Here is a 144,179-nt window from a genome sequence, read left to right as displayed (position 1 = left end):
GTGTCTGAAACCACCTTTTTGTGACGTCACTGGCTCCGACGTGGAACCACAAAGGGAAACAGAAAGCCCTCGCCTCGTAGCACGTGTTTAGCTGCCACAAAGAGACAAAGAACGCTCTCGTATCGAAGCGTGGTTGCAGCTGCCACCTAGCTGTGTCTGAAACCACCTTTTTGTGACGTCACTGGCTCCGACGTGGAACCACAAAGGGAAACAGAAAGCCCTCGTTTCGTAGCACGTGTTTAGCTGCCACAAAGAGACAAAAAACGCTCTCGTATCGAAGCGCGGTTGCAGCTGCCACCTGTGTCTGAAACCACCTTTTTGTGACGTCGTTGGCTCCGACGTGGAACCACAAAGGGAAACAGAAAGCCCTCGCATCGTAGCACGTGTTTAGCTGCCACAAAGAGACAAAGAACGCTCTCGCATCGAAGCGCGGTTGCAGCTGCCACCTGTGTCTGAAACCACCTTTTTGTGACGTCGTTGGCTCCGACGTGGAACCACAAAGGGAAACAGAAAGCCCTCGCCTCGTAGCACGTGTTTAGCTGCCACAAAGAGACAAAGAACGCTCTCGTATCGAAGCGCGGTTGCAGCTGCCACCTGTGTCTGAAACCACCTTTTTGTGACGTGGTTGGCTCCGACGTGGAACCACAAAGGAAAGAAGAAAGCTCTCGCATGGTCAAAAGCGTGGCAGTTTGGTCAAGTTGGTACGTCATGACTTCTTTAGGCTTGTAGCGCAGCTCAGAAAGAGAAGAAAGAAAGATGGAAGGGGTAATGAAAGGGAACGAAGAACAAAGTGAGCGTGAACATGGTAGCGCGCGTTTAGCTTCCACAAAGAAAAAGAGACCGCCCTCGCATCGAAGCACGGTTGCAGCGGCCACCTGTGTCTGAAGCGACGACTTTATGAATTAGTTGGCTCTGACGTGGAACCACAATTGGACGAAAAAGGTTCTCGCATCGTAACGCACGTTTAACGGCCACAAAGGGAAAGAGACCGACCGCCCTGGCATGGAAGCGCGGTTGCAGCGACCACCTGTGTCTGAAACCACATGGCTTTGACGTAGTGCCTGTCCGATAAGGGGATAGAGGCTCATTTGCATTCTGACGCTGCCACGGGATAGCCGCGAGTGGTTCGTATCAAGGTGGTTATAGAAAACTGGTAGAGTGGGAACTATGTCCCGAAGGTGAAGACGCACAGGGGTGGCGGGGGGGAGTTGATAGAAACATACGTAGCCGATAAAAATGGTCAACAAGCGCTTTCCCACATCCCACGAATTAAACAACCTCCTTTGTTAATCATGGCTTATGTTACCAGATATATATTTATCTACGGCTATCTCTGTATTACTGCTTTTATTGTGAAATATGACTATCCTGGCATATTTTGGGGGGAAAACATCATGAATATTCAGCAGGTACTATTTTTGTTCGGAACAACCAGCTTTTATTTTATAACTAGCCTAGCATTACGATAATAGAACCAAAGCATTTAATTTGTAAGCGGTCATCACCCGACAAGGCTCTATTTCATGTGGAGCGGCAAGCATTGATTTCATCTTTCCTGGTAGGAAGCTATGGGAGCTTCCACTACAGCTGTGTTTCTTTGACGACCTCGCTTCGTACGCCGAGGAAAAGCGAATGTACGAGGAACGATGCCAACAGAAGGCGCCGGGATTGTGACCTTCGACGTCGCGCCGCCTAGCCGGCGGTGAGAGAACAAGAGTGCGCCGCCGAATTCAACCGTCGACGTCGGGCCGATGCGGCTGCCCGGGAAGAAGAGCGTGACCGCGACGGCAAACGCAAGAGGCGGCGATGACGACACCGATGTCGGTAACAACGACTTCGCCGGTGACTAACGCGTGGTTTCCGAGATACTTTCTGAAGTGTCACTATGGATCGAGCTGCCAGGTGTGCGAGTTTTGGCTAAAATAACGTTAAGAAACCTTGGTTTGTGTTGTATTTTACACGTATCGATTCTGGGTGGGTAAAGCGCGTAAAGTATTGTCCATTCATCCTTTAAGAAAGCCTTAAAGAAATCATGATTCCATCGGCTGCGAAAGAGTTTCGACGAACGGGTTCGTCGCTTATCTGAACCAGGCTACCCCCGCACAATGCTCTCTGCAGTTGCAGAAAAAGTACTTGACCTGAATAAGCAAGGAACTGACGCTAGCCGTGCAGGATTACAAGAAGATACAAAGAATGTGTCATCTATTCCTTAAATACATTGCGTTTCGCATAACCTGAAGAAAGTGGCGGAAAGCGTGGCAGTAAAGGTGGCTTTTACCGCACCCGACAAGCTAGCTAAATAATTTAGTTCCCTTCCACTCTGTCAAAGATAACCAGCGAAGCTGTATTGGGATGACTATAGTGAGAATTATAATAATAAAAATAACCATTTATTTCTATCACCGTTACATTGATGGAGGGGATGGTCATAAAAGCGATTGACGCTTGACTAAGTTGCCACCCCCGTACAGCAGGCGAGCAGTGGCATGCGGCGGCACTTCTGTCACAACCGCAAATACAAAGTCAAACAAAGCATTACTACAAAAACAAGTATGAAAAATACACAATCACCAGCGTGTGTGAAAAAAATATAAACAGATTGAAAAGAAACACATGTACAGCAACTGATAAGAAAAACGCTTATGAAACAGCGAAATAACAATAACAGCAACCAGAAATACGCTTATAAAACAGACACAGTGACGTTCACAGGTGCACGCCGAACGACAAGCTACTCAAGCTAGGTATCCACGACACATTTGAAGAGCTCAAGGAAACACAACTGGGTGCGCAGCTGCACAGGCTCCAGCTGTCAACCACCGGCAGGGCGCTCCTTTAAAGATTAGGCTATAAAAACATAGAAGCAACGAAGGATAGGATGGTTAGCATACCAGACTCTTTTCGCCAGACACTGAAAGCTAGCCCACTACCAAGGAATATGGACCCGAATCTACATGCGGCCAGAAGACAGGCGCGAGCAGAATACGTAGAAAAACACCTGGCCACTAAAAACAATGTGGTATACATGGATGCAGCCCTATACCCGTGGGACCGCAACACCAAAGAACATAGAGTTGCGGCAGTGACCGTGGATCACATGGGAGAGCTGATAAGCAGCGCAACCCTAAGGAGCAGCACGGCAACAGCGGGGGAAGAAGCAGCTGCGGCTCTAGCAGTGGCGGAGGGTTACCGTAGAAACAGATCCTTGATAATACTCAAAGACTCCAAAGAAGCATGCAGAAATTACACGGCAGGTAAAATCAACAAAGGGGCGCTGCGAATCCTCCTCGAGGCAGGGCTTCTGAACGAAAAGATACTGCATACTGCATACGATTGTCTGGGTGCCGGGTCACACCGGAATAGAGGGTAACCAGAGGGCCAACAGTCTAGCTCGCGAGCTCACATACCGAGTGGGACAGTCAATGGACCCAGATATCACTATGACGGTGGAACCAACGTACGCGGAAATACTAAACCATCACCGAGGCAAAATGATAATATATCCACCACCCCACCCATCTTTAACATAACACGAAGCAGTCGGCTGGCGAAGGCTGCAGACAGGAACATTCTCCAATCTACACATCCTAAATAATATGTTTTCCAATCAGTACAGGGACACATGCCCATGGTGTGGGGCCATCCTAACACTATATCACAGCACATGGGAGTGCAGAAATAACTAATCTTTCCACAAAGGAAAAAACCCAGTGCGGAACAGTGGGATGGCCTGCTCACCAGCGGCGTGCTCACAGTCCAAAAATGATTGGTGCAACACGCTCTCAAAATGGCCAGGCTCAGCGGTGCTCTGGAATGGGGGCGCCGACCACTCAAGACGACGGAGACTTCAGTAGAACATGAAGGCCTCTGTTAGCCTCTGAAAGCTGTAAATAGAGCATTAAGGTTTTCCGTACCTTCCTTCACAGATGCCTAAATATTGGACAATGAACGGGGCGCATTAAGGAGAAAGTAGTTGCGTAGGTTAGAGCAGCTAATGCATTCTAAGTCTATATTTTCATCAATTAATTTGTTAAGTAAGGATGGATGTTTAAATGCTACCATTTGGCGCCTATAGTTTGTTCTCACTTTTGGTAATACCCAGTGTGGATTATGATGGCGTGGATATGTGCAATGAAATAATTCAATCGGGGCTAAGTCAGATATATTACTTATGCATCTTATTTGTTCTACTTTTTAGGTGCGTAGTAGTCTATAAGCATAGGGGCTGAGAATGTTAATAATGTTGTTCTTGAAAAATAAGTTTTTGTTGAATGTCTATTTGTCAGGTTATGAACTAATCTGAGGGCCCGTTTCTCGAGAGTTCCTAGTTTTTTCAGACTGGTTTGTGTAGCAGTACCCTATACAAATCAGCAGTAGTTTAGATGTGAGCGAAATAATGCATGATATAGAGAGAGTTTTTCCTTTTGTGGGAGATAATTTTTGAAACGTTTTACAAATCCTATTGCTCTAGATGCCTCTAATGCTACATAATCTATGTGGTCTTCCTACAGTATGTTTTTGGGGAATGGTACGCCAAGGGATTTCACTGACCTTACTAACTGAATCTAGTCTCTGTTATAAAATAACTCACCGAAATCACCGCATTTTTATTTTTCGGAAGAGAAAGTACTGCCTTAGACTTTGCAGCATTAACAGACAAAAGATTTTTATCGGACCATACATGTATTCTTTCCAGGAGCACATATGCATTAGTCCTTAACTTACTACTGCTATCGTCAGATAAAAACAAACTAGTATCATCGGCATAGATTATGAAGCCAACATTAGTATCCACACTGATGACATCAATAATGTACAGGTTAAAAAGCAATGGCCCCAAGATACCCCTTGGGGTACCCCGGACGAAAGTGTTCGTAAAGTTGACTTATATTTTTTATCTCGACATACAGTTTTAATTAAGATTTAAGATTTAATTAAGAATATTGCTGTGCCTCTAATTCTATAACGTTCAAGCTTCTGCAACAAGATGCTATCATTTATGCAGTCAAACGCTTTGCTATTACCTCAGAAAATTCCCAAGACGACGTTCTTTTGTTGAAAGTTCCTTAGTATATATTCTTCCTGGTGTAAGAGAGCAAGTTCCGTCGAACGGTTTTTTTTTTTCTGAAGCCACACTGGCAGTCAGAAAGTATACTGTGTTTATTTAAAAAACTTTCAACATGCTTAAGAATTAGCTTCTCGAACACTTTTGAGAAGACGGGCAGAATACTGATTGGTCTATAGCTCCCAAAGTCATTTTTGCTACCTTTTTTTATATATGATAGCTACTCTAGCAATCTGCATTCTCAGGTGAAAAGAAGCGGTTTCTAAGCATAAGTTGTATATGTGCTCCAAAGGCGCAGCAATGATGTCGATGATGTGCTTAACTGGACGTATCTGCATATTTTCCGCAACACACGAGGCACCGTTCTTTAGGTCTCCGAACGTAGACAAAATTTCACTTGTAGACACAGGTTCCAGAAACAAAGATGAGGGACATCTATCAATAGATATGTGCGTTGTGTTTGCTAAGGAGTTTGGTGCGGCCGTAAAGAAGCTGGTAAAAATCTTCTGCGAGACAATTACCTGAGTATTCTATGTCATCGCTTGTAATTTTATGTGGAGTTGTAACCTGCGAGACGCCAAAGCCGAGTGACCAGATTTTACGCCAGATCTTATCAGGACGATTTAATGCAGCTGCAAAGTAGTTTTCGTACTGTCTCAGCTTTGCCTGTCGTATGTAAGAATTTAATTTATTTCTGCCTTTCTTAAAGCGCTCAAAAACAAGAGTATCTTTTGTATCAATAAATAGTTTATATAATTTGTGCTTTTCTTTAATACGCGTATAGAGTTCACGTGATATGCACGGTTTTCTTATTGTGTTAGTAACCTCTTTAATTTTGTAACTAATTGCTTGGTATAGACATGAGTGAAGGCATCGAGGAATAAGTCATAAGCGCTGTCAGCACTAGCTTCTTATACTGATTTAAATCGTTATTGCTACATTCATTGAATATTGATGCATTGAAAGACGTAGTTTCGCTGTTGTTATCGTCTTTATTTTGTATAATTCTTTACTTCAGGGACCATAGCACTGTGGTCGCTGTTGTAAACCGCGATCAGTTGTAGTGCTATGCAGCACACTTTCCCCCCCAAAGTTGGAATCTATACACGACCGGTGAAGCCTGGTCGGCACATTGACGTCTGTGTAGCTCTCAATTCCAAACCGTTCGAAAAGGATGGATACAATACACTTGCCGTCGGGGCGCGCTAGGTCGACGTTAAAGTCGACGATTGGTCGGTAAACTATGGCGTTGTATCATACTTTTCGACTCTCCAATGGGAGTGAAGGCGCGCCGCCATTGCACGTTTTATATATGGCCATGAAAGTCATGCGCGATAACATTGTCGATAAGATAACATTCAGAATGACCATCGCGACTGATAACATCACGCGGGACTTGTAACACACTCATACATAGACGGCTATATATTTTTTTCCCATTCTACACGGCTCTTGACCGTGGACACATTTTTCATCACAGCCTAGCCATGCACAGCTTCGCTGTAATATGTGCAGAGTGGCTAATAAAGGAGAGAGGGAATCTGTGTGTACTGAGAATAATCGCGATAAGCATGTACAGGGCGCTGAAAACGTGGTCTAGGAAATTCCTTTGGATTGTGGCGCGTCTTATAGGCCATATGGAAATGTATGACACAAAAATATTATCAGGGGACCTAGGTATTCATTTGAGGGACTGCTGCTGCGCACAAATATTGAAAAACATAATCATGTTTAAATTAACAGATAAGCCAATAAGGAATATTCAGTGGGCACGGCGAAAGCGCTGCGGGCAATGTGCTCAAAATGCTACCTCTTTTCCTGGTACAGATTAGTTATGTGTGCACCATACGATGTGACGATAGGTTTCTTGTTCTCCTGCCGTGCCCACGCACATGTCTAAGCTGTGCCGATAACTGCTATTGCTCATGTATGCGGCTTGTTTGTGGAGATATAGAAATGAATCCAGGCCCAACAGTTGATGAGATGTTTGAGACACTCATTGAGGGGCAGAACGACATTAGGTCTCGTTTAGAGGCAACAGAAAGGGGAATTGGAGAACTTTGGTGATCACTTGAATAACATAGAGGCAAACATAAAGGATCTGCAGATGAAAATAGATGAAATTGACAACATAATCAAGCTTTGAATGGTATGCAGGATGCACATACACGGCATCAGGCCAGACTCGAAGATTTAGAAGATAGAAGTCGTAGGTCAAATTTAATTGTTTTTGGCCTAAAGGAAGATCCTATTGAATCAGAGTCGGACTTGCGCAGAAAAGTTTTCGATGATCTCTTTTCTGCTAAATTGGTAGTGCAGTGTTCATCTGTAGCTCAAATCCATAGACGGGAAAAGTTCTTCTAATCGCCCTGCCATAATGTACTTTCAGAGCTATAGGGAAAAGCAAGCAGTCTGAAGCAATGTATCTAAACTAAAGGGAAAAAACATTAGAATCGAAAATGACTACTGCGCTGAAACGTTTTGCAAACGCAAGCATCTTCGGCAAACTGCAAAACATGAAAAAAAAAGGCTGGAAGTAAGGTTTCGTTGGTTTATGACAAGTTGAAGATCGATTGGCTGTACTATAAATATGATGCTGCTCTAAACTCTAGAACGTTGATAGAACGCAACATCACATCCTTATCAGAAAGTTAATGGCCAGATACGTCCGATGTGCGCTTAGTTTCATTCAATGCAAAAAGCATTGTGAACAAAAAGACAAATTGGAAGATTGTTTGCTCTCTTTGGATCCGCACATGTGTGTCATAACACAAACCTGGCTGCACGACCAAATCAGTGACGATGACATAGTCCCACCAGGTTGTCAGTTATATCGGCGGGACCGAGGATCTAGAGGAGATGGTGTTGCTGTGGTTGTTAAATCCTGTGTCGATGTTGACGTAGAAAGCCAGATTGCTGAGCATGAAAGCCTTTTTTTTTTTGAAAATCAAAGTGAAGGAAATGGCGTTTCATTTGTGTGCAGTTTATCGCGCTTCGGACGCTGATGAAAGCTTTTTGAGTAAATTTTATGATCGCTTGTTGTTGTTACGAAACAAGAATGTGATTGTAACGGGTGACTTTAATTGTCTTTATTAAATTGGAACAATTTGTCTTTTGGATTATCGCATACGAGCGATAGAATCCTTGATGTTATGGTTGCTCTTGGTCTTGACCAAATAGTTACTGAATGTACTCGCGCAACATCAATTCTTGACCTGCTGTTCGTTAGTGAAGGATTTAGAGAAGGAACTGTTACAATTGAACCCGGCATATCTGACCATAAGTTAATTTCTTTTTCCTGGAAGATTGAAAAATCAAAGATACATGCGCTTGATGTTGCTACAGTTAAGGAATTTAGTATAGCTGACGATGTGGGGATTATTGACTATATTGAGGAAACTGTTGGGATTGCATGTGATGATGTAGAAAGCTCTTAGCAATAGTTCGCTAATGTGCTGAGGCATTGCATTACAAATACGTTCCAAAAAGAAAAATACTAAAAAGGCGGGAACATCCATGGCTTACTCGTGAAATTATACACATTAAGCGTAGACTAAGAGATATCGTATAAGAAGCAGGGGACGTCAACGCCACTGTTTATAGAAATCAAACGTGGCCTATTATCAAAAGTTAGCTGCGCCAGGACTAAATATTTTTCGCACACTTTAACAGAGTTTCTAAAAGCTGATCCGCAGAAATTTTGGCTGCACTTTAGTAAACCCAAAGATTCACTTACATAAGTAAAAGTTAGGGACATTATTATCACTGACGCTGCCGAAATAGCTGAGAATTTTAATCAGTATTTCTACGAGGTGCTTTCAGAATTAAATGAATAAGAAATCAAAGCAGTGGCTGCACCAGAGGATGGCATTGGTGTAACTCGTGAGGGTGTCCTGGCGAGTTACAGGACACTAAAGAATCCGCTGGACCCGATGGCCTTAAGAATGTATTTTTGAGGCGTTACGCAGAACAAATATCAGGTTGCCTCACAGACATCTTTAAACTCTCATTAGCAAATGGAAAAATTCCTTCAGATTGTAAAATAGCCCGTGTGGTTCAGATTCATTGTCTGCGGCAGGCACGTACCCAGGGGAGGGGGGGGGGGCTTGCCCCCCCCCCCCTCCCTACCCGCCCGCGCCACCACTCCTCACACACATTCGTAAAGCGCCGACAAATCAATTTAGTGGCGGTCAACATTCTGGCGCCTCCTAAAGCGAAAGCAGTGTAAGACTAACTTCTGTAGTTTTTTTCGGCGTCCGTTAACAGAAAAAAATCATAATGTGGGCCGATCCTGGTGATTGTGCAAAAGGGGTCCAAGATCAATAGCACATACGCCTGTGCACTCGGGAACCCATAACGCGCGCTTCGGAATCTTCGGGATGGGCCCACGTATGGGTAATCCTTAAAGCCTGCTTCCCCTCCACCTCGGGTCGGCCCATCATTGGACTACTTCGGGATGGAGCCACATATGGGGAGCGCTTAACGTCTGCTTCACCTCCGCCGAGGGCCGGCCCGGCGTAACACAGTCTTCGGGAGCGGCCCACGTATGGGGGGTGCTTAACGCCTGCTTAACCTCCGCCGCGGGTGGGCCCGGTATTGAAATATATTCGGGATCGGCCCACGTATGGGTAGTTCTTAATGCCTGCTTCACCTCCGCCGGGGGCCGGCCCGGTGTAGCACAGTCTTCGGGAGCTGCCCACGTATGGGGGGTGCTTAACGCCTGCTTAACCTCCGCCGCGGGTGGGCCCGGTATTGAAATATATTCGGGATCGGCCCACGTATGGGTAGTTCTTAATGCCTGCTTCACCTCCGCCGGGGGCCGGCCCGGTGTAGCACAGTCTTCGGGAGCGGCCCACGTATGGGGGGTGCTTAACGCCTGCTTAACCTCCGCCGCGGGTGGGCCCGGTATTGAAATATATTCGGGATGGGCCCACGTATGGGTAGTTCTTAATGCCTGCTTCACCTCCGCCGGGGGCCGGCCCGGTGTAGCACAGTCTTCGGGAGCGGCCCACGTATGGGGGGTGCTTAACGCCTGCTTAACCTCCGCCGCGGGTGGGCCCGGTATTGAAATATATTCGGGATCGGCCCACGTATGGGTAGTTCTTAATGCCTGCTTCACCTCCGCCGGGGGCCGGCCCGGCGTAACACAGTCTTCGGGAGCTGCCCACGTATGGGGGGTGCTTAACGCCTGCTTAACCTCCGCCGCGGGTGGGCCCGGTATTGAAATATATTCGGGATCGGCCCACGTATGGGTAGTTCTTAATGCCTGGTTCACCTCCGCCGGGGGCCGGCCCGGTGTAGCACAGTCTTCGGGAGCGGCCCACGTATGGGGGGGTGCTTAACGCCTGCTTAACCTCCGCCGCGGGTGGGCCCGGTATTGAAATATATTCGGGATCGGCCCACGTATGGGTAGTTCTTAATGCCTGCTTCACCTCCGCCGGGGGCCGGCCCGGTGTAGCACAGTCTTCGGGAGCGGCCCACGTATGGGGGGTGCTTAACGCCTGCTTAACCTCCGCCGCGGGTGGGCCCGGTATTGAAATATATTCGGGATCGGCCCACGTATGGGTAGTTCTTAATGCCTGCTTCACCTCCGCCGGGGGCCGGCCCGGTGTAGCACAGTCTTCGGGAGCTGCCCACGTATGGGGGGTGCTTAACGCCTGCTTAACCTCCGCCGCGGGTGGGCCCGGTATTGAAATATATTCGGGATCGGCCCACGTATGGGTAGTTCTTAATGCCTGCTTCACCTCCGCCAGGGGCCGGCCCGGTGTAGCACAGTCTTCGGGAGCGGCCCACGTATGGGGGGTGCTTAACGCCTGCTTAACCTCCGCCGCGGGTGGGCCCGGTATTGAAATATATTTGGGATCGGCCCATGTATGGGTAGTTCTTAATGCCTGCTTCACCTCCGCCGAGGGCTGGCCCGGTGTTGCACTATACCTTCGGGAGCGGCCCACGTATGGGGAGGGGGGTGCTGAACGCCTGCTTCACCTCCACCGTGGGTGGGCATTGCAATATCTTCGGGATCGGCCTACGTATGGGTAGTTCTCGATTCCTGCTTCACCTCCGCCGTGGGTTGGCCTGATATTACACTATCTTCAAGGCGACCCGCAACGGAGGTGAAACACTTCGCTTTTCGTTTGAGAGCTTTGACTGCCGTCAGCTTTCGATGCCATTCCGTCTTCACAGAGTCGAATGGATGTCAAGTTTTTCACTCCTTTTGGATGGCGGTAGTTATCGACGTCTCCTGGAGTGAGGCCAGTTTTGTCATCGATTCGGTGCCCGCGCGATCAACTCAAGATTAATGCAGCTGTCACCATCTATTGCAGCAGGCAGGGCGTAGTTTATTGTTTTAATTATAGTATTTTAATTTATTTATAAAGCCCAACACAATTTTATGTCACCATCTATTCAACGATAACGCGCATCGCAGTTGCTTCGTTAGACCAACTTTCTTTGTTTAGACTAATCCAGGGGCTAGGAAAGAAACTCGTTTAATAGTGAGCTGGTGTGTATGCTCATGGAACGAGTTGCGGCCGGAGAAAGCGCCAGTTGCGTTTAACTTTTCCTTTTGCTTCATTATTTCCTTGAGTAATGGCTCTCCGCGACGCTGGCAGATCCTCGGAACCATATATCTGCGATATGGCTTAGATAAGGGGGAAAATAGTATATTGCGAAACTTCTCTGCTGTGCTTCTAACCTTCCGTGGCGGGCGCAGTACGTCTAGAACCGGAGCGTCCTGCGCTCTGCGCGGTTTTACGGGACTGGTGACCAGGCATCGTTACGCAACTTCCCAAATAACAACACGAGTCGGTTTTGGCATTTGGTAGAGCAGTAAAGGAGGGATCCAAAAGAACTGTGGCTGTTCCGCAAATACACTTTTCGCTATAATTCTTCCAGAGATCATTCACAGAACGCTACTAGAAATCTTTATTTTGCACTTTTTCTGGTTAACTTGTTCTTGGCAAGGTTCCTCCTGCGCATCTTCTATGCACGAGTCTATTTGATGTGGTTCTTTGTTTGCCAAGTAATGAAGAGGTGTACCTCACAGGCGTACCTGTGAGATACACGTTATTTCTATTCTTTTTGGCGGGTTTACGCGTCTTTATGGCGAATGGTGGGCATTATTTGCATTTGTACTAGTAAAAGTACCCTCTCCCTCATTTGCATAGAAAAGTTACCTTGGGTTACTCCCCCCCCCCCTCCCCCGAAAAACGAAATCCTGCGTACGTGCCTGGCCTGCGGCCTGAGGTGCCTTCTTACCACGGTAAGTAAAGCATCACAGAACCAAAGTTTCGCGATAGCCGGCGCACGGTGCAGAACAGTACGCGCGTAGAACCGGCCTACGTGCGACCATGGCACAACCGTTTAATATGTTCGCAGGCGTACGTTCTGTGGATCAGCCTTGTCGACTCTTGCAGCGCACAGATAAGATACGCCTGCGGTAGGGAGTATTCGTTCCTTAAGTCAGGAGCCGCTTCTTTCCCACCTTCCAGGATAACGCGTCGGCTGGCAGGCGCACGGTGCCGAGGGCAGCTAAATGGACATATTCTGCTTAACGCTCTATCAGTACGTGTATTGAGGTGCACCTGTGCAGGTGTGCATGAACCTCGAACGAGCTCTGCTTAAAAGACTTCGTGCTGTCGCGAGTACTGCGAGGAACGAGTAACAGTTAAGCAACATGTGTTTTAATAAACACAAAAGGAAGTTGTTACTGAACACGAACTATGCATTCACAACGTACGTATGCGTGCCGCAAATACACCATATGCGCTGTCAAGAGCAGGATCACTGACCCGCAAGGCGTTCATTGTACAGATTCTGAAACGCATCGGTTTCGGCCTGCGATGACACGTTAGCATGATTCCGCCAAAGAGGGCAAAATTCCCGCGGATACTCCTTCGTCCGTTGCCATTGCCGTGGCGCGGTACATTGCGTACGGCGTTGCATGCGCGTTCATTTCACGAACTTTGGTTCCTCCTGTCCTACCTGGCCACAGCAACGTCCGGGAGAGCACGGTACAGATAACGCTGCGCAATAAAACACGGAGACCAACGCAAACCTCCCCGCACGGCGCCTTTGCCACGGTACGAAACCTACGGAGCAACACGTGTGTGTGCACAGAACCATGACAAGGCCGCCATTGTGGCCCGAAATGCGTGGCCGCTACAGCAAAGAAATAAAAAAACTGCAAAAAAGGAGGACCTACTACGCCATTTCCTCCGCACTCGACTCCTAGCCTTTCTCCTAAAGCGCGCGGAGGCGGTAGGGCAGTGGGGTAGGGCCTCTCCTCAATTTCCTTCCTCCATGCATATTTATAACTCAAAGGAAAGCTCATTACTTTTCGAAGCGAGATCAGGAGGCCTTAGAACACGCACCTATAAAGCGAGATATAAGAAGGAAGAAGAAGCATGTGCTTGCTGCGGTAAAGCCAGGGAAACGAAGGAGCATATTTTCTTAGAATGGGAAGACATCTGCCCTGCGTTCGATTTAGGCCCCACTGGCCTCCTTGAAACCCTTGGGTTCAGCGAGAGCAGGGGAAAAGTACACGTCCGCAATACAGATTAGTAAGAAGCGATTGGAAGATTGGTGGAAGAAATGTAGGGAAACGACAAAAAACGGAGACGTACGAAAGCAAAGTTCGCAACAGGAGGTCAGAAAATGTGCAAAAAAGAGGTGAGGTGTGCAGACTAGAGTCACTGGAAAAAATTTCAGAGTACCGCAAAGGTCGGGATTTGACTGGCAACACTGAGCAGCCACCGCCATATACCAGGCCCCGCACACTCTCAAGTTCAACAAATGGCCACAGCGGGGGAAAAATCAATCGAGGCGTGGTCAACGAGTTGTGGTCATGGAGGTCAACAGGGACGTGTACGGGACCGGCTTCCGGCCTTTTATGCAGGATGGCATTCACTACAGTGGTGCCACTGGCAAAAGGATAGGGGGCAGGATGGGTCGCCAGGCAACAGCTTTTTTAGAGGGACCCAGAGCCCTGAAAGAAGCAGTGTAGGCGTGGACGATTCGAGGCAGGAGCCACAAACACGCAGACATCGGTACTGTAGGAGAGGGGACAGAAATAAGCGCAAGAGCCGAATTAAGTCAGACGTAGGGTTCATCAACATGCAAGGTGGCAGAAATAGGCTAAAATGGGAGGAAATCGAAGAACAACTAAGGCAGGAGAACTTAATGGTTTATGGGTTTGTAGAGACACATCTTAGGGACATGGAACAACCGCCCTGTAACCCTGATTATGCAGGGGAATACTGCAACAGAGTGCAGGGTAGCAGAAAGGGTGGGGGAATTGGAGCACTCATTCATAAAAATACAAATTGGCAAAGGGTCAAACAGGAATGCAAGGAGCATTTATGGCTAAAAGGAAAAGTAGCAGGAGCGAAAACACTTCTAGGCTTTGTATACCTTTGGACAGGATCAAATGCTAAAGAGGAAAAAAAAATTGGACTGTATAGCAGCGGACATCAATGAGCTAGGAAAAGGATGTGAAGCAATTGTATTAGGAGACATGAATGCGCATGTTGAAGATATGGATGGGTACACAGACTCCACAGATAACATGCTGCTGGATATGTGTGAGAGGCTTAACTTAGTTGTCTGTAACTCTACTGAAAAGTGTGACGGGATCATAACATGGGAGGTAGGGGGTCGACACTCGACAATAGATTATGCGTTAATGTCACATAGGATGTACGATGGATTAGGAGCCGTGATTATAGATGAACAGGGGTCCAGAAGTATAGGTAGCGACAACAAACGTATCAAGTTGAGTTTTAAGAGGGAAACTAAAGCACGAAAGACGCGCGAGGAAACGCCAGATGTGATTTTTTACTCAGGAGACCAAGTGGAAATAGCGGCCAAACAAATTGAAGAGGAAATATCAGAGGGTACTGAAACTGATTGGACTTACCCAAAGTTAATGAGACTATTTGAGCGTGAGCTAGGTAAGGCGCGAGTCAGGAAAACAAGGCAAGGGATACGAAAACTCAAGAGCTGGTGGGATGAAGAGGTTAAGAAGGCCATAAAGAAACGTCAGGAAGCCTCCAGGGAACACAGGTATTCCAAAAGTAAGGGAGAACCTGAAGCAGAAGTAGCGAGGAAATGGGTAAACTACATAAAATGCAAAAGGGAAGAATCCTACTTGATCAACGAGAAAATCAAGACAAAAGGGTCCCAATGGCTGTCAAAAATAAGCAATAAAAAAGATAAACAGGCAGCTAGAAAATTCTGGCAACATCTGAACTCCTTGGGTAATAGGACAAGCCTAGAGCAGAGGTATATAGTAACAGGTCAAGGTACTCGGTTAGAAGGAGAGGAGGCAATGGAGCATATAGGAACCATGATGAGGGAAAAATTTACAAAACAGAGAAATGGTACATGCAGTACGTCGCAGAGGGATAGCCCGGTGAACCCACTGCTTTCGCTTGGACAAAAAGAGTGGGAAAGGGCTGAGAAGAGGGTACCAAGTAGCATATGGACAGGCCCCGATGGTATTCCAATTATGTTAATAAAGAAATTGGGCCCGAAATCTAAGAAAGCATTAAGGGAGGTGGTGAGCAAAATGCTAGTGGATGGTAAAGTACCTGACGAATGGAGGCTAAGTAGGATGAGAATGATATATAAGGGAAAGGGGGACAAAGCTGACATAAATAACTACCGGCCTATAACAGTGACGTCAGTGGTTTACAGGGTGGTTATGCAGATTATAAAGGACAGACTGCAGGCATGGGTAGAGAACGAGGGGGTACTTGGAGAGCTACGAAATGGGTTCCGGAAGCATAGAAGGCTAGAAGACAATCTGTTCTCACTAACACAGTGCTTTTGAGCACCCAGCCATGTTCGAGTCGCCAGCGATAATCACCCTTTCACTCTCTCCTACATCTCCCTGCTTCCCTGCGTTCTTTTCCGCGTGATTCTGACTCGACAAAGGGCATTGTCCCCTGGGCTCCTGCTTTTTCCGCGTGGCCTCAAGGTAGGTGCCGCTCTTTCCAGCTTCCTGTGGCTGCAGCGTCGCCTCACTCGGGGCGCGTTGTGTCGCTTCACTATAACTACGCCGTTTCACCGGCGGCGAGCAGACGACGGCTTGCTCTGGCTCCCTGCCTCCCACTTCGCCTTTAGGGTCTACCCTACTTTCTGAGTTTTTGCCAACACTTTGTTGTCCTGACCCGACCTTCTCCGCTGCCCGCGTCTCCAGCGCGTCGAGCCGCCTTTCCAGTTCGGCGCTCCTTTCTTTTTCTTCCTCAAGCTCGGCCACGGTCCTTACTAACTGCGCGGCCTGGGCCGCCTCCACCTTGACGAAATTGTCAACTTTCGCCTGCAGTGCTGCCCGCTTCTGTTTCTCCCTCAGGTCTGCCTTAAGCTCGTCGAACTTAGCCACCCAATTCCCTTCCAGTTTTTGGACGGCTTCCCTGACGCCCTCGCACGACCTGCACGTGAAGCTAGACCTAGCCCAAGTAACCACGGATATCCGGGCGACGTCCGACGGACGTCCCTGGGAAATCCAAAGGTAATCGCTTTGGCATCCGTAGTACGTCCGACGCGGACATCCAGCATGGACATTCAGGGGACGTTCAGGATATATATATATATATATATATATATATATATATATATATATATATATATATATATATGTGTGTGTGTGTGTGTGTGTGTGTGTGTGTGTGTGTGTGTGTGTGTGTGTGTGTGTGTGTGTGTGTGTGTGTGTGTCTTCCCGGGGATATTCCAGCTATACACATACCTTGAAGCGACAATAGTGGCCGGGACACATTCAAGCACCCGACCATTACATATATTACATTGGTCTAATGCTTGAATGCATTCTTGTTTTAAATAAACGAGAAATAAACTTACACCAACTTCCAAATACAATGAAACCTTTATTGTCACCTTATACATATACATAAAAAGACCAATAAGCAGATATATGCATACTGTTCAAAGAACAAATAAATACACGAATAAAGAAGAAAACTTGCAATTCCAATAGCACAACACAAGGTAGAGAACAGAACAAAAATTCTTATTGCCCACCCTGCTTTGACATTTGAGTATGCAGCATGGAATAAAAAGAGCAAAAAGAATTAGCATTATTAAGCAGCGAAAGCAACAGAAATGACGTGAAGGAATTAATCTTGACTACATCACTTCACTAGCACTGTGCCACACGGGCACAAAAAATGACATTAACTGGCTAATGCCTTAAACTTTAATGTCATTCGCGGGGTGCCACACGGTCATGCTTAATGGTATTGCAGCTTAAAAATGTTATTCGCGACGTAGTGCGCTCTCGTAAGTCAACTTGCCGTCAAAAGCGTACTCTCGTTCACAATGTCTCGACATTCTGACGTGGCTAAACGAACTATTAGTGAAGAACAGTTAATATATTATTCACTTTCTTTAAACAATAGCTCTTTCTCGTGGCGTAGTGCGTTCTTACAATTATTAAAACTCACTTGGCCATCGAATGCGTACTCTCGTTTACAATGTCCCCGCCGTGGCCGTAGTGACCATATTCTCACGATATTAAACAAACTTGTAGATAAAAACAACTAATATATTCTTCACTTTTTTAAAAGGAGCTTTTTATTTTCGTAGAGATCAGCAGGCGATCTTGCCGCTACTCACGGCTACAGCTCTAATCATGAGCGCATTAGTCAGGAGAAGCTGTTTGCCAGGAGAATCAAAGGGCGCCGATGAAGAGTCCGCGGTAGCTAAAGCAAATGTAGACTCCGGGGTCCTGCTTACCAGAGAACCCGCATTGACTTGTGCGTAGACCTCTCCTAAGGGATCCTGTTCCGTTCTCACAGCGAAGTGAACCATCCGAAGCGTCACGTAGAGTATATATCCATCAGGGAAGCAAGGCACATTGTCCTTAGTGCGCGTAGTGTCACAACCACCGTCCTGAACTTCCGATGTCGCCTCGGTGAAGCGACCAGCATCACAAGGCGTACAAATGTTTGCAGGGACAGCCCGACCGCACATGTTAATGCATGCGTGCGGGGTATACGCGCCACTGCACAGTTCTAGACTTGCGAATTCTCGAGCTGTTGACTGCTGGCTGCCGGTGCGAGATCCGAAGTCCTCGAATATAGTCTTTGTTTCCAGCGACGCTCTTTTTCGCGCGTGCGGCTTCTCCCGCAGTCTAGGCATCCTGGCACCTGTGAAGAAAACACATTTCAATACCCAAACGAATTAAAAAAGAAATCGATGTAGCTGTCATACCTTGGTAGCTGAGTAGGAGACTTCGGTAGGCACGGTAGGTGACAAACGCTGCTCCACTGCCCTTAAAACCACGCACAGTAGGTCGTGCTTAAAACGATCGCAGAATGAAAAATGGCGTGGCGACGATGGCTAGAGCTTGGATTGGATTGGATGACTGAAGCGTTCTGCTTTGCCAAGGTTCTAACACTTCCACGTGCATCTACGCAAACATAAATAGGTTTTGAAGATAGTGTATTATTACACAGTGAAATATTTACTTATTCTGGGAATATTCGGTATCTGCTTTTCGAGTTTTTAGTTTCTGCTAACGCTGTCGGCGCCAGAAAAACATAGCCTTTGAGATTACCGTCAATGCATGGCGGCTCTGACGCATTATAGCTTTCGTAATCGCTTTCAACGCACGCGGCCACCAAAAGCGTAGCCTTTGAGATTTGTTTTTGTTACCTATAATGATATTATTGTATGCACAATTGAACACTGTAGACTACTTCCTGTTTTAAGAAACCAGCCAAAAACAGGCGCACACAGGAAACATACGAGACGACAGGAAAGAGGCTGGAAGGGGCCTGTCTTGTGTAAGTTTCCTGTGTCCGTCTTTTTTTTTTTTTGCTGGTTTTTTCTTAATACAATGCACCAACTAGCCCAACATCGTGTTTTACTTCTTGTTTCAATGATAAACCTGAACCTACATAGCGTCCCAATTACATGTTCGGAGGTCGGGACCATTTTTTAAAGCAAACTACAAACTGTTTGTATGACCCACCGATATAAAAAAAATCGTATTTTAATACTACGATGTTAAAGTGGGCAGAACTTATATCAAGTTCGAAATATATTTATTTTGCTTTGAAAAAAGAATGAATTGTGTCCGATAGAGAACAAAAATAAACAAATATAATATGAAAAAACTAAAATTTCCGGCAATATATTTATGCTAGTTTATATATAACTCACTAGTGTATATCCTGGACATGCTTATTTATGGACAGCCAGCGGACGTTCAAAATGGGATGTCCCATGGACATCCCGGTGGGATGTCCTTCGGACATCCAAACAGGATATGGACTTCTCCTGTACGTCCCACGGACGTCCGTGTTGGATATCCGGATGGGTGGACGTTGGGACTTATGGTGGACGTCCCACGGATATCCGTGGTTACTTGGGAGGTGGTGACAATTGACATATCGAAGTGGCCTAGCGCCTCGGCAGCGAAGTTCTGCGAACCGCAATGTGGCGTCGCCGTGTCCGACTTTGCTTAACGGACATCGAGGGATGTGCTGCTCGCTGCAAGTCATGTAAATGCAACTGCGTCGACCGCCCACTGTTCAGCGCTGAATGTGTGTTTGGTGTGCTGTTCTTGAAACGAGTGGTGCAGCCGTGCAGCGGGGGTGGCGGAGGAGCAGAGTGGCTTAGGGGCTCCGTTTGCGCGTTCACAGACATGTGCTCCCGTCTTGGTCTCATTAGCGGCTGTCGCGGGATTGTGGTGTGCTAGCTCCTTGCCTAGTATGAAGTTTACGACGCTAACACACAGCATGTTCACGTTTTTCCGCGCTATATGTCATTTGCATGACGGCCGAGTTGAAAACGAGACGTATCTCTGTGTTCTTTGCGTTTGTGTGTTGTAAATTACCTTCTATTGTGGAAGTTCTGGGAGTCTTATTACGCAAGGAGTGCGAACGTAAACATAAACACATATGTGCATCTGAAATTTTGAATTACCCATAATACCCTTTACGACTGATAACAGGGCTACACGGGCTGTGTGAATCAGCTACCGTATGTTGCGACGCGCTTTCGTGTGGTAGAATGATGCATGGTGCGCTCTTATTTCTGTACTGTTGTAAAAAACATTTGTTTATTCACTCAATACAAATGTACGGTTTATTCGCCGCAGTACATTTTAGTTACGAGGTGAAGCGTACTAAAAGTGGGAGGGGGCCGCTATCAGCCAGCATAGTATGTCCACTTAGGCGACCTGAGAGGTGGCGAGTGGGCGAGTGTATAATTAAAGAACTCTTATTGCGTCCAGTTACAGCGGAGATAATTAACTGTAGCACCCAAGTAGTGGACCACTACCAGAACAAAGGAATTTAGTATGCCAATCTCAATTCTTGTGCTTATGCCAGCCTTCTTTTTTTTACAGCAATAGCTGCTATGGGCTAACTTTCCTGGTTGTTCTGATGTCTACTGGTGTTGTCACTGGAATTCCCAAATTTCTTGCTAGATAATTGCAAATAAAATTCTCATTGTGCTCCGAGGATTTAAGCATACGATCAAAAGAATGGCAATCCACAATTCTACATTTCAGCCACTCTGCTGAAGGTACAGGCGTGGTGAATACTGATCCTGGAGAGCGTGATCTAGCCAACAGGTGCCATGATTGGCTAACACCTGCTTAATGTCTGCGTACTGTATATAGAGCTGGCATCCACACCTTCAAGTTCTTACACATCACCTTCCCACTTGTAAAGGCAGTCCTATGTTAAATTTTCTTTTTTATATGTGGTGACAATGATTGGGTGCATCTGCTTCATTAATCTTCTTCTAGTGCTTGGCTTCTCAGATTTACTGGATGGAGCTGTTGGTGTCTTGTTTTCCTCAAGCAAAGCGTGACACCTAGCAATGGGTAGCCCAAATATAGATTTGAGAAAACCAAAACGAATTCAGCAGTAAGAAGCTAAAGGGTTGTTTTGGTGTAGATCAGTGTCCAAGTCCGGATATGAAAGAGGAGGAAGAAAAGCCAAGTCTTTCCACTTCAACACTGGGAGGCACAACTCCCACAAATAAATACGACTCTTACTTGTTTTACTTTTTGAAGGAGATTACCGACTTGCATTGGCAAGTGTTCACTTCAACGAACACTACATGAAGTAAGCTTCCTGCGCATATTTCACCAGCTACTGCATCATTGTTTTACATTATGAGTGAAACTGCAATTTTCTTTATGCCACAACTTGCCTAATTTTGTGTTTTGCAGTAGGATGTTAGCAGTGCTATTAAGGCACTTAATTACTCATGAACAGTAGTAGAGAGAAAAAAGAAAGCAGTGGCTTTTTGTGCGTAGAATATGTATATACCTGGTGCTCTTCTGGTCATTCTTTCTCTATCCGCTAAACCATTCTAAACAAGAAAAGTTTATACACAGACCACAACTAAACCACAGGTATCATTGGTAAGCAAAGTATATTTATTCGGTGACATTTCCTGCAGCCCTGCTATTGGGCTTTCCTTCCTTTTCAGCTGTGCAGGTTCATTAAGAAGTGATGAGACAGTTTGACAATTTTAATCGTTGAAAGACTTAGCGAAACCTTTTTCGGGTTGTTTTTTCTTGGTTTCAAACTCTGCACATTGCATTTTAGGGCGTGTTTTCTGTGTTTGTTGCTTTTTCTTTATGGGTAGGGCATGTCAACATATTTTACACAATTTCAAGTATGTGGTGCCATAGACTGTTCTTAGATGGAGTCTTGCCCTTTCATTCTGTACAATATGATGTCGTTTTTTTGTGTCCAAGGCCGTTTTACAGCGTGATTGTAGCATTTCGCTAAGTTTTGCCTGTCACCCAAGCTTGAAGGATTGCTACCCACTGCTGGTGGCATGACACATGTCACATTTCTTTTTCAATAAAAGGAAGCCTGTCACTTATCCTGTGCACTGGTTGTCTTTTATCTCTTTGAATTGCAATTTGTTGCCTACATTTGCTCTTGTTGCATTTCAGATTAGGAACGGCTATCATAATCAACATTTAACGATATTGCACACAATATGGATATGCAATTGCAATATACGGCCACCATAAATATAATAGAAGTTAATAATTCAATAGTGCCTTTGCATGGTGGTGCAGCCATGAATTGTGGCTATAAGGTACCAGTGCTGCAGGTAGCACTGATTGTGCAGAATATAGTTCAACTCTACTACTTTCAAACATCATTGCCTTTATCTGCATTTGTATAGCTCCAGTTTCTGTGAACACACATCTGGTGGAAGAGTGGCACCTGCAGTTGGGTCCAATGAATAGCCAAATTTTTGCCCGTTTTCATGTTATTAGCATATTAGTAAAGGCAGTCATTTTTATAGTAGCCTGTCTGCCTAGTGTAGAAGCTGCTGCAGGGTGTCAGGATCTCGTACATATCTTCAGCTTTGCAGGGGACACAGCATCTGGCACATAGTTTGTCACAGGCAAGGGGCAGGTATTCGGGGCAAGTTCAGTTTACTCACTAGCAAAGGGAGAACCAAGCTTGTTGGATATGAAGTAAACCGCCTGTATACTCAGTGGCCTTCTTCAACTCGTGTGACATAAGTGGTTATAGCGACCCTTATTTTAAGCACTTCTTGTCCAGCAGTGGTCATTTGCTTTTGAAACACTCAGGATAGCTTTCTGCAAGCTGGACAGGAATAACACTGAAAAATCAGCAGATGTTAATTCTCGCACTTATCATGCGAAGCTTCGTACAGTATGATGAGGGCGTAAATAAATGAGGGTGTTCCTCAAGGCCTTGTCGCACATGTCACGAGTTTGGAGCAACATGATGTACATCACTTTTTTGGTCGCATGCTATAGGTTTAGTAGGTGTGGCCATGGTTGAAGTGCAGTGCAAGGTCAAGAAAACAGATATCTATGAGCAGCACCCTGGTAAAGGAGACTCTGGGAAAACTAGTGGGAAGCCTGTTGAACATCTGGTTGACCCACTTGCTGGCTCCATCAGGCAAAGTATGATAAAGAGAAGGAAGTCAACACATCAGAAGGTTTTTACATATAAACACTGTGCTAAGGTCATAACATGCCAACAAGTCTTAGTGCACAGGCTATGCACGACCAACTACACATGCCCTCTGTTCGGACATTACTCATTGTAACTAACAAGGATGGAGTGGACAAAAAAAGAACAGCAGCTCCATTAATTTGGTTTCACTGGTATCAACAGTGTTTTGTAAGTGTACATTGCCATACTCCCGAATGCCTTCTTGGGTGACATCAGCAAGAACCAGCTTGAGGCAAGGGGTAATAGACATCTTTACAAGCTAAAAATGCATGCATGCATGGAGAGCACATTGTGTCCAAAAAGTAGACACTTCACAGGGGCACTGGAGAAGAAACAGGTTATTAACAGTGGGCAAAGACAAGCTACTAAACACCCAACACTGTTGCCATGTAACGACCTGAAACAATCCCTCTTAAAGAGGAAATCATCTTTGTGTATCCATAAAGAGTGCAGATGAGCAAAGCCCCTTCAGTAATGCTGCCAGCTTCAAAAGCCCATTTTGCACATCCTGAATGCTTCCTTCTTAAATCTTTGCTGGGTGCAAGCATTCTACTGTCCAAAAGCTGTCATTGAGAGCACTGTTGGTTTGGTGGCAATAAAGTTCAGAATCAATTGCAATAAACCTCCCTTCCCAGTTGGCCTGGATGCTCACGGTGCTTCTAAAGCAGCACCATGGGGCAAGCAAGGTGAACAGATGCCTCCAAGCCCTTGTTCGTTTATCACACCATTCTGTTAGTAACAACCATGAGACGAAACCAACAAGCTCAAGTTCGGCACTTGCATGGTTACTGCGGAGGATCCATAAAAAGCACAAAAACAGAAAACTCAAGAGAAAGGATAAAGCACCATTTAACACTTAGTATTGCTACATACAGCCCACCCCCTTCAATTATTTTGTCTGGTCGTGCTACATCTTTTTACTATAGATAGGCATGAACTTAGGTGATGTTCCCAATCAGTGTCCAATATTTATATACACTATGTGCTGGTTCAGAGAGTCTCGAAACACTGCAATGGAAGCTTCAAGTAGAAAAGGTGCCTGAAAGAAAAAAAAAAGGCTGTGCTGCAACCATCTCGGCAACATTTTGTCCCCTTAATAAAATTTGTGCTTCCATATTAACTTGAGCCCTCCAGTTTAGAGTAAAGTACCAGTGCACTTATGAATAATGAATCAATTCTCGCAGAGTATGTGCAGTCCAGCCAAAAGCAGGGGCAAGAATCCGCATTGTGCTCCTGCATTGAAGGTGAATCACACATACCATAATGGCGAATGTGCTTTAGTAAGCTTCCCTGCAATATGAATTTGTAATGTACAAAGAATTGTCAATGAAGCTTACCATGAGCACAGATGCACTTGCAAATTATGTCACAATTGAAAATAATGAGCACAGTGTAAACCTATGTGCCCTTTCCACTCTTAGTATGCTTTACTGCACGATGCTTATTTACACCCCTGTATTGCGGTGTAGCAAGCTACAAAAGAAACGTTGCATAATCAGGCTTTTTACGATTATCTCTCTCGCCAAACACTAATATTTCGCGGTGAAGCCTAAGCAATGTACTGCGGTGAAGCACACTAAAAGTGAAAAGAGGCCACTGTAACTGGACATAATAACAGTTCTTTAATTATACACTCGCGCACCCGCCGCCTCTCAGGTCGCCTAAGTGGACATACTATGCTGGCTGATAGCGCCTTCCCCCCCCCCTTTAGTACGCTTCACCGCGTAACTAAATTGTAATGTGGCGGAGAAGCCGTACATTTGCATTGAGTGAATAAACAAATGGTTTTTACAACAGTACAGAAATAAGCGCGCACCATGCATCATTCTACCACACGAAAGAGCGTTGCAACATACGGTAGCTGATTCACACAGGCCATGTAGCCCACTTATCAGTCGTAAAGGGTATTACGGGTAATTCAAAATTTCAGACACACATATGTGTTTATGTTTACGTTCGCACTCCTTGCGTAATAAGACTCCCAGAACTTCCACAATAGAAAGTAATTTACAACACACAAACGCAAAGAACACAGAGATATGTCTCGTTTTCAACTCGGCCGTCATGCAAATGACATATAGTGCGGAAAAACTAGAACATGCTGTGTGTTAGCGTCGTAAACTTCATACTAGGCAAGGAGCTAGCACACCACAATCCCGCGACAGCCGCTAATGGGACCAAGACGGTAGCACATGTCTGTGAAGCCACTCTGCTCCTCCGCCACCCCCGCTGCACGGCTGCACCACTCGTTTCAAGAACAGCACACCAAACACACATTCAGCGCTGAACATTGGGCGGTTGACGCAGTTGCATTTACATGACTTGCAGCGAGCAGCACATCCCTCGATGTCCGTTAAGCAAAGCCGGACACGGCGACGCCACATTGCGGTTCGCAGAACTTCGCTGCCGAGGCGCTAGGCCACTTCGATATGTCAATTGTCACCACCGCCGGGTTCTCAAGAAAGCACGGGTCACACAACGCAGATTCTGTACTGCCAGAGCTCACCGAGGCCAAAGCTGCACTGCCGCACCACCCCTACTCACGGCTTTCCGCCAAGTAACACAGAACCTACAACCAACACACAAGCAACGCACGCACAACCACATGAGCAATATTGAACAACGCGCGCTCCAGAGAACGATCACGCCGAGGATGAACACGCCACGGCGTCGCTCGGCGCCAGCGTCGCGCCTTCTCAAAAATCCCTAAACGATGCTGTCCCTAGGCACCTAGGATCAGGTCACGTGCCTTTTTGTACGACAAAAACCTTGGCCTTATTAACTTGCACATTCGAAGAAAAATTTCCCGTCTCTGCCTTTTTCAAAAAATCTTTTACCAAAACAGCTCGCTTAAACAAGACTTAATTTCAGAGCCTTCGTACATGTCGTCGCGTCTTGATCATCGGTTTAAAGTGTTCATTCCTTTCTGTCGCACAAATGTTTTCTCTGACTCATTTCTGCCGGAAACCAGTGCCGAGTGGAACAGCCTTCCCCCCTCCATCGCCTGCATCGAGGAGGCATCATCTTTCAAGACTGCAATAACTGATTATCTTTTGAATTTATCACCTTAATACTAATAATTGTTTGAGCATGTATTTTTTATTATTATTGTACCCACCCCCCTCTGTAACGCCCTTTTGGGCCCTGAGGGTACTGTAAATAAATAAATAAAATAAATAAATAAATAGACGCACGCACGCCACAAGCGTAGAGACATGGACAACCCGTGTGGCGCCACCGTCGGCGTGACGTGCTAGGAGGGATCACGTGGACATAGCGGCCGCGTCGGCTGCTTCGGGCGCGCCGAAGCGAGCTGAAAACGAGCTTAAATTCCCTCGTACGCTGCGGTTTTCATTTAGTGGCGAAATTTTCCCGCTTCGAGTGTCTCCTTTACAACGCTTGAAAGCACTACAATAGGTATAGTGGCTGCCTTTGAAGGCGCGCGACATGGTAGGCTACTGCTCGGTGCCGCAGGGCCGGACGCACGTAACGGAGGCCGGTGTCAGCCTTATTCGCACGTAGCCGCAGCACAAGCTGGGTGAAGCTTGCCTCGCGAAACATAAAACCGGTAAACAGTCATCGGCTACAACTCGGGTATGCAGCAAGCCAAGACGCGAGGAAGATTTCTGCTACGGCGCCCGGTCCGCGACGTTCTGAAAACGCGCACTGAGACGCTCGCCCGAGTCCGCTGCCCGACTAATGTCATGACGGTTTGGTCTATGAACTTGTCGGTGCTATTGGCGGCGAGGAGTTACGGAGTCGCCCTCTATCGGAAGCGCCTCGCTGCCGTAGTATGAGGGATCACGTGGCGCGCTCCTCATAGGTTTTGCTGTCAGCGCTCACTGAAAACACCACGCGCGAGCTCTCCCGGGCATTTCTGTAAGTACTTTCGAAACGAGAGAAGTTTCTTACTGTCTAAATAATAATCTTGGGCAAGCTGAAAGCACACAATCGTTTACAGCCGCTATCTCTTTACCGAATACGTACAGTGAACGCCACTGCGCGCGGTCGCCGCGATGGAGTCTCCCGAACCGGCTTCTTGCGTGAAAGGTAGGTAAACGCTGAGAGCAAACTATGTGAAATATGTTCGTATAGTGTTTGTATAACTAAATGGAGCGTAATAGAATGAAGCCTCAATGCAGCGATCGCGCAGATTCGCAGCGACCGACTACGCGTCTGCATGCTGTTTCGCTTTCTCCGCGCGCGCGTTTTCGCACCATGCCATGAGCTTTAGGCCGCAGAATATGAGCATTTGACAGTATACAGGCAACCATTGTTGCGTGGTCGCTATCAGAGCTGTTCAAAAATAATTTCATTGTAGAGACTTCGACGCCTACGGGGACTGTGATGTGCCGTCGCGACGATGCAATCTTTTTTTTCTTCTAAATTCTTTTACCTTTGACCTTCGACCTTCGAGTTGCGTCGCATTGTATGTTTATCGGCGTTCTCAGCGTGCAATTTCCCGCTGCTCCTTTTTTGTAATCCAGTGCATTAATTCATAACACAAACATGACCATATGCCATGCTTTCTTTAAATGTGCTTCTTACCGCTGCCTTTCCACTCCACTGAACTTGGCGGTATCTATAGTATCGACAAGTTCATAGACCATACCGTCATGACATTAGTCGGGCAGCGGACTCAGGCGAGCGTCTCAGTGCGCGTTTTCAGAACATCGCAGACCGTGCGCCGTAGCAGAAATCTTCCTCGCGTCTGTGCTTGCTGTATACCCGAGTTGTAGCCGATGACTGCCGGTTTTATGTTTCGCGAGCCAAGCTTCACAGAGCTTCTTGTCCTGCGGCTACGTGTGAATAAGGCCGACACCGGCATCCGTTACGTGCGTCCGGCCCTGCGGCACCGAGCAGTAGCCTACCATGTTGCGCGCCTTCAAAGGGAGCCGCTACCTATTGTAGTGCTTTCAAGCGTTGTAAAGGAGACACTCGAAGCGGGAAAATTTCTCCACTAAATGAAAACCGCAGCGTATACGAGGGAATTTAAACTCGTTTTCAGCTCGCTTCGGCGCGCCCGAAGCAGCCGACGCGGCCGCTATGTCCACGTGATCCCTCCTAGCACGTCACGCCGACGGTGGCGCCAGCTTTTCCAGTGGTGGAGCTCGAGGCCAATAGATACTGGCAAGTTGAGTGGAGTGGAAAGGCAGCGGCAAGAAGCACATTTAAAGAAAGCATGGCATATGGTCATGTTTGTGTTATGAATTAATGCACTGGATTACAAAAAAGGAGCAGCGGGAAATTGCTCGCTGAGAACGCCGATAAACATACAGTGCGACGCAACTCGAGAAATAGTATTGAAAGGTCAAAGAATTTAGAAGAAAAAAAAGACTGAATCGTCGCGACGGCACATCACAGTCCCGTAGGCGTCAAGCTCTACAATGAAATTATTTTTGAACAGCTTTGATAGCGCCCACGCAACAATGGTTGCTTGTATACTGTCAAATGCTCATATTCTGCGGCCTTAAGCTCATGGCACGGTGCGAAAACGCGCGCGCGGAGAAAGCGAAACAGTGCGCGGACAAGCATGCAGATGCGCAGTCGGTCGCGGCGAATCTGCGCGATCGCTGCATTGAGGCTTCATTCTATTACGCTCAATTTAGTTATACAAACACTATAAGAACATATTTCACATAGTTTGCTCTCAGCGTTTACCTACCTTTCACGCAAGAAGCCGGCTCGGGAGACTCCATCGTGGCGAACGCGCGCAGTGGCGTTCACTGAACGTATTCGGCAAAGAGATCGCGGCTGTAAACGATTGTGTGCTTTCAGTTTGCCAAAGATTATTATTTAGACAGTAAGAAACTTCTCTCGTTTCGGAAGTACTTACAGAAATGTCCGGGAGAGCTCGCACGTGGTGTTTTCAGTGAGCGCTGACAGCAAAACCTATGAGGAGCGCGCCACGTGATCCTTCATACTACGCCAGCGAGGCGCTTCCGATAGAGAGCGACTCCGTAACTCCTCGCCGCCAATACTCTTGTGTCCTGTCTGCACGCCTCACCTCTTTTTTGCATAATGAATCCTTACCAACTAGCTCAGCTTTCTGTCGTTCTTAGCAGAAAATGTAGTTGTGGGAGTTCATAGTGGTTGTTTTCTTTTTAACTTAGGTAGGACATTAAGCAGTATAATAACACGAGCTTGGTAGCGCAACCCACCACCGCGTTCCAAAGCATACACTCATAACATCCATCCATTTATTCATTCATAGATGGTGGCGCCAAATTTCCCTCTAGCTGTTATAGTGAGAAACTCTATGCTCGCTTCACCGTCGGGACATGTCGGGATGCAATGCGCTCTGAGCATGGCTCCGAGTTTATCCCTGGATCGCGTGAACCTTGTGCGGCACCCGACGTGAAAACAGTTCATTTCCCACAGGTCAGTGTTCTGTGTAGTCAACCTCTTTAGTTGCCTATAATGTGCGCGCGATGTTGTGTCAACTCGAACATGTGCGAAAATCGTGCGGGAGCCGCGGAGCTAGCGAAATGGATCCAAAGCATGACCGCGTACCTTTAACACAGCGTTATTATAAACTCAGGTGCTGTTCTGAGGCTCCTATTTACCGGTTGCATGTGCCCTCCTGGAGCAGTATTTGTAAAAAACACGATCTGTCGTCGCGGCGCGCACACAAAAAAATGAAAAAGAAGAATAAAGCACACAGCAAGGAAAAAGCGCTCCGCGGCTTCTGCAACACCAGTTATAACCTTGCCTCGTTTGTGTATTAGCGCGCTGGTGTGAACTGGACTGCGCTCATCTGTATGCTAACTGAGTGACGCTGCTTGCATTTATGGGTATGACTGGTGCGTTGCACGGGCCGCAATTACGAGCCCAAAAGATCAAGTTTACGGCAGCAGACTCTACAAGACATCTGACTTCGATGAGGACGGACATCTTGTGCCGTGCCCACCCGAAAGAAAATTCTATAGCTTGTACATCGTGTCAGGCGCTCGCGACTGGCTCAAGTTGCGTCGGGTAGCTTCCGTTTTTGGTTTTACGAAACTTTCAAGAAGTTGGAGGGCATCATGTGCCGTTGGTGTGTCTACTCTATAGAACGTTTTAGCCAGCGCTGGATTAAGGGAAGGGGGGGGGGGGCTAAGGGGGCTGCAGCCCATGGCCTCACCTCGGACAGTAGGAGAAGGGGGGCCCATTTATTCAAACCTGCTTACTATATGGAACCATGGGCAAAGGAACTTCGAGCGACATGTATGAAGCGAGAAAACCAGAACGAGCAGACGGGGCCCACTGCCTAATGTAACAGCATACGTTTAGCCTGATCATTTGGGGAGAACTTGTCGAGCTGCAAAAACAGAAATCCCCCGCCACTCCGGCGGGGCCCTCTTTCTTAATACACGAGGTGCATTTGCTTGGAAGAGTTTTCGTGGTTTCCTGTCAGTCCGTCTGTCCAGTGCTGTCTGGAGAGGAGGGCCAAGGGGGAAACACTTAAAACATGTAATGTGGGATGAGGACCAAAATCTCCCTTGCTCCTTGTCACCACCACGCCACCCTCCACCTCTCAAATAGTTCCGCCGCTGTCCTTCCCATAGAAAGGATGTGCTGCAGTACCCAACAGTGCCTCCCATTCGACTTTTCTTTACCACGATGGTAATTTGGGCGGGGGAGGATGAGTCCGATAGCAGATGATGAGTCTGATGGCAGAGTCTAGGCAGGAGAGAAGACGTCACAAGTGCTTTTGTCTGTGTGCCGTGATGCATGGAATGTTGACTGTTTGAGCTAGGGTTGTGGAAGAGTGGAGGGGGAAGTTGGCAAGCTGAACACAAAGGCCTGTCTCCAGGGCCCCTTCCTGCCTAGTGGCTGTGCAACCTCGCGCGCACTCGACCGAAAAAGTAGACCAGACTGGCCGCCGAACTTTCCAGAAAGAAGTAGAAAAAGATGACTCAGAGGCGACGGAGAGCGCGTAACTTCGCCCGCGCTAGGAGTCGCCCTCTCCTCTTCGTTCTCGCACTCAGCGCTGACGGGGTGAAAGAAAAATCAAGAACCTCCCAGAACAGACGATTGCTCGTAGCCAATAGGAAGACAAAACAGGAATAGGAGAAGGAGGGTATTTGTACAAGGAACTCTTTGCGTATGTGAACGCCTGCTTTGGCGTTAGTAACAGACAGACGCGGCGTGCATCTATAAAGGGAAGTTGACCACGGGCTGCAATTCAGCCCCAAGCCTCCGGTTAAGCTTGCATAAGCCCGCCCGCTGAGGAGCTCCCGGGGGACGAACCACTCTCGGCCAGCCACGGACCATCCAGGCAGCGTGCGCCAGTCATCGGGACGGCCTCCGTTGGACACTTGCGGCCGCGTAGGACTGACGAAGTGCCCGGTGAACAATAAGCATCCATTCATGGGAAAATGCTCGGTCGGAAGTATGAAAGTGGTGCGTCTAAACGAAAGGCGAAGTTAGAAAGAGAAGGGCGTGAAAAGAAGCTACCAAAGATGACAAAGTACCTACTGAATGCAGCTTCTGCGGAGCAGCATGATCACTCTCCCCAGATTCCGTGTCAAACTCCCAATAGTACCGACTGTGCTTCTGTGGAGAACTAGCCAACTCCATCACCACGGTTTCCTGGCAAGAAGCAAGGTTTGACTCATCTTGGTTGTCTGGATCCTGTGAAAACGGTGCCAACTTTGGTCGTCCATATTTCTGAGCAACCGACGCTAACTGAGCCCTGTCCTGTTCCTGAGTCAGCAACGTCTATGCTACTCGGCCGGGCGCCTGCCACAGAGCTCCCGGTGTCCAATCCGCCACGCCCGATTACTACTACTGCTGATCAACAGGTGCCAAACCTTCCCGTTGAGCATCCCTCTACTGATGAGCACCAGGAAACAACACTCCAAGGACCAACTCACTTGTTTCCTGTTAGTTCGGCTTCAAATAATCATGTTCCCACCCACAAAGTGTGCCTCGAGAGGACGAATGAGAAGGCTTCTCGTTGCGGCAACGTTGAAGTACAGAAACCCCCGCAGCAAGAGGTACGTTGCGAGATTCTCCGAAGTGACCCTGCTGAGTGGCCAGACGTTATTACTGACAGTTTTCGGAGCATATGCCTTGAGAAAGGGCCATTGTATTTTCAAAATTGCGCAGAAAATTTTCCGTGTTCTGAAAGGCAATACAAAACTCAGAAATGCTATACGTCACCTCATCTTTTCATGTGAAAGGCTGTAAATGGGGAGGCGTACGAGTGACACTGGTTAATGCACTCGGAGTCCAAAGGTTCCGTTTACTGTGTCAGCTGCAAACTATTTTCAATTTCAAGCAACCCCAGTGCTTTCACCATGTACGGCTTTTCTGATTGGAAAAGAGCAGAAGAAAAGGTGTGCGCACATTAAAATAGCGTCAAGCACCGGAACTACGTGGCAGCATGGCTCGCCAGCTCTAACTCGAGCAGCACAATTGACAAGGAGCTGGTTAAGCATCTCTTCACTGAGACCGTTTACTGGACAGACGTGTTGAAGCGTGTAGTCGCTGTAGTTAAACTTCTAGCGGAGCACAACCCAGCGTTTAGGGGCAGTAAGGAGATTTTTGGTTCACCGAGAAATGGCAATTATATGGGAGTGCTTGAGCCATTTGCAAAGTTTGATCCCTGTCTAGAGGAGAACATCAAACGCTATGGGAACAAAGGAAAAGGTTACCCATCGTATCTGTCAAAAACCATTTGTGATGAATTTATCGAGCATGTGGCAGAGGCTGTCAATGAACGTCTCGTTGGCAAAGTTAAATGCGCAAAATACTTCTCTTTTAATGGTTGATTCGACTACAGACCTTACTCACGTTGGTCAGCTGTCAGTTGTTTTACCATACTATTTAAATGGGAAAGTGTACGAATGCTTTCTTGGATTTGCTCCAATTGAATCGCATACCAGCCTGTATCTTTTCGATGCCGTGATGTCCCTCTTGACGACCAGTGACATCTCAATTGATGATTGTCCAAGCGCATGATAATGCGAATGTTACGTGTAGCTGTAGCCCAATGCTATATACATTTATTCAGAGGATGCTAACAGAAGGCCACAATGGCAACGCTATATCAAGCGGGTCCACGTCGTCTTCCTCTTCTTCAGTGCAGCCACACTGTGGTGGCTGTTTCGTAGCAATATGTCAGGAAACTACAAAGGACTGCAAGCTCAAATTACACACCTGAACGAATTGGCAGTCTACGTCCCATGTGCTGGTCATTCACTGAACTTAGTTGTCGCGTGTAGTGTTGACAGTTACCTTGAGGCAGTCAAATTTTTCACTGTACTTCAGAGACTGTGTGTGTTCTTTGCTTCCTCACCTAAGCCATGGAGGTATCTTTTAAACAGTATGGGCACAACTGGCCAGCAGCTTGTTTTGAAAATTCTCTCTGAGACCAGGTGGTCAAGACACGCTGAATCATGTAAGGCCATTCTGAAAAATTTCAATGCAGTATTGTGTTGCCTTGAAGCTCTCTAGAAGGCATTGTTTATTCTTTGTGACCTTTCTTTGATGCCTTCGAAGAGGGAGCACGCACGCTAAGTACCAATCACTGTTATCAGGATGACGGCAAACGCATCGTTTTGAGTAAGCACCCGAACAGAAAAAGCGATAGTGGGCTACAAGGTAGAAAAAGTTTATCCTAGAGACCTACAATGTTGTACTTGACAGTCTAGGCTCTGCTTTGCGAGTGCGAAAGGCTGCCTACACTGAACTCTGCAAAAGGCTCGGATTCTTAAAATTGCTGACAGAAGTTGGAAGCGAGGCCTCTCTGGCACAGCAGGCTGAGAAGTTGGTGAAAACCTACAAAACTTATTTGGAGCCAGCATTTTCCGCTGAAATCGTTCAGTTTGCGAACTTTCTGCACAACTTTGCATGCCAGAACACGAGTCCCCTGGGAATAATGAAGTTGCTGCATGAAAGAAAGCTTACTGGTGTGTTTCCAAACCTTTCTGTTCGGAAACACACCAATACTTAAGCATACCCGTGGCAAACTGGGAGACCGAACGATCATTTTCCAAGTTGTTGCTGATAAAAAAATCGCCTTCGTTCAAGCCTCCTTGACGACAAGGTGAACTCGCTAGCTATCATGTCCGTTGAAAGTGACCTCCTCCGCGATCTATCCTTCAAACAGACTGTATCTGATTTCGCCAAAGCGAAGGCACGAAAGATGCCATTTTAAAAGAGGACTGTTTGCGCTATAGTACATGAATAGTTCCAATAAGTTTGTTGTGTCGGCTCCTAGCCTCCACGTTGCGAATGAAACGCTGAGCAGTGTAATTCAAGATATGGAAATCTTCGTTGTTCGTCCCTTGTTGGTTCTTCTTATGGTATTTAGCATGCGTATAAAGAACTGTATTTCTGTTGTTTTCGATAGTGCCACGTTTATTTGGTGTCGTCCTTGCTTGTCTTACTTTTAACCAAAATATTTTCAAGTAATGTTTTGTAATTACAGTTCGTAATTTTCATTTGTATTCTAGTGCATTTTTATGGGGTTTTTATTCCCTTAAGTATTGTATATATCTATTGCATACTTATAGAGTAACGTGTATAACGATTACTGCAGTCTGATGCTTTAATTTTAATGAAGAATGTTTTGGATACAGCCATGCGTCTCCTCACGGGATTAAACTTAGTGATGCAGACAAAGCCTAGCTTCAGAAGGATCGACATCTGAGCTGTGTTGTCTTTTCTACGTTCTTGTTCGTCTTGAGTGGGCTAAATTTTTCCTTAAAGCATAGCTTTTGCTGAAAACAGAGTGCAGATTAATCACCATGTGAACATACGTGTTGTGTTTACAACAGTGCACATTTCAAGCAAGTTTTGTTGTTTTGCTTATAATAATAATAATAATATTAATAATAATAACCCCATTCATTGCACTTCGTTCTTTTTAATTTCGTGGAATTGAAATGAAACGGCATATTTCCAGTAGCGTAGTAGGCGACAGGGGGGGGGGGTTCAGTGTAGGGAAAGGGCGCCTGCATGCGCATTAGCCCAGGGCCCCCATTTTTCTTTATCCGGCCCTGCTTTTAGCTACCAATGTCATATGGATGCACTTCCCCTCAACAGAACCTGGGCATCGATAGACTGAGGCTTTCTTTTGCATTCGCGATAAAATGAACGTTTGCTGGCTTCAGAAAGTAGTGCTCGCCGTGTCGTTCTTGCACCGGTGACTCTGCAGGTTCACTGAGCCTCTGGGATTATGTAGTTGCAGACTGTCCGGAAACCATCTGCAGCTCCCATTCTTACTAGCCCTGACAGAAGAGCATGTCACAAGTGATCAAGCTGTTGGTGACTGTCTGAGGTTTTCTTCAAAAGCACCGCGACCAGGTGTCATTCTCCTGGCTGCCGTTGTCTGCTCGTAGCAACTCGTAGATGGCCGCTACCTAGCGAATGCATCCGAGATGCTGCTACACACAACCGTAAAGCTTGGATGGTAGAATTGCCACCTGAGCACATCGAATGTGTTCACAAAGCACAGATTATGTCGCACTCTCCCTGTTCGTGGCCCTTAACCGCTGTATTTAAGCTAGCTCATTGCCTGTGAAATTTGAATGGGATTTCTTCGCGGTCATAAGCTAAGTAGTGGTCGTGTCACGTTGCTGTTCATGCAAAAAGCGCCTGCTGATACCCTTAAAGCTTGTGAGACCGTCTACTAAAGGTCTGACAAGTGTCTAGGACTGAACACATGTACACTGTCTACTAATCCTGCACGTCAAAAACCAAACTCGTGAATGGCAACAAAAGGGATCAACATATGTGAACATTGATTGGTGTAGCTCAGATTGTATACCACCCCAGCTAACAGTGTGATATAGCCACATGCAATATGATATGCTTCCTTTCACATGAGTTTCACTCACCTGGAAAGCGAAATCCACCTGTTTACTACACATATAGCAATGAGCACGACATATTTTGTCAAGCACACAAAGAAAAGCAAGCTTGTATGTCTGATCACCCTGCTTCTCTCTTAAAAAACACAAAAACTAAAGCTGCAGCAATTAGATGGCTCATGAAAAGCTAGCATAATGGCACACAAAGCACTGATGTAACAGTTGTGATAACTGAGTGCACAATATTTGCCACCTTGAAAGTGCAAAGTAAGCAGGATCACACTGCATCCTTTACAACATGGTGTGAAACGCTGCGCCCATCTTTTTAAGACGGCCATCACCTGCTAGTGAATCCGAAACCATTGTCAGTCATCGATGATGTTTTGCTATGCAACACACCTGAACTGGGGCTCTTTTTTTTTCATGAGAACAAGAAGCATTTTGTTTAGTTTACAAGCAGTTTAAACAGAACGTTGTCAGCATCTGCTAAATGGCGCACATGAGCTTGAAGTGCTTCTTTTCATGGGAAGACACTCTTTCTTTGTTGAGTGCCTTCGCATAGAAGTGCAAACTGGTGACCAAAAAAAATTTTGTAACCTGGTTGGTGAGGTTGGGAACATGCTGTGCACAGCCCAGCATGGCGTCAGTTTTTGCAGGCAGGAGACAAGCTTTTCCAAGCTGCCACTGTGCAGCTCGTAACTGAATCACATTGAAAAAATAGTTTCAAGGGCGTCTACATATGAGTAGAGCTTCTCAGAAGGATATATGGGGCCCTGCAGAACTTGGTGAACATCGCCAACTCTTCGTTGGCTTTGTCGGCGGAAGCAAGGAGCTTGTCAAAGCATTTCTTGCACGCAGTCTTCAGGACTGTTTTGTGTGCAACATACCCTGTCGTGTAGAAGAGCAGCCACGAATCGCTCATCTTTTCAGGGTACTCATGGTCGAAGAACACTGTGGACTTCTTTGTCATGTGAGCAGCTTCTTCTACCTTCCCACTATGGCATGCATCCTCACTACTGAGAAGAAAGCTCAGATTGTCCCCTTCGCAGTTGCCACTGCTGGAAGCTTGGACCAAATCGTAAAAACAGAGGCAGTTCACGATGAGCAAGAATTGGGCAGAAGTGGAATGGTCGTTGCAACCAGAAAATTGTCTAATGATACCAAACAATTTTTCGAGGTAGCCTTGGCTCAGCCAGCATGTCAGCAGCTACTTAAAGCCAAACTTTTCACGAAGGTACTTTATTAGATCAATCGTGGCCTGAAAGGTGACCCTTAGCCCCTTGGCAGTACTTGATGAAAGAAATCAAGCTGGTGAAGTTCCTGCATGAGCCTCCCATCAGTTTAGATAGTCTAATACATCCTTGATGCGACTTTCACGTGCAGTCAGGTTTCAACCCTTCAGATGGAATCCGTGCTGTCATTGCTGTTACTAGCTTCCTCATCAGCAGAACAAAGGCTTGAGTTTGTGCGGGGTCACCCCAGTGCTCCTTTATTTCCTTCTCGTAGAAAAACAGGCCTCTAAGCACCTGTGGACTGAAAAGGTGCAATGCCAAGTTTACCTTCATCTTTTCAAAGTTATTAGGGCTCACATGAGCAAGAGTGATCTTTGGCATCACTTTAAGGGTAAGTGGACACTGTGTGCTGCTCTGATGTGCTCAGTATAAACAGAACCTTCAGGTCTTTTGTACCTTTCTTTAAGAAGGCCATTTTGAACACATTTTATCAGGTGCAGAAAATTCGAAATGAAGAAGCGGCGTCTTCCAGTATCAACTGGATGTGATGCAGATGGCTTTATGGACGTTGAGGAGCCAGAAATCCCAAAAAGGCGCCACATTTAACGGTTTCATGAAGCTCTATCTGCCGTGATATAATCCACCTTCAGCCCAGCCTTTTCTGCGAGCAACACTGCTTTTATTAATATCTTGCACAAAAGCACAGCCTTCACACTTCCACTGGAAATGAAAACTCCAAGTATCTGGTGCCAGGAACCAGTGAAAGGCTGAAACATGATCACGAGACCATGATCGCAGGGAGGATGTTTGTTGTTTTCCAGTGTGAATTTTCCTAAGTCCACCAGGCCTTCCACTTTCCCTCCTGCGCCAACATTCAAGAACTCTGACAGCTTCATTTCGTCCATAATCAGGCCGCCGTGGCATTTGAATTCCTCCGTGGATTTTGTTTTTCTTTCAATCCCTGCAATAATAGCACGGTTGAAGCCAAACCCATTGTATTTCTGCCTGTGCATCTTCAAACAGCTTTTGCTTGGGAGGATGAGTATGCCTTCCCGCTGGACATGCTCGTACAGCTTCGGGCTTTACATTCACATTATTATGCGATCAAGCGACCAGTCCGGATTGCACTACATACCTTTCATTGATTTGCGGCGAGCGGCTTGAAAGCATTGCATAACAGCAAGTCTTTGCTTTGGTGGAAGGGCTCGTAACCGGTCTGTGAGGATGCCCTCTTCAAGTTCTGCACTTTGTCTCTTCAGTTTCTCAATAGTTTGAGTGTAAAGTGACAGCTTGGATTTCAGCTGGCAAGTGGCTTGTGCGTGCGCTCTTCTATGCTTTAGAATTGCTGCACCAGAAAAGAGAAACAGCGCTACTTCCACAGGTCAGGACGTATGGTGTTAATGAAGCAGCAGAGCCGGCGCAACTCGCACCGGGTGACATGGATGAATGGGTCGATGGATGTTATGAGCGTCCCCTCTGGAACGGGGTGGTCGGTTGTGCCACCAAGCTCTTGCTATTATACTGCCTAATGTCCTACCTAGGTTAAAGAAGAAGAAAAAGAAAAAAACCGCAATGAAAATCCCATAACCACATTTCCTTACCCCCTATTGTGAATGTTGCTTTTTATGTCTCCGTATTTTTTTCCCACCAATTTTCCAATTGCCTCTTACTAACCTCTATTGCAGACTTGTTTACTTTTCCCCTGCTCTTGCTGAACCCAAGGGCTTCAAGGAGGCCAGTGGTGCCTAAATCGACTGCTGGGCAGGTGTCTTCACATTCAAATAAAGCATGCTCCATCGTTTCCTTAACTTTACTGCAGCAAGCACATGCTTCTTCTGCCTTCTTATATCTCACTCTATAGGTGTGTGTTCCAAGGCATCCTGATCTCGCTTCGAAAAGTAATGAGCTTTCCTTTGAGTTATCATAAATTGTTTCTTTCCTGATTTCGTTTTTTCCTCTTAAGTAGTTACTCATAGCAGGTTTATTTTCCATTGCCGCTACCCATGAGATTATTTCAGCCTCTCCGACTTTCGGCTTGATGTTCTTTGTTGCTGTGTTGCTCACCCTACAGGCCACATACTTGCTGGTAAGCTCTTAGTTCTTTTCCTCCGCTGTGAATCATTGTTTTTTCTGTACAGATACCTCAACCCTCTCTCAGCCCATTTACTTTCTTCCATATTTCTGTCGTTCTTCATAATCAATTTTACTGCAAGCTGCCCTCACTTCAAAACTAGTCCAGCCCATATCACCCTGCACAGGAAACAACCGCATCTCCAAAAGTAAGTCCTGGAACCTTTACACCTTTGCACATACCCCGAAGCACCTCGTACCTATTGTATCCCCATAGCGCTATGTGCTTCATTATGGCTGTATTTCTCTTCCCCTTTAAGCCCGGGATACATATATTTATTTATTTATTTATTTATTTATTTATTTATTTATTTATTTATTCATTCATTCATTCAATATACCCCCTAAGGCCCTCATTATGAGGGTATTACATGGGGGCGGGGGTGGGCGATCACATGCACTGGTAATAGTTTGTACATAGTAAAAACAAGAGAATGTAACAGAAGTAATAATACAGTGAAACGTAGGTAATATACAAGATTATTAGGTCACAATTATTGCAGAGAAAACATTAGTACATATTAGGAGAACATAACTCAACTGATATGACAAACACCAACAAATATCGAAAACACTGTAAAAGTCCCCCAAAATAATAATAAGATTAGTCGATAAGTCGTGAGCGAATTAAATGTTGAAACTTAGTCAAGTCTGGTTCCGTGGCAATGACTGATGGTAAGGCGTTCCATTCAGTTATTGTGCGTGGTAAGAACGAATATGCATAATGGGATGACTGGCAGTTAATGCATTTGACTTTGTATGGATGGTCACGGTAGGAAAAATAACTGGTGGTGACTGAAAGAAATCATCGTGAAGTGATGGCTGGCGATAAAGCTTATAGAAAAGTGCTAGGCGAGAAATTTTACAGGGAAGCGCTAAATTCTCCAACTCTGCTTTATTTTTTAACGAGGTGATGCAGGTGTAACGTGAATAATCTGAAAATATAAATCGCGCAGCACAGTTCTGCAAGGCTTTGATGTTACTGATGATATAAGTTTGTTTGGGAGTTTAGGACGGATTAATGTTGTGTATGCTAGTTTTTTAACATGCACTGGGGCTCCTTTTAAGTTATGTTTAATAAGCCCGGGAGTACGGTTTGAAGAGGCAAGGGCAAGATTAATATGATTATTCCATGATAAGTGAGACTGAAGATTGATGCCAAGGTACTTGTAAGTAGTTGCAAGTTCCACGGCGTTGTTATCAAGGGAATAGGTGGTTGGAATTCGTGGCCTATTGGTGAAAGACGCGAGTTTAGTTTTGGAAATATTTAATGGCATTAACCAATTAGAACACCATGCACTTATTGTGTCCAGGCCAGTTTGTAGTAAGTGGCTATCAGTGTTAATTGTTACACATCAATAAACTACACAATCGTCTGCAAATAGTCTGATTTTGGATGACATGCAACTGGGTAAATTATTAATATATATTAGAGTAAAGGTCCAAATACGCTGCCTTGTGGAACGCCAGACGTAACATCGGCATAACATGAGTTGGAATTGTTAACTGATGTAAACTGTATTCTAGATGAGAGAAAATCGGTGATCCGTGCAATTATATTAGGGTGAATGTTAAGCTGTGAAAGTTTAAGTAACAACCTAAGTTGTGGAACACGGTCAAATGCCTTAGAAAAATCTAAAAATATTGCGTCAACTTTATTCTTTTGCGTATAAATATTGCGTAATTATTCTTTTGCTCACGCAAAAGTTAATGCATCCAGTTATAACATCATGGTCAGCGATGCCTGCTTCATGAGTTATGTCAGAAAATATATCAGGATTATTAGTTAAGACTAAGTCTAGTATATTGGCAGAAGTTTGTGTGGATCGTGTTGGTTGACTAATAAGTTGGGTTAATGAAAAGTCAGGACAAGTGCTGAGAAAGGCATGTGCGGCCGCATCTGTGGCCGATACAGAGAGCATCGACCAATCAATATTTGGAAAATTGAAATCGCCAAATATGATAATTGCCGACCTCGGAAAAAGCACGCACACCTCGCTCAGCACTCGATGATACTCATCGGAAAACGCGCCAGACATGTCGGGTGGACAGTAAAGAAACGCCAATGATAACACCAAATGCAGCACCCTTCAACGAAATCCAAATACATTCAAGAAAAGAATCGATAATGATGGGTGCGGAAATGAATTCTTCCTTTATCGCGATGAGCACACCGCCCCCTCTACGCTGTTGCCTATCACATCGAAAAAACTTGAAAGTGGATTCACTCGTAAAGATGATGTTATCGTGTATGGTGTTGTTAAGCCAGGTCTCGGTAAGCAACACTTAAGAAGCCTGGAATGAATCAATGAGCGATGAGAGTGCAGTACCATTAGCGGCAACACTTCTAGCGTTGGTGTATAAAAAGAGAATACTGTTATCAGTGCTACAGTGTAATTTTACGGGTGAGCTAGTAGGTGAACCTGAGCTTAATGAAACAAAGGAGGAGGAACATCATTCATCCCTGCGCTGGGAAACAAGAACAGCCTGGCCTTCATTGGTGTTCCACTCGTAAACATCATTGTTCAAATGCAGTTTGTTGAAAACAAGGCGCACTCGATCTCTGTCTTTCTTCATAGTTCGCGAGAACTGGAGAAGTTTCCGGCGCTTTTCGCGAACTGCTTCCGAGTAATCTCACGAGATGCTCAAGTTACTATTTTTCAACTTATGGCGGCGGCTCAGAACCAGTTCAACTTCCTTCTCATTGAAAAATTTTGTTATGATAGGCCACTTCTTCTCAGACGAAAAGCGTCCCACACGATGTGCTCTCGAGATTGACATCACGGTAAGCCCAAGTTTTTCGGTACAGAAATTACTTAGAAGTCGTTCTGACTCTTCCCAAGTTTCAGACTTCGCGGAACCTGTTAAGCCATAAAAGAGAACGTTAGACTGCCTAGAGCAATTTTCCAGGTCGTCAATTTTTTCCTGTATGCCTACGAGACCGTTGTCACTGCTCGCAATGGACTGAGCACTGCGGCCGCTGCAAATTTCCGCTCTAGATCAAGGACATGCGTTGTCAGTTCTCCTAAATCATTCTTTAAGTCTATGTGCATTTGAAGCACCTTGTTAACAGATTCTTGAAGTACTGAATTACTAGCTTCAACACGCAAGATAGAGCCAGCCACAAGGTCTAGCTTTTCCTCCTGAGCCTTGGTCATGGGTCCAGGGTTTAGCTCGACATCACCACCCAGAACAAGCAGGCACAACAGATACGATGCACATGCGCGAACACTTTTCAAAATATGAGGTGGCCACGACACCGCAAAAAGACAGACATCATTGTCACGATAGGAATAAGCGTTATAGTAGCTAACCTGTATAAACATCTGCGGTGAGCGTAGGATCGCAGTAGCGGCGCCGTGACCCAGGGCGGCGTCGGAATGTGCGCACTTTTGTACTGCCTGCTCAGCTGACTCAGTCCCACGCTGCCAGACGGAAAAAACTGCGGCGTCCAGAAGTGGCGGAGCATCTAGGAGAGGTGAAGTGGCCAAAAACGGTATTGATAGGCTGCAGTTCGTTGACGAAAATGCGCCGAGCCAGGGGGAGCTTGTATCGTTGTGCCATTCACGCATGGGTGTCATCGGGACCGGCCGCATCAAAGAAACGGACCGTGGACATGGATCGGACTTTCATGGTGAACATCACCGGGCACAAATAGATGCGGCGAGACGACAGCGATGGTTCACTGGAATCGCTTGCATTCAGCAAAAAACAGAAGGACCCTGCTGCGCACTTTTCTGTGTTGCCAGACTCTAGGAATGTGTTTTTGGATAAGAAAAAATATTACATAGGATTTTTATTGTATTATTTGTTGTTAATGACTAAACAACTTGGAAAAAAGTTTCGTCGAGGCGCTTACAAATGATTTCCGCACGTTTCATTGAGCTGCAAGCATTTTTGCGGGCAGGCTTTGCAGAAGGTTTCATGGTTTTCAAACTTTGACTATAGTTTACTTTGTGTAAAAGCACATTGTGGTTATTCATGTTTACTTTAGTTTCAGTTCCTGTTTTAAAGCTTCCTCCAACAACAAGTGTTTACTACTGCAGCCGGAGAGGATAGAATTATCTATATTTGGTGTGAAATGAGCCTCTCGGCAGGTTTCGTTCTTGTTGCCCTAGACATTCCATGTGCCACCTGGGCCCACACAGATGCTAACAGTCAGAAGACCAGGCCTGGTTGGCTTCTAACTACAATCTGTCATTGCTCTTTTCCCTGAAGGCACTTGAGCAGAACGGACTTATGGTTGTAGTAGAGCAGCGGTGGTTTCTGACCGAAGAAGCACAAAACCATGCTTTGTGAACACGCATGCCAACAGCGAAAAAGAAAGAAAAAAAAAACAGCTTCGGGTGCTGTGAACGAGAAACCGTTTCGTCCCCTATACCCGAACCCGTATGGGCGCCACCACATACACAAAAAAGACACCAAGAAAAGCAGTACAATGCACACACTATTTTGCACCATGGAACCTTCGATCGGGTTGGTAAGAAAACTGCACCACACTTATAATTAGCTTTTTTGTGAGCACCTCACTTAAGTTTGTAGATGAAAATTAAGTTTACACAAATTTGTACTAAACATTCAATTTCCGGTTATAATGATCAACAGTGTCCCTTTCATGCGCAGAGAGCCTGAAAGTGCGCAGCCAAACTAGCCCAAACTAAGGTCCCTGAATAGCCCAAATACCCGCATTCCATTGCTTCAGTGTGGCCTCGCGATGGACGCTCCGCTGGAAAACAAAAAATGCACAAAAACCAACCAGCTGCCGGAACTGGAAAGGAGATCGAACGTCACGACACTTGGTGAGTGTGCGAGGTGCTCCCACCACTTCCGACGGCGATTTTTGCCGGGTGCCGTTTTTCCGATCGGACTGGTTAGTCAGTGGAAGTCAAATTTTTGGACGCTGGGAGGCGAGCGTTCGCCACAGGTCGTAATTCGTTGCCTGGGCGCTGGTTTTCCACTCTCTGTATCCCGGGCTTTACTGTTATTGTTTTTTCCTGTGTTTCCATATACCTATTGCCTTCGTTTATCCATATACCAAGCTATTCATATTGTTTAACCTGAGATATTTTCTGGCCCTGTATTGCCACTGCCAGTTCACTGTTTTCATAGAATACCATAGCACCTGATTTTCTAACACTGAATTTCAAACGCAAATTCTCACCTTCCTGTCCACAGATATTAGCCAGACCTTGCAAATCACTTTGCTTGTTAGCTATCAACACAATGTCATCCATATGAAATAAACCTGGAAGCTGCTGCTCTACTACTGTACCCGCCTGTTTGTGTGAGAGGTTAAACCGGATATTACTTCCGTCCAGCGCCCTCTCCATCCTCACCATGTGTATCATAAACAGCAGTGGGGATAAAGGGCGCCCCTGCCTCAATCCCTTGTTGATATCAACTTTCTCCTCGCTCCTCATCCCTTCCCATTCAACGCAAACGGTATTTTCTAGGTAAATCTCTCTCAAAAGCTCTAGACAATTGTTACCTAAGCCTTCCCCTTCCAGAATATCCCATGAAATGTTGCGGTCTACGTCGTCATGTGCTCCTGTAATGTCTAAAAGGGCCACATATAACGGTCTGCTTTCTACTCTTGATATTTCAATACACTGAGTCAGAACAAATAAATTATCATCCAGATGCCTACTTATTCTGAAGCCATTCTGGTTATCCCATAATGCCATTTTTCTCTGCCCAAGCTTGCATCTTTAATTTGAATTCTGCATTGCTAGCCTGTGTATTACCGATGTAATGGCCAATGGTCTATTTTATCTTTGCTTGCACCGGTATAGGAACCATAGACTTTTTCTCCCTGTATATTTCCTATTTACTGGCTACTTCATCCTGCGGCAACTGCAGCTTCTTTGCCTGCCTGTGCTCTCCGGATGCTTTCTGTCATTCGGTCATCGCTTCTCGTATCTCCCTGTTCCACCAGCTTTTTTGGTTTTTTTTTGTTTCCTTTCCAACTAACATGCTGTTTCTCTGTAAACAGCCTGTAAACATGTAAACGCCAGTGCACGCCCCCCTAACAACTCCCCTTTTGGCGGCTTCAATGCATGCTGTAGGCGCTGCATGCTGCTCGCCACCCTTCCCCATTCTAGCCAGTGTAGCTACAGCCTCAGTTGAAGTTGCATGCGAGGCAACATCAGCACTTGTGGGATGAACGTCTGCAGGGTCTTTGTTTGGCCGCTACTTTTGCTGTGATCTCCATGTTAAGAACATGCAAATTACTCTAGAGAAAGATTTGCTAATGAACAATTTTAAAATTGAACTTGTACACTCGGTAAAATCGCTAGGTGTATTTTGTATCATACTATGGCGTGGCAGAGCCATATAGATTTTCTTACTAGTAAGCTTTCACGAATCACTGGAATATTTTATTCCTTGAACTATCTTCCTCACTCTATTAAGTGCTTGTTATATAATTCACTTTTTCTCAGCCATTTAAATTATTGTTCTGTCTGCGCTCCACTTTTGACACAAATATCAACAGGCTGTACACACTGCAAAAGAAAGCTTTTCGCGCTATTTGTAATAAACCACATGATTTCCCTTCAACTTATTTATTTCATAAACTTAACACCAAAAGTACAGGCCCTTTTAAAGTATCGTTTAGTGTTTGCGTATAAAAATGAACAGAAAAAGAACATAAACTACATTACTTTTATGGCTTACTTAAAACTACACGAAACTCCATACAGCACAAGAAAGCCAGAGTACTGGCACGTACCAAAATCGCGCACAAACTATGGATCACAAATGCTGTGCTCCAGGCTACCTCGGTTATTAAACGATCTTATTGTTAATAAAATTGATGTTGCAATTTGTTCTTCTCCTGATATTCTTGATTTTTTTTCTTTCATTTGTGAGTTGTACATTGCCTATATGCTTTTGAAGTGCAGTGAGATTTTGTGTTTTTGCTTGCTTGCTCACATCTTGCTTTTGTTGTATTTTCTTCCTCGCCTGATTTTCTATGTGTATGCATGATATGTTTTAGTGCTTGAATATGTAAGTACTTGGGAAAACTGTATTTCTGCTCTGCTGCTCCCTTCCTTTTTTTTTTTTGTAGAAAGGGTATTTGGGGCTGGTCAAGCTGCTATGAGCAGCTTTTTTGCCCACTTTACCCCCGCAAAGCTGTGTTTAGTTTTTGTGGAAATAAAGCATACATACATACATACATACATACATACATACATACATACATACATACATACATACATACATACATACATACATACATACATACATCATACATGTCCGTCATTCGAAGCATTTTAAGACACTGTCAGTAACAAGGTATTAGGTGGCATATTCCAAGGCATCTATGAGTGAGCCCAGTGAGCGTGCGCTGTTTCACATCTTTGCGGATGCAAACTGCCAGTTCTCGCGAGGCGCGGAAAGCGCAGAGCACGGCACTGATAGGGAGTCAGTGCGGCAAATGCAATGCGTCATTGACGTTGTCGAACTAGCCAAGCCGCCGCGTGGGTACACCGCAACTTTCAAATGGCGGCCTTGGCAAAATCGATATGGGCAGCTATATTGCGCAGCAGTCAGAAACGCCCATCGCGCCACCACTCTCTTCAAAGGTGTCGCGGGAAAGCTCGCTGCCTCTCAACAGAGCGCACGTGGTCTGGGGTGGTGAAGTTCGATATATCAATTTTACGCCTGACCCTGTTTGAAATAAAAAATTAAAAATGCATGCAATTTTCCAAGTCATGTATAAAGTGTTTGATATACGCAGTAATTCGATATATCATGGTTTCACTGTACTTGTCCAGTTCTATTTCATTTTCAGAAAAAAAAAACTGGTTACCCTTGACGATGACACAGGCGGTCGAAAGGTTTCATTTTTGCTTGACTATGCGCTGCCTGCGCTTTCGCATTTCAGTAGTCTTGCAATTGCGTAGTGCTGCACTGGTTTTACTGGCTCGCGAAATTCGCACAAACTGCAAGTAGCAGAGAATTCCACTTCCATGTGATGTCGTGGGATGTCCAAATGGTACATGCCACTTGACCTGTAGCAGCTGCAGCGGCGAATTAACCACTCTCTCATGGCTTGGTTTCTCCGTGGCCGGGCGGTTGCATTTTGTACACAACACCATATCACCATCTGTCAGGCATCATTTTTACCAATGGCCACAAAGCGCGGTGATGGCATATGCAACGTCACCACTCCCCGGTTGGGCAGCTGGAGATTTGAATTGAGATAGAGGTATTCGGACCCTGCAGATGCAAATTTCTCGTAAACATAGTATTTTCTTGGCATGAAACAAGCGTTGTGAAATTTCTGGAATGGCATTTAAACAGGCCATGTCGAATTAGTATTTGCCTTTAGCATGTGAGCCCCCCCCCCCCCCCTAAAATGCTTTTATGGCTTCTATGAAGTCATCTATCTCAACCACATTGTCAGCATGAATGGCATACGCCGAGATCCCCAAAACTATGCACTTTTGTGGCTTACAATGCGCTTTTGTGGCTTACAATGAAGCAACAGTTCTTAGGCTTTCCATCGTATTTCTCTGCCTCTGACAGCTTCTCAGAAAAATATCACTGATTGGTTTTGGGGACTTGAACAGCAAGCCACTTTTCTGAAACCACCATTTTGATGAGTCCACTGCAACCATCCTGGTCACAAACAGCAGTCGAGACAACCTTGGCACTGCTAGAAAGAAAGCAGTGAGGGCTGTCTTTTGTGATCTGTCAGATGATGCCATCCTAGGTGGCATATGCATATATGTGGCATATGTTGTTGGTGGAGTGTTTGGCGGTGATATGAGCTGTGGAAAAATTTTGCCCCCTACTCAATGGCCACCACTTTACCATAGTGATGCACTGATCTGTTCACATTTGTCAAACCGCTTGACCAGAAAGGTAGGGCAGTTTGCCCTTTCAGCTGTGGGGATATTACTTCACCATCATGCATTGAAGTGACACAATACATCTAAACATTTTTGTCTGGCCTTTCTCGGTCTGTGATTGTTGTCCAAGGCTTGAAGGGTGCTCAAGCCTATGATTAACATTCTTTGTGCCAGCAGGTCTAGCTATCAAATTCTCATTACGCATCATAATCAGTTTATTTATGTCAATAATGAGTTTTAAAAAGTTGGCGCTGGTGATGCCACGTCACCAGCGCACCTCGACAGAGCAGATATGGCACCGCGATCCTGCAGAGTGACATGGCTTGTCATCACATAAGAAGCCAACAAATACTGACACCAAGGACAACATAGGGGAAATATACATGTGCTTAATAAATGAAATGAAGCAACGATAAATTAATGGAAATTAAAGTGGATGAAAAAACAACTTGCCGCAGGTTGGAACCGAACCCACAACATTCGCATTTCACGTGTGATGCTCTACCAATTGAGCTACTGCGGCGCTGTTTTCCCATCCACTTTCTTGGGTATTTATGTGTCCTAGTAGAACCCTGGGAGTGTTAAGCCAGCGCCACCACTCATAGACCTTGGCGGCGAATGTGGCATATCCTTTTTTGCCTCAGGCTTCACGAGAACGTGATCTTTTTTGGGTGAAGGCAACTGGTTAATAAACCCACACATGCTACCTGAAGGCATCAATGTTGCCGGATTCGAGACCCTTTTTATGTAATAAATGAGAAGACCGAGGTTGTGGGTTCGGTTCCCACCTGCGGCAAGTTGTTTTTTCATCCACTTTAATTTCCATTAATTTATCGTTTCTTCATTTCATTTATGAAGTACATGTATATTTCCGCTATGTAGTCCTTGGTGTCAGTGTTGGTTGGCCTCTTATGATATGACTTATAAAAATCGGGCTCCTCGGTCAACCCCCTCTCTTCTCGTTTATGGCTTGTCATCAGTGAGACAGTCACTTGACGTGCGTTTGCCACCACCTTGCTCTCGGAAGCTGGTGCGCGGTGTATGTATCTCTCTCTCACTCCCACTGGGCTTTGCTGCTGCACGTGCTTGCCAGCCTTGATGGCTGCTGCTGCTTCTTTGGTCTCTCATTTCGCAGGACGATGGTGGCATGCGGTGTTGGCACCGCATACTGCTTGCTGGCTTGGGCAGCATGTACCACTATGATGCATTACCCGCAACGTAAAACTCGGGACTGCTCAGTGGTGTTCAATTGAACGCCAGTGAGCGTACACTGTTTTTGCATTCACAACTGGTAGGAAATGCTTGGGTATCCTTGGATTCTTTCTTTTTAAGAACTGAACAGGAGTAGGCAAGGAGCATATTTCTGTCATATAATGCAACGCAATGAACTTTTTATTGCCAGTGGTTGAGTTCTAGTCGCTATGTCATCGGACTAGTATTTGAATGTCGCAGTGTCGAAACATGAAATTCTCGATTACTAAGCTCTATTCTCAATACTATTGATGCCTTAAGTGTTCTTGAGCATTAATCTATCACTTTAGCTTGACTTAATATTTGCCTTTAGTGTCCCTTTAAGTAGTCATTCACGCAACATTCTGGTTGGCTGATAATGACACGCATATAAATTGCTTGTTTTTGTTGAATGTTTTTCATGAGCCAATCTGTGTTGCAATGTTATCACTCAGAGCAAGATACATCATTCTGTATCTGAAGTTTTTTAAAGGTTATTGCTGGTTTTTTATACATTGTCTGTTGCCATTGAACTTTCTGGAATCAAATTGTATGTGCAACATGAATTGTATAGTACTTTCTGGAAGGCACGTAGGCACCATCGATTATGCTGGAGCCTTCGACGAGTCATGTATACGAGTCGACACAGTTGACCCGCAGATCACATTTTGACGATCGACGAGTGTGCTTGCTGCTACCATTGGGGTTAGTGTCAGTTGCCTTTGTTGGCCACAGGTCTACCCAATGAACAGTTCGTTTTGTAACTTGTGTTGTGCCACTGTAGTGCACCCGCTACAAGAAGTGCTCTTTGAGTACCACCTGTTAGCTCATTCCTTGTGCACACGCAGGGTATGCTGCCGCGCCCTGCGTTAAGACCCTGGGAGCCACCGAAGGTGCCTCCAGCAGTAGTGCTGTATCCACGACCCCCCATAGCGCTGCCAGGTGCTGCCATGTCATTGCCACCCAGAGGGTTTCAGCAGGCTGGCAGGCAACAAAAGTGAGTGCCAATGCTCCTTGAATATGCCAACTCCTCAAGTCTTACATTATGGTGTACGGTATGCAGATAAAAGCCACAATTTTAAGTAAGGCCTTAAACCCTTTGGTGTTGTCCTTCATCACCACATGCACATTGAGACCACTATTGCTCTCTTTTATATTCCCTGGATTCCCTGATATTTATCATGACCCAAATTGACTGTTGTTGTATGGTGACAGCATTTTTAAGCATGTAAGTGCTTATATGGACAACCTCCACAAGTTTGCAGAGTTCATTTGTAACACCTGTGGTGTTGCAACAATTGAGGTGTTACTAATTTTTAATGAAACTGTTAAACGGGCGGAGACATGAAAATTTTCGTTCATGCGTTTTTCAATTCAAGCGTTGCGTATTGCTTCAGGGAGCACGATACACACAGCGGGATTCATATATATCCGATAAATAATTTAATAATAGCATTATTATACCGAGCGATTTTGGTTTCTGGGCTCCGGGTGATGCTATCACATCATAGGAGAGGAAACGCAACACGGCTTGGTCACGTGGGTCACAAAAATGGTGACATAAAAGTATGCTGCATTGTCTGCTCGCGCATACGCCTGCTCTGCCAGCAGAGGTAAACAAATGGTGATTCGAACTCCATGTCGCGTTTAAAATACTTATTGCGAAGAGTGACAACAACGGTAAGAAAATATTGCGGCTTATGAGAGTTGGCAATTCATTCCGAAGCGCCATAAGCTTTAGCTTTGAAGTGAACTGGAAAAGGCCTAGCGATGATATCGGCGGTGCCGAACGATCAGAGGCGGTGAGGCTGCCGTCGTTGCCATAGTGACCACTCCTCGGTCGCTGATTGGCCGCTTCGCCGTATGGCTGCCGCACAAATGAGTCCCGGGCCCATCCTCTTTACGGCAAAGAAATCTCGCCATTCGCGAGCAAAACCATTGTCGCACGGGGGCCTGCGAACGGCGTATGGTGAGTTTCCGTGCCGGTAACATGGACGGGCCTTCACAATGAGAAAGGCCAAGCGAACGAGAGACTGTTCCGAGCTGCCGAACTATGCGACTGGCAGATGCTACGTCATCTGCTCTCCGCGACAGCGCTCTGCATGTCTCGGTTAGCCAGGGGTCAGGGTTAGCTTGATTACAGTGTTCTAGAAGCCTGTAGCGTAGAGAGAGGATTTTTAGAATGACAGGAAGCTGAGCTAGTTGGTTAGGATTCATAATGCAAATTAAGGGGCAATTGCGTTCAGACACGGACACAAGAGGAGAGAAGCGGACAACACGAACGCAGCATATCCTGGTCCCCTTCGGAGTCGGCCGGCTAGTACACACAACGTAAAGGCCCATCCACACTACCGGCACGGCAACTCGCCGCACGCAGTTTGCCGTTCGCAGGCCGCTGTGTGGCGTTTGTGTTGTCGACTTCTCTTCTCCTGTGTCCGTGTCTGCACGCCTTACTCCTTTGCATTAAGAAAGGATTTCTATATGCCTGTAGCTCGGTCATAGTGGAGGCCATGCTCGGTCGCTCGGCTCAGCAGGCTCCGTAATCGGCATTTCATCGCTACTCATCACACGTCACGTTCTTGTGCTGGTGTGCTATGATGTCAACATTTTCGTTCCTCCACTGTGACGTCATAACTGATGCGCCAGCAATGGGTCTTGACTACGAGAAGGAGCTTTTAATAACTTTTTGGAGCTGAATTAAATTATTTTAAAATGTTTGCAGCGTCCAATACCTCGTTGTGGGTGTCCTTGCATACGGAAGCAGCCTACAACATACTTTTTATAGCCTCAAAATTTGGTGTCCCAACCCCTTTAAGTATCTATCATGCGGTATACCCAACAGGTCTGTAAGCTTTGGAGATAGCTGAGAACTCACTGTATGTGTGTGTGTGTGTGTGTGTGCGCGCGCACTTACTTCACTACCTTGTTGTTCAATATGTTGGTAAAATTGTTAAGTACTAATTGCAGAGGTATGCATTAGACTAAAAAAAGAAAACTAAGAATGTCCCAACTCCTGATTGTATACTTACTGAATAAAATGTAGCTGTCAGCGTTCAACTTTAGGAGAGATAGAAAAAGTGTAGGTGTTATAGAAAAAGTAAAAAAAATGCATTTCTAAGCAGGAAACAAAAATAAAAATAACATGGCTCTCAAAGGAATAAGTTAACTCGACTGTGAGAGCCAGCAAGCTGCAGGGCATAATAATGTTGGTCATATTGCCGAAGCTGGTAATTTGCCAAGTGCTAAATATCGCTGTTTTAAAAAGCTGTTCATTGGGTGTGACAGCCAATATACGCTGGGCAAGTTTAGAAATGTCACTAGATGGTGCTAGGGTGTGTCCACTGTGGAGACCACTCAGCACGTCCTAATGGAATGCGAAGGGATTTACTCAGTAAGACTCACCCGTAGGTATTATACACCTTCCAGAAGTGCCTGGATTTAGAGTGGAAGGAAGCATTAACCCGTCAGCGGTTGTGATATGCAAGAGACGTTTCAAGTATTGGTAGGAAAAATGCAGGGAAGAGATTGATACGGCCGGATCCGTTACAGGCTTAGGTAGTGAATAAAGGTAGGTAGAGAAGTTTAGAGGAAGTGAAAAAAAAATGGCCAACCCTTCCCTTACTGGAAAATCGGGGTAAGCAAAGCTTGTCTTGCATGCACCCGACCTTCGTCACGGTTAAGTAACCCACAGGTAACGGTGCCGGATTGCTTCGGCATCCCGCTCCCTCAGCTCAGGATCTTCTTGTTGCTGTCCGATCGCCTTGGCTTGGGCCGCTCTAAAGGCACATTTATAGTGCGATGTTATCAGTGCATGGGCGCTGATAGGCGCTCGGTGCGTCGGAGCACGTTGGCTGCATCCAGTTACGTAGGCCAAACTATAGACCATAGTCTATATCGATCAAACTACAGACGCTGTTGTTCTCGCCAATGTGACGGAGCGTGTGCACGTGTTTACGTCGGACTATATTTAGGTTCTAACGGCTGGATTGGCACTTCGATGGTGAGCCCTTTCATGGGCGAGTTCTCACCGCCACTTGTTGAAGGCTGCCGGTTCCTCAGGAGAACGCACAATGCGTGACCCTCCCATCTGTTTTCCGAGAATGAACTGATAGAAAACGAAGCCGGTGAGGCAGCGCACATGAAATCCTTTCCTGCACTTTCCTTCCCGGGCAGAAGCGAAACTGCTCTGATCGGTTGCCTGCAAGGCATAAGCTCGTGCCTATGCAGCTGGAATCCTTATTAGTGACTCGCACTGCTGTGCCGGTGCTGCTGGCAACTCGTCAAACTGCCCTTTCCAGCAGCTGCTGTGGGAGCAACTGGGTTTTTTGTGACTACATCGCCACCGAAACTTGTGAGCTAATGCAAGCTTCGCTTGAAAAGATTAAGGAGATGTACGCAGAAATGCTGGAATGGAAAGCGTTTACAGTCGCCGATAGATTTTGTGGACCTCACGGGGACCAGAAAATTGTCCAAAAAGTGAAACAGTCCAAAAAACTTGTTCTCCTCCAGAAATAACATTTATTAGGCTTAGATCAGCCTAAAGAAATCTCTAATAATGCGTTTCCTCATACTACACATAGAAGCAAACACATTTCCTTGGATTTGCGCAAGAGCGACGTCATCTCTGCGTGCAGTCTGACAAGAGTGTGGCCACGTTGGTGATCTCCAGTGCCCAAGATCGCCGCGGAGATCAAAGAAACAAGCCATGTTTTTTCGCACCACTTCGCTCTCACGAAAGTGGTACACGTGGTGGTGCTGATAACACAAATGCGAAGTTGCACAAACACCCACAAAGATGCGACGCCTTCGAGACACCACATGGAAATAGCACAAGAAACCTTAAAAAGAAATGGATCCCACATTTACCGCCATATGCAAGAACGCAACCTAAGTTGCAGCCCATGCTTGACTTGATCTGAGTGATGCCTGGCATGAACGTGCCCAAGACGCCCATTGCGTTCTGACCAGCATGTTCACGACAGGCGTCATTCAACTTAAGTTGTGTTTTTGCACACAGGGAAGTGATTATGACAAATATTGCTAGCTGAAAAAAAAAAAACAGAAGTGCCGTCCTTTGAAGTGTTTTGTCAACCAAAGAAGAGTGAGCATGGCCTCTGAGACGAGATGATGTCGCGCATTCTCTATTGAAAGCGTGCACCTGCCAATCTTGGATGCTATAGAGCGGGCCACTGGAAGCCAAATCAGTAGAAAATCCAAAATGGTGGCCCCCAAGATTAGCGTGGCTTGGAATGAGCAATTTAGCCTGGGAAATCGAACGCGGGGGCTTAAATTCGTCTGAAAAATCGGTCGCAAAAATGCATTAGCTCTATAGGAACCCTGACGGTGCAAGATGGTGAGTAGTATGTACAGATGACGACGATGAGCCCAAATAGCACTCACAATATATACACAGTTAAACCTCTATATAATGAACTTCAATATAATGAAGTTCCGATAAACGAGGTATTTAACTTTTCATAACCTCTTGTCCAAGAACACCATGTATTTAGAAACTCAATATGATGAAATGTGTTTGTATGCGATTTCAATATACCGTATTTACTCGCATAATGATCGCACCCCTGAATTTTGTTGTAAAAATTCACATTTTTTAATTTCCTGTGTAGTGATCGCACCCCGAACTTGCTGCAGCGATATGTCATGTGTGAAGTCTAGCTAATAATGATTATCTTACCATATGTCGAATGCTACGCGACCGACTCTTCAAGACAAACCAAGCAGTCTGCATGCACCAAACATTCTTAAGCAGATACCCCATGTCATTCCTTTCATCACTTTCCACACTTCCATAACAAAAAAAAAAGGCTACTACCAAACTTGCCTTTAGTATGTGCAGGCTTTATAATGGTTGCGGTCAACAACAACAACACCAAAAAAGGCGCCTTTCGATTCTTCTCGTCTGCACTCGTGGGCATGCAACAAATTGCGAGCGGCAACGATAGCAGCCACGTTTACACCGGTACGTTAGAAGTGTACCCTATTCATAGACCAACGCTTGTAGCACAGCTAAGATATACGCCCACCCTTAGCGGAAACGTGCCTTACTAGGATAGTAGTGAAGACAAATGCCACAGTTTCCGCAGCATGCCCGCCATGTGTTCCTATGTCACTGGCAGCTAAGCGCGCCCATCTGTTTCTGTCCCCTCAAAGTGGACATGGCTATGTTATTGCCACAAACTTGCCGATATTAACAATATTATTCATTACTGATACGAAAGAAACTGTTCCAATGCATGTAATGTACTCACGAGAAGAAAAAAATCACATTCGGAGCGTTCAGCTTGCTCCGCCGGCCACCATCTTTGCTTTGGTGTGCCGCACTACATACAGCGGCAGCCACCTATTTGTTGACCTGTTGTCATCCCACAGCAAATGCAGGATGAAAAAAAATATATTTTTGCGGGAAATTTAACCGGCGTAATGATCGCACTCCTGAATTTGCATCAATTTATTTTGACAAAAAAGTGCGATCATTATGCTAGTAAATACGGTAACAAAATTTCGCTGCTGCCGCAAAGGAATGGCGAGGCAATTAATGGAAACTTCCACAGATGCAGGTGGTCAAATGATTGAATCACAAGGGAAGCTTGCAAATGCACCTCTCAAATAGCGCGCTGCACCACAAGAATGACCGCCGAAGTGGAGCCTCGTCACGTTCTGTATAAAGTACAAGTGCGATAAGATCCTGTCGCGTCCTGTGCACTGTGTGCTTTAGGTGCGAGTGAAAGTGTGCAAGGATGAGAGAAGAAAGATGGCTTCACGAGTGTCGCCTTCCTGTGCTAAAAAGGGACCGAAAAATAGTGAAGCGAGCATGTGGTGATGCAATCTAACACATGCGAGGGGAGGGGAGCTTAGTGGTGGGTAAGTTGGCATGCATCTTTATCTCTGCCGCACGTCTCGGCCGTGGCTGTGCATGGCTGTAAGCACAGCTGAGCGCATAGGGAGCCGAGTACCCTGAACTGCTGAATATGCAAAGAGTGGGTGTGCCGAGACTGTGTGGCACCATGTAAGCTGTCTTACCACACATTTCGTATTTGAGGTTGCATGATCTCGAGTATTGGTGACCCGTTGGAGTGAGAGGCAGACGAAGAATTGGCTCCCCACTGCCGGCACTTTTCCTGATAGTGCGGGTGACGCTCTTGGCCGTAGGAGCGGAGTGCATGCGAAAGCGTGGCCGGCTTCACTTAGCTTAAGAACCTGCATATAATATGAACCCCCATATAGTACAAGGTGAAATTTTTCGACACAAAATGAAAAAAAAAAGAACGTTTTATCCGCGTATTATACGAGTTAGAAAGACTTGAGGAAAACATTTATTTAAATTCCACTTCGCACTTCAATCGCTGTCTTCCTCAGCTGCGCTCTCTTTGGATAGTTTCTTGTCGGACATATCTTCCCAGAGGTACTCATCCTCTGTGCCATTGAGTGTGTTTGAGATGCCGCACTTCTTGAATGCACGACGCACAAGGTCCTCTGGTATGCTGGCCCATGCGTCCACAATCCACTTGCATAGCTTGACTGGCGACGCCCTCTTCAGCCGCCCGGTCGGCGTCACTGCAGGCTCATCTGAGCAGATCCAATCTGCGTAACACCGTTTGGCCGCGCCCTTGAACGGCTTGTTCATGCAAACATCTAAAGGCTGCAGCTGAGACATCATCTCACCTGGGATAACATTGAGTTCAGTGCCAGATTCGCGCAACAGCCTCTTCACTGAGTCGGCCATATGGCAACGAAATGCATCCAGCACGAGGATGGACGGGAACGACAACAGTGCGCCGGGCCGCCTACACCAGACGGACTTTATCCTGTTGAGCACAAGATTCTCATTCACCTAGCCTTTCTCGTGGCATCTCATGACCATGTTTTTTGACAGCTCCTCACCTTTAAGCACTGTCTTGCGCTTGAAGACAACAATGGGCGGAAACTTGCATCCGTCTGCCGTGCACGACATGACGGTAACTCGCATTTTCTCTTTGCCAGTGGACCAGGCATAAACTTGTTTAGAGTCCTTTTCGTGCATGCTGAGGGGCGATGGCATGTCCAGATAAACCGGCATTTGGTCAGCATTGCCGATTTGCCCTAGCTGGAAGTTCCTGGACTTGCGCAGCGAAATAATGTGGCGCTGGAAAACCAAAAGCAGCTCTTTGAACGATTCTGGCAGCTTCTGCGAAATCGAAGTTTGGAAGCAGAAGGAAAAACCAGCACAACACATGTAGCAATAAATCCAGTGCAAACCCGCTTTGAAGGCGGAGCTCGGTAGCCCTTTTTCTCTTGCAAGCTCCTTCGCTTTTGCCTGCATCAGCTCCACATTCACAGCTAGATGCGTGGCTCGCTTTTGGCGTACGAACTCCGTCAGGGCGAGTTCGATTTCCGGGAATGTCCCACTCTTCGGGCCATGAAAGCTTCTTCGCGTTCTGTTGTATGCGAAAAGGGCTTCCTTCTGTCTTCGCCATCCACGAATGCTTCCCTTGTTGATGCCAAGCTGCTTCCCGGCCACACTGTTGCCGATGTCCTGTGTGGCTGAAATAACCTTTCTCTTGAAAGCAACCGAGTACTGTTGTCGTGGTCCGGACATCTTGGTCCTTCAATGCAGAATAAAAAAGATGAACTTCGCAAAATGCGGTTTGCACGTGTGCTGCCAAGGTGCGCACTCAACAGTAAAACGATGCTGTAGTCACGCAGCAATAACGAAACCAAGCTGTAGTCATGCAGCAATAAGGAAGCCAAGCCGTAGCCATGCAGCAATAACGAAGTCAAGCCATAGCCACACATCAATAACGAAATCAAAACTTCTAGCCCAAATTTCTGACTGAAATTTCCGTTCGGATCCGCATATAGTATGAGGCGAAAATTTGGGATGCTAATAACAGGGAAAAAACCTGGTATTATACATGGGTTTTTATGGTAATTCGTAGTGAAGATATCCACGTACATGGCATGAAACGTATCATTCATTGCCAACTCCGAAATTTACCGGAATTAATAGATTTTTCAATCAAATTTGCTTTTTTCGATCGCCTGATAATTCGGAAAATCTGCGGCCTCTTTTCATGTAAGAAAAATTGATCGGTGACTGTACTTATTCGCATAAAAGGTTTAATTTCAATACAATGAAATTTTGATATAATGAAGTAAATTGCCAATTTTACTGGCTTTGTCATATTGAGGTTTAACTGTATATGTGTTAGGTTAGAGTGACTTAAGGGAACAGGGTAGGCAAATTGTCCGAAAAAAATCAATTTTTGTTTCTGTGTAATTTAAATTCTTTATTCTTTCCTTAACATGGCGCAGTGTTTCATTTGCGCCTACGCGAAATATTTACCTCAAGATCATTTTTCGAAACCTAGGCAGCATCCAGCCACGCCCCCTTTGACACATGCTCGGGATCTTTGCCGCTCCTAAACTGAAAAAAAATGTTTTTTTTCACCGCCTATTTTTGTCACGTTTAGCGGAATGGCTGTCACTCATCTGGCAAGAGAGAAAACCTAGCTAGCGTATTTCACTTAGCCAAACGAATCCTAAGACGCAGCTAGATTACTCGCAACACGGGGCGTTTTGCTCGTGCTTTGGCGTGTTTTCGCGGACTATCGAATTTATTTATACTTTAGTGCTGGTTATTTAGCGGTAATGCAATGACGAAGCCAAAGAAGTGCTTTAAAAAACGTCTCTTCCACGGAAACCGGCATAAGTCGAACTTCAATGACGCCAATCCTCCGTAACACAAACCAGGAGTGGGCGCCGCGGCCACCACGTGAGCATCTGCATCGAAGCTTTCGCGCTCGCCGGAACGCTCGAAGCGGAATGCCGGTGTTTCAGCAGATCTCAAAGCCTGAGCTTCTCCAGAAATGTCCCCACAGAAAAACTCGGAACGCGAATGAGGCGTTCAACAAGGTTGTATGGGAGCGCGCTCTGAAGAATGTCTCTTGGCCGCAAGACGCTGAAAATAGTGACAATGGATGCTGTGCTAACTTTTAATGACCGCAGCATTGCTCGAGCTGACATGTTGAGGTCATTCGGAGTTTCTCCAGGATGGTTCACAGTCCAGTGGTTGCGCGATGTTGACCGGCGGCGACTGTACTTTGCAGAGAGGACTACAGGACTGGTAACTAAGGAGGCCCGGAAAACTAGGCAGCTAGCACAAAAAAGAAGTGTTGACGATGGAGGGGACCACCAGGCTGGTGGCTATTGAAAAAATGCGCCAGAATTTGTTTCTATAGTCCTATATTGCAATAAAGCTCTTTCTTCCACTTCAAAGCTAATTATCTCAAAACACCAAATTTTGCTGCATTTGACCCTTTTTTTCAGAAACTACAAGCGCTAGGGCGGCCACATTTTCCAGATATTGAGCAAACATTACAGAAAGTCTACTGAACCAGGATTTTAAATATTCTTGTAGGGGACTTTTGTTTACAGGCTATTTAGTACTGCAGATTTTGGCTCTAAAATTTGGTGGGTCCAGTAAAAAAATGAAAACAAAAAATCTACTCTCTAAAAAGAAATAATCCTGGTTCAGTAACACTACCTAACATTGCTGATCACAATGCCACCAAGATTATTGTTCTAACCCCAGCAGATCATGAGAAAAAGGGTCACGAACATAGCCTAAAATGCATGGCTAGAATAGGACCTGCCCTGTCCCCTTAAAAAATCTCTAATAAGGCCCTGCCTCATAGTGTGCTTGGAGGCAATCATATTTTCTTGGACTTGCAGTAGAGTGATGTGTCCGTATACAGTCTGACAAGAGCATCACTGTGTTGGCAATCTCTGTTGCCATAAATTGCCACAGAGATCGAAGAAACGAGCCATGTTTACTCACACCACTTGGCTCTCGCGAAATCACATGAGGTGGTGCCAATCACACAAATGTGAAACTGCAAGAACACACATAAAGAAGCGACAACATCTCCGAGACACATCTGCGCTGTAGGCACATCATGTGCAAATAGCAACCAAAACTTTAAAAGAGAAATTAAAATGCGTCCTGCATTAAGTGATTATGACTATAGTGCTGACTGAAAAAAGATCAAAACAAGAAATAGTTCCATCCCCAGGAGCATTTTGGCAGCCAAGGAAGAGCAAGCATGGCCTTCAATAAAGAAGGATGTTTCTAAAGCGCGCACCTCCCAATTTTGGAGGCTATAGAGTGGGCCACCGGAAGCCAAGCATGGCGAAGCCAGCTTAAAATACAATGTGGCGGCCCTCACAATTGGGTATAGTCGGATACAATTTGTCTGCAGTGAAGCCCCACCCATGCCCTCATAACTGCCAGGTGTACTTGCCGCTGGTGGGGAACGATCCCATGTCTTCGCATTACGCGTGCGATGCTCTACCAATTCGGCTACCATGGCACCGTCTTTCCATCCACTTTCTGGGGTATTAAAGACGCGTAATGCGAAGACGGGGGATCATTCCCCACCTGTGGCAAGTTGTTTTTTCATCCACTTTCAATTCGAATAATTTATTTCTTTATTTCAATTAGTAAGTACAAGTAATTTTCCCTGGGTTGTACTTAGTGTCCTTGTTTGTTGGCTTTTTAAGCTATGGTGCTGTTTGTCACTAATGCATGTAAATGAACTTTTTGATCCATCCAGGTCCCTTTCACATGGAAAGGTATTTGAAAGGGTACATCAGTAGCACTCAAGTGCGACTGATGTACTTTACAGTACAGTACTGTACGACTGTACAGTGACAAGAACTATTTCTTGTCACTGAATTGTCCTAAACATGCTTTGACTCAGAACATCATTACAAAGTGTTTAGCAGGCTCTTCTGTTACCACAGCTCTGGCCTAGTAGTTTAAGCATCCGCCTCGCATGCGGGAGGTGGGGGGTTCTATCCCCAGTGCCATCGGGTATCCAACGGTGATGCAATAGGTACAAGCTTTCCCCTGGCCTTGTGCTTGGCTTCTCTGGGGTCAAATGCTTGGAAAATGGGTCTTTAGCCCCTTCTTATGTAAATAAAACTAATGTGAGAAATGGGGCTCTCTGGCTAAAAGCACCCTTGCGCCGTAATATTCAGCTCGAAATTAAAGAGAAGCCCGTTCAGCGTGCAAGAAGATTTTTCTAAAAGAATTGCTACTGCTCGGAAAAACTTGTGAAAGTCGACAGCTGAGGAGAGAAAAACCGGAGTCAAGGCGACATGGGCTTTTGACAAGATAAAAGTTAACAATGTGCTCTACGTTTGGGAGGATATTAACAGTCGCCTATACGCATACCTGGCTCCTGCGGCGGCGCTTTGTCCAGCTTCGGGTACCGACTGACTCGACCAAAATAAATCTGCATGCATTAAGATCATTAACCTGAACGCAAGGAGCGTACTTAACAAACAAAATAGCCAAGAAAGCATTGTAATAGAGCACAATCCAGATGCAATGGTAATAACAGAAACATGGCTGCATCCGGATGTGACTGACGTCGAAGTAACGCCCCTCGGATGCTCCATAATAAGAAAGGATCAGTGCACTAGAGGGGGTGGGCTAGCTATAGTTGTGAAAAGCAACATTCCTTTTGCGGTACTTAATGATCCAAGCAATCTCGAAACAGTCTAGAATAAAACTACCTTGAATGACCATAATTTGCTAATCGGTGGTGTGTACTGGCCTCCCAACTCGCCTGTAGAAGTACTAAAAAATGTGGAAACCTTTATGAACTTGCATGTGCATCCAGATGACAACATATGCCTTGCGGGTGATTTTAATTTGGCCGGAATTGATTGGGCGTCGAATTCTTCAGGAGGAACTGAAGTGTGGAGTTGTGATCAGTTATTAAGTATTGCATTTAACTATAACCTGACTCAAATTGTGTCTGGCTTCACAAGAGTGGGCGCGGAAACTTCAATGCCTTTAGATCTTGTTTTCGTTTCAAATCGCTTATGTTCTTTTATTATGAGCTGTGACATCGATGATGGCATTTCGGACCATAAAATGGTAGTGACGTCTTTAAATTTGTCTGTGTGCAAACTCCTCTGTGCATCAAAAATACCGGTCTTGAACTTTACATTAGCCGATGATGTATCTATTTTAGATTACCCCGAAGTCTCATTAGATAAGTTCCTAGGCCTTGTTCACTCTGGCGCAAGCGTGGATGACCTATGAAATTTCTTTTCAAACATGGTCAAGCACTGTGTGGAAAGATTTGTCCCAAAACATTTAAAAACAACTCAATGAAAAAATCCCTGGATAACCAGGGAGACAATTCATGCAAAAAGAAAGCTAAAACGTAAGCGAAAAGCGTCTTCAAAGAATTGCCGGCCAATCGACAAAAGCTGCATTTCTAGTATTAGTCAAGAGTTAAAAGGGCTAATAAAAAAAATCTAAAAATAGGTTCTATAATGTCACATTACAATCGTTTCTGAAAAACACCCCTGGAAAATTTTGGCGATATAATAGACAGCTTTAGTATAGCGTACGCTATTCCATTGCGAACGCTAAAAAATAGCGGGTCGTCACTGTGCATGCGCTGAACGCTATACGAAATAGCGGGTATAGCAGGCGTACGCAACGCAAACGAGTTAGCGTTAGCATTTTTTCGTGGTTTGCGGAGTTTGGGGGAAACATGGTCGCAGTCCCGGCTGCCTGCTTCGAATTTAATTTGGTGTTGCTTTTGTGAAATGCACTTCGTTTGTAGCAAATGACTGTGTTAACGGCTTTCACTTAGTCTCAGGCCGCTTCGACGACAGAGTATTATGGATAACTTCGTGGTGTTTTCGAGATTGCTTCTCGTTTCGAAGAAGTCAAAGCCTAACAAAAGAAACGTTCGAAATGTCAGCGCCACCTATCGCTAAAGGCACGAAATAGCCGCAACGACGACATATGGCCTCAGAGATCCGCAGATATCATCGGCCAACTAAAATTGTAGAAAACGTGCGCTGTTTAGCGTACGCTGTATTATAGCGTATAGCATACGCTATAGTGGCGTACGCTAAACTAAAACTGTCTATTAACCCCCCAGCTGTGTCTCGTTTGCTTGAAACTGGAGATACTGCTCTAAAGAAGGCACAGGACTTAACCTCTTTGTTCTTGTCAGTCTTCACATGCGATAACAGCTTCCTGTCCGATTTTACAGATGAATCTGGAAGGCTGCCTTTTCAAGATATAAACATTGACGAACAGGGTGTATTTAACCTCTTACTCAGTATGAATACTAAAAAAAATACGGAGCCTGACGGAATTCCTAATGAATTTTTACAAAGGTATGCTGAGTGAATTTCTAAATTTCTAACTGCAATTTTTCAGGCATCTGTTAACCAATGTTCTTTCTCAGTGCATGGAAGCATGCTAAAGTTATCCCAATTCATAAAAGTGGCAGCAAATTGGACATGAAAAATTATAGGCCGATCTCCTTCACTAGCGTTTGTTCGAAACTACTTGAACATATAATATCTAAGCAACTATTGGTCTAGTTTGACTACTACCACATCCTAAACAAATACCAACACGGGTTCCGTCAGGGACCCTCTACAGTGACTCAACTAATAGAGACTGTTCATGATCTCTCATATAAAATAACTAAGGCCAAACAGACATAATATTCTTAGATCTGGCGAAGGCTTTCGATAAGGTGTCACACCCAAAGTTGCTATTAAAAATTAAAATTATGTTGAACAACCCTTGCTTATTCGAATAGTTTTTGTCTTACCTAAGCCATAGGACAAATTTGTCTCATGTGAAGGATACTGGTCTTTCTTTTCGCCTGTAGAGTCTGGGGTGCCCCAGGGAAGTGTATTGGGCCCCCTGGTATTTTTTATTTATCAATAACATGCTGCAAGACATTACAGTTCCCATCAGACTCTTCGCAGATGATTGCATATTATATAACCATATTTAATCACCTGCCGATCAGACCGATTTAAATTCAAATTTGCAAAAGGTAAAAAATTGGTGTGACAGCTGGCAAATGATTTTGAAATCTGGAAGAAAAAAAAACGGTTTACATGTCTATCACTAGAGAACCAAGTATTATTGATTACGCTTATTCCATTGAAGGTGCCTCGTTAGAAAGAGTATCAACATTTAAATACTTTGGTTTAAAGCTTACCTCGTATTTGCATTGGAATGAACACATTGATTATGTATCTTTCTGGACCACAAGGCCCAGAAAGCCTTGTGGTTGCTTAGAAGAATTGTGTATAATGCTACCCTTGAAGCAAAATGCCTGGCATATAAAACTTTGATTCGACCAGTTATGGAGTATGCGAAAATTGTGTGGGACTCCTACACTTCATCTAATCAGTCTAAGCTGGATGAAATTCAGTGGGGTGTTGCGCGATTTATTTTTAACAAATATTGTCGTTCCCACTCTCTTACCCACTTATGTGAACTTGCTGAACTTCCCTCTCTAGAGTCTAGAACTAAGTATGACCGTTTGAAGTTTTTTTTTTCTTATTTTCATGGCCATGTTAAAATTGATAAAGATGACTATTTTCACTTCTCTCCTAGTAACTATTTTCGTCATTGCCACAGCATGTACATCCCTCCTCCTACTACTTGCAATGATTGTTTTAAATACAGCTTCTTTCCGAGAGCAATAAAACACTGGAATCTATTATCAGACTCATTAGTGAGGACGTAATCTATGCACAGCTTTCTTAAAAATGTCAAAAGCACATGTGTACGCATACCATAACTTGGCCAAATGTTAATACTGTAATCACCTAGGTATTGTACTACGTGCCGTATTTGCCATCGTATTACTATCAGTGCATTCCCCAAAATGTACTTTTATTTTCTTTATCCCGTAAATATATTGTTCCTTGTATTGTCACCTACCACTCCTGTAATAGCCCAAAGTTAGGCAGACAGTATCAATAAATGACAAAAAAAAACCATCGTTTGGTTTCGTTGTTAACTAGCCAATGGCCAGATGTGAACAATTTGTCACTCATTTTTGTACCTGTTTTCTCCTTTACAAAGCCGCACTGTTTTCAAGTGTTTCATAAAGCACAACCAAGGCTTTGGCCATACGAGTGCTGTTTGTGAAATGTATAGGGCTTTTTTCCATGTATGCAGTAGTTGAAGACTACGGTTAAAAGGACTGACAACCAATTTTCATGACACTCATCAGAATTTCTCGATCTGCAGTGAGGATATAGTTCACTGGAGGCATGCTGAAAACGGGGATAGGTGAGCGCAATAGTGATTATACGCCGGTGTTAGTGGGAGGCAGATGACAAGTGTGGTCGTGCTGTAAAAAAGTATGATTTTGTTTATCAAGTCCATGTTCCTGCGATTCATGTTTTCCGAATTGTTGCATGATTTCTGCAATAATAGCTGTGTGCTTGCATGGTTTCCTGTCTAACTGCTTTGATATTTAATCTGTTGAAATGAAACCAATTGGATCGAAAACGAAATGACACTTTTACATGTGGTATGGAGTTCAACGTGTTGCCATAGCCATGCGAGCATTTTTTATTTCTCAAGCATAGAATAATGCGCGAGTGTCTAATAATATACCAACTGCAATTTTAAGCAATAGTTATGATGTACTTAATAACAGTCAACTTGCGTACAGTAATCTCATAGAATACATTCAAAGTACCAAGATTTATTTCACTGCCAGGTCTTGCCACTTACTGGTTTTTTAGACTTTCTTTGTCAATTTCAAATTATACTTCCTACTTAAATTGCTAATAGCGGGCTAGATTCTATCACTATAAATCATGGTCATTTCATTTCCATCTACTTCTCGCAACACATTCTGGCCAGTTTTCAGTCCTTTTAAGACCTGTACTTTGGAAAGCAAAACATTCCAAATGAATTTGAAGTATCTTACAAGATGTATCATGTATGGTATTTTTTCATTAATACACATAAATGAACTTTTTGATCCATGCATAGCATCCAATGCTTATGCGGACTTCCTTCAGTAGCTTTGGTTCTCACGCAGCTGATTCTAAATATTTTCCTCTGGGTATAATTTTCAGTAGCTAAATAAATTGGCTCAGTGGCCCTGGACAAGTGGCAACCGTTGCTGCTAGAGATGATCAAAAGTGAAAAATGGGTGAGTTGGTATGAAGCATGGCTAAATTCAGAGCGCGAATCTACTAGGACGCATGGTAAGGCATAAGAAAAGACAGGACATGGCGTTACTTGCAGCTCAGTCTCATTCAAAAAGTTAATGACTATAAACTCAACAAGCTCTACTTCAGCAGACATCATCAAACATCATAAAAAGAGCAAAACAACAGCAACATCAAAACACTGACTATTAATCGGTGTTATCACGCCAAAAATACTATTGCACTTCATGAAGACAACTGATAAAGTAGGATGGGCCGGGTTTTAAAGTCGTTACGCTTTTGAATAAAACTTGCAGTTGCGAGTAGCGCCATGTCCTGTCTTGTGCCTTAGCCTGTGTCCTAGTAGTTCACGCGCTGAATCTATCCATGCTAGGGACGCCCATTTACAGAGTCCCTGAGAACACCCATTGGTTCAGCTGTTTGTCCAGATACACAAGTGCTAAGGGACCCATTTCTCAAGTTCTTTTCAGTAGCATGTAATGAATGTTGGCTTTGCCAGTGTGTGACATGACACTGCTCCGGATGTTCTGTCTCACTACAAAGTGGCTAAATTCTTTTGCAGAGGTTACGGTTGTACCATTATTTCTGGTTGCGGTTGTATCATAATTGTGCCGTCATAATTGGTTGTAGTTATAATTTTATGATCGAGCAGAACAGCAAAAAGCAGTGCTTGTGCGGCACCGGTTTCTGGCCAGTGTGGGAAAGACTAAAGTCAGCACTTCAGGCAGTGTGGTCAATAGGTAGAAGTGGGTCAGCGTTGACAGACTTATTTTCCCTGCTCAAGTGTAGAGCAAATATCACTGCAGTCATCATAGGACCAGTCTCTAATGTGTTCCATCTCCATTACAGTGGATTAAAGTATAGTGAGAAATCAGATAATTTTCACGCTTGTGTTTCACCCTCTTTGAACAGTGGACAGTGGGCAGCAAGTCGATTACATTCAGTCAGGATATTGCCTTTCATAGCAAGGCAAGAAGTGCTATAACTTTATGTGCTGTCTCGACATGAACTTGCATTTTGTATGGATCAGTGCATCCACAGTAGTCTCTTCGCAGTCTGCCCCTTGGGCGATACTTAACCATAGTTCTCAGGCATGTTCTGTATCTCCTCATGAACCCTCCTGTAGTGTTGTGTTTTATTACATTCAATCCACAGTGGCGCCACTAACACCACTAACACTAACGCTGCTTACCCATCTAACAGAGGGCGTCACTGAAGTGGTTCCACGCATTCGTGTACATATATCACGTCAATAAACAGCGCCAGCTTTTCGTTCATTGCTGGCCCAGCCGAATCATTCCTCTCTTCTCAACATGGTGTCAGGAGCGGGATCTGTTTTAAATTGACGATGATGTCTCGGGACGACAATACCAAGGACAGCGAGCCACTTGCGGCTGCCGGCAAGGGATTCATAGTAGTCGCTGCACCCCACTTGCAACCGCCCCCTCAATTTGACTTCGAGAACCCGGCGGCTTGGCAAAGATGGCATCAACAGTTCGAGAACGACAGTTTCACTGCAGGTCTTCATGCAGCAGGTGACGAAGTTCACATCAGAACACTGCTGTGCTGCGTGGAAACCAGGTCATGGGACATTCTATGCTTATTGCAAGTACAGGACGAAGACTACGCAAGATACAGTGTCATTGTCGGTAAGCTCAACGGGCATTTCGTACACCCTGCGAACGAGATGTATAAGAGCGCAAGGTTCCATTGACGTGTTCAACAGGCATGGGAGACTGCTGGTGCGTTCTTCACGACCCTTGGAAACATGGTGAAGCGCTGCAACTATGCTTCACGTGTCATGGAAGAGCGATTGGTCCGCGACCGTTTTATTGTTGGTCTTCGTAACACAAAGTTATTGGATAAGCTGTGCCGCTATCCAAAACTTACATTAGATGAAGCGCTCATGTGTTTTCGTCAGGCGGAAGACGCAGAAAAGGAAAGAGCAAATCTTTCGGTACTCTCGCGGGCAGTGATAATGCATCCCAGGCTGATAAACATGGACACGACGAAAGTCCTGCAGAATCACCCACAGCAGCGAGAGACGCACAATGCAGCGCATGTTCCTTCTTCGCCTTACGGATTTTGCGAACGGTCTTTTCGTCTGCACCTAGAATGCCCCACACGCTGCGCAACCTGCAACAAAGGCAGCAAGAAGGGACACTTCTTCATAATGAATAATGAAGTGTCCTGCATAATGAATCCTTACCAACTAGCTCAGCTTTCTGTTGTTCTACACTTCGCAGCAGTGTGCTGTGCTGGCAAGAAACTTTTCCTTGTGGAATTAAGTACAGTCGGTTCGAGCAGCGGAGCCCGGGCCGAGTTTGTCGACGTAAAAGTTGATGGAATGCCTCTGTGCTTTAAAGTCGACAACGGCGCAGAGGTCATAGTGGTCCCCAGTACATTTTCTGGGATTCCACTATGTCTCGAGCCACCAGAAGGGGAGCTTGCGGGACCGGCGGGGCAACCATTGGACGTGCTAGGAACGTTTGTCGCCACTCTGCAGTGGAAGCACAAGTTCGTGAAGCAGTGGCTGTACGTAATTCGGTCACATATCGGGCCACTTCTGGGGTTTCCTGCCATCCAAGAGCTGGGTGTGGTCAAATTCATGGATCCCGTGGTCGAGACCAAAAACAACCAGGCGACATCAGACTAGCTGTTTTGTGGTTTAGGGGAGCTACAGGAAGCGTACACTATACACTTAAAACCAGATGCTTACCCCTATTCACTGCTAGTCCCAAGAAGGGTGCCCATTCCGTTACACGGTGCCATCAAGGCAGAGCTCGACAGGCTCGAAGCGGAGGGCGTGATTAGGCACATGACAAAGCCTACACCGTGGTGCGCCGTGTGGTCATTGTAGCGAAGACATCAGGTTCATACCGCATCTGTGTCGACCTTACAAGCAGAACCAGGTAGTGTTGTGAGAGCGCAACATCTTGCCCACTGTAGGTCAAGTTTTGGGACTTCTGGGTAATGCACAAGTGTTCTCAAAGCTTGACACAACATCCAGCTTTGATCAAGACTGGCAGAAGAATCTCAACGATTAACAACATTCATCACGCTGTTTGGACGTTATTGTTACTGTCGGCTGCCATTCGGGATGACGTCCACCCCAGAATACTTCCAGCGCCAAATGAGCTGCATTCCTGAAGGCCAAGACCGCGTCGTAAATATGATCAACAACATCTTGGTTTTTAGCCAAGACCAGGCAGAGCATGACTGCCGGCTTCAAGCAGTGCTGAGTCGTCTTAGGAACGCTGGGCTGACGCTCAGTAAGTCGAAATGCAAATTCGGTGCTACAAGCGTCAAGTTCCTTGGGGTAGTTATTAGTGGCAGCGGTATTTTGCCGGACCTAGACAAGCTTGCCACTGTCAGGCGCATGGAAATTCCGGTCTATGTCAGTGGTGTCTGCAGACTGTTGGGCATGGCTAACCACGTGGGATGGTTCTTACCATGCTTGTCAGAGGCGACGGCACCCATTCGTGGATTGCTAAAAAAAAATCGAGTGGGCATGGGGACCAGCCCAGCAGGATGCGTTCTAGAAGTTGAAGGATATGATGTTGTTCAACACCTGCATGGTGAACTCTACCACCCACTGCACCCGACCATCATATCCGCAGATTCTAACTCGTTTGGCTTGGGTGCTGTTTTGCTACAAGACCAGCCAAGCGGGGAGCGTAGAGCTGTGGCCTACGCATTGCGCTGCCTGACACCAACGGAACAAAGGTACAGCCAGATGGGTAAGGAAGGCTTGGCAGTTGCGTGGGCAGTCAAGCGGTTTGACGAGTATGTCCGTGGCCTATACTTCACTGTTGAGGCTGACTACTTACCGCTCACGTCACTGCTGGGTTCCATGGATGTCGATGCTTTACCACCAAGAATCTAAAGGATTCGACTAAAGCTCATGAGGTACCAGTACAGGATTTTGTATGTTCCGGGGAAGCTGCTGACATCGGCTGATACTCTGAGCCCCTGTCACACCAGCATCCACCACTGAGGGAAACCAAGTGGAGTTGTATGTGAGTGACGTCAGCAGCATCAAGCAAGACACACCAGTCGGCCTTGAGGCAGTTGGTCAACACCAGTCGATGGATGGCGAGTGCATCGCCCTTGTGAAATACTGTAGGCAAGGTTGGCCCTGAAAGAGCAAGGTTCCATCGAACCTCTTGACGTATTGGAAGTACCAAGGGGAACTGTTACTCCCAAACTTGCAGTGGGCTCCAACAATGTTTGATCAAGTTAACATCTGACAGAGGGTCAGAGATGCAAATGTATTACTGTCAATGCTATGTATGTAGATCTGGTAATAGGTGTATGTTGTCCTTGTCTAATGCATGCTCTTTTGTCACATGAAGCCACTGGGTATTGAGTCTCTTCACTCAAGCCGAGCACTGCATATTGTTTGAATGGAAAAATAGACAGTCTGTTTACTACTCTGTATCTCAAAAATGTCTTGCCACAACATTAAGTTAGCACAAACAAAGGTGAAAAGTTGACCCAGCAACATCGCCTCATTGACTGCTATATAATGGCACTCTGCATAAATTACGTTTGTTAGAATATCTGATGAATGAAATATTGCCTGTTTAAACCATCCAAGTGCCCAATGCAGCTCAGCCAAGCACCTGCCTTTAGCACAAGAACTTTGCGAATGTCTTATCACATGCAGCTTGGTTTTTGAATGTGCGACAGTACTGTTACGTTTGCAGTACTCTTTTCATGGCATTTTCTAATCAAGGATGCTACGCCTTTGAAATTTGCTGCTTCAATGAACATGCTTTTTGTTATGTATGGTATGGTATGTAGTGTTTAAGCTCCGAAAGCTGCACGTGGGCTATGATACATGCAGTGCACAGCTTCTTAGCTGCATTGCCAGTTGCAGTAACATCATGTGTGAGCTTAATGTAAGGCAATCTTTGCGTAGTGTATGAATCAGACATGCGCCGAAGACATTTGAAACAAATTCTCCACCATTCAGTGTTCATGGTTATTGAAACCAATTGCTTGCTCTATACTACAAGAGTGCGTCAGGCATTTGACCTGTGCATTTAAGTTGATTACGCAAGTATTAGGATGATTCTGTTCAAGGCCATATAAACAGTTTACTTAGGGATAAAATAATTGCACAGTGTCCTAAAATTGTCGAACACAGCTCTCGACTTCTTGGTGACATTGGATAAGTGGAGAAAGCAACACATTGGCACTGAGGGACGGCTCAGTGGAGGGCTCTGGGGTAACTTACGCCATCTGGGGATCTTTAACGTGCAGTGATGTTGCACAGTATACAGCTGCCTTGCGTTTTGCCTCTGTGGAAACACAGTAGCCACGGCTGGGTTTGCACCCATCCTCGGACTCAGCATCCGAGTCAGCCCACAACAGCAGTGTTCATCGTTGCACAGGGCCCAGAAATAATGAAAACGAGCTGAAAATTATGTGCCTTTGGATAATGCTTGACAATAGCGGTATCTCAAAAGGATGCCTGCAAGGCCACTGGCCAGTTCTGATAGCATGCCAGCAAGCCTGCAGCAGTTCTTCAGTGGTCCTGACCAGCCACGAAAAATTACAATGAAACGTATATATATTCACTGTCCTTAACAGTAAGGATTTTATAGTGCGATGAATGCACGGGTACACCTGAATTTAGGTTGAGTCCTCGATCAATAGCACTTCTCGCTAAAAAAAAAAATATATTTCCGAACGGCTGATATAACACGCACAATCAATACGAAGAGACCTGGCTTTAGGGTGGAAAGTAAGGAACTGCAAGGACGTTGAAAATACTGTCTTGCATTGCTGCAAGTATTTATTGTCAAGAATGGTTTTTAGCTGGTCTTGTTGGTGCATATTAACTTTTGGGTGAACTATGCGAGGATAGGACAAGGAAGGGAAGAAAATTGAGTGCAACCTAAAAATGGTTATTGTAAGTTTCACTTCAGTTGGCAGTGAAGTTTCATGAGTAATAATGCGAACACGGCATTTAAATGAACTGTACCGTGGACTTCTGAAGAGTTAAATGCTCAGACTCCATACACTTTGTCCATGTCTGTTGCACACCTCATAGCTTCTGCCATTGAAAGGCTCTTCAAGAACAGCAGATGCTACAGAGCTACCACGTACGACGCCATTTTGAAAAGGTCACATGACGATGATTTTTTTTGCTTCTGTGATTGGCGGGTGGAGTAGCACAACCACGTGTGGTCCATGTGCCTTGGTTGCCAACTGCTGTTTTGTAAGTTGTGTCCTACTATAGCGTGACTCAGTATGAGCAATTTAGTTTGGAAAATTTCATTTTGGGGCCTGAATTAATCTGAAAAAGTGGTTGCAAAAATGCATTAGCTCTATGGGAACTGTGATGGTGCATTTATGAAGTCCAGAATATCCATAAAGTCGAATTTTTTGGAGTGCAAAGATCTGCGGGCGACTGTATTTAGTTCTTTTTGTTTGGCCACTTCCTTATTTTCTCGCAGCTTTTTTCTCTTTATCTCTTCCACTGCCACCTCATGCTTTCTTGCTCTTTGTTTATCTGCTTCTTTTTCTTCTTTTTCCTGTTTTCTTTATTATGACACATACGATAGCCTCTCCTCCAATGAAAGTCAGTATTTTTCATTAGAATCCTTTTGTATGACTTGCTATGACATGCACAAGAATGCTAACTTCCAAGCTTCAAAAACAGATGAGAATACTGTATTTTCTTGCTTATACATTGCCAATTTTGTGTAAAAAACACCCCTAGTTTGCGCATCTTTTGAAGAAAAATTGATATACCAGCTGCACCTGTATATAAGATGCATCTATTTTAACTCAGTCAGCAGGCTCTTTTCGTCTTCTGTAAAACGCGGTGCCGCCTTGTGTTGCGGTGCGTTCTCTTGGGAGGAGAGCATACGTGAGTGCAACATTTCAGCATCAAAGCCTGTTGACAGAACAGCAATTTCGTACCAAATGTGGCGCGTGGCCGTAGCACGAGCTCGGCAACTTGTTTTCCTATCAGACACTTTCCTAGCAGACGACACATGCTGCCAATTTGCAATGTCTATGACTGTGCCACACTCTCCCTCTCGTTGTTCTTGACAAGGATTCCATGTGAAGTAGAGAAATCGTTTGCACGTGTCATTTTATTTATTTAATAATCCATTTATTTATGTATTTACTTTGTTTTTTATTGGGTGTTGTCCCCATATGGGTCCGGACAGGGGACTCTACAGCGCTTGGTACTCCTCATTCGAGCACGTGTTGCAGTTCTTTTCTTGTTTATGACTGGCCTAACGCGTTCGAATAGCTTGGCCTTTTTTTTTTCGAAGGGTCACGAAGCCTGACCAGAACAAGGGCCGTCGCCTTCCTGCTGGAATGCCTATAGGTCAAAAGGGACGCGTGAGTTCCCTCAGAAACCGACCGTATGCCTCGTCTCGGCCTCTTGCATCCGGTTGCCGGCCCAGACGGCGCATGAACGCCTTGAGGCAATCAAGAAAAAAAGCCATTGAAAGATCACCATACGAACCAACCATTTCGTCCGCTTCTCTACGGCCAGTTCCACAAATGTGTGACTAGACCTTTAATTTAAAAAGAAGCTAAAACCAAAATAAATGTGACTATAAAATTAATTTGCACTCAAATACACTGTCGTGTAAAAGTGCAGCAAACACTTGAAGAAATGGTGAAACCTGCAACTCAAAAAAGCACGCCAAATTACCGAAACTTGAAGACCACTTAAAGGCGCTGGTAACGGGTGCTTTCCCTTGCTTCTACCTGCGACAGCAAACATTGGAACTGTTTGAGATAATACAACGCCGCAGAAAACCATTTTGCATGAGTCATCTGAAGGTGTCGGAGAAGGCAGAGCGGCGCGCGATAATCCCCCCAAAGCGGAGGGAATGAAAGCGAAGCGTGGCGGATGTGCGTGCCAGCCCAGCCGCAGCCGCTGGGTAAAACAATGGCCCAGATGCGATGGACCAGATAAAATGATGCCCAGTAGACGTTTAGTCTATGGACACTATAACCACGTCAGCTACATGTCAGGCCAGCAGATACGATGGAACGTGCATGTGCACCGCTGCTCTAGCGGCTCTCTCGACAGCAGGCACTGCGTCACTAGACAGCGCGTCGATGCAGTTTGGCATGCACTCTCACGGTCCCTATATTTTTGCTCACGGGTGTACGTCGACATCGAGCACAATACCTGGGATGCCATCCTGCCGTATGTAACATTCGCTTACAACACGGCGTTGCAAGGAACAACACATGTCACGCCGTTTAAGCTGGTTTACAACAGGAACCCGACGACGCTTGACGCCATGCTGCCACACGTCACTGACGAAGAGAATCTTGACGTCGCTACCTATCTCCAGTGCGCCGAAGAAACCCGACAGCTCGCCCTCCTACGGATCAAAAACTAGCAGTGTACCGACAGCCGACACTACAACCTCCGACGACGCTACGTCAAGTACCAGCCCGGCGACCATGTTTGGTTGGACCCCGATACGCAGACGAGGACTGAGTGAGAAACTATTGCGATGGTATTTCGGACCCTACAAGGTCATTCAACGAATTGGCGCACTGGACTATGAGGTCGTGCCAGACGGCATTTTGCATTCACAGCGCTGCCGCGCAGGATCTGAACTGGTCCATGTGGTGCGTCTTAAACCATTTTACGGACGCTGACGAAGTTCCTTATTTTGTTGTTCTCTTTGCTACGGGTGTTTTTCTTTATTACTTTCATTTGCAGCATCGGGTAGATGCTTTTTAAGAGAGGGGTATTGACACGTGTACTTGTTTGTCTTTATTGGGCGACACGTTTCACCGCCTAACAAATGTTATTGCACAGCGCAGGACGCGCCTGCATGTATAGGAAGTTTCTGGGATGTTATTGATGCTTCCGTCCGCTGTCTGTGACTGAACCTTGTGTAATCTGATTGCATTTGTGTGCGACGCGAATAATGTAGAACTTTGTGGAAGGCACGCGGGTCCCAGCGATTACTCTGGAACACTCGATGACTGATGTATAAAAGCCTTGACCTGCTGATCAGATTTTCGCCGATCGCTGACTGTGTTCGCCGCTGTCGCCGTTCTTGGAGTGTAGCCTGTTTTTGAGGGCACAAGTTCGCCCAATAAGATGCTAGTTTCATCTTGGGAAGTTTGGCTGCTTTCTTCACTACCACGTGACAATATCACTAAGCATTGATGTTCTACACTGAAAAGAAAAAGAGATTTATTGCTAAACATGTATTGTTTTGCCTATTTTTATGATATAAAGTTCTAATTGCTTTATATGCAATATCTCTTGTTACGTTTCGCCTACGACGCGCGGTATAGCCGGCGCGGATTCAACGGACGGCGGGGCTTCGTTCAAAGCGGCGGACATATTGGCCCGTTCGGAGCGGCCGCGACGCATCCCCGCCGAGCGCGTCCCGGCATGTTTTAGTGCCACGTGTCTTCGTGTGTGCGTGTGTGTGTGTGCCCACGCTTGTCAAAGCACGGCAGCCGGGGAGAGGAGCTCCCCCAGTGTGAAGCGAGGAGGTCTGACCGGCGCCGGCCCGGCTGATGCGTCACCTCCTTGTCCCAACGTGTCTCTCAGCGTGTCTGTGCCCCACCGTCACGTGACCTAGTCCCGTGACCTTCCCTCTTGCCCTCAACCCCGAGAGTATAAGAGCAGCTGCCCCCGGACGCCAGGAGAGAGGCTCCGAATTCTTCCATCGAGAAGCGTGCTTTCCCGTCTCTCCACTTCGGTCGACCTGACCGGCCGCTCTTTTGCTATGCTAGAATAAACAAGTTGTTCTGTTAGCAGTCGACTCATGTTTTGCCGGGACTTTCGGATGCTTCCAGTGTGCCCCAGGCCGCCAGGCCTACGCTACCCTTGGGGCTTGCGACCCATTCGCACCAACGGGCGCCAGCGGTCCGATTGCAATAACGGGTGTCAGCACTGAGGTTCCAACACTCTCCATAGAAAGGTTGTATGAAATTTTGTTTAAAGCCACAGCAAACTGCATTTTGTTATGTTGAATAGTTTCGCTGTTTATTGCGGGGACCCCTTTGGACCCCTATCTCATTTTCACACGCTACTTGGGCCATTCCCCCGCTTGACGCGGAGCCTGTTACTTGCGCATACAGCTCACGTTACGCCATGTGCCGCGCATAGAAACAGTGCCTAAGGAGCGGGCCCCTCTTGCTACCTCTTCGGCTTCTCTCTCCTTCAGCATCAAAGGTATGCGGGGCCTTCACCCGACACATTGACTTTTGGCGCTGTTTGCTGTCGGACGTGCCACTTGGTCGCGCGCCTCTCTGAGCAAGGCAGCCGTTCTGTGTGGCGAACCTGCTCGGAAGAGCCAATGTGGGGGCACACTAGCTGGGAGCTTTCACCCACAGTCTGCAACTGCCACCCTAGTGCTGTACTCCTGTATTGTACGCACATTTTGTACATACCAGAAATAAACCCCCATTCGTTTGTGCCACGGCTGGAGTCGTCTCTACACCTTGCTGGTGAGGCAGCGAACCCACCGTGGTGCCCCTTTGCGAGCGCTGTGGAGTGGGGACGAGCTACATGTCTCCTTAAATCTTAGCTAGCCGTGTGCGGAGACGTTAGCCGGAACACCCACAAAAGGCAGTACAATGGAGGCTAGTACAGCAAAAAGGCTGTTTTTGCCTCATTATTTTTTATTGCCATTGGGCAACGCTTCTTGCTGGGCAATACTGCTATGTGTCATTCGACAGTACAGAGAGTAATGCATTGTGGCTTACATCTGCCTAATGCGTGCAGAAATCAGATTGTGTTCGCATACATTGTCTAAAATGCAAAGTGTGTGCCACAGGAGTGGCATCGCCACCTTAACACACATTACAAATCATCTATTTTCATAAAGTGTTTTGCTTAGGAAGCTTGAAAATGCTGACATTGCTGTCACATTTAACGAATGTAATAGAAACAGTCCATTCAACTACAGATCTGTTTTAAAGTGTACTTAGAAAATGTTTGCACTCACATGACTTTGAAGTATGGTGTTGTAACCAATATGCCACAGCCACTTTGTGCAGTCGAACATGTAATACTTGCTTAGGTCCAGCCTACGTTGTCTGGAATTGGCAAAATGAATAGCTTCATGAAACAAATCCTTCCCTGCCCTATGTGCCAGCATGTCCAGGGCAAATCTTGCACTGACAGATCATGGTGTTGTATGCAGGCGCAGGTGGGATGACCAGGAGGAGGAAAGGCCCCAAGTGAAGCGGCGCCTCTCTGTAGCAGACCGGCAGAGCCAGGTAGGATCCAATACGCTGCACAACACATTCAAATTGCTGCTTGAAATCAATCGCAGCCTATATTTGCTTGGCCAAGTTAGCTGCCAGCAAGCAGTGGTTAATTGGAAGCTTTCTAGCTCGTGACAGTTACTGGGCTACGTTGTTGCCTTTTCCCTTGTGCTTTCAAAGCTGCCCTGCATCACATCACCAAATTGTTGCGTCCACATTTGGTGCTCAAGATGTACGTGACAGACACACAACAAAATTGCAGTTACAGTGTGACTACAGCATGATAGGTTCGCAGAGTGCTAAATGTGTCGCATGGTCTTGCCCCAGGAAAGCACGGAGATCTGCACCAGACTGCACTCAGAATAGTCAGCTTCCTTCCCGCACCTTGATTGTATACAATCATTTGTGCAGGTGTCAGCAAAGTTTAAAGGGCAAAAGACTATTCTGGACGTTCTGCCATTTTCCATGAAAACGCGGGATACGTACGTCGTGGCCCAGAGGGCAATGAAGATTGCATACCATATTTCGGATGGGACACCAAGTGGCCACATGAAGTGTATGTGTAACTACTCATTACAGCATCTCTATGTACATGCAGGATGAATGGGCGTCAGTGTCTGCAGCCCTGTGGGCCCACTACCAGGTGTACCAGCATACTGAGGAGCTGCTGAAACGAAAACTAGAACTGCGTGAGCGCCTGCACGGAAAGCTACGCACCCTTTTTCCATGTGAGTATTACCAGCTGGTTGGTGCACGTCTCTTCTCTGCAACAGAATGCCTGGAGAAAAGCTCACACCATTCAGCTTTTGAAAATGAAAACCATCCTCACTCGAACCTTTTTATAATGAAATAGTAAATGTAACGAAGTAAATGAAATCATCCTTGAAATACCCATAGAGATCCATGTATGCCCCTCACCAAGCCACACAGCAAATTTCGGTTACCGTATTTACTCGCATAATGATCGCACTCGCGTAATGATCGCACCCCTGAATTTTGTCGTCAAAATTTGATTTTTTTTATTTCCCGCATAATGATCGCACCCTGAACTTGCTGCAGCGATATGTCGTGCGCCAAGTCTAGCTAATAATGATCGCGCTTACCATCTGTTGAATACTACACAAACAACTCTTCAAGACAAACCAAGTGGTCTGCACGCACCAACCATTCTTTAGCAGATGCACCATTTCATTCCTTTCATCACTTTCCCCACTTCCATGACAAAAACAAAAAAAATAGCTGTAACCAAACTTGCCGTTATTATGTGTAGGCTTTATAATGGTTGTGGTCAACAACAACAAAAAGGTGCCTTTCGATTCTTCTCGTCTGCACTCGTGGGCACGCAACAAACCCCGAGCGGCAACGATAGCAGCCACATTTACACTGATGCGTTAAAAGTGTACCCTATTCATACGCAATCGCTTGTAACACAGCTAAGATATTCGCCCACCCTTAGCGGAAACGTGCCGTATCAGGATAGCAGTGAAGACAAATGCCGCAGTTTCTGCAACATGACCGGCATGTGTTTCTGTCACAGGCAGCTAAGCGCACCCATTTGTTTCTGTCCCCTCAAAGTGGACATGGCTACGTTATTGCCGCAAACTTGCCGATATTAGCGATACTAGAACCCTTTTCATAAGTCTCCAGGTTTCTGCCCTGTACGTGAGTACTGGTAAGACACAGCTGTTATACACTTTTCCTTTGAGGGATAATGGCAACCTGCTGTTCACGATCTGAGAATGCCTGCCAAAAGCACCCCAGCCCATTCTTGACTGACTTTACTACTTTTAAAACGAAACTACTGTTTAAGCAGGCACAGTTTAACAAGGTTTCACTGTACTGTTTTTCTGGGCCTTGTGGAAACAACAAATGGAACGGCCGCTGGGATAAGAGGCGCTTTGCTGATGTGCCTCCATTCTAAAGGCTTGAGTGTGGACGTGCTAACGAACAAGCTCATAGCAATTGCTTGCGATGGAGTGTCGGTGATGCTAGGGAAGCATTCGGACATGGCGAAGCTGTTGGAGTACATGTTTCCTAACCTAATCTCATGGTACTGCTCGGCACACCAACTGGAGTTAGCTGCTGAAGACACGGTTCATGACAATGAAGAGATGAAACACTTAAAGATTTTCATGGACAAGCTTTGTTGCTTGTACAGCAGTTCTCCAAAAAACCGCAAGGAGCTGGGAAATTGCGTGAAGGATTTAAACGCATCTTTCTTTTTCATAGGAATATTTCTCAATACCAGATGGGTGGCTTCAAGCTTGAGGTCTGCGAATGCTGTGATGATTTCGTTCCCTACATTGCACCACCACTTCAAGCGCTTCAACGCGAGATCCTGAAGAGAGAGTGCAATATAGGGGACTGGCAGAAAGACGTCTTTGGTAGAATTTGTCCAGAACTTGGCGCTGGTTTTTGATAGCTTGGCCAAACTCTCTGAGCCTAGTCTGAACTTTCAGAGGTGTAAGATTGTTAGCAAGGAAATCGCAGTTTTTGAAGTAAGAAAGCTTCGACCTGGAAAGATGTCATTACAAGTTAATGAGCTAGTGACAACAATGTTCTTTGAGTGCTTAGAACTCTATCCTGGTAGAAAATGCTACCAGGCAGTCAACAAAGGGCAGTTTTACCGGAGCTTGGCACACAAGTTAGAGGGACCCTGAAACAATTTTGACAACTCTGTACAAACATACTGAGTCATTAGGGTAAGTCCTTCTGATCATTAATTGACGCATCTAAGTGCCCCGTGTAAAGCATGTAATTCCTTATAAGGTTTCAAAAACGGACATCGCTGCCGATCTCAGCACACTGATCGGCTGAATTTTAAGCCGCCCCTAACCATTTGACGTAAATTGCCCTAATGACACCAGTAGGGCAAGCTATCTGATTGGCTGCCCTGGGCATGTCATCGATAATTTTTCCAACATTATGTTGAACAAATGTTGTTCGTAATAGTTGGAATGTTAGTTAATTTGTTTCTATGAAAAGAAAGTAGCAGAAAGAGAATGCACAAGAACAATTTCTCACTACACTACACTCAAGCACTTCCGGCACACAGCAAGTGTCGTCTGTTTGTGTTATAATGTGCTCTGTTTTGACAAGAGCTCCGCGTTCAGTGTCGGTCTCTGTCTATTCGCGAGCACCAGGATTCGCCTTTGTTGCATTGTGGACAGCAAATGTAGCGACTGGCAATGTGTCAAGCTGCAAAGTCATGTCCCTCCGCAAGGCAGCAGAGTGGCTGCAGCGCATCAGACTGTCGCTATCTGATCGTTGTCAGGATTTGCGCATTTGCAGCCGTCACTTTACACCAGAGGATTACTACAACAGTAGTGTTTCACAAGTCCTGTATTCGGGTAAACGCAAGCGGAAGGGGACAGGGCTTGGCCATTTGACTTTGGTCTCACGGGATGAGCAGAAGCAGAAATGCGAATATTCTGCACGGTGCAGCCACCTGGTGGCACAGAGCTTAACCAAATACAGTAGCGGTAAAGAAGTGTATTCTTCTTTGCTGCTCGTGTAAACTTTTTGCATGAGCGTAATCGTAAGCACATTGGTTTTGTAAATGTTTAAGGTGTCTTACACTTGGTTTGAGCAATATTAGCTCTTTGTCTGACTGGTTAAACTGTGTGCAGGCCCATCAGGCCACTCACATACGTCTGCACTAAAGTTCCTTCATCAGCTTGAGTTTATGCCTCCACCCATGCATCGAAACGCCCAGCTTGCCTGTGGTTATCGGAATACTAAATTTGTTAGGCGCTGCGACAAAATGCTCGCAACACACGTGGCTTCGATAGCTCTCGCTTGGGGCCAACTGCCAAGCAGCTGGCGGAGAGGTTGGAGAGGCTTCACGGGCTCGCTCCTAGAGAACTGGAAGTAGACGACACAACATGCCATCATGACACAGAGCCAGTGCAGGCGGAGCTTAGCCCCGATCGCTTGGCAAACGAGTTGAAGAGAAAATGTGTGGCTATGGAAGAGGAATGCTTGTAATTGTCCGTAGCTCTCTTAATATCAGGCACGTCACACGAATTGTGGTGCGAATGATTAACTTTAACTGTATCCTACGTGTCTACAAAATTTGTCCAAACCATTTCAGGGGCCCTTTATGCTGTGCGCACATGCGAGAGCCTTCTGCCTTGTTCAGCTTGCCATTGGAATTGTTCAACTTGCAACGGCTTAAACAAGGCCACCGTGGTGCCCATGTTGCGCTGCAAAATGCCAGAGCAAACAGAGCAAGGTGTGCTTTGTATCATTCTTCAGGTTCCTTAAGGAGCCCGTAAGCGTAAGGCTTGGGAGATAAATGTGGGCAGGAAGGACTGCTGTGCACTCACCCTTCAGCTACAATAACGATTTGTGCCTCTTTGCCGAGATCGGGATACCTGGGAAGAAACTGAGGCAGCAGCCAGACACAACTGTGTTCGTGTACCGACCTATACGGCAGTCAGTGCCCTCACTAAACATGAGCCTTGCTTGTTTTTTTTTGTGTTTTTTTACCAATATTGTGGGCAATAAAGTCCAAGTAAAGGTTCAGCCAAAGTGTACATCATGCTAAATCCTTGTGCCACGGACACACGTGCATGGGCATTTGTTTAATAAGCTGCACGCAACTAGAGAGGGGAAAAAAATGAACTGGTGGGAATGTGCAGCAGCTTAAGGGCAGGCACGGGTCTTGAAAACCAAAAATCTAAAAAAAAACGATTTTTGGGGACTACTTATTTCAGCATCTGTAATGCCTAATCTACACGGTGTTAAAATGATTTGCCCAAAAACGCACCCTGAGCGTCTGAAAAAAATTGTTGTCAGAACGGATGGCGAGAAACGACCCTAAAATCTTGCAGAAACACCAGATTTCACAGAGCTATTTCTCGTCTTTCCCTCCGCTGAGCACCACCATCTCGGTATTGTTCGAAAGCTCAAAAGTCCGCCGTTCAGTTCCCCACAACCTCGCCGACGATGGCCGCATAGAAAAAGCCCAAACATGAAACAATTGGGGGCCGGTCTGACAAAACTCGTGATGCATGGGGCCCTCCTATTGGCTCAGCGTGCCAACGCTCTGAGAGGCACCTTCTGATTGGCTGTTGCTATAACAGCTAGGCCTAGCAGACGAGCTCATCTGCTAGGCCTAGTTTCTTTGTTCATCGTATTGCGAACATAAGCGGCAAATCGACGCTCTCTAAAAAAAAAAAAACATGGAAACCGAACACACATCCACAAAAAGCGAAGCACAAGCCACCTGTAGTTCCTACGGCAGGAAAGGGGCGGCAATCATTGCAAGGTTCAGACAAGCTAATAAGATTGCACTGGAGATAAGTCACTGCGTTGCGCAATCTCATTGTGCATCGGCATTAGCATAGCAGCTAAGCTAACCATTTCCCTGTATCCTCGCGTGTAGGTTTACTTTAGAGAGAACAGACAATGTTGTCTGTTAGAAAGGCCCAAATTAGGAAGGCCCACTAAGCTTTAACAAAGACGCTCCCTCACCAGAACAGGAATTGGCCTCCCTGTTGCAGTATTCAGCCACAACCTCTCTGATCATATCTACAATTAACCAACGGCCCTCAGTCCCCAGCAGCTGCAGAGCACCTGACCAAGTTGGCAGTGAGACCTGTAACACAGCAGTGGGTGCTAAGAATCTCTGGGTCTGGACAGGCCGCCAATAAAAGCTGACTCTTGCAACGTTTAACACCCGAACCCTCTCGAGTGAGCCTAGCTTAGCAGGAGTCTTCGAGGAACTGTCAGACATTGTTTGGGATATCATCAGCCTTAGAGAGATTGGAAGAAGTGGTGAGGCTTATACATTGCTGAATAACGGACATGTCCTCTGCTATAGAGGTCTCCTAGATAAGAAACGATATGGGGTAGGATTCCTTATCCATAAAGACATAGCTGGCAACATTGACTAATTTTACAGCACTAATGAGAGGGTAGCTGTAGTCGCAATCAAAGTTAATAAGAGGTATAGATTAAAGGTAGCACAAGCCACCTCCAACATCCAGTCACGACGATGGGGAAGTAGATCAGTTATATGAAGATGTTGAATTGGCGACTAGAAAAGTGCAAACTCGGTGCACAGTAGTAATGGGTGACTTCAATACAAAAGTGGGGAAAAAGCAGGCGGGTGAACAGGCAATGGGCAACTACGGCATCAGTTCTAGAAACGCTAGAGGAGAGGTGCTGGTAGAATTCGCAGAAAGGAATAAGCTGAGAATTATGAACACCTTTTTCAGGAAGCGTAGTAACAGAAAGTGGACTTAGAAAAGCCCTAATGGTGAAACAAGGAATGAAATTAATTTCATACTTTCTGCCCATCCCAGCATAGTGCAGGATGTAGAAGTGATAGGTAGGGTAAAGTGCAGTGATCATAGGTTAGTGAGGGCTGGGATTCACCTCAATTTGAACAGATAAAGAGCTAAACTGGTCAAGAAGAAACAGGTCAACCTAGAAGCAGTAAGGGTGAAAGCACACATGTTCAGGCTGGTACTTGCAAACAAATATGCAGCCTCAGAACAGAGAGATGATGAAGACGTAGAGCTAATGAATGAAACTGTAACTAGGTTTGTTTCAGAGGCAGCAATTGAAGTGGGAGGCAAGGCACCAGGGCAACCAGTAGGCAAGCTCTCCCAAGTAACGAAGGACCTAATAAAGAAGCGACAAAGAATGAAAGTGTCGAACTCAAGAGATAAGATAGAATTCGCGGAACTGTCAAAGCTGATCAATAAGGTGAAAATAAGGGATAGGTATTCGAAACTATAATGTGAGAAAGACTGAAAAAGCCCTACAAAATGGATGCATCCTGAAATCAGTGAGAAAGAATTAAACTTGGCATAGGACAAACCAAGATGTATGCATTGAAAGATAAGGTAATATCATCAGCAATCTCAAAGATATAGTAAAAGAAGCGGAAGAATTCTATACTGACCTGTACATTACCCAGAGGAGTCGGGATACCTCAATTAGAAACAGTAATGAACAGGATAGAGAAACTCCTCCTATAACTAGCGATGAGGTCAGAAGGGCCTTACAAGACATGAAACGAGGAAGAGCGGCAGGAGATGGAATAACAGTCAAATTAATCAAAGATGGAGGAGACATAATGAAGCAAGGTTTGGGTACGGGCTAGTTGGTATTCCATTGTTTCAAACATCACTTACAGCGCGTACATAGACAGGGACCAAAAGAACAACTACGACAAGCGCCGACTTCCAACTGATTTTTAATTTGAGTAACATGCATATATACTGAGACACCAAGACAAAAGCACCCCCAGAAAGCATCAAACCGACATGATTATGCATTCAAAATTCAAGGGAACCATGACTGCCGCCTAAGAGAACCTAGTTTCAATTCGCAGATTGCTCAATTGAGGGCGGAAGGCTACCTGAGCAACCTTCTTGTCTCAGTCTCGGAGAACTTGCGTAGTTCATGTACATGTTTGAAGAAACAAAACAGCTGTTATTCTGTACGTTCTTGGGATCTCCCACAAACTTAAGAAAATAGGAGAAAGAGCAGGTATCGATGTTGTTTTCTCTGCTCCAAACAAACTAGCCCAGCTTTGTGTCAGAACTAATCCTGCTGCTAAGGAATGTAGGATTTGCAGTATTAATCATAGAAAAAAGTATACAGTTTGTTCGAAAGGTGTTGTGTATAAGATGCCCCTGAAATGCGGTCGGTCTTATATAGGGCAGACATGTAGATGTCTCAATGTTAGGTTACAAGAACACGGCAATCAAGGGCGGGAAGGGTTTCTAGGTGTTCATTGCGCACAGTGTGGCTGTATTTCGCTTTTTCAAGAAACCACTATCTTAGCTAGGCATCCTAATGAATGCACTAGACTTACCATTGAAGCAACAGCGATTGCTGAAGGTGACTGGGTCAGTAAGCTGTCAATTGCATTAAAAGATAAAGAATTGTTTTTTTTTTTTTTAAGGTCGCACATGCGTTCTCGTTCACGTTGAGGTGGCGGTCATGGTTTCTTTGAATTTTGAATGCATACTCATGTCGGTTTGGTGCTTTGTGGGGGGCGCTTTTGTCCTGGTGTCTCACTACGTAAGCGTGTTACTCAAAATAAAAATCAGTTGGAAGTGAGCGCTTGTCTTTGTCGTTCTTTTGGTCACTTGTCCCTGTATGCGCTGTAAGTGATGTTTGAAACAAAAGAGACATAATGCTTGGAAAACTGGCAGCTCTTCATACAAAGTGTCTATCGGTCTCAGAATACTGGAAGAATTCAAACTTTATACTAATCCACAAAAAGGGAGACGTTGAACAATTGAAAAATTGTAGGCCCATTAGCTTACTCCCAGTTTTATGTAAAATATTTACCAAAATAATCTCCAATAGAATAAGGGCAACACTGGACTTTAGCCAACCAAGGGAACAGGCTGGTTTCAGGGATGGATACCCTACAATGAATCTCATCCATGTCATTAATCAGGTAATTGAGAAATCCACTGAGTACTATCAGCCTCTCTATATGGCTTTTATTGATTACAAAAAGGCATTTGATTCATTAGAGATACCAGCAGTCACAGAGGCATTGCATAATAAAGGAGTACAGAACGCTTATGTAAATACCTTGGAAAATATCTGGAGATTCCACAGCTGCCTTAATTCTGCACAAGAAAAGCAGGAAGATACCTATAAAGAAAAGGGTCAGACAGGGAGACACAATCTCTCTATTGCTATTCACTGCGTGCTTAGAAGAAGTATCCAAGCTATTAAACTGGGAAGGTTTAGGAGTAAGGATCGACGGTGAATACCTCAGCAACCTTCGGTTTGCTGATGACATTGTTCTACTCAGCGACAATGAAGATGAGTTACAACTAATGATTGCGGACTTTAGCAGAGAGAGTGTAAGAGTGGGGTTGAAGATTAGTATGCAGAAGACAAAGGATCATTATCAATAGCTGGGCAAAGGAACAAGAGTTCGGCATCACCAGTCAGCCTCTAGAGTCTGTGAAGGAGTATGTTTACCTAGGTAAAAAATATCGCAGGGAACCCTGATCATGAGGTAGAAATTCATAGAAAAATAAAAATGGGTTAGATCGCAGACGGCAGACATCGTGAGCTCTTGACTGGAGGCTTACCATTATCATTGACAAGGAAGGTATTCAATCAGTGCATTTTACCGGTGCTGACATATGGGGCAGAGGCTTGGAGACTGACAAAGAAGCTTGAGAACAACTTAAGGACCGTGCAAAGAGCGATGGAATGAACATTGCTAGGCATAACTTTAAGAGACGGAAAGAGAGCGGTTTGGATCAGAGAGCAAACGGGTATAGGTGATATTCTAATTGACATTAAGAGGAAAAAATGGAGCTGGGCAGGTCATGTAATACGCCAGTTAGATAACCGTTGGATCATTAGGGTTACAGAATGGGTACCAAGAGAAGAGAAATGCAGTCGAGGACGGCAGAAGACAGATGGAGCAATGAAATTACGAACTTCGCGGGTGCTAGTTGGAATCGGTTGACACAGGACAGGGGTAATTGGAGATCGCAGGGAGAGGCCTTTGTCCTGCAGTGGATGTAAAACAGGCTGATGATGCTGATGCTGATGATAGCTCTTTCAAAGTCTCAAATTTTTGGATCAGCACTGTGTTCCTTCTATGCATTCAACTCTCTTCATTCTTTTTTACCCTGAATGCAGACGAGTCAGAGAGTACACAAAAACTATGACATAGCGTCTTAGGACACTTAAATATTTTGAGATTCTGTAGACATCAACAGCACAAATTCACATTCCTAAAGCTGCAACTTTAGAATTTCATAACTTTGACTAAAGAATAGATACAGACATGCAAGTGCTAATTTGCAGTGTTTGAATATCCAGGAACATACCTGCTTCATTTGAGCTATGTTGTTGCAGTACATTTCTTACAAATCACATCCCAAATTTTTAACACAAGAACAATTGTAACTACTTTTTCTTTATTGATCTCAGAAAAAAGTCTAATTGCATATTTATTAGCAGCTTACCAGATTGGATGTGTCCTGAAAGTTCCATGTGTCTAGAGTGAGTATCAAAAATGGTTGTTCTGGATGCCATGTCCCCTCATATTTAATGCTTTTTTTTTGTACTTTTCTCAAAAGAAATTTTGGGATTCGTGTAATATTCATGCCTCAATATCTCAACACCAAGAACAGATAGTAAAAAATTTTTTTCCAGGACAGAGCCTAATGTATACACTATGCAATATAGCCAGCAGATTTTTTTGTTTTCACTTTGGAAATGATTTTGCAACAATTTTTGCCACATGGTTGCCAAATTTGTGCACTTGTATTCAATGGGCTGTAAAATATCTATTAACGGCCAGATAAAAAATGTGCTTGCTATCTTTCATTTCTTAGTCTTTATGCTATCTAAACATGCCTTACAAATAATTTTTAATTGTGCTATTTATTTTCCATTATGGCCTTAAACAGTGGAAGTGAAATGTTAGTTGTTGTAAAAACTAATTAATTTACAACAAAACTAAGTACATATTTGAAATCAGCACAAAAATCTTAAGACAGGAAAGGTTCATTAATATTCATGAAAAAGAGGATGAACATTGTTTCAATAGCAGTGTCCCCCCCTAACAAAATCGTAGTTTTGTTGTGTATGGATCTGAGAGACATGCATGCATGAAATGCATGCGAACAAACAATCTGCATGCATAACAGTTTGCATGTGCAAAGTAGCACCAGACTTGTCTCCTCTGAACGGCTGGCTAATAAATGCTGCACGCATGAAATATAATGAAATAAAGCTATAGTGCTCAACAGTGCAGATCACCAGCGTTTTGCGCAACACCAATGTCGTCATCTCTGTTGACCATGTTTTCTACGCTGTCTTCATCACTTGAGCTTGTGGCAATGGGAAAGTGCGCAGCGTATACGACACCATTGCTGCTTCTGTTGTTGAATGATTCGTCGCTTGTTTCATGTGAGACATCGCATGCAATATCTGGAGCAACAAACGGCAACTGTGCTTGGCGCAGTGCGGTAGTTGATTTTGTAGCAGACGGTGGCTCGGTTCCATGCAGCACATGATGTCACACGTGGCATGTCATTATGGCAGGGCGTAGAGCCAGCGAGTTCTGACATTTTGGACAGAAATGTGCTTTTGCAGCACAGTTTTTAAACGTGTGTAGTCATAATAGACCCTCTGCTGCACTTTCTTGCGGAAAGCTGCAAATTGTTGGGGGATGGTATCATGCCCCCTTTAACATTTTCTTTAGGGCCACACCACACGTGATGACAAGCGTAAGCTCGCACCTCTGTGCCTTGCTTTTGCTGTGCCATGCGAGGAATGGTGATTTGCACCTAGAACAGGCTCGTAGATCGCAGACATTATTTTGTACTTTGTCATTGACAGTGCATTTTAATAGCTTCAAAATGCCTAAATACTTAAAACGTAATTATTTTATTTTCAGAATTGTTAAATGAGCATAAAAAGGTACTCTCTCGCATGACGTCAATGAACTTCAGTGAGGCCATAGCTGCGAGCCAAGTGCATGGCTTGGTGAGACAGCCCGAGCACTGACATGTCTGGAACTGATCCCGCTCAAGTTGTCCCACATCGTCGGCACACGCGTAGCTGCACAGACTCGAGCTTGTGTACTTCGGCATGTGTGCGTGTGGTCTGACCTTTATACTGCAGTACCGCTTGGAATGCAGATTTGCCTGACTCCTGCGACATAATTATAAGCGGTCTAAGCGACATCACAAACAATGTTAAATCCCACCTGGAATGAGAAGTCACTATAAACATGTGCTTTACTATTCACCCTAAATTAAATGTGGATTGTTGGTGCAGTGTGTGGCCTGTACATCGTGGGATCCTCACTGACTGGCTTTGGGTCCAACACAAGCGATGCGGACATGTGCCTCATGCTCACCAAGGACCAGGTGAGTGTACGACACGTTATGCTGGAAGCTTCACTGCAGTGTCTTCACTTGATGCTGCGACAAAAGCAGCAGAAACAATGTGTATTTCTGGCCTAGGCCCATTTACAAGCTCTTGCCCTGAAGAGGAGAAAGGGAAAGAGGCAGCTGATAAAGATAACATTGTGGTGATGCATCATAAAAGTGTTTGACAACAAAATATTTGCGAATAATTTGTGCTCTGTTGGCAGAGACTAGGTTGTTCCTGATACAAGCCTGCTGGAGGCAGCACTGGCTTTGCGCAGTGTGAGTGCACAAACATAGGGAAGAGAGGGTACGTAAATGTAATCCGAATAAAATATTATTTAGGTCAGTCCTAATGTATCAGCAGCTCCATTATCTGTGCACTCGGTTGCCTCCCATTGCACTCATTCTGTTACTGTCATCAGTGTTGCCACGCTATATCTAGTGACTTGCATAGCAGCAGATAAGATTTTTCAGTGGAATCATCCTTAGCTGATAATGTTGCTGGCATGGTAACAATATCATGGGCTTTTAACCCTTTGAGGGTCGAATTATTTTGAAAAAAACTTTCCCAGGTGGTCAAATTACTTTATTGTCGATCTTTAATGTACAAGATGTATAAAGTCGGGAATAAATAGTAAAAAAAAATTAGGAACAGTATTTTGGTGTCGGCATCACTCAGAACTCCAAAATGTTCAATAGTATTTCAGAGTGTGGTACTCCTTTAAACACGGGTCTCCGCACAGCGCCTTACCGCAGTCTGCACACCTAAAATCCATGTATGTTCTTCTCTTGGAGCTACGAGTTGTGTTGGTGCACACATGACATCTTCTCTGCGTGCGGCTGCCTTGGGCAGAGCTCTGAGGCACCCTCTCGCGTATGTGCGTTGCCGGTGATAAACAAGCTAAGAGCAGCGCCAATCCAGATAGAAGTCAATTTCCGCCGCCCCTGCGATAGCCTGACGACAAAGAGAAAAATCACGTTTTGCGCGGCTCTTGCGATCACGCGGAGGAACCAAAAGCGCGAAAGCGTGTTAGTGCTGAGAGCGATAATACCTCGCGAGCGGTGGTTATATACAAGCTAAGAGCAGTGCCGACAAAAAGAAAAATGATGTTTCGCGCGCCTCCGTTGCGATCACGCGGCGAAACTGAAACTGCAAAAGGGGTGTTGCCACAGTCTGCACGACGCGCTGAAGCTAGAAATCAGTTCCGTTTATCTCTCCAAGAAGGTAGCACACGTTTCAAACGCTTTTTATAAGTCCTAAGAGGTGGCAGCACCTCCCATTGAGCACGCATCATCATTATGGCTCAAAATTTCAAACAGAGGGTCGAAACCGTACCCGTGCGGCAAAAGACCTTGTGGGAGAGAAAACCGCTGCCATACATGTACGGCAAAAACCTTCAAAGGGTTAACACATCTATACTGAACTGCAGCCTAGGTATGAGCTCCTCCAACTAATACCCCTGTCAAGCGGGCAAGTTAAGTGCACTTACGGAGAGTGCACTTCAGTACTTTGAGTACTTTGAGTGACGTTTACGTCATTGACCCTTTCAGGGTCAATGACGTAAATATACAGCGCCGCGAACAAGTCCAAAACAGTTGATGCCATATATTTACGGCGCCATCTCTACGTTTAAAAAGCACACCAATTTCCTAATTTTTTCTTTCCTGGCACGTGCTGCCACTATGGGGGAATACAGGGAATTTTTTTCTCGGGCTTCCCTCTCTCAGTTTTCGTTGCATGGTTTGTTTAGAGCTAGTTTGCTCCAGCACGTCTATATACTACCGCTCACGCATTTGTTCTGCGGGCGGTTTCAGCTTCTTGCGCTTGCAAAACTAATGGCTATGTCATTACTAATCATTCAAAGGGCGGCCGCCTGTTTCTCACTCGTTTAGTGTTCGCAGGGGTGAGCATAGGAAGGATGCCGCCGTGCATGCGTTTCCTTTTCTCTTCTTTGTTTGGGGGGGGGCGACTCGCGATATATAATTGCCTCTGGTTGACAATAAGATGAAGATTAGCAGAAATTCGTCACACGTCATACAGTAACATATGCCGTAAAAACCCGCGTATTATACGAACCCGCATATAGTACAAGGTGAAACTTTTGGGACGCGAAATGGAAAAACAAAAAGTTTGATCAGCATATAATACAAGTTAGAAATACTTGAGGAAAACATTTATTTAAATTTTACTTCGCACTTCAATCACTGTCTTCCTCAGCTGCGCTCTCTTTGGATAGTTTCTTGTCGGACATATCTTCCCAGAGGTACTCATCCTCTGTGCCATCAAGCGTGTCCAAGATGCCACACTTCTTGAATGCACGACGCACAAGGTCCTCTGGTATGCTGGCTCATGTGTCCACAATCCACTTGCATAGCGTGGCTGGCAAAGCCCGCTTCAGCTGCCCAGTCAGCGTCTGCAGGTTCACCTGAGCACATCCAATCTGCGTAACACTGCTTGAGCGCGCCCTTGAACGGCTTGTTCATGCAAACATCTAAAGGCTGCAGCTGAGGCCTCATCCTACCCGGGATAATGACGAGCTCAGCCAGATTCGCGCAACAGCCTCTTCACTGAGTCGGCCATATGGCAACGAAATGCATCCAGCACGAGGATGGACGGGAACGACAACAGTGCGCCGGGCCGCCTACACCAGACGGACTTTATCCTGTTGAGCACAAGATTCTCATTCACCTAGCCTTTCTCGTGGCATCTCACGACCATGTTTTTTGACAGCTCCTCACCTTTAAGCACTGTCTTGCGCTTGAAGACAACAATGGGCGGAAACTTGCATCCGTCTGCCGTGCACGACATGACAGTAACTCGCATTTTCTCTTTGCCAGTGGACCAGGCATAAACTTGTTTAGAGTCCTTTTCGTGCATGCTGAGGGGTGATGGCATGTCCAGATAAACCGGCATTTGGTCAGCATTGCTGATTCGCCCTAGCTGGAAGTTCTTGGACTTCTTGGAAATAATGTGGTGCTGGAAAGCCATAAGCAGCTCTTCGAACAATTCGGACAGCTTTTATGAAATCGAAGTTCGGCGGCGTAAGGAAAAACCAGCACGACACATGTAGCAATAAATCCAGTGCTTGCTTGCTTTTAAGGCGGAGTTCGGTAGCCCTTTTTCTCTTACAAGCTCCTTCGCTTTTACCTGCATAGCTCCACGTTCACAGCTAGATGCGCGGCTTGCTGTTGGCATACAAACTCCGTCAGGCCGAGTTCGATTTCCAGGAATTTCCCACTCTTCAGGCCGCAAAAGCTTCTTCGCATTCCGCTGCACGAAAAAAGGACTTGCTTTTGTCAACGCCATCCCCGAATGCTCCCCTGTGACACTCCACTCGTAGCATTTAGATTTGGCAAAGTGCACTTAAACTGAGTGACACTCTGCGAACTTAACTTGCCTGCTTGACAGGGGTGTAAATTGCACTGTGCCTCCACACTCAGATAGTTGCCAAGGGACATGGAAAGTCAGTCTCCACCGTTGTGAAGCCGAAATGAGTGAATGCAATTATCTGGCACATCTACAATATTTCCTTTGAATTGAACATCGTATTTGCCACTTCTTAGGATGTTGTTGACTGTAGAAAAATACTTTACAGAAAATGGTCTTTGTAGTGGCTTCTTTTGTGGAACCATGAGTACAGCCGTACTCAGTTAGTGCAAGGGTCCCACGGACAGCTGAATGGCTGTGGCAAAATGCTTTTTTGTTCAAGATGTGCATAACAGTTGTGGGTTTGCCACTTCTGCAGAATCTGAGGACAACTTAGTGAACTGGGTGTCGACGACGATGAAAACGCACTCTCAGTGAAGGTTCAAGTTCTCTTATTAATCACATGAAGTTAAGTACATCGGGCATGGTATAAAGATGGGGCCCTGTAACTCTAGTAGGAGTTATGTTATATGCTATATGCGGTTATATAAACATAGAGCACTTGAGAAAAAAAAACAATGTGTGAAATAGTACAAATCCGATACATACTTGTTGAGCAACTGATGCAAGCATAAAAGAGTGAAGGTTAGTTTTGTAGCCGGTAAATGGCTGTTGTGCTGTCAGATCTGTTGGTAATTCATTCCAGAGCTGCGATGCGAAGGTGTCGGAAGATCTGTTGGTAATTTATTTCACAACTGTGATGCGAAGGGGTCATACGGGAACTATGTCCTTTAGTTACATTAAACTTGATAGTTCTTGCCATATGTATAGACCGTTTCATCGGGCGAGGAGGATAGGGCGCACGGAGAGCCTTTCCTCCTCTCTGGCTTGGGCGATCCGGCGCGGCGCTGCTTGAAAGTATTGCTGTCGCATGCTGCGGAACGATTTCGAGATGTTTTAGATCTTACTTTGTGAAATTTACGCCATGTCCGTTCATATGAGCTCGTCAGAGGAGCTTTCCCGTGCATCAGTAACTACAGTAGGCGGAAATATCTTTTGGGGGGCGCAAAAATCTGACGCGTTTTGTCAGCCATGGCGTACGCACATTATCAGTCGCGGAGTGTGTATGTGTTGTGAACTATTTTGCTTATATCGGTTTAAATTCGACAAAGAGAACCGGTGTCTCTGTATTAGCAGCATGAAATCATAAATCTGTTCAATATCTGATCGCTTGGTGTAGGGAGTAAAACATAAAGCTTATAAGAGCGCATGCTCGTGCACGGCCAACCTAAGGCAACCACGAAACATCTAAGCGGCAGGCGCTATCGAATATTTGTGATGCACCGGCATCGTTCTCGCGCATTTCAAGTCTAGTAGGCTTCAAATTACCATATGTCTACGCTAGCCTTCCTGCATGAGGCCGATGGCGCTGCTCACCACAGCGATCACTGCGGTTGGTGAACCAGCACGGTACATATGTAAGCTGTGCGCTCCGACATTGCCTTTTTGGCCTGTATACAGCCATAATATATGAGGGATCGCATAAAAAGAATGCGATGCCTATTTTTGAGGACAAAATTTCCGTAATGCGTGTGAGTGCGTCGTTGAGATCGGAATGAACACAACCGAAAAAGAAATTCAGTTATCATCCTCTTTCTCGAAAAAGTAAGAGAAAACGGGCTAACGCCGCAATATGGCCGTGCATAGTCACGCCGCACAACGTTTATAAATATATAACCGCTGATGCGGTGTTCTTGGACCATGCGGTATATAGAACAAAGATATATGTAATGCAGCACCTACCACTGCTTGAGACGCTCGCGCAGTTCGTAAACAGTTCCTTTGCTGGACAAGCGTAATTCGGACTGTAAGGTATGCTGCTATCACTTGCCAAAACTATTTTATTCAGGGGCGGAAACCTCATCCATCGAACCAAGTAGACACGCAATGTAACCTGCAGCGAACAGTTTGAACGCTTGTCAAAGTATAACATCACAGCTCCTATCGTAGCAGAACGGTACCCACGCTCACGCCGTTACGATCGTCACGTATGTTTCATGGCTCCTAAAGCGCAGCTTAGAATTAGAGGATAATACTGCAATAAGGTCACATTAGTGACTGGAACATTCAGAAATACACAATTCATCTCCGAGGCTGATTGTAGGCTCAAATATACGCGCACACATGGCGCTGCGTGTTCCGCCCACCTCAACGCCAGCAGAAACTCCGGCCATGACGCATTAAACCACTTCAGCACGTCTCACAGAACCATTTACCACGTAGAGAACGCACGTTATACTAAACAGACCGCACAACCGCGAAAACAAACGCCAGAGCCTGCCGCCGAGCGTATACCTGCCATACCGAAAGACCGCTTTCACCCAAGCCAGTATGGCGCTGCTCATAGGCGGCGCCACTGCGTTCACAATATGGCGGCGCCTACGAAAAAACGGTCTATAGTAACGTGACTATATATTTCAAAACGTGCAGTGACAAATGCACAATGTATTCACTCGTGCAAGGCCTGCACTTTTTTTTTCTTATTCACAGTGCCTCACACGAGGTGGGCTTATTAGCTACACACTTGTAGCCTCAAACCATCATGCTCAGACTGCTATGCATAATAGCCATTGGCAGCAGCCAACAATGAACACATCTATTCAGTGGTCCTCGTAGGCTCTGCTGCCCCCGTCATTTGAGAAACTTGCCTCAGTGGCACTCTCCTGAAACTAGTGGTCCACTGTGCCATCCATATAAGATTCCCGTCACTTTGGAGTTCTCGACACTAGTCTCAAACAAATCTGCATGACACACATTCAAAATCCATCTGCACACATCTTGCAGCGATACCCTCTTTGTTTGCCTGAATGCAGGATGCAGTCAAAGGTGCTACACAGCATGCCTCACTACTGTCAGTACCATTGAAGTGCTCTGGGACTGTGCTGCGGCTTGATCAGAGAGTGACCCTGTGGCATACGGGGATGATGACACCTTGTGTAGTACTCAGCAATGTCTATGGAGTCTTGCTTCTTGTAGTGAAACAGATCAGCTTCAACTATTTCCCATAGGTATTTTGGCAAGCTAGATGCCATGATAGGCTCTGCAGTTTGATAGTGACGATGCCACCGCCACTGTCAAGCTTGCCTTTCTGTGTCTCGGGAGGGAAGCCAGGTCATGTTGCCAGGAAAAACATTTACGAAAAGGGGCAAGCAGTGGATGGCGGACCCCTTTTGCAGCAGCAGCACCCAGTATGAACAATGTCGAGCCCCTCAGTCTTGGCCAGCTGTTACCATCGCTGAGGCATGCGGAGGAGCAAGCGCAACTTAGTAGGATTTTTCATCTCAAAAGGTGGGCTCCATCACCAACCGACCTCTTGTGACCACCAGCCCTTGTTGACAATTGTCATGCTGCTAAATGGCTATCGTACCTGCCATGGGTGGTTCCTCCAATGTAGAGGTTGTGATGGATGGGTGCTATGAGGGTCCCCTTTGGAATGGGGCAGTGGGTTGTGCCACCAAGCTCTTGCTATTATACTGCCTAATGTCCTACCTATGTTAAAAAAGAAAAAAACAAAGAAAAAGAAAGAAAAAACTATGAACTCCCACAACCAAATTTTCTGGCCCCCTTTTGCGAACTTTGCTTCTGTAGGTCTCCGTTTTTTAGCTGTTTCCCTACTTTTCTCCCACCAATCTTACAATCATCTCTTACTAATCGCTATTGCGGAGTTGTTTACTTTTTCCCTGCTCTTGCTGAACCCAAGGGCTTCAAGCTGTGGTGCCTAAATTGACCCAGATGTCTTCACATTCTAATAAAACATGCTCCATTGTTTTCCTAGCTTTACTGTTTCTTCTTCCTTCTTATATCTGGCTTTATAGGTGCATGTTCTAAGGCATACCGATCTCGCTTCCAAAAGTAATGAGCTTCCCTTTGAGTTATCATAAATTGTTTCATTCCTGATTTCGTTTTTTCCTCTTAAGTAGTTACTCATGGCAGGTTTCTTTTCCATTGCCGCCACCCATGAGATTATTCCAGCCTTTTTTACTTTCCGCTTGACCTTCTTTGTTGCTGCGTTGCCCACCTTACAGGCCACGTAGTTGCTGGTGGGCTTCCTAGTTCTTTTCCTCCACTGTGAATCAATGTTTTTCCTGTACAGATACCTGAACACTCTCCCAGCCCATTTACTTTCTTCCATATTCCTCAGCTGTTATTCATACTCAATTTTACTCTGAGCTTCCCTTACTTCAAATCTAGTCCAGCCCATATTACCCTGCACAGCTTCATTTGTAGTCTTCCCGTGAGCACCCAATGCGAGGCGTCCCACTGACCTTTGGTTCCCAGCGAGTCCTGGTTGTACCCCTGATTTATAGCAAACAACCACATTTCCAAAAGTAAGACCTGGAAGCATTACACCTTTCCACATACCCTGGAGTACCTTGTACCTATTGTATCACCATAGCGATCTGTACTTCATTATGGCTGCATTTATCTTCCACTATACTGTTATGGTTGTTTCCTGTGTTTCTATATATCCATTGCCTTTGTTTATCCATGTACCAAGGTATTTATGTCCTGTTATCCGAGGCATTTCCTGGCCCGATATTATCGCTGTCTGTTCACTGTTTTCGTTTACTACCATAACACCCGATTTTCTAATACTAAATTTCAAACCTAAATTATCGCCTGCCTGTCCAAAAATATTATCCAGACGTTGCAAATCACTTTGCTAGCAACACGATTTTGTCCGCATAAAATAAACCTGGTAGCTGCTGCCCTACTACTGCACCCGCCTGTCTGCATGAGAGATTAAACCCGATATTACTTCGCTCTAGCACCCTCTCCATTCTCACCATGTACATCATAAACATCAGTGGGGATAAAGGGCACCCCTGCCTTAGTCCCTTGTTGATATCAACTTTCACCTCACTCCTCATCCCTTCCCATTCAACGCAAACGGTATTTTCTAGATAAATCTCTCTCAAAAGCTGCAGACAATCGTCACCTTAACCTTCCCCTTCCAGAATATCCCACAAGATGTCGCGGTTTACGTTTTCACACACTCCTGTAATCTCTAGGAAGGCCACATATAACGGTCTGCTTTCTACTCTTGATATTTCTATACGCTGAGTAGGAACAAACAAGTTATCATCGAAACGCTTACCTATTCTGAAGCCATTCGCACGTTCTCCCAAAATGCCATTATTCTCTGCCCATGCTTGCAGCTTTAATTTGATTGCCTGCATTGCTAGCCTGTATTTTACTAATGTAATGGTCAACAATCTATACGGATGAATTCTATCTTTTTCCCCCTTACTTTTATAAATTAAGTTCGTTCTACTTTGTTGCCAACTGTCTGGTATTCATCTATCTTTTAATGTTTTTTCCACTATTTTCACCAGAGCTTCCTTACTTTTTGGTCCTAGTTTATTAATCAGCCTAATGGGAACCTTGTCTAGCCCTGTGGCTGTGCGCTTAGGAATTTTCTCTTTGGTTTTCTTCCAGTTAAAATTTGTCAGCACCAGCTCCTTTTTCATAAGGTTCTCTTTCATGCTCTTTTTTTATTTTTCTTGAAATACAACCTCGTCATTGCCTTGGAAAGATTCAGCTGTTATTTTTCGGATGTAATTTAATGCCACTTCTCCATCCAGTTTGTTTCCATCTTTGTCTAGGATATAGTGTTGTGTTGTTGTTGACTTCCTGCCTAATAATTTTATGTGGTTCCAAAATATTCTAGGTGTGGCCTTCTTTTTCTCACGCCTTCATTTTCTCACGTGCTTCTGACGACCAACGTTTACTTTCACCTTTTATGTTTGCTTGCATCAGTATTTGAACCATAGACTTTTTCTCCCGGTATATTTCCCATTTTCTGGCTACTTCATCCTGCAGCAACTGCGCCTTGTTTGCCTGCCTGCGCTCTCGGGACGCTTTCTTTCTTTTGGCAATTCCTTTTCGTATCTCCCTGTTAAACCAGCTTTTCGGTTTCTTTTTTTCCTTTCCAACGAACCTGTTGTTTTTCTTTCCGTATTACTGTCAGTAGCACACTTAGAAGCTCACTATAGTATTCCCACTCTTGGCCTTTTGCTATGTTCTTCCTCGACTCTAGTGAGTATATTTGTTCAAATTTGTTCAGCGTTCAAATTTGGGTTGGCCATGTTGCACTCCTTGTTCTCTTTCCCAACTACATATCCCATTTTCAAAATGCGTTTTTGGTCACTCCCTATGCTGCTATGCCCTTCCTCATCAATGACCGTTTCTCTGAACTTATCATGAATTCCTTCTGTCGTCAGACAGTAATAAATGGTTGATTGATGGCTTCCCACATCCCACGTGATCTGCCCTTCACATTTAGGCCCTGTACTCACGATAACGAGATTATGTTGATCACAAAGGTCTAGGATTGACTTCCCATTGTTGTTGGTATAGCCATCTAAATCCTGTATGAGGGCATTCATGTCACCTAATAGGATAATTTCTGCATCATTTCCAAAACCCTTAATATCAGCATTTATGCATTTCACAAACTCTTTATTCTTCTCTGTGCAATTATTTCCAGTCCACAAATACATAATGCCCAGCCAAATTTTTTTTTCACTCATTGTACCTGATAACCAAAGGTGCTCTTGACATTTAGAATTTACGCTTTTCCATTTGGCTCCCTGATGGGTGAGCATTCTGACTCCCCCTCCCTTTCTTTTCGACTTAGTTCTGTTGCAGCCTTCCCAAGCATAATTCTCAATCACTGGCGGCATTCAGTTTCTGTAACTGCATACACCCCTATGTGTTCTCTATTTAACTGCTCCTCATTCTCTGCCCACTTTTCCTTTCTTTTGCCACCCTGCATGTTTATGTAGCCTATTGCGTGGCAAGCTCTCGTTCTTGCTTTCCTCCTTTTTCTGTTATTGATGCCGATATTATTCTGTGGTTCCCCTAGGGGACCTTCTACATTACTACCTACTCTGGCCTCCTGAACGCCCGTGGGCCCCCTAAAATAGCAACAGCATGACCAGCAAGTCACGAGCCCACTTCTTGTGCTAGCCTGTAATCGAAGTGGATAACCTCACGTTGAAAACCACGACACTTTCTCACTTCCCTGTTTATTTCGCCAACCTGGAAGCCTTTCTCTCGGGTCATTTTCCATATTGCTTCATTAGCAGCCACTACGGCTCTTTGTACTGGACGGTCACGTACAGGCACCTCCTGCACCGTGCACACCACGATCTGCACCTGAGGAGACAGCTCACGCAAATCGTCTACCCCCTTCGTCAAGCACTGGGCTAGTCCTGTCCCTTTCCTGTTTAGGACGTCATTTAGCCCACCTGCTACTATGACAAGGTTGCACATGTGTGCATTTTCTGTGAGCTTTGCTTTTGCTCGCTCCATGACAGAACCCAGCGTCCGCCCCGGAAATGTCCCTACTGTCACTCTTTTATCGCCTTTCACCTTCTCCACAGTTGCTTCTGAGCACCTACCCAGGTGTGAGTTGCTGGAGATAATCACAATTTCACTTTCTCGTACCTCTCCCTGCTTCCCTTTGTCCTTTTCCATGCGATTCGGACTTAACAAGGGGTATTGACTCATGCACTCCTGCATTTTCCACGTGGCGGCCTCAAGGTAGGTGCCACTCCTTCCAGCTAACCCCTCACCACGTTGCGCACATTCCACATACTTTGCTGGCACTACCTCCTGTCACGTAGAGGGACTGCATTCTATTGTCAAGACCATTCTCGTTCACAATGTTCAGCTTTTCCTCGGCTGCTTCATGTCTTTTTTAAACTACCTTCCATTCATCACGCTCTTTATTTAGCTCATTTTTGAGCTCTTCAACCTGTTTGATGAGCTTTTCCTCGAAAGCGTCCATTTTCTTCAGCCTTGTGTCAACATCACAATGTGTGCCGATTGACTCGATTCCCTCTCTAATATCATCTGTCCCCTCAACTGACTTGAGGGACTCCCCGCACGCACCCCGGACTTCCCGCAATTTCCTTGGATTGGTAAGTAACATGTTTGGCAGGTCATAGTGAAAAAAGGTTCGCTTGGCATCGCGAATTCCAATTAAGTACGCAGTTTCAGCAGACTATTTCTCCACCACAACTGAGCTTGCCTTAACTTTAGCGTGGTGATTGAGGCGCCTTTCTTTATTTTCTATTCGTTTTAAGGATCTCGTAAACCTTGGTTTTTGTCGATTGGGTTGAATGGTTATCCTGAGAATAAATTGGTTCTTTTGTTCACATAGCTTGTTTTTAAACAACAACGAGTTATCATAAATCGAATGGTTATAAAATTCATCTGCAAAGCTAGAAAGCAATATGTTTAATTCAGTATTTATAGCCTCATAGTTACCTTTGTCATATAAACAAATTGTCATCTCGTCCATGTCGCGTGGTAGGAGAGCGAAAGTGAAGGCAGCATGAATAACTTTGTGATCACTAATCTCAACGAAGATATGTAAGGGAGGTTAAGCTTTCAGGATGACTGGTTAGTATAATATCTAAAATAATGGCAAATGCCCCTGGCACACGAGTTGGCTCCAGTACTAGCTGTGTTAAATTGTAATTTAAACACACTTACATAAAGTTGCTCACCTCAATTTGATTTGTTAGTAAAGCATTGCCATTGTACCAGTTAATGCTGGGAAAATAATGTTTCCAAAAAGGAGGATAATTGCATTGGGATGCTTTAAAGTAATTTCATTTAATATGTTGTTTAAAAGATTAGAAAAGTCTGGTTAATGGTGAGGTGGTCTGTAAGAAACACTTAGTAGTACTGTTTGTGGGGAACATTGACATTTTAACAACAGTGTTTCTAAGTGGCTGTCAATGTTAACTCGTGTGCACTGCAATTGTTGGTTCACGGCAATCAGAGCACCTGCGCCACATGCATCTCTCCGATCGCATTGGTAAACGTCGAAGTTGGGAAGATCAGCCAGGACTTCTGCATCACTGATTTTTTTTGTAAGCCATGTTTCTGTTAGTATCAGCAAGTTACTGGTGGATGATGACATAAGGTTTGATACATGTTCACGCTTTGGCAGAAAGCTGCGTATGTTCATGAAAATTACTGAAAAAGATAGATTATTACGTGGGATGGGAGTTCTTAGATTCGTAGGATAATGTGATTGCTGTGCTGCTTCTTTGGCGGTCTGTGATGTCTCATCAAATATGTAGCATTTAGTACCTATGGGCAAAGTTTTGTAACGCAATGACAAGTGAGCAGATTTTGCTTCTGCAAAAGCAACAAGGTGCCTGCGGGCATTTTGCACAGCCTTAGAAAAAATTTTGCCGACACTGTGTTTAGTGCCTTTGAACTTACGGCCATTTGATAGGACAGTGTCTTTTGTCTTGAAGTATGTAAATGTAAGAATTATAGGGCGACGGCGCCCAGCGGTATGCCTCCCGAGACGATGTGCTCGTTCAATTTCTTTTGTATGTATGTTAATGTTAAGGTGCTCAGAACACAGCTGTGCTACGCCTTCTTCAGATTGGGCAAATGTTTCCAAGGGATTAGTATCAAGAACACTGTAAAAGATTAGGTTATTTCTGCGTGATCGGTTTTCAGCGTCATCCATACGCCATTCCAAGCAAATGGCCAGGTCAGTAATTTTAGTAGTTTCTGCTTTTACCGACTCGATTTCATTTCATAACGGGATGATGCTCTGGCAAAGTTTTTCGATTACTGTCACTCGGGAATTCAAATCTTACACCATCTTATTCGTAGCCAATAATTGGTTCTCAATGTCTTTCATTTCTGTGATTATTTCTTTTTGACCGGCTGATAGTTTTTGCAGCTCTTTTAGTACAAGGTTAGCACTTGCGGGACCCGGGTTAGATTTGATGTCTCCTGACAAGAGAAGCAAGGACAGAATGGCACAAACTCTCTATAAATACCTAGGCGTCCACATAACCTCGTCACTTTCCTGGTCGTTGCACATCGACAACGTAATTAACAATACTAATCGCATGCTAGGTTATCTTCGCCGAAACTTTTCTTCTGCTCCTACATCATTAAAATTAATTCTATACAAAACGCTTATTAGGAGTAAAATGGAGTACGCCTCATCTATCTGGGACCTGCACCTCGAAACCCTCACTCAGTCACTTGAACTAATCCAAAACAATGCCGTACGTTTCATTCATAGCAATTACAGCCGTACATCAAGCGTAACTGCCATGAAAAACTCTTTGCTGCTTGCTCCTCTCTCAGCCCGGTGTAAATGCTTTTGCCTTGTTATATTTCATAAACTATATTTCCACAATTCGTACCTACACGATAATCTAATATCACTTCCTACCTACATTTCCTCTCGCATCGACCATAGCCATAAGGTTGGAATCATTCAGTGCTGCACCAGAACCTCTAACGAATCATTCATTCCTAGGACCTCTCAGGAATGGAACCACCTTCCCGGCGCAGTTGTCTCAATCAAGGACAACTCAAAGTTTCGTTCGGCCTTATCAGACATCATCACTCCCGGATGCAATTAACTAATCACATTTGTTGTTTATTGCTGCTTTGTTTATTTACTTGTGTATGTTTTTTTTACCCACTCCCCTCTGTAATACTTCGGTCTTGAGGGTACAATAAAATAAATAAATCAATAAAGAGCCATAGCGACACAGCACTGGGGGCCCGGCAGCTGCACCAGAAGATAATTGCTAGACTTCTTTGCAAAAAGAGAAGACTTGTTGCCAACCTGTGTGGCGAAGAGCAACGGGTTAGTTGTCTGCATTGTGGTACAGCAACCGAGCCCACAGAGCAGTGTCGACAATCGTGGCTGCTTTATACTTGGCGGGAGCCCTAGTGTCAGTGCCGATGGGACTGACACTCGTTTTCTACATTACACCCGACCTCTACTGTGCTCACTGTGACTCGTCACCCAACACCACACGGCTTTCTGATCACTAAAGAACACCCAAGCGGTTGCTGCACGGGCATGTAGGGAAGTGGACCCCTGCCTTGTAAACGTAATGCGGGGCAAACTCGCGATGCTGTGAAAGTATACAAAAGAAGCACGAGGCCTTACACCCCCTTCCTCCTACAGCCTTAGTGTAAAATAACTGATCAGTGCTTCAAAAGGCACAATGAATCCATATCAATACAGCCCAAGTGCTATCATTATTTAAGATGTGTAGTCCTGCTGTGGTATTCTTCCAATTATCATATGAATTGCATAGAATGTGCATCAACAACTGTTGTGTTTAAGGGTTGTGATGCAAACTGTGGTGCATTGATTATTACTGCAAGTCCCAGAGCACACTTCTGTCTGTGCCTCTGCTCTTTTTATGCACATGGCCTGACTGCAGCAAACACAGAATTGAATGGGCTTGACAGCGCAGCCATTTCAAAGGTGAAGTTGGATGATTGGCTATAAAAGACATGTTCCATGAACCCGCTCTGGTGTGTCAATTCTGCTTTACTCTCCCTTGAGAGTTTAGCTGATCATTAGTGCCAGAACCGAAATCCTGCCTGTAAGCAGGGAATGATTTTCAGTAGCATTGTTACGACAGAGCTCCAGGGCAACATGATGTGCACATGTCACACCACTTGTGCAGGTTGACCAGCGGCAGCAAGCAACAGCCGTTCTCAACCACGTGGCCCGCCTTTTGGCCAGGACAGGTGAGGGCGCACGCAGCAGCAGCTAAATTTGTGCCACCATATTACGGCAGACAGTTTTGCGCGTCACATGAGTTCGAGGAGTCTCCAGAGTAACTGGCCAAGAATTCTAGGTGATGCAGGGGAACACAATTATGGACACAAGAACACAGAGTTATCTGTTATTACAGTCGTGTTTGCTGGGAAAATTGTCCATAATAACGAATGAAGATAAAAAACCAAAAAACTTTGTTATCAGCATAATGAGAACACAACTACCATTTAACCAGCCAAAGAAATGAAGAACTGAGGGTTTACACTGTTGATTTCGACCCTGTTCTGGTGTCCAGGAAGCACAATACATCAGATAGTTGTTCAAGGTAGGCTGCTTTTAAGCCACGGAGAACAGCTTGTCATATGAAACTCTCCTCTTTGTCGTCTTACCGTACCGTATTTACTCGAATCTTACATGCACATTTTTTCCTGATAGAATGGGTCCAAAAATAGCCTGCGCATTAGAATCGAAAATGACCCTAAATCTGCGTTACCATATCCCTATCATCATTTCAATGTAGCCACCTCGCACACGCTTTAAATCAAATCAATTTTATTCTCTAGTTTACGTACTGGAGCATCATTTTGGGCTAAAAGCTACATATGTAGCTTTGTGTGACCCAAAAGACCAGACAAGGCAGTAGTACAGCAAACAGTGTGTGTACATATACAATAATTCACATATAATTCTAGCGATAGCAGGAGTACTTCATGAACGGAAATACTGAAACATAATTTCCATCATGGCGAGTTACAAGCATTTGAAATAGTTTTAGCACAATGAATTTTACACAAGACTACTATAGCAGTACTAGATATACAAGACAATCAACACCAGCTAGGCAACACAGCATTAGAATGATTTTAGAAGATTACCATTTGCTGAGAAAACTAAAGTTGTACAGTATACACTTATAAAGATACACAAAGGCAAAATAATAATCATATCGGATATATTACAAGTGAACAAAGTATGAGCGGAGTTTTTACCTGCTGAAATTCTCAATATGTTTGTATTTGTTCAAAGTGAATATTAATGTCTGATGTTCATACAGTGTTCTGAAGTATGGAATTGACCATATCTCAGGATTTCTGCTCCTAGCAAATTCTGAAAAATATCCTGTAGGCGAAGTGCTAAAAAACACGAGGACAAAAGAAGGCAGCGAAGACACAGCACTGTGTCTTTGTTGCCTTCTCTTGTATTCATGTTTTTTTGCACTTTGCCTCAAGGTATGCAGTACCAACGAGCCCACCAGTCTGTTCTCTTGAAGAATATTGCTACGGGATAGTATTTCCAATGATGAAGAGCCGAGCAGTAAGAAGACGACGACGACGATTGGAAGCTAGCGCGGGCTGTTGCCTCTTGGCCAACTGCGCCATATTGCCTTGTAAATATACTTGTAAATAGCTTTTCGTCTGTGTCTTCCTACGTAACATATCTGGTGGAGGTGGACGTTCCCTGTACCTCGTCACGGAGCTTCGCAGTGGACGTTACGTCGAGCCTTCCTTCATGGCTCCCGGCGGCGACAACTAGACTCCGCCGGCTCCGACACCTGCTGCCACTTCAACAACCTACATCACTCTCCCCGCTCCCCGTGATCCGGGCGTATGGGGCTCTTGCATTGCCCAGGGGGCGCTGCGAAAATGGTGCTAAAGAGCGCTCTCTGTCCTCAACTGGGTAGTACCAAGCTCGGTCGTCTGCTTCGAAAAGCACGTTTACAATATGGACCCGCCACTTTCGTTTTTTTTTGTACCGCGGCTTGCAGTGAATATCGGGCGCCGAAGATTTTTTTCAGGGGTGGCACGCTGCGTAAAGGCAATGACTTATGCAATGCCGAATACGTGTGCGTCGAAGTTTGAGCGCGGTGTCAATCGCAAGTGAAGCGAGTCGCGTACTAAGTTGAACTTCAGGTAAGGTTTGCACGCTGCTAGATTCAGGCGCACAAACGCGAGAAAATGCTTGCTATAAATGAATTCACAGCAGCGATAAGCCGGCATCATGTGTACGGAACTGCTCGAGCGCACGACAGTACGTGCGGCGACGGCAGCGGTCTTTCAGCATGCCGCGATCTACGAACTGCTCGAGCGCGCGATCGTACGCGCCGCAACAGCAGCGGTCTTTCGACATGCCACGAAACGGCGGGCCTCCTGCAATATTTGTTGACTGCATGCCGCTAGACAAATAGTTATGCCTGCTGCACTGTAGTAACGGCCATCTGCCCCTTCAGCAATTGATAAATAACTGATGCAATGCTATGAGCTCGCGCAGTAACGTACTTACGTGCGAATCGCGCGAGCTCGTGCACTGCTCGCTTGATGTAGCTTTTAATGACAGCGCTCGAACATCGATGTGCTGCAATCAATACTACCTTGCTGTGCTGCCTCATGAACGTGCTGGCTAGAGGTCAAGGATAAGCACATTTAACTCTCTAACCTGTGCTGCTCGTAGTGGGGTAGGGAATTGTCACCGAATCAGCCCGACCATTTGTGCTCATTTGCACGCACCACTTCGCACGGGTCGAATTGTTAATTGTCGCTGTGGCTGGGTCTCAAATCGTGAATCACCAGCCATGCCTGCTGCTATGTCAGTCTGCCGTCGGGACTGTAGCTGCAAAAGACCGAATTTTAGAACGAAGATAAGCAAGGTTCAAGGCAGGCGAAGCAGTCAGCATGGTGCGAAGTTTCGCTTACCCAGCGCGACGAACTGCAGCTAACCAGCGCGCCCGATGCTCCGCTTCGTGAGGCTTTGAAGGAAAACGGTAGAATCTGATGTTGGGATTCAGGCCTTCTTGTTCATGGCAGCCGACGACGCACAAGTAACGACGGTGACGCTTTTTCGAGGCGGAGCTAAGTCTCTCCGGATCGGCGTCGCCGATTCCGTCTGCTTCCAGCAATACGTCTCACGGAGAGCCCATTTTCGTTAAACTATAGGCTGCGGCGAGCTCACAGCGTGGTCGGCGTGGTCTGTGAGAAGTGATGAGCCTTTTCGCACTTGCAACAGGGCAGAAAAAAGTGCGAATCGACGCAAAACTTGGCCTAGAAACTTGCTTCGCCACAGCCAGGGCTCAATACGACCCAAGCTGGTACGACCCAGATGTCGTTTCCCGCGCCGCCACCAAGCGCCGCTACTATACCTCAAACTCCAGTGCAAGACGCCCATTCTCGGCAAAAGATGGGGAAGACGTCGAGGACTGGATCAGCTTGTACAAACACGTCAGCCGCAATAACCGGTGGGACCCTACTATCATGCTCGCCAACGTTTTACCTCGGTGGCACACCTCGAGTTTGGTATCAAACGCACGAAGATGAGCTGACCAGTTGGGATTGGCTTAAGCAAAAGCTTCGAGACTTGTTCGGCAACCCCTACGGTCACCAACTTGCCGCGCAGAAGGCGCTTTCCGGTCATGTGCAGACGTCAACGGAGCCCTACGTCACGTACATTCAGGACGTCTTGGCTCTGTGCTGTAAAGTTGACGCACACCTGACTGAGTCTGACAAGGTCTCCCACATCCTCAAAGGCATTGCCGATGACGCCTTCAACTTGCTCGTATTTAACAACGTCGCAACGGTGGATGCAGTTATAAAAGAGTGCCGCCGCCTGGAACTCGCTAAAAGCCGACATATCGACCAATAGTTTGCCCGTCTGCCCAACACCCCAGTGACATCTTCCTGTGCCGACGCTCCTCGTCCCAACAACACTAGCGATGTTACCAGGACTGTCCGGCATGAGATCGAGGCCGCCTATCCGGCTGCCTTCGACTCCAGCCCCTCCAATGCACCTGCAGTCACTGTTTCCCTGATCCAGGCAGTTGTCCGGCAGGAGTTCGCCAACATGGGTATTCACACCATCTACTCGGCCCATCGCCCTGATACCCACCCGGCTTCTTCGATTCCACCCCGTCCCGCACCTTCTTACCCAGCACGTTTCCGCAACCCCTCTGAATGGCGCACTGCAGACGACAAGGCAATTTGTTTTCACTGCCATCGAATTGGGCACATTTCTCGGCACTGTCGCAGTCGCTGGAGTTCCCTGAACCAGTCTACATCTACTGCCTATTCTCGCCCCCCAGGTGGCCTTTCTCCTCCCTATGCTGCCTGCTCAGATAATGCCGCCACCGATTCTCCTGCGCCGAACTACCCCTATTCTCGTTCGCCATCGCCCCAATGACGACAATCTCGCTCCCCCCAGCCCCGTTGCTCCTATTCGCCGACTCCCTTCGGACGCCGCTCCCAGCCGGAAAACTAGACGATCAGCGCCTCGAGGTGACGCTGCATTGCTCCCTATGCCGCCAAATCTTCTCCTGACGTTGCCCACTCATTTGAACCTTCGTGACGTGCAAGTCTACGGTGTTCCTGTATCTGCTCTCATAGACACTGGGGCGCATTTGTCGGTAATGAGCGCTGACCTGCGTAACTGGCTGAGGAAAATAATCACGCCCACCACGACACCTTTTGTCCGTGTCGCCGATGGCGGAACAGCCCCTGTAATTGGTATGTGTGCCGTGCGCGTCTCCTTCGCCGATCGCTCTGCTGCCGTGCTATTCACAGTCATCGCTCACTGTCCCCACGACATCATCCTTGGCTTAGACTTCCTCTCCGCACATTCTGCTCTCATCGATTGCTCCGCGAGTACTCTCCGCCTCGACCTGCCTGTTCTGCCTGCTGCCTGCCTGTTCGACCTGCCTGATCTCGCTGAACAACACCCTACTCACCTCAGTTCCGTTGACTTCGTTCGCTTGCCACCTTCGGCACTGACCTACGTTGACCTAGTGTCATACCCACCAGTCCCTGACGGTCACTACATCGCGGCTCCTATGCAAGACGTCCTCCTTACACACAGGATCACAGTACCTCATACAGTTTTATCTATAACGGCGAATTGCGTCTGCCTTCCAGTGGTCAACTTTGACTTGACGACACAAGTGCTGCCACGCGGGATGTCTCTGGCCCAGCTTTGCTCATTCGAGGATCACTCAGTAGCATCCATTGCAGTAGACGACACTTCATCCGATCCTCTTCTACCATCGCAGTCGGCAAATTGTACCATCGCTGACTTACAAAAAATGATTGCGCCCAACTTGCCGTCCGAGCACGCTCGTGAACTCTACCGCGTTCTGTTTTCCTACAACGATATTTTTGACTTTAACGATCGTCCTTTGGCCCAAACAACAGCTGTTAAACATCGCATTAATAACGGCGATGCCCCTCCTATTCGTCGCCGCCCGTATCGAGTATCACCGGCTGAGCGTCAAGTTATTCACACCGAAGTTTCCAAAAATGCTTGCCAAGAACATTATTGAACCGTCATGTAGCCCATGGGCGTCACCTGTTGTGCTGGTAAAAAAAGGATGGCTCATGGCGCTTTTGCGTAGATTATCAGCACCTTAACAGGGTTACCAAAAAGGACGTGTATCCCCTACCTCGGATTGATGACGCCCTTGACTGCCTCCACGGTGCTCGCTATTTCTCCTCTATTGACCTTTGCTCAGGCTATTGGCAGATTGCCGTGGACGATCTCGACCGTGAGAAGACTGCCTTTGTAACACCTGACGGCCTTTATCAATTCAAAGTGATGCCGTTCGGTCTATGTAACGCTCCTGCCACTTTTGAACGCATGATGGACTCCCTTCTTCACGGTTTCAAATGGTCCACTTGCAGTATGTAATAATCAAAAAGTGTATAAGCTATCAATTTAAATAATGTTATACTTAGGGAACCGCCCCCATAGTGCTTGAATAGTAACCTATATTTCCAACATATTGAGTTATCTTCTTCTGTAGCATAAGAACTTCATATATGTTATTTTTGTGGTTGTACACGACACTAAAGCGCAGTAATATAAATGTGCTATAAATAATGCATTATAAATCTGCACTTTGGTTCTTATAGGAAGTATATTTGGATATTGTGATACTACCTCTGTCACTGAAGAGAGCTTTTTACAGAGATAATTTACATGCATGTCCCAAGGTAGGTGCAAAGAGAAATAAAGTTGAAAATTTTATGACTGTGAACTATTTATATTTTTTTTTACCTTCAAATGTAATGGTACTGTTTAATTGGAGCAGCTTATTCTTGAAGTGATAAATAATTATGTTAGTTTCAGTTGCATTAATCTTAATTTGATTTAGCTGAGACCAGGTAGATAATCTTTCTAGCAGTTCGTTACATTCTACTGTTAAATTGTGCCTATCATTTCCAGATAACATGACGGTACTGTCATCAGCATATATAATGAATTGAGCTTTAGAAAGAAGTTTTACAATATTATTGATGTAGAGATAAAATAAAAGGGGCCCTAGTACGCTTGTGGTATGCCAGATCTGTTCATTACAAAAGACATGTGACCATTCGCATACGCGCACTGGAATCTGTCACTTATATAAGATTTAAATAGAGATAAACAGCAACCAGGTATTCCGTAACACTCCAGTTTATTTAACAAGATGTTATGGCTGAGGCAGTCAAATGCCTTACTAATGTCTATAAATAGCGCAAGAGTATAAATATTCCTTTCTATGTTTTTTATTATATTTTCCTTTATTGACAGTAGGGCTGTTTCTGTTGATCTGTGTTTCCTAAATCTATGTTGCGCGTTAGTTACACCAAATTAATCAAAGAAATTTGCCATGCAACAGTGTATAATTTTCTCGAAAATAAAGGCAGCATTGAAATTGGCCTATAGTTGCTTGGGTCATTAGGACTACTGCCTTTCAAAATTGCAGAAACTTTATCGTACTTCATTTCTTGGGGTAAGACGCCTGCTTGAAGCGTTAAATTGAATATATGAGCAAGAGCACGGGAAATTAAAGGAAAAGCGCCACCTGAACTGGCATTTTCTAGACACGACAGCAGAAAGTAGTCGCTTCAAACTGGGGCATAGATGCTTATTAAAAAATATTGGACTGCTATCTGCGGGTTTGCTTTGACTGTCAGAACCGCTGTCCGCAGCTTCACCATCTGTTCCGAGCATGGCTAGGCAACTATTGCTTATGTGTTTTTTCTTCCCCTTTTCAAGGACACGGTCCTGCTTTTGGCGATTTTTGAATTGAACAATTATGTTGTTTTGGCTTTCATTGCGTGTAGGCACACAATGGCAGGCTTCAATATCCGAGGGTGAAATAGGCTCTGACAAAGTGTCACCCAGCTTAGACATGAGTGCAACAACGTCCTCATTTTTGTTTTGTACCACCCCTTTGATTTCCAGCTTGAACCGGCGCGAGTATTGGTCACACTGAGTCAGTCTGTTGTCAAGATCCTTGGTGCGATTTTCGTGCTCTAGACACGTGTTTCGCAGGAATTCGTTTTCTTTCTTCAACTCCCTATTTTCTGCACGCACAGACTCAAGATCACGTTTGAATTGTTCAAATTGCTGGTTTATGAACCCCATTCCATCTTTTAACTCCCGGATTTCTGTCAGGGAGTCACGATTTTCACTGCGGTTATCTCTTTGCGATGCTCCCATTGTTTTTGACATAGTATATAAGCAATCGATACAAGTAAGGAGTAATAAAAAATGGCAATGAAATCACGTAGCAAGTAAAACACTCAGGCAGCAGCAACAGCGTTACGTAAAAAAAAAATTAATGAACCAAAATATCTTGCGAGACTGACCTGCCGAACAGGATAAAAGAAGATTAGGCGGATGCCTCCCAGCGCTGCCGCTGCTGCCAAGTGGAGGCCACGCTTGTCGATGATGGCTTTTTGTAGTCCGGCACTATGACGTCACGTTGGTGGCGCTGCTTCAACAGAGGTGCGCAGTGTCTGCTCCCTTGCAATGACTGTGGTTCAAGATCCCGGACCACAGAGAATGTGTACTTGCAGCAGCCGTGGTGTCACGCAATGTACAGAGGCCTGCAGAACAGGATAACAGAAGATTAGGCAGATGCCTCCCAGCGCTGCCGCTGCTGCCAAGTCATTGGTTGTTCTACTAGCATTTGTTATTCCCGAAGTTGCTGCGCGAAGGGGGTAGGCAGAAGGAATGAAGCACCGGTAGTGACGGCTGACAAATGCGTCGCGGTTGACGACGATGTGATGATCTGCTCGTAACTGATGCCTAGCGACATCGTCGAAGCCATCAAGGACGGGAAAGAGGCGAAGGCCGACAAAGGCAGCAGTGGTGAAGAACCTGCAAGCGAAACAAGAATATTGACGACAAGCGATGCAATAGCGGCATTCGACGCTCTGCAGATGTACCTTGCGTCGCTCCTGGGTTTCACAGTAGAGCATGCTGTGAACCTCGGTGTGATAAGGTCGGCTGCAGTTGCACATTGGATCGGACAAACTGTCCAGAAGAAAATTACCGACTTCTTTCATTAAGTACCTCTTTAATTCATGTTAAATAAAGGTTATATTTTTCTGAACGTGCTTAGCTTGCTCTGTTGCATGCAATATGGTGCACAATCTTTAAAACGAAGGGTCTTGGAGGCCTTGAGCTCTTAGTTATAAAGGCATTCGACTGTAATTGCATTTTCTTGTTATAATGCACACCAGTCTAATTTTTCAACAACTTGATAAATTACCCTTTAAAGATCTCATTACGTATAATCTTCCCAATATAGTCTGTTACATAATATCTAACCCTTATTCGTTGTTTATCATTGGTCAGAATCACCTGGTCAACCCAAATAGTACAGCATTTGCTTTAAATTTACAATGTGTTATTGCCTATAGCTCTTAGCGACAGACTGTTTGGTTTTCTGGAATAAAACTGTGCAACTCGCTCTCTTTTGTAGGAGAGTTATCTCCATCTTTCTTCAAGTGTTGTCTGTATAGATGTACAGAACATAGGTAATTTGTTCTCATGGATCACTTCTTTTTATTAGTTTTTTCAATTCACCTAGTTTTTTTGGTTATTTCGCTATATACAACCTTTGTCCGTAAAGTTTTCAGACTGATTTATTTTCTTCTTTAGAAATGATTCCCCAAAACAAATGTTGGTGCGTATGTGTAGCGCCATCTTTTATGTTAATTGCTGTGGCAGCCGCTGGATGGCATTACATGTAGAAAAATACGTTGTCGCTAGTCGTCTGTGCATTCTACAGTGAGTTAATGTGGAGAGATGGATGTCCACCTCGAAAAACGTGTAAACATAAAATTTTGTGTTAAGCTTGGCAAGACAGCCACACAGACGTATGAGCTTCTTCGTGACGCTTACGGCAACGAGACATTATCACGTGCGCGAGTTTTCGAGTGCCATAAGAGGTTCATTTCGGGGAGAATGTCGATGGAAGACTACACAAGGCAGGCACGCCCTGCAACCTCACAGAATGAAAACAACGTAACTCGCATCAGGAAGATCGTACAGCAAGACCGCACCATTACAGTCCACATGCTATTGGATGCTCTCGACATTAGTAAGACAACATGCCACCAAATTTTGCGTGAGAACTTGGGGAAATGAAAGCTGAATGCCAGACTTGTGCCACACTCCCTCACACAGGACCAGAAGGACACGCAAGCATCAGTGAGCGCTGATTTGCTCTCAGAGGCAGAGTGCCGAATGGCGATCCACAAGCTCTCCGGCGTCGAGAAAGGTGTGGTGACAAAAGACCAAAACGATGCTGAGAGATTTTTTCGATGCCAGAGGTGTCATACACCACGAGTTCATCGCACAAGGGCAGAGCTCTCCCCATGCGATTTTTTTTCTGTTTCCTCATGTGAAGAGAGCCCTAAAAGGCCGCTGGATGGGGAGCGTGGAAGCCATTCAAGACGCCATGACAAAGGAGCTGACAGCCCTGCCAAAAGAAGCATTTTCCAACTGTTTCCAAAACCTCAACTAGCATTAGAAGCTGTGTATAGACTGCAAGGGAGACTATTTCGAAGGGGGGCTGCACAAATGATTTCAATGTTAAAAACATTTTTTTAATTGACTCAGTCTCGGAACTTTACAAACAAGGGTTGTATGTAACGTTACCACTAGTAGAACTGCTTGTATGCGGCTGATATTCATTTATGTCACGTAACTAATATCAAGAGGCCCCGTTTCAGTATTATGACCTCATTCTGTATACTATTCCACCATGTAAGTATGTTCAAAAGACTAAATACTACTACTACTGCTGTAATGGCAGTAGCTTTTCGAAAATTGTCGCCACAGTTTTTTTAATGTTGGCTTCACTGCAGTAGCTCCATGTTATGATGTAGAGCATACAAACGCTGTGCAGGCCGTTTGATAGCATGCCAAACTGCACCTTGCAGGCAATCTCTGACCCAACTTTCTTGCAAAAAAAAAAAAGTATATTAGAATTGGGTAAATATCACAATCAGACGTTGTCAGTTAAGGTCATTCCTTGAAAATCTTCCTATAACAGGCAGAAAATAGGTGCTTTCGATGGGAGTTGATGTGTGTTCGACGCGTTTGCTGTCCCCTAAGCTCCATCGAGACAGCCGCTGCCACTAATGGGATTGCTATTGGTCAACATAGGGGTCAGGTGCGTGCATGCTGAATGGTGAAGTTTGAAATATCCAGTGAAGGTCAACTGTAAGATCTAAATACAAAACTTTGGGCCTGGGGAAATGCGTGGGTGCCGGTCGTAATTGTATTAACCGGAGTCAAAAACGGAACTCTACTATATTGATGTATTCTCTTACCATAGTTAGTGTAAATTATTTATATAACATACCGTTCTGTTTGTTTGAGGATTTTAGCTTTCATACTGCAAGTGAAGTGCAAGAAACACAGACAGAGTGTAAAAACACATATTTCTGTATGTTCCTATTTTTTTTACACTTCACTCGCAGTATGTCCTGCCAACAAAGACTGAATTTCTACCCTTCGCTTTCATAGTTTATTTTTTATAATCTGCAGTATAGTACCTGGAACGAAGTATACCATTGAATATTTTTAAAAAGTACAATTGTGGTGATTCTAAATTCAGTTGTGTGTAATCGCAAACCAAAAGTTACTTTTCTTGCAATTTTTTGAAGAAGCTTATTGATCTTATCTGCCTACTCAGTGAGTAACCATCATATATCGTCAGACCACATCAGGTGACACTTTCCCCTATCAGTTCATACACTGTATACTGAGTATAAATATTGGCTCTTTCTCACAGCCTATAGATATATGATGATGCTGCCCTCAGTATTTTGCACATTTCTGAAACATGCTCATCCCTTGTAAGGTGCTCATCTAAGCACAACCCCTAATATTTGACAGTTGGGCTATAGTATGTGGAAAGTACTGCCAGGGGGCTGAAAAAGAATTGCACAAATGTTGTATCTGTCACTGGAGCACATTAAACTCTCTCAAACATGTCAGCAGCTATGCGTAGTTCACTAGCATAGTGGCTGATAGATAGCAAAAAGGAAATGCATTATATTTGTAGCACCTGGTGCTTTGTCAAGGTGAGCAGAAAAATTCATGTTGTCTATGTGTAAACAAAAGGGTTGCAGCTGAGGGAAAGGAAACAGCAATTCAATGGCTTTGAAGATTGCAGGATAGCTTCTATTGGATGTTGGACACCTTTCTGCTGATAGAGCTCTTGAAGATAATTTAGAAGTAGGCCACTTGTGGCCCTTGTCAGCCTTAGCGCTGTGTCCTGTCTTTTCTTGTTCCTTAGCTTGCGTCCCAGTAGTTCATGCTCTGAATTTAGCCATCCTTGTCAGCCTTCTTGATGCTTCATGTGCAGGTTGGTGTGTGGGCGGCCGACCGCTGGTGATCCATGCCAAAGTGCCCATCCTGCGCTTCTGCGACCGCGCCACGGGTGTTGAGGTGGACATGAATGTGAACAATGTTGTGGGGTTACGCAACACGCGGCTGCTGCAGTGCTATGCGCGTCTGGACCCAAGGGCAGCACCCCTCGTTCTGGCTGCCAAGGCATGGGCTGCTGGACACCAAATCAACGAGGCCAAGCATGGGACCCTGTCAAGCTACTCACTGGCCCTCATGGTCATCCAGTACCTGCAGTGTACGTACCTCTTCTGACGGCTTCTCAAAAGGCTCTACTGCTCCAGTATAACAAAGGGCAGTCCACTAGAATTTTTTTTTTTCAATGTGTCGGCATTCTTTGAGCACCTCACTAATTTCCCGGGATCCATCCATCCAAACTAACGAACGAATGAACGAACTACCGTATTTACACGACTGTAAGTCGACTCGAATGTAAGTCGACCCCCCCCCCATATGAGAAAAAAAAGGAAAAAAAAAGAGAGCATACCCGAGGGCGCATTCGATAACGAAAATTTATTAGTAGTTGACATAGTCACTGGACTACTGGTCTTCACTAGTGCTGCCATCGTCATCGTTGCTGCAGTCCCACAGCGCGTCGTGGTCCAGCGAAATTTCACATTTGGCAAACGACCGCACCACAACATCTTGTGGAACAGCAGCCCACGCCAAATGCACCCAACCACACGCAGCCGTCAGAGAGGCTCTTCTGACAGGTCCGGTTGGTGTAATTTCATGGTCTTCTGCCGCCAACAACTTGTACTCACGGCTGAACGAGGCCTTAAAATTAAGGCGAATGTCCGGGCTTGTTTCATGACCATGTCGCACTTCACTGGCAGGGACCGATCACGCATTTCAGTGACGTACGCCGCAAGCTTAGCCTACAGCTCCGGAAAGCATCCAGACTTCGGGCTGTGGGAAATTCCTCACTTGCCGTCACAGGTGAAAATTTCGCTTCGCTGCAGTCGCCACTCTCGCACCACCCGTACAGAAACATTGAAATTGCGACCCGCTGCGCATTGATTTGTTTCTTCAGCGTAAAAGATGGCAGCCCTCTTGAACGCTGCTGTGAATGAGTGCCGAACGATTAGTGGGCCTGGAGCACTCATGACGACTGGGGAAGCATAGAAGTAGCGCGTAGTTGGCAGTCAAGTGGAATGCGTCAAACCAATGCCAATACCTTTCAACAGAGAAAGAGAAACCCGCGAGCGGTGTCTGCTCTTCCATGAACTACCGATACTCGCCGCAAACGCTGTTGTTCTAAGGGTGCCGCCGCAAACAGGGAACAGCGGCACTTCCATCAACCATCGACACCCCCCATGAGTATTGCATGCACTGTAAAACTATAAAAAATGCTGCAAAACCCTTCCGAAAAGCGAACAAACACGCGGGATAGTGAAAAGATACGGGTAAGATCATAGATCAAACATAAAATTGTAAACTACGTTGTAGCTCCCGTTGGTCTCGCTTTTTTGGCGGGGCCATGTTTTGGTTTCGATTGTAAGTCGACCGCCCAACTTCAGAATTTCAAATTTAAAGAAAGTGGTCGACTTACAATTGTGTAAGTACAGTAATCAACCGACCGACTGACCGAACGAAATTTTCCTGCTACAGTCGCCCACCATGGTTGCTTAGTGGCTATGTACGGTGTTTGGCTGCTAAGCACAAGGCCACAGAATTGAACCCCGAGCATAGTGGCTGCGTTTCGATAAGAGCGAAATGCGAAAACACCCGTGTACTTAAATTTTGCTGCACGTTAAAGAACCCCAGGTAGCCCAAATTATTCCGGAGTCCCCCACTACGGCGTGCCTCACAATCAGATCGTGCTTTTGGCTAGTAAAACCCCATCATTTTTAGCAGTCCATTGTCAAATAGTGCTGCTGTGCTGACATAACAGGGTTCAAAACCAACCATCAGACCAACTTGGCTCCCTAAATGTGTAAAACCCCTTCATCTTTAGTCGTCCATTGTCGAACGGTGCTGCTGTGCTGACATAACGGTTCAAAACCAACCATTGGACCAACTTTGCTCACTAAATGGGTAAAACCCCATCATCTTTAGTAGTGCATTGTCGAATGGTGCTGCTGTGCTGACATAACAGGGTTCAAAACCAACCATCGGACCAACTTGGCTCAATAAATGTGTAAAACCCAATCATCTTTAGTAATCCATTGTCGAATGGCGCCTCTGTGCTGACATAACAGGGTTCAAAACCAACCATTGGACCAACTTGGCTCACTAAATGTGGCAATGTGAATGTGGCAATATGTATGTTCCACTCTTCAATGAACCTCCTTCATGGCGACGTGGGTCACTGTAGGCACGGAACTGGGTAGGTGCCGCTGTTCAAAGAAGCTCTGACGCTGATTTGGATTACTGGGCATTTGCCACTCTGTCTGTGCCGTGTCTCCAATGAACCTCTTTGATGTCAACTTGGGTCACTGGGTATGTGCCAGTAGGTGTGTGCCAGTCTTCAATTAATATCTTTGACGCCAGCTTGGGTAACTAGGGAGCGTGCCTCTCTGCAGTGATAGAAGAGATTGCTTAAATTTATTTGATGCTGACCGGAATTGAACCCATCTCACAAGGGTTCCTCAGGGACAGCAACCCGACACGTCTGCAGGCTGTGCCACAAGTGCACTGGGTATGTGCCACTCTTTAGTAAATGCCTTTCGCGTCAATGGTTTAGTGAGCTGCACCACAAATGCACTGGGTGTGCATACTTGCCAACCCTCCCGATTTGCCCGGGAGACTCCTGATTTTTTACTAAACTTTCAGATTGTACGATCACTATCTTATATCTCCGGAAAAGTGGTCTCTGTTTGCGCAATAATGGTTTTTGTGAAACCGGCACCGCGGAATCTACAGCCACATCGTAATCGTCAGCATCACCAACAACGGCAGCACTAGCACCATCGGTATCATCGACTAAGCAGCCGACTACAGCGCCTAGTAAGCTGACCAAAGCCAGAGCCAATGTAGTTCTTGCATTTCATGTATGCCTTCCTCCTTGGTGCTGCTGCTTGTGTATATGATTAGTGTTTCCTATGTTGTCTGTGTGCGGTGCACCGTGTAAAGTTTGAATCCTTGTGTGCTTGATGCCATGGCGCTATCAAAGCCGAAGAAAAGGTATTTGCCGAAGTTTTGCGAACTTATACTTCTGAATTTCCGTGCTTTTGGACATCAAGAAAAGGAGAACATTTTGCATATTGTAGAATGTTTGAATGCGACGTCAGCGTGTCTCACGGTGTCAACGACAACTTGAAACTGCACGTTTCCACGGCGAGGCATAAAAGCTATGTTCACACTGCTGAGCAGCAAGGCAACATAGTGAACTTTCTCTGGAACAAATGCAACGACAGTGTCATACGTGTGGAGTGCCTGCCTGTTTACGGGATTCCTCGTCAAACACAACCTACCCTTTAGTGTCAGCAACTATGTTGGGCCTCTTCTACGAAAAATATTTCCGGAATGCGATGAGGCAAAGCGCTATAGATGTAGATTCAACTCTGAAACGCAACTATGAAGAATGCAGAGGTGGCCAACCTGAAATTTATTTCACAGGCATTGCTCTAGAGTCTTCGTTTCTTTATTCAGAGTTTCCCTTAGCTGCTGCCCAGAGATTCCAATGAATCTGCTGGAGACGCTTTAGATGCTCTCGAAGCTGAGTTTGCCACACTACAGCCGTACACTCTTCCAGAGGACATTCTTAATGAAGAAAGGTGGGACATGCAGTGGTCTTTGGTTGGAAAAATGAAAAACACTGATGGAAAACGTGTTTCACCGAGTTGCTAAGGCGATGCTGAATTTACTCGTGATACCGCATAGCAACGCAGAGTATGAGAGGATTTTTAGCACGGCGCGAAAAACTAGGACTGAGTTCTGCTCATCAATGTACAACACAACCCTCCAACACCTGCTGGTAGTGAAGGACCGTCAGTCTGGACCATGTTTTGAGCAAAGCTACTCCGACAAATTTTTGAAGTGAGCAAAGTCTGCTACTGCAAGGTCCTTGCAAAAAGACTCATCGAACACTGCTTTAAGGTTCGAGCGAACCCCCCTCCCTTGTTGGCACAAATAAAAGGTCTCCCGATTTGAGATCTCGCCAGGTTGGCAGATATGGGTATGTGCCACTCTTAAATTAATGCCTTTCACGTTAATGCTTTAGTGAGCAGTGCCACAAATACGCTTGGTATGTGCCCCTGTACAATGATGAAAAAGATCAGTTAAATTTATTTGATGCTGACCAGAATCAAACCCATCTCACAAGGTTTCCTCAAAGTCAGCAACCCGACACATTTGCAGGCTGTGCCACAAATGCACTGGGTATGTGGCTCTCTACAATGAACCTCACGACAACTTGGGTCAATGGACACGTGCGACTTAATATGAGACAAGTGAGGGAACGATTCTCAGTGTTTACAAGCACCGGTGCGCCGCACCTCTCATGTCGTGTGCCAGTCATGGACCTCTCGGCAGTGCTACTAGACAGCACAGCGTGTCCAGAAAGAAGACCAATAGGGGAGCCCATTTGCCGCATGTCGCGTTTCTCATTTGCACACACCGGCGTGGCATTGGCGACGCTCGTGGCAGTGGTGGTGGTGGTGGTGGTGGTGGTGGTGGTGGTGGTGTGAGGTGGTGCTGAATGTTATTTGGGAGGTGTGAAATACGACTTCTGCTTCTGTACACGCCTCATGCATAGCTTGTTTTGATGGTGGCAATACGTTGTGTCACCATATTGATTCAGTGCTAATGCATTACCATCGACAGTCATCGTGAGATGGGTTTTGCTACTCTTTGGCTTTGCAGGTCCTCAAAAATTGGTTGGCACTAGATGAGCTGCAGGTCACACATTTTGTGGGATAATGTGTGTAGAAAGAAATTAGCTATTTTTTCCACAAAGCATCTCTTCAATTTGCAGTAAACAATTGTTTTCTTTTTGCTGAACATGCTTAGCCTGCTCTATTGCAAGATGTGTAACAAAAAAGGTGCCGAATGCTTCGTTGTAGAGGCTGTACATGGTCGCTTTAGAACAGATGCAGTTCACAAAGTTGTGACATCTTGCATTTGGCACAGCGATATTTGGTGCTTTAATGTTATTAATGGTTACCTAATATTGGCAGTGTTTTTCAACAATGAGGCCACAAAAAATAGATACATAGGAGGGTTGATCCAGAAATAAGGTTCCCAAAGAGCTCCAGCCACAAGGGAAGTTGCGAGGCGAAATCCGGCCACACGGCTGCTCGCGGCTGTTTCCTCACTCTCGATTCCCCCCGGCTGCGCTTCGCTGTGCCACTCATTCTTGGCTCAGCAGCCGTCCGATATGGATGTTCCCATTGCTGATCCCGCCAAGTGCAAGATTTGTTCCGTAATTCGCTTTTTGCACATCAAAGGCACTTCACTCGTTGATATTCATCATCAGTTGACAGAGGTGTATGGTGACAAATGTATGTCGATTCAACATGTCCGAAAGTGCTGCAGGGAGTTTAGTGCTGGTCGGAAGGAAGTGCACAATGAAGAACGGAGTGGAAGACCGTCAGTTTCGGTGGCGGTTATCGAGATGTTCCAACACGAAGTGCTTCAAAACAGGAGGATCACCATCCATGAACTTGTTGCTCAGATTCCTGGGAGTTCTTACGGTACAGTGGAAAGAGCTTTGACTGAAAAATTTGGGTATCACAAGTGTTGTGCTCGATGGGTACCATGGCTATTGACACCAGACCACAAGGAAAAACGCCTTGACTGTGCTCGCCAGTTTGTTCAAAAGTGTCGAGAAGATAAGGAAGTATTGTTGGACTCCATTGTTATGGAAGATGAAACGTGGGCATTTCATTTCACTCCCGAAATGAAACAAAAATCCAAGCAGTGGCGTCACCCGGAGTTACCAGTCGCAGAGTTCAAACAAACTCCTTCTGCTGATCGATTTCATGGAACATGGGACAACAATCAACTCGGACACTTATTGTGCAACAATAAGAAAACTCGGGCGAGCTATCCAGAACAGCCGGCAAGGACGACTTGCAGCCGGTGTAACGCTGCTTCATGACAATGCTCGACTTCATGTCTCGTGTCAAACCCAGGAACTTTTGACAAGCTTTGGGTGGACTATCATGCCCCGCCCACCATACAGTTCAGACCTCGTGTCTAGTGATTATCACTTGTTTCCCAAGTTAAAGGAACATTTGAGTGGCCAAAGCTTCCGGAGCGATGAAGAAGTCAAAGAGGTGGAACGCTTCCTCAACGGGTTGGCGGCGGAGTTCTGCGACATTGGGATACAGAAACTGGAGCACCCTCTACAAAAATGCATAAAAAAGATGGCGATTATGTAGAAAAATGGAGCAACGTTTCATCTTTCCAATGATGGAAATTTCTATGAGAATAAACAACGTGATCTATTTCTAAAATTGATGGGAACCTTAGTTCTGGATCAGCCCACGTATATATATATATATATATATATATATATATATATATATATATATATATATATATATATATATATATATATTGGCCATTTATAAGCTATTCTTTGTCATCTGTACATGATCATCATCATGTGGGGTTCTTATGGGGTTCTTCTTCATCATCACTTGTGGGGCTGGCTCTCGAATGTGATCGCCGCATCTTTGACTCGGAATAAACGTAGTGACAACTGCTGCGTCACAAGTGGTGGAGTGTTCTTTTCGATCCTCCATCCTCTGACTCCCCGCTCAGCCTGCTGGAGCTATGATCGGGTTGCCGATTGTGCCAGCTGTCCGCCAGCATGTTGCAGGACGAGCCAACAGGCACTACTACTTCCACCATCTCGGCATCGGCTACCCCAGCCTCTCCGTATTGGGTTGTCAGTGGGCACCAGCGTGATCATCATCTGTTTTCTGGACTTCACGGTGAAGACATCGAGGATTGGCTGGATGACTATGACCGAGTGAGTTCGGCTAACCGTTGGGACGATGCGTCCAAGCTACGTTACGTCGCCTTTTATCTGACAGGAGTAGCGAAGACTTGGTTTTTCAACCATGAGGTTGATTTCACGAACTGGGGTGCTTTCAAACAGCAGCTCCACCAAATCTTTGGCACACCAGCTGTTCGTTCCGCCCTTGCAAAAAAGACACTTGATACTCTCAAGCAACAACCCGGTGAATCTTATACGTCGTACATCGAGGATGTGCTTGCTCTTTGTCGACGCGTGAACACGGCCATGACCGTATCAGACAGGGTTCGCTACATCCTCAAAGGCATCAGAGCTATTGCTTTCAATGCTTTAGCCATCTAGAACCCCGCTACTGTCGCTGATATCGTCGCTACTTGCCAGCGCCTTGACGAACTCGAATCAGTGCGGTTGCAGTCAGACACCACTGCAAACTCTACCGCCGACAACCCTACATTAGAGCAATGATACACGCAATAATTCGAGAAGAGCTCCAGTATCTTGGCTTAGCTGCAGGGCCTATGCCTTCTCATGCCTCCGATACCAATCTGCGAGACGTTATCAAGGAGGAATTGGCGTCCATGGTTGGTGCAGCGTACACGGACCCTCTAACCCCTAGGGCCCCATCAACGTACACACAAGTAGCCGCAGCTACTCCAGTCATAGTTCCACCAATGCCTCCAAAACCAACACCGGCCCACATAGCTTCCATGACTACCAGCGCACCTACCCAAACCAGCTATCCGCAGTGGCGTCCTCCTCGTCCCATCTGCTACTACTGCGGCTATCGTGGCCATATAGCACGTTTTTGCCACAAGCGCCAGCAAGACGAGCGTCGCAAATATGACGTATACGAACGGGATGACTTTTTGCCTGGAGCTACATTCCAACGTCTAGGGAGCTTCCACGACCAACGCCGTCCTTTTGGTCCACCGCGCGGATGCTCTTCATCACCTACTGTAGCATGCCAGACGGCTCAGACGTGCCGTCCTGCGAGACGCCACCCGCCGTCACCCCTTCGCCGCTCTACGTCCCTACTGAGACCTGCTTCTCAATTCGCCGAGCGTCCAGAAAACTGAATTACGCAGCTTTTGGAGGAAAAGCTGCATCCAACGACAGGACAGAAATTCCTCCATCGCGTCCGTGCTATGTGATAGTGGTAGTAGTAGAAGGTGTACAAGTAAAAGCTTTAATAGACACTGGTGCTAGTGTTTCAGTCATTCACCGTGAATTGTGTTCGCGACTTCGGAAAGTTATGACCCCCCTATGATGGACCTACGCTACTCGCTGCTCAAGGTGCCGCCATTCGACCTGTCGCCATGTGCACTGCTCGTATTTCCATCGATGGTCTTCTGCATTACGTACAATTTGCAGGGCTAAGTTCGTGCCCCCAGCAGCTCATATTGGTATGGGATTTTCTTTCTCCAGCCTCCGCCTCCATCTGCTGTAGGCAACGCGTTCTCCACATGACCGACACGACCTATTCTCTTCATGCAGATGATGCACCACTTCACTTGCTTGCTGCAGAAGATACCGCGCTACCTCCTCGCCATCAAAGCATTGTTACTATCATGTCTGATGTGATTGACTGCGGCGACGTGCTCGTATTACCATCTGCACGCTGTCTCGCAAGAGGGATAGCCTTTGCATCAGGGCTCGTTAGGTTTGATCATGGCTCTGCACTTCTCTACGCTACAAACCCGACATCTGAAAAGATTCTCATCCCTAAAGGCACTACATTGGCTTGCGCCACTAAATCGGAGTCTATATCTGTTGTTTCCTTTAAACCAGCTTCCTCTGAAGTTCCTTGTACCGGATGGGCCGCATCTCCTTCAGTTCTTGCAGCTGCCATCAGTTCCGACCTGACACCTTCGCAGTCACAACAATTGTTTGCTTTGCTCCAAAAACATGAAGCTTCGTTTGACGCGCATTCAGCTTTGTTGGGAAGACTTCAATTACGACGCATCGGATAGAGACAGATGGTACATCCATCGTGCGCCATAGACCATATCGCGTATCGCTAGTCGAGAGGAAAGTCGTTGACGAGAACGTCACCGACAGGCTCCTATGGAACATAATATGCCCCTCTGCTAGCCCTTGGTCTTCCCCCGTTGTTTTGGTTCGGAAAAAAGATGGCTCTGTTCAATTTTGTGTCGACTACCGAGCACTTAACAAGATCACACGCAAGGATGTATACCCTATGCCGCGAATAGACGATGCCTTGGATTCCCTGCAAGGTGCCGATTACTTCTCCAGCATCGATCTGCGTTCCAGCTACTGGCAGATACCTATGCATGAGGACGATAAGGAGAAAACAGTGTTTTCAACACCAGATGGGCTCTGCGAGTTTAATGTCATGCCATTCGGCCTCTGCAATGCGCCTGCAACGTTCGAGCGCATGATTTACACCGTTCTTCGTGGCCTGAAGTGGAAGACTTGCCTGTGCTATCTGGACGATATTGTTGTTTTCTCGTCAACCTTCTCTCAGCACCTGCAACGTCTGGATGAAGTTCTCACATGCCTTGCCAACGCTGGACTTCAGCTAAACACCAAGAAATGCCGTTTTGCGAGCAAGACGATCAAGGTACTCGGTCACACTGTGAGCAAAGATGACATTCGTCCTGACCCTGACAAGGTTTCGGCAGTTCGGCACTTCCCTCGTCCCAAAAAGGCCAAAGATTTGCGTAGTTTCCTAGGCCTCGCTTCCTATTTTCGCCGATTCATACGAGGCTTCTCCTCAATAGCGTCACCTATGCACAAATTACTGGGTTCTAATGTTCCCTTTGTGTGGTCTCCCGAATGTGAATCTGCGTTCGCCCATATGAAGCGCACTCTCACTTCTGAACCAGTACTACGCCATTTTGATGAAGCTGCTCCTACCCTCCTGCATACGGATGCTGGTGGTCACGGCATTGGTGGCATTCTCCTACAGCGAGACGACACTTTAGGGGAGAGGGTCGTCGCGTACGCAAGTCGCGTTCTGACAAACGCCGAAATGAATTACACCATCACGGAGCAGGAATGCCTAGCTATCGTTGGGTCTGTAAAGAAGTTTTGACCTTATCTTCACGGCCGCCATTTCACCATCGTTACAGACCATCATGCATTATGCTGGCTTTTGATGCTGAAGAACTGGTCTGGATGGCTTGGTCGGTGGATCCTTCGTCTGCAAGAATACGACTTTACTATCACCTACAAGTGCGGAAAAAAACACCAGGATGCAGACGCACTTTCTCGCTGTCCGCTTCCTACGACACCATGCAATGGACCTCCAACTACCATCCGTGACAAGCTTTCGCACGACCCCTCTTCACATGCTTTCTTGTTGGCCACTGTAGACGAGATGCCTACACACGACAACAGATTCTTCCAATCTCATCAACTTGAGGACTCTTACTGTTGGCGCATCATAGACCACCTTCAAGGAGCTTCGCGCCCGCCTAACATCCGCCTTCGTCGACAGCTGACGCAATTTATGATTGACAACCGCGTCCTGTACCGTCATGTCTATCACCCTGATGGTCAAGGCTGGGTTCCTGTCCTGCCACACTCTCTACGTGCTCATGTCCTGCAGGCTTTTCACGACGACATGACTGCTGGTCACCTTGGTTTCCAGAAAACCTATGACCGCATCAAACGTCGCTTCTACTGGCCTAAATGGTCTGCCAGTGTAGTGAGTTATGTCGCTTCTTGCACCTTACGTCAGCGTCGAAAGCTCTGTACATCAGCTCCAAGCGGACAACTGTAACCTGTTCCTTGTCTGTTGCAACCATTTGAAGTCGTTGGCATTGACCTGTATGGTCCTCTTCCTGTGACTCTCACCAGTAAACGATGGATTCTGACAGCTGTTGATCACTTGACATGCTACGCCGAAACAACTTGTGTGAGTTCTGCCTCAGCCTCTGAAGTTCTGCATTCATACTTCAATCCTCAATACTGCGCCACGGTGCTCCTCGCGTCCTCCTGAGCGACCGTGGAAAAGCATTCCTCTCGCAACTAGTAGACGAAGTACTCGGAGCTTCCAGAACCACCCACAAGACTACCTCCAGTTACCATCCGCAAATTAAAGGCCTCACAGAGCGATTTCATTGCACGCTGTCAGACATGCTAGCCATGTACATTGAACCGGATCACAGAAACTGGGATGCAATTTTGCCATTTGTGACTTTTGCGTATAATACCACCGTTCAATGCACGACCGGTTACTCGCCATTCTACCTTGTCTATGGTCGTTCGCCCTGTTCCTGTCTTGATGTCTCTTTCTTCGTGCCAACTGTCAATCAGTGTCCATCCTCTTGTGAAGAATATGTGTCCCGCATTCTGCGTTGTCACCAGCTCGCAAGTAGCATTACGACGCCTTTCATCGCGTCATGTGTTTCCGCCCTGGCGACGAAGTGCTACTCCGGATGCCAGTTCGTACTCCTGGCTTGTGTGACAAGTTTCAGCTTCGGTTCATTGGCCCCTACAAAGTCTTGGAGCAGACTTCTCCGGTGAACTATCGCGTGGTACCAGTTATTGTTCCAAATGACCGCCGCTGCCGCGCCACTGAGGTTGTCCATGTTTCCCGTACGAAGGCGAGGCGTTCACCGGCCCTTTGAATTGCAGCCAGGATGGCCGCTCTCGCACGAGTGGATATTGGTGTAGCCATTTATAAGCTATTCTTTGTCATCTGTACATGATCATCATCATGTGGGGTTCATATGGGGTTCTTCTTCATCATCGCTTGTGGGGCTGGCTCTCGAGTGTGATCCATGCTGTGGGCATGATTGGTTCGCCGCATCTTCGACTCAGAATAAGCATAGTGACAACTGCTGCCTCACAATATATATATATATATATATATATATATATATATATATATATATAGATATATATTACGTGGAACATGTTGAGATTACTCCCAATGTCCCATCATCTGCCTTGTCGAGAGATTACTCCCATGTTAAGATTATACTCCCAATGTCCCATCATCTGCCTTGTCACCTTGAACAAAGCCTCCTATCTCTGTCGTGGGGGGATGTACAGTGATGCCTGCAGGTACAATGTCGACTTGCATTTCACTTGGGCCCATCTCTGCAATTGTAGATGTGACAGTGCTTTCCAGTACCCCCTCTACCCTTGATCCTTGGAGAAGACTGGTTTAAAGCTGCTCAGGCAGAACTCGTTGGGAAGCCACCAAAACCCACAGAACTTCACCACCCATTCATAAAGACCGTCCTCTTCCCAAGAATGTCTAATGCTGTATTTCTTCACAGCCAGCCCTTGTTGGCTTCAATGCACTTTACCACTGGAGGCCTACAGCTCGAACCCCTTCCAGATAACAACCAACCACCATGGCTGTCCATGGCATGCCGTGAACCAATTCTTGAGAACAACAGTGTCGGTGAGTCCCACCCCTGTTCAGGCAACTCCACAACAGACGAGGGTTCGGAAAGCCCAGTTCTGGCCAATGGGGAGGGCCAAATACCACCAGCAGCAGCAGACAAGAAGAAGCAGATGAAGGCAGGACTGAGCACCCCCGACATAGATGCTAGTACTGTTTCGGAAGGAGACAGCACACCCAAAAGCGATCCTGTCACAAAGAAAAACAAGAACACTGTAGACAAGGTTTCATCAAAAAAGAAGGAAAAGGAAGAGGCCCCAGTGAGAAAGCCTGACAAAACTTTGCCCGTGAAAAAGGAAGCTCCACAGAAGCCTGAAGGCCATGTACGGAGACGGAAAATGGCAGAGGTAAAGGACGTGCTTTTCAAGGCATTTGACCGACTTGAACGAAAGCCAGTAGTGAAGCCTAAAACGGCACCTGAGGAGAAGAAGAAGGCCATGTCTAAGGACAAGTCAGAAGATGACGTGGCTGCCATCAAAGCAGCTGAGACCAAGGTTGTTCCACCACCTGACGAGCCCAAGAAAGAGCAGGCAAAAGAAAAGCATCAGGGAAAAATCAAGAAACGAGACAACAAATCTACTAAGACCAAAGCAGAGCCATAATTGAAGGCTGAAGTCAAGCACCAGTCTGAATAAGGCCAAAGTGCAAGTTGCAAAGGCGAAAGCTCATCAAAAGGCCAAAGCTCAGCCAAAGGACACAGTCGATTCCAAGCCTGAAGGCCAGCATTATGCCGAACCCAAGTCGAAAGTAAAAGCAAAGCCTGGTGTCTGAGCCACAGTCCGAGTTGGAAACCCAAGCTAAGTCTGAAGACCAGTGTGAAGACCACTCTGAAGCTGGAGCTGTTTCTGAAGCCCAAACTTTACCTGAAACCCAACACAAGTCCGAAGCTCATCCTCAGCCTGAAGTGCATCCTGAATTTGATGATCAGCCCGAGTCCAATCTTCAGCCCAAGTCTGAAGAACAGGCCGGGTCTGAAGCCCTTCATGACTCTAAAGCTCTATCAGAGATCAGAGCTGAGCCTGAGCCTGATGCCAAGCCTGAAGCCAAACTTGAAGCCCTGCCAGATCCTAAAGCTCAAAGCCCGAGACCCATGGTGAGGCACAACCTAAGGCCACGACCCACCCCAAGGTTGCGTTGAGAGCCCAGTCAGAGGGCAAATCTGAAGCCAAGCCTAAGGAGAAGCAAAAAATGAAGCGCCTGAGGGAGGAAGATGTCTTTAACCACATAGCAAAGCAATTCAGAAAGGACAGTGAACAAAAAAAGAAGGTGGGTGAAAGTCCCAAAGCAGTGCCTGAAAACAATGCTGAGACAGCATAGGATAAGCACGACACATTGTTGAAATCGGATGAGGCTGCCGAACATTACGACCACTGGTCTCCAAGGAGGGGGTGGGATGTGAGGTGTCAGCCATCCCGTACTGCCCATCTCCTGTGACTCTGGACAGATGGGAGCACCCACAGCTGCTCCGTTTAGCATTTCGTCCTCTACCTACTAGAGGGCGCCTGGTGAGACGCCAGCAGAGACTGTGGAGGACTGGGCGTGTTGCCTGTGGAATGACCGTTCTTTGTGTGTGTGCAAGCGTGGCCCTGTTGCACCGCAGTGTTTTCCATTACTATCGTTAATAAATGTGTAATTACCAAGAGACAGTGCCTGTGTGCCTTCAGTCATTCGCCCTCGAGCCTCACAATATTGTTCTTGATTGCAAGCACCTTGTGCATTTTCTTGTTTACGTGGGATCTAGTTGCCGAAGATGTATCATACGATCGCAGTTTGGCGACGTACTAAACGTCGGTGCCAGAAAATCATGTTTTTCTGGAACGTATGAGCCGGTAAAACATGAGCGTAACTCTATTGGGTCATTTTTTGTGTTCTTATTTGCGAACGTTGGCACAGGGAAAATGTATGTAACAGGAACGTATTGACACGTGTACTTATCTTTATCAGGCAACCACGTTTCGCCGCCTAACAAATGTAATCACACAGCGTGGGACGTGCCTGCATGTATCCGAAGTTTCTGGAAAGTTATCGATGCTTCTATCCGCTGTCTGTTGTCGCCGAACCTCGTGTTATCTGATTTCATCACCTGACGCGAATGGTGTAGAACTTTGTGGAAGGCACGCGGGTCCGAACGATTAGTCTGGAACATTCGACGACTGCTCTATAAAAGCCAACGCGCTTGACCCGCTGATCAGATTTTCAATGATCGCCGACCATGTTCGCCGCTATCGTTGTGCTATAAGTGTAGCCTGTTTTGTGGGCACAGGTTTGCCCAAAAAAAGTTAGTTTTTTCGTTCACAGTATTGCTACTGTGTTATTTAACGTCACCACCACGTGACATCTGGTGGAGGTGCTTTACGTTCATGTACCGGACGCCCCCGACAAGCCGTAATCCAAGCCCGGACCGCAAAGACAACACCAGCGCCGTCCCGGAACATCGAGCAAGCCGCCGGCTACAGGAGCTGCCCCCGGAACACGGAATTCTACCAGAGATGACCAAGAAGATCGCCAGAGAAGTTCGTCCAGAGACGACCAAGAAGACAGCCCCAATGGCAGCCGGAGCAGCCCCAATAGTTCTGCAGCAGCCCAGGGAGCCACCGACGTTCCACGGTTTCACATTTGAGGACCCAGAAAGCTGGCTGGAGACGTATGAGAGGGTCGCTACGTTTAACGGTTGGGACAGCGACGACAAGCTGCGGCATGTCTATTTCACATTGGAAGACGCCGCCAGGACCTGGTTCGAGAATCGAGAAGCCACCTTAACGACGTGGGACCTCTTCCGAAGCGGCTTCTTGCAAACGTTTACAAGCGTCGTGCGAAAAGAGCGAGCCCAAGCACTACTAGAAACCAGAGTGCAGCTGCCAAACGAGACGATCGCGATCTTCACGGAGGAGGTGGCCCGTCTTTTCCGGCACGCCGACCCGGAAATGTCGGAGGAGAAAAAAGTCCGCTTCCTGATGCGGGGTGTCAAGCAAGAACTTTTCGCCGGACTTATTCGTAGCCCACCAAAGACCGTAGCTGAGTTTTCTGCAGAGGCATCGACGATCGAGAAAACTCTGGAGATGCGCATCCGGCAATATAACCACGAGGGGCTCACGCCGCAGTACGCCATCCAAGGATTGGGTTCCGACGACGTGCAAGAGACCATCAGGGCCATTGTGCGCGAAGAACTGCGCAAGGTCCTGCCTTCGTCACAACCTCAAGTGGCCTCGATCGCCGACATCGTGAAAGATGAGGTTCAGCAATTAGAGTTCCTGAGGTGCAACCTCACTTACCGCCGCCACAGCCAGGCGCAATGACCTACGCCGCCATCGCACGCCGTCAAGGCCCCCCTCCGCGACCGTGCCAGGGTCCTGCAACGCCGCAATTCCGTCGTCCGCCGCCGCCAGCACGGCCACCCGTCGCCCAGCGCACCTACGCGAGGAAGACAGACATTTGGCAAGCCCCCGACCACCGCCCGCTCTGCTATCACTGCGGAGAAGCGGGCCATGTGTGTCGCCGACGCCCATACCGCGACATGGGACTGAGAGGGCTCGCCGTCAGCGCGCCGCGTCCACAGCTTGGAGAGCGCCCACGTGACATCGCCGACTACCTCGCCGCTAGTCAATGGAACTCTCGACGACCGTCGCGTTCGCCATCACCAGGCCGCTACCTGTCGCTGCAGCGCCGACCATACACTGGCCCAGCCCGGGGCCGGTCATCGAGCCCATATCCGGAAAACTAAAAGCAGCAACCGGTGGAGGTGCAGTTGCTGTTCGTCGAACTGATGAAGATCCTCCGCCGCCTACGAAGACGACGAAGAAACCATCTCGACAACCTAATGACGACACGCCGCCGTCCCTACGAAGTCAGGAAGCCAAGACAACACCGATGAAAGACGACTTGACGACGCGACGTACCAGCTTCAGTTCAACACGACGCAGCCGTGATCCGACGCCAAGACCCAACTGCAACGCCAGACAAAGAACCACCGACCTCGACGTGCTTCTCGACGGCCACGCAGTCACTGCCTTAGTCGACACAGGGGCCGATTACTCCGTAATGAGTGGACACATCGCCGCCCAGTTGAAGAAGGGAAAGACTGCATAGGAGGGCCCCTAAATTCGGATCGCTGGTGGACACCTCATTGCGCCGACTGGAATCTGCACGGCAAGAATTACCATTCATAACCGGACTTACCCAGCACCTCCACCACATGTCACGTGGTGGTGACGTTGAATAACACAGTAGCAATACTGTGAACGAAAAAACTAACTTTTATTAGGCGAACCTGTGCCCACAAAACAGGCTGCACTTATAGCACAACGATAGCGGCGAACACGGTCGGCGATCGTCGAAAATCTGATCAGCGGGTCAAGCACGTCGGCTTTTATAGAGCAGTCGTCAAATGTTCCAGACTAATCGTTCGGACCCGCGTGCCTTCCACAAAGTTCTACACCATTCGTGTCAGGTGATGAAATCAGATAACATGAGGTTCGGTGACAACAGACAGCGGATAGAAGCATCGATAACTTTCCAGAAACTTCGGATACACGCAGGCGCGTCCCACGCTGTGCGATTACATTTGTTAGGCAGCGAAACGTGGTTGCCTGATAAAGATAAGTACACGTGTCAATACGTTCCTGATATACATACATTTTCCGTGTGCCAATGTTTGCAAATAAGAACACAAAAAATGACCCGATAGAGTTATGCTCATGTTTTACCGGTTCATACTTTCCAGAATATCAATGGGTTTCTTCTGCATATAGTGTAGTCTACTCTTATTAAAACAAACACCAAATTTGTATGTCAGCATTGGTTACAGCTCAGTTTTTCTATATGAACGTCCGGAAAATAATTTTTTTATCCATGGAACTTCTGTTGAATAGGATCAACTGCTTCTTTTCTCTGAAACTAATTGATGGGGACGTTCTGTTGCTCTGAATACCAATGAGGTTCTCAGTTTAATAGCAGACTTACGCTTTGTGGCAATCTTTTATTTCATAGAAAGTATTGCTGTCACACCCGCCATTTAAAACGAAAGGTAGTCTTGTGACATGTACAAAAGGGGACCAATGTGCTTGTATGAACGGCATAGGAAACGAGAGACCATCATGCAGTACTGTGTGTCGCAAAGATGACGTCCGTGAACAACATTGTTGTCATCCAGTGCACTAGTTTTTGTTTGTTGTCTGTTTGTTAGCTTTCCAAGTGTCGTGCGGCTGCTGCAAGTAGATTTTCATCAATTCAATTCAGCACCAAACCATAACTTTAGTAGCTGACGCCCACGAAGCCTCGCAGATTAGGCCTAATGGCCTAGGCAGTGTAGCCGTGACAAAAATCTTTGCTGGCCGTCGTGGAACGCTTGCCGCTAATGTGTTCACATGGGTGGCTTATCAGTAATCAGTCCAGAGATCACACGTCCCAAATACGTTGATGGCTGTTGAAGCAGTGTGAAGCTCGTCAATGCATATCCAACATGATCTGCATGCCTGTCGCATGCATTTGCACTTTTAGAAATATACGCAGTTTTTGTTGCCATTCCTTGTCTCTCCGGCATCGCATTATCCTTTTGATTGGTCTTGTCAACCTGGATGAACCTTGTGCCGACATAAGCAGACCTTGCTGATGTGGCACCGCTGTGTGGGTGATCCCCACATCGAGCTGATGCTCTCGCAGTGACAAAGTCTGCCACTGCATCAGCCGGGGTGGCCCATTCGCTGTGTGCTCAGTGTTTCTTTTGCACTGAAAACGAAGTGAAACGCTCACTTGGGTGGCATCGAGCACAAGGGGTTCCACACGGCACATGCAACATGTGGCATTGTGTGGGTCGCTACCCCAAATTATCGAAAATTTAAAAAATCAAATAGTAGATGTTCGATTCACAAATCAAATTATTTGAATGTTTGCTGTTCTGTTCATTAGTGTATCACATTTGTCCACTTCAGGTGCTTTAACAGCTGCATTTTACACAAGTGAGATTTTGGTGCACATACGCATTTCTAGACTTATCAATGTACAAGGTTTGGTGATATTCGAGTGCTTGCACACCCGTAGCGATAACCGAATCGGGCCACTCTTCCCAACTGCAGGTGGTGTAAAATGTATGAAATGAGTGTTGCATTTAGCTCTGGCCAATAAAAAAACGACAACGCACATTTCGTGCTGCTTGGGCCCCACCAGCTTGATGTGCGTCGGAGTCTCATGCTACAACAATTCCCGTCAAGTGAGCACATCAAAAGTTGCTGCCAAAATGCCTTGCCCGATAAAGCTGCTAAGCCAAGCCGAATGTGCGGAGCAGCTGTAAGCTTGCCAAAGCCGCAAAAACGACGGCATGTGCCTCGGGCCGCTCGTGCCCCGCCAGCTCGGTGCGTGTTGCCATCTTGGGCCAACACGATTTGCGCAGCACTTCGGATTACCTAGATCTCATCTACATTTGAGTCTGCCAAATTTTCTAGTGACTTCTGGTAGTACGTTTATTCAGTTAGTTTGGTTTTTCTCGCATTCTTTTGGTAAAACATAGAAACCAGGTTGTACTGTACGTTATTCGGAAAATTACCCTTGCAAAAATCTGTTTAGCTTTCGCAGTTTTGACATTACTTTGATAGAGTAGTTGCTTGATGGCAGCTTTTACTCTGATGCAGGTGGCTGTGAGCCGGCCGTTCTGCCAAGCCTTCAAAAGATGCAGCCGGTGAGTGCACAAGGAGAAAGCACACATTACTTGACTCTGCTCACCTCAATGTGTATGCAGAAGTGGCATCCCCGATCGTCATCTGTCTTGCTTGCATTTCATTTCTTGAAAACTTGTCACAAATCCCATGTCACACTGATAATGCACTTGAGCGTATGGCCTTGCACAGAAAGGAAAGGCACGCAACAGCTGTTGTACAAGTAAGCAAAAAAGAAAATGAACTTGGCACTCCTGTACAGGTGTTACAGTTATACCTCGATGTAAGAATCTTTAACAAAATTGTTGATGTAAAGCATCATTCTACCTAATGTTCGTATATAGGTAAACCTCGATATAACGAACTTCAGCATAACGAAATTTGCGATATAATGAATTATTTAACCTTTCATAACGTCTTGTCCACAGAACACCATGTACTTAGAACCTCAGTATAACGAAGTGTTTGTATAACGAAGTGTATAACGAAGTATAACGCGAGTTCAATGTAACGAAATTTCACTTCCGCAGCAAAGGAATGCAGAGACAATAAATGGAAACTTTTGTGGGCACAGATGGTCAAATGATTGAATTACAAGCAGGTGCTTGCAAACGCACCTCTCAAATCACACACAGCACAACAAAAGCGATGCCGGAAGGGAAGCCGCATCATGTTCCATATAAAGTCCACGTGCGATAAGATCCTATTGCGTCCCACGCACTTTGTGCTTTAGTTGCGAGTGAAAGTGTCTGAGGGTGAGAAAGAAAGATGGTGACTTCACGAACGAGTGCTGCCTCCCCTTGCGAGCAAAGGGAAAGATGGGGAGGGGAGCTCCGTCGTGGTAATGTGATCAAGTGCACGCGAGGGGTAGGGGGGTAAGCTAGTGCGGGTCTCGGCGGTGGTTGCACATGATTGCAAGTGCGGCTGAGTGCACACGCAGCCGCGCACTCTGCTTTAGAGCTAATCTGCGGGTTGTGCAGTGAGTGGCTGTGTCGAGACGCATGGCACCATGTAGGCTGTCTTCCCACACGTTTAGTATCGAAAGTTTTGTAAGCTCGAATTTGGTGACCCGTTGGAGCGTGAGGCAGACCAAGCATTTGCTTCCCATTACTGGCAGTTTTCGTTATAGGGTCGTTCCAGTGCGGGCGACATTATCAGCCATGGGGGTGGAGTGGATGCGAAAGCGTGGCGGGCTTCAGTTAATTCGTACCGCCTGTGTGAAGGTATCGTTGACAATGCACGAAACCATCTCATTCGTTGCCAACTCCCAAATTCATCAATACGAATTGTTTTCTCGTTCAAGTTTGCTTTTTTTTTTCTATTGCACTATCATTAGGAAAATTCTACAGCCCCTTTCAGTGCAAGAAAAATCGATCGGCGTCTGTATTCATTTGCATAAAAGGTTGAATTTCAATTCAATGAAATTTTAATATAACAAAGCAAATTGCTGATTTTACCTATTTTGCTTATCAAGGTTTAACTGTAATTCCAAGTATATTTAGCCTCATTACGGTCGAATGTTGCTGATGCAATCACAGTCGATGCAAAATTCAGAGTGATTAGAATTTAGAAAAAGCTTTTTTTTTTGGAATGACTACTGTGGGCCAAGAATTTCCTAGTTTTCAAAAGACTCCTCAGAGCAAGGAAGGTACAGCGCAGTACACGGTCACCGAGTCGGTCTCCATGAACCTGCCAAAGACACTTGAAAAGCACTTGCAACGGTCGACAGTGTACACGAAGAAAGGAGATGCAAGTTTGTGCGTATTCCAGAAATGCCTACTTGTTTAGAGAAAATAGGTGCAGAAAGCCATTAAAAGGATGCTAAAGGGAAAAAATGATTTCTTCAGTAAACTACTCTTTTACAATGTCAAACATGTGCCTCTTGGTGAGCGCAATAACTACGGACACCTCTTTCCCAAAAGCACCGGCTCGCTCTGGCGTTGTGGGCCTTGTTGATACGCAAGTGCCACACTGTGCTTGCCCACCGGTTGAACATGGCGAGCATGGGGAACTTTTGCTGACTGAGCCAATGCGGCCGAAATATAAAAAAAGCACTTTGAAATCTGTGACATCACAGTGACGTACCGGTATTGAGAATTCAGCGCGAAATTGAGAAACCAAAACTTTGACCTTCATTTTCTCTCCTAGTAATGCTTTAGTGTTTTGCTTTGGTGTTCCCCTTTAAAGACTTGGTGACTCTACTCACCGTTAATCATCACAATTTTTATACGTTTGTAGTGGTTTCAGTAATTGTGTTTTTTTATGGATCGTGGGAATTGTAAGATTATAGCAATATTTTTCCAAGTGCCATAAAAATTGTATAATTGAAATGGTGTTGCCGTGCAACCAAGTGTGTTCATCCACAGTTTCAGTGTAAAACAAATTCATTGCTGCTGTGAAGGAAAAGTGAAGCTTGTAAACTGTAGTGCAGCAAGCCAGTGGTGAAATGGCTGAATTACATGCAGTTGCTTGCAAACACATAGCAATGGTGTGGATGTGGGGATATAAAGTTCGCTGCACAAACGTGTACAGTTGCTTATGAAATGCACCGCCACAGTGTATGAGCTCCGTACGCATATCAGAAAGATCGGCACACAAAAGGTGCGGGGCACCGAGATTTAAATTATGCCCAGGCTTAGTCAATAAGCAAGTGGAGACAAGGAAAACAAAGCTGTACTGCTTCCGATGCCGCGCACAGTGGAAAGGATACCGCATCGCATGTGTAACGATGGCTGGCACTGACTTCTACATGCAGAGCAAGTTCCGCAGTGACGGGGACGTGCGATTGCTCCGGTTGGGTGAGGATTTGCCGCCCTGGCGCTCGGCCAACACCCAGAGCCTGGGTGCACTGTTTGTGGGCTTCGTCGACTACTTTGCCAACCGGTTTGGCTTCTCGCGCAGCTGTGCCTCGGTGCGACTGGGCGCACCCATCAGCCGCACGGAGGTGGTCGGTGCATCGGGCACGGCGCGCTCCCAGTGGAAGTACGTCTGCGTTGAAGGTACAAGTACTTCTTGCTCAAGGGGTTGGCGCCATCCATAGGACTTACTTTGAAAATATATTTCTTGTTTAAGGCTCACTCCGACTCAGACTCGCCAAAATTCTTCTAAGCCAGGATAACTTGGATTTACTTGCCAGAACCAGACTAGGGCAGGCCCACTTACACTACAGACTTTCACTCACTCAGACTTTCTCGTGAATTGAACATATAAAATATTACATGACCTTCATACAAGGCTAATATGTTGCACGTGCAAAGGAAAAAAAAATTATTTGACATTACAAGTGCCAAATAATAAAGAAAAGTTATGTAGAGGAGTCTTAACGAGCACATCAGAATTCTTTATTTCCTGTGAATCACATTATCTAGCAACAAACAAATCACAATGCCCTGTGGTCATGGCACTGCTAAAACTACTTAGCTTAAGGACAAAATTTCCAACAAGGATATTTAGAGAAATTTCAATACTGGTTTGTGTGTGGTGCATGCATGTGTTTTTGGCAGCTCAGGATAAAACTCGGTCCTTTCTGACACCATGCAGTGTGAATGCCGGCCTTGTAAATAAATGAGGATGCTGCTAAAATTTTGCACAATAAGAGGCTCAACTTACATAACGGCACTTTTCAATTATGATCACGAGAGTGCCACAGAAGGTCCAGCTTGATTTTTTGCTTTCTCAATTGTCGAACGTTACTCTAGGCACTGAGAATTTTTGGAGTCCCAGTTGGTCCACAGAATCAACAGTAATTGTGTCATGGACACAATTGCTGTTGGCTGTTAATTAATATTATTAATATTGGCTATTAATCGTGCTGAGTGCGAGCACCAAGAATAGAGGACAGAAAAGGATTAGAAGTGATCATCACATGACCATCTTCAAGCCTAGTCATTAAATGTACTGTATGAAGGAAAACCCTATGAGAATTAGACCCTCACCATGTGATGTGCAAGTGGTAATTTTTAGCTGCTGAGCGCACGGAAAGTGCGTAGGAGTAAGCAGGCTGTAGAGTGCGTGGTGAGAGCACAGGGTCGGTGGTGACCAAGGCACCACTAAAAGCTACTGTGTACTAAGAAAAGTTTTGAAAAAGTCGAAACCATAAAGGTTCTACTCCCAAAAAGTAAATGTACAGATAGGGCCCGGAGAGAAGGTAGGGTGATTTCAGAGGAGGTCGACTTGCAGTGGCTAGCAGCTTGGCGTCATCCCCTTCCTACTTATTGGCGGCGAGGAGTTACGGAGTCGCCATCTATCGGAAGCGCCTCGCTGGCGTAGTATGAGGGATCACGTGGCGCGCTCCTCATAGGTTTTGCTGTCAGCGCTCACTGAAAACACCATGCGCGAGCTCTCCCGGACACTTCTGTAAGTACTTTCGAAACGAGAGAAGTTTTTAACTGTCTAAATAATAATCTTGGGCAAACTGAAATCACAAACTCGTTTACAGACGCTATCTCTTTACCGAATACGTACTAGTGAACGCCACTGCGCGCTGTCACCGCGATGGAGACTTCCGAACCGTCTTTCTTGCGTGAAAGGTGGGTAAACGCTGAGAGCAAACTATGTGAAATATGTTCTTATAGTGTTTGAATAACTAAATGTAGTGTAATAGAATGAAGCCTCAACGCAGCAGTCGCGCAGATTCGCAGCGACCGACTGCGCGTCTGCATGCTTGTCCGCGCACTGTTTCGCTTTCGCCGCGTGCGCGCTTTCGCACCGTGCCATGAGCTTTTGGCCACAGAATATGAGCATTTGACAGTATACAAGCAACCATTGTTGCGTGGGCGCTATCAGAGTCGCTCAAAAATAATTTCATTGTAGAGACTTCAACGTGATGTGCCGTCGTGGTGATTCAATCTTCTTTTTCTTCTAAATTCTTGGACGTTTCAATATTATTTCTCGAGTTGCGTCGCACTGTATGTTTATTGGTGTTTTCAGCGTGCGATTTTCCACTGCTTCTTTTTTGTTTTCCAGTGCACAGAATTCATAACACAAACATGACCATATGCCATGCTTTTTTTAATGTGCTTCTTACCACTCCCTTTCCACTCCACTGAACTTGATAGTATCTATAGCATCGACAAGTTCATAGACCAAACCGTCATGACATTAGTCGGGCAGCGGATTCGCGCGAGCGTCTCAGTGCGCGTTTTCTGAACATCGCAGACCCGGCGCCGTAGCAGAAATCTTCCTCGCGTCTGTGCTTGCTGCATACCCGAGTTGTAGCCGATGACTGTTTGCCGGTTTTATGTTTCGCGAGCCAAGCTTCACACAGCTCCTTGTCCTGCGGCTACGTGTGAATAAGGCTGACACCGGGCTCCGTTGCGTACGTCCGGCACTGCGGCACCAAGCAGCATGCCTACCATGCTGCGCGCCTTCAAAGGCAGCCACTACCTATTGTAGTGCTTCCCAGCGTTGTAAAGGAGACACTCGAAGCGGGAAAATCTCGCCACTAAATGAGGACCGCAGCGTACAAGGGAATTTAAACTCGTTTTCAGCTCGCTTCGGCACTCCCGAAGCAGCCGACGCTTCCGCTATGCCCACGTGATCCCTCTTAGCACGTCACGCCGACGGTGGCGCCAGCTTTTCCAGTGGTGGAGCTCGAGGCCAATAATGCAAGGCATTCTTTGCGATCTTCAAGTGTTCTGAGTGTACCTACCGATTTATCAAGCCTCCTACATTGTGATGCTGTCGTGGTCATTTCTTTGGCTCAGTATATATCAAAAGAGGCATAAGGGCGCATGATATGCACACATAACATGAATGACATGTCATGACATACCATATTTACTCAATCCTACCGCACCTTCGACTGTAATGCGCACCCGTTTTTCGTGACCAAAAAAAAAGAAAAAAAAATGCCCTCTATTGTAACGCGTACCCGTCTGCCGTGACTTAAAGAAAGAAAAGTCCTTTACAGTAAAACGCAGCTCATTCTTTCATACAGAAATACAACTTTCTCTCACTTGGAAAAAACATATTTGCTCTCAAGGCACTGAAGTTGCAATATATAGAAAAAGTCGCAGTTTCGTGCAAAAGGCGAAGCATCGATTACACGAACAAGTTAGTAGACAGCTATACGAAAATTAAGGATAGTAGTTTTATCGGCCGTTTAAACTTTTAAACATTCGCTTACGAACTAAATTAGCAAGCACGGTGTCATGCGCCCACAAGCATGAACACGTCTCACTCAGTGTCTGCGGAAACTCTTTAAACGCTGGAGTGGGGAAGTGCGGTAGCAGGAGGGATGCTAATTTATCTTTGTGCAGCCTCTCGCTGCAACGCAAACTAAACGACGAGAACAGCGTGGTGCGCCTGGATGCGCAGACTATTGTCTCCACCGCAGATTGCTTCCAAGATAGGGGCCGCACAGCTGTGCTGTGCATAGCAGCCGCCGGTGTAGAACGCCTCTCCTCTTTGCGCCAGTCTCGCAAGCAAGTTTAAGGAACTCTGAATGCCCGTGATGCGGCCCCATTTCCATCCGTCTCCGCACACGTGATCACTTTCCTTTTAATTGCGGTATCGTGATGAACTCGGTATGTCTTTGTAGTTGGCACTTCCATGCTCGTAGAGCAAATGCAGAAAACGGGAAGATGGACAGTGCACTAACCTAGGCCAAAGGAAGCATTTCCTAAGCACAGGTACTGCAGCAGATGGAGAAAGTTACGGCAGCTTGGCTCGAAGCGCATGCGAGGCGGCCATATTGAAATGCCAATGGCAATATGGTAATGCAAATTTAGAGTCGTACCCGATTCAAACGCACATGCAATTTTTGGATTGTTTTATCGGAAAAAAGTCCGCATTAGATTCGAGTAAATACGGTATTTGTTACGGCATATACCCTATGTCATGACATAAATGATATGAATGACATGGTGCAATCATGGTCGTTCCCTTAACTTAGTGTATATTGGGATATGAATGGCATGCATGCATGACCTGACTTGGATAACATGACGTAAATGTCATGAGATGAAAAGTGTGCATGTCATGACATGAATGACATATTTCTTGACATGTCATGTGTGTCATGACATGAATGACAGGACCCCTGCAGGGGCGTTTGCGTTAGCAGGCATTTAGTGTGTTGCGTCACCACGTTCCTGAGCACACGAGGGTTGGCCCTTCCCGCGTTTAACCGTGCCTGGCTTCGCCGTGTCCAGGGAAAAGGGGATCATGCGGGTTGAGCCAATGCTGAGCGTTTCGACCTTTAAGGCCCCTTGCAAAGGCAACACACCTCTTTGGCCTTGTCTTCACATAGTGGCACCCCCGGACTGACCCATCCGGGGGAAATCGGTAGTTGCCTTTTCTTGTTATCTTCTCCAATTCGTCTTTCTCTCTTACTTTCCTGTCTCCTACTCACTTCTGTATTACTTCCGATCTTCCAGGCAGCAAGGGTTAACCTTGTGTGAGTAGCCAACCTAGGTTATGTCATATTCTGTTAACATACAGCTGGCATTTACAGGACCTGTTTTTACAGGCCCTGCAGCGTCCCCTTGTAGGGCTGTCTCCATGGTGGCTGGCTGGCATTGTGCCGAAAACTTGTGTTTACCTACGGCTATTTCCTTCTCCCAACTACCTGTTCGCCCTCAGAAAAGAGGCACACCGATGAGGTGTTCTAGTTTTTTGGGTGACAAAAAGAAAAGTTCCAGAGATACCACATGAAAAGCTCGTTAATTCAACACCCATTAATCTGGAAATTCAGATAATTCGGACAGCTCTATTGGTGCCACCCAAAGTGCATGTTAGTCTGTGAGACCAAACCTTCGTTAATTCATCAGAATTTGGCCCCGCACCGCTTATAAGACCCCTATAGGCACCCCTAATATAAGATTTGTGACAAACCACATGTCATCGACTGGCTCAACCACACAACTAGTATGGTCACAACATTCCAGAAACTGTTTCTTGATGACTTGAAGCGAAGTATGCCTCAGTTGAAACAGTGACTACTTTTCGGACAGATCAGTTTCACATTACAAAGAAGAGAACAATTTTGTGAGCCTTTGCTATTGCATCAATGATTACTGGCTTACGGTGACCAGGAACTTGCAAATATTTCAAAGGCAATGCAGTAGCAACCACATCTTTCTGCAAGAACGTCAGTTAGAGAAAGTGTGCACACAGCATGTGTTCAGGGCAGTGCACCATGGCAGGCAGTGTGTACGACGAACAGTGGAACAGGTGCTGGTGAAGAGACTGGTCGATAATCTAAGAGAAAAATGCAAATTTGCTGCATGTTGTCGACAGCATTTTGCTTTCAAGCTTGCATCACTGGTTTCTCTTCTACTAACTGGGTGGTGGTGATTTTTTTCTTTCTAGAGAAATCACAGAAACGAGTAGCACTGTGGAAAATATACGCAGTCCTGTACAATGAAAAACATTGTTGTATTTGCAGAACCCTTTGACCGGTCCAACACAGCTCGGGCAGTGTACAACTGGGACACTTACCAGCAGATTGTACGTGCCTTCCACAGTACCCTGCAGGACTTGCAGAGCAGCCACAGCCCTGAGTGCCTCCTGCTGCCTCGAGTGACCACTGCTGTACACCATGTGCCATAATTTCTAAAGACACAAAAGAAAAATGCTTCATCTGTTTTCCTTTTGTAGCATTCTGTTTTAATGAAAAAATGTTTAAATTACAGCCCCATACATACATGTTATTTTCAATTTTGGTTTTAACGTGTGCCAATGTAAAGTTTGCAGAATGTTTAGAAAAAATTTACTTTCGCCGTATACGGCTTTTAGAGCTAGAAATCCGCACACCACGTAGCGGGGGCCACCACAAACATGCTGCCATTGAACACCTTCTGATGATCTCGAGGATAAGAAGGGTGGCAATGTCTCTTCGAAAGTTGATTTCACTGTTCGGCAACTGATGCTTATGACTCTTGAAAGTCGAAAAAAAAATGAAGAGGTGCACCAGTGAGTTTAGTACCACTCAGTTCACTATCAAACAGACGCAATTCAATGAGTAGATGGATTTGATGGAATCCTCTTCACAGCACTTTGCTTGAACCCATGAAAAACTCATTACATTGGAATTGCAGGTTGATGCTTACAGGTCTAAGGGTTGCTTCAATA

The 144,179-nt window shown here is 45.8% G+C and overlaps 1 protein-coding gene across 2 annotated transcripts; it reads left to right on the top strand.

The window, feature by feature from the left end:
* Positions 1–29,287: 29,287 nt before the first annotated feature.
* LOC135897940 (poly(A) RNA polymerase GLD2-like) lies at positions 29,288–143,696 on the top strand. 2 transcript variants are annotated; one of them, XM_070533513.1, is made up of 11 exons: positions 29,310–29,439; positions 43,847–44,022; positions 50,160–50,308; positions 77,517–77,592; positions 78,179–78,308; positions 89,374–89,465; positions 104,382–104,445; positions 116,109–116,387; positions 135,081–135,127; positions 137,860–138,103; positions 143,494–143,696. In XM_070533513.1, the coding sequence occupies exons 3-11, from the start codon at positions 50,163–50,165 to the stop codon at positions 143,655–143,657; spliced, it is 1,242 nt and encodes a 413-aa protein (XP_070389614.1). In that variant the 5' UTR covers positions 29,310–29,439; positions 43,847–44,022; positions 50,160–50,162; the 3' UTR covers positions 143,658–143,696. The 2 variants fall into 2 exon arrangements, with proteins under 2 accessions (XP_065282720.1, XP_070389614.1); XM_065426648.1 differs by lacking the exon at positions 43,847–44,022 and having other exon boundaries at positions 29,288–29,439.
* Positions 143,697–144,179: the final 483 nt, after the last annotated feature.

The sequence above is a fragment of the Dermacentor albipictus genome, chromosome 2 (genome assembly GCF_038994185.2).
Source record: "Dermacentor albipictus isolate Rhodes 1998 colony chromosome 2, USDA_Dalb.pri_finalv2, whole genome shotgun sequence".
Lineage (NCBI taxonomy): Eukaryota > Metazoa > Arthropoda > Arachnida > Ixodida > Ixodidae > Dermacentor > Dermacentor albipictus.
The sequence above is the reverse complement of the archived record's forward strand: the minus strand, read 5'-3'. Positions and strand labels throughout refer to the sequence as shown.

Excerpts from the sequence above, each read along its gene's own strand:
- LOC135897940 (XM_065426648.1), top strand. The coding sequence starts at position 29,353 with ATGCGCTCTGAGCATGGCTCCGAGTTTATCCCTGGATCGCGTGAACCT. Across the intron at positions 89,466-104,381 it reads TCATGCTCACCAAGGACCAG|GTTGACCAGCGGCAGCAAGC; the intron begins GTGAGTGTACGA and ends CCACTTGTGCAG. Across the intron at positions 104,446-116,108 it reads CCGCCTTTTGGCCAGGACAG|GTTGGTGTGTGGGCGGCCGA; the intron begins GTGAGGGCGCAC and ends CTTCATGTGCAG.